The sequence below is a fragment of the Acinonyx jubatus genome, chromosome E4, assembly GCF_027475565.1.
Source record: "Acinonyx jubatus isolate Ajub_Pintada_27869175 chromosome E4, VMU_Ajub_asm_v1.0, whole genome shotgun sequence".
Taxonomy (NCBI): Eukaryota; Metazoa; Chordata; class Mammalia; order Carnivora; family Felidae; genus Acinonyx; species Acinonyx jubatus.
Window position 1 is genome coordinate 42828011 of NC_069395.1, and position 131376 is coordinate 42959386.

Sequence of the window (131376 nt, forward strand, 5' to 3'; positions counted from 1 at the left end):
CTGGCTTTTCTTAGTCTCATTTGCTGAGCAGGGTGCAGAGGCAAGGCAAATGAAACACAAGAGATATGTGACTATGACCTTCATTCTCAGCTTCCCAACTATTTCCCCCACCTCCCTACTCTCTCCTCAACTCCAACCAAGGCATTCTGCTTGTCTTGCTCCTTTCTGTATTCTTCACATCCCTCCCAGGAGAGCATGAAAATAAATGTACTATATGCTGTCTTTGGGTCTTTATAAATATCCTCACCCACCCCATAGCATACTGAGCCCTAGTTACATTTAGTACATCATAATAATTTACCCATGATAATAACCACCTCCTCACCCTTTCTCTCTTCAATACCCATACTAAATCTAAACTGTTATTTTCACTATAAATAACTCAGAGAACTATTGTTTAATTCTTTCCTTAGGTTATGATTTATCAAAGAAATCCTTTATTTTCAGCTTTAATGAGATATACTTAATATAAAAACAATCACACATATTTAATGTATGCATTTTGAGGAGTTTGGACATATGTGATGCCATGGTAACACCACCACAATCCTTGAAGGCAATTTCTTCTGCAGGGTCTATCAGAACAGAGCAACACCTTGCACAGAGTGAGGTCTCAAAAGGACTCATGTGCTTCCAGAATTTATCGATCGGTCTCCCCAAGTGTAGAGTCTGTCAGATTCTTCTCCCTGGGTAGATCAGCAATCAGCCCATTGCTCTGTACACACCTCAATCAATTTCCAAGTAGCAGACTCACCTGGAGCCAATCCTTTCTGGTTCTTACATGTAGGAGAATTCAATGGCTTATTTATTCCATGAAATTTTCTTTTTGATCCTCACAACTGTCTTATCATGTAGGTTCATAGATGATAATCTAAAACCTCAAAGGGTTAAAAACTGGCTCAAGGTAGCCAGACATTTAGCTATGTCACATAATGCTATATCTGAGTGTCAAGGGAGGTCGAATTCTGAGTAGTAAAGTTAAATTGTTGGCAACTTGCAAAAGAATGTCTTTATGCCACCCGTTATGCTTCTTTCCCTGCCACCCCAGGATACGAAGAATATGTCAAGCTTCCCTTACTCTTGGTCATGGCTATAATATCCAGGCTTAGGACAGAGTGAGGCTGAGGCAGGGGTTCTAGGGGGTCATCATCCTTCTAGTTTCCCTTTTTTTTCTGGTTCCTAGGAGAACTAGACATACCCATCTTTCTTTGGTTCTGGCCTTACTCTTGTTAATTTTCTTGCTCAAGCATTAAAGTGTAGCAGGGATGAATTATTGTCTGGTCATGAAGGTTCTCTACTCTATGGTTTGGGGGGCTTGTGAGCATTCTGAGTTGCTGCAAAGGGGGAGGTGCTTCCCAGTGTCATTTTGATGGGGGTCGGCAATGTCTCCGAATGTGCCATGGCATGCATGTGACCAGCAGGCAGCTCTCCATGGAAGGCTTACACCTTGCGCCAGTGGGATATTTGATCAGGTAACAATGCTGCTCTCCATTGGAAATAAGCAGTGGTCCCTGGGGTGGAATAAAATATTTATCAGGCATTAGTTTAGCTTCTGTGCCTCTCCTTGGTTTTGGTGACCAGTGGAGGTATGCAGTTTTCTCTGTAGGTTCTGGCCTGTTCCTGGTTGTCACCTCTGGGTCCCATCCCCTTGTTTCTCCCCTACAACTTGGGTATTTTTCAGGCCTTGCCTAGCTTTGCAGTCCCTCCTTCCTAAAGCCTAGTTGAACCTCCTCTAGTGTCCTGAGATTGGGAAGGTAGGGAATCTGTTTTTCCTCTACACTCTTTCCTAGTGATATGGCAAAATTCTGTTTTGTAATTCATTCAGGCCTCCCATTTTTGTATTAAGGGCATAATTTGGATGTTTTTAACCTAAAAATTGACTCTTCTTTTTTGCAATTATAACCCAACCTCATCTTGAGGCAGTCTTTCATTAATTGGGGGTAGAGTTATTGTAAATAACTGTTTTTCACAAAAAAAGCCAAAATATTAATATTTTAGGATATTGTCTCTCTGCAAAGGTAAAAGTTGAAGAGATATCAAAGCCACATGTCGACAGATCTGTCCATTTCTGAGTACTTTCTTTTGAGGTCCTGTTAGACACTGATGAACTAATCTCTGGTAGTAAATTAATGCCTCAAAATATTATTATGTCTCACAATATGTATTTTTGAGGTAAAATAATAAATATTAACAGGGTCCTACAAAGCCACAAAAGATTATTACTGAGGCCTAATATAATGGTGGAATGGACAGGCCTGGTTGGATGAAAGGATCTTTCTGTATTCTTCACATCACAGTAGGTATGAGTACTCTGACAGTAATCCTAATCACTTTGGGATGTAAGACCAACTGAAGATAAATTTAGAAAACAAACAAAAAACCAACCCAGAGCTGTATAGTTAAAGGTGTGATCTTCACCACCATCCACCAGAGGGCATCATCTTTACATGAGCCTGGAAAGGCAAATGCTCTCCATTCAGTATTTAAGTATAGATTTATAAGAAATGAAGTGATGAAGAGCAGGGCAGAATAATACATAAGCAAGTGTCTGTCGAGGCACCCAGTAAACATAATGAAGATCTGTTTGTTTCTTGTTAACCTTAGATATGTAGACATGAATAAGCATAGAATTCAATCAGTAGATATAGGTTATATGTAGATAGATACATGGAAACATAGGTACATAGATGCGTAAGTTATATAGATATATACATGTATGGATAGATATCCATACATATATATATCCATATATATATATATATGCATATATGTATGTGTATGTGTGTGTGTCTGTGTATGTGTATTTGTGTGTGTGTATATCTCAAAACAAAACAGTGTCACAACGCCCTTTGAGTTGAAATGGCTTTTTAGAAACTTTATAAAAATAGTCAAAATGCTCTTGTTTAGCTCATCACATATTAGGCATGCAATAAATAATTAGCAAATGAGTAAATAAAGTATGTAGTAGAGGTGTAGCATAGATGAAATGGTTTAATTCTGATCTGGGTTTTGATGGATAAGTAGGAGTTTGTTAGATGAGTTCAGGCAGGAATTCTGAGGTCTTGTATGTTCTTGTGCTCAGACTCCAAAGCTCAGCAAACACAAGCTTAGCAGTGCAGTTATGGGATTTCATAGACCACTGATAACAGAAAAAACTACCAACCTCCTGCCCCCTAGAGCGGGTGGCTAAGGAAGAGTCATACAAAATTGTTTTTTGGAAAGTTTAATAATTTACTTCTCTTTAAAAAAGTTTTTTGATGTTTATTTTTGAGAGAGAGAGAGATAGAGAGAGAGAGAGAGAGAGAGAGAGAGAGAGAGACAGAGCATGAGCAGGGGAGGGGCCGAGAGATGAAGAGACACAGAATCTGAAGCAGGCTCCAGGCTCTGAGCTGGCAGCACAGAGCCCAATGCAGGGCTTGAACTCACAGGCTGTGAGATCATGACCTGAGCCAAAGTCAGACACTTGACAGCTGAGCTACCCAATAATTACTTTTCACTTTGAAGGCAGAGTATTATTAATGGGCTCTTACTAATTGAAGGGGAATGTTTTGCCAAAACAACAAAAATACTTGCAATTATTTATATTGTAACCAGCATTCAATATATTATAGTATACATTTAATATACTAATTATTAAATTTTTAGATGACAAAATTGTTTATAAATATAATAATATTATTTAAAATTGCTATCATTGTTCATTATCTTTCAATGAAATCATTTGGTAGTTGGTAAATAAAAATTTCCTAAACAGATACCATTTCCAAATTTTTTAGTTAAAACTCCTTAGACATTTCATATTATGAAATAAGAATTAAATTTATTAAATTAAATAAAAATTTAAATTTACCCACTCAACCAAAATAAGTAAAATTACCATCACCAACTTATTGAGCCTTCTCTGTCCGAAACTCAGAATTTTAATACATATTTTAGGTCAAAGAATATAGGACCAATAGGAACTAAGGCCAACCCTAGAACTGTAGGACAGAGTCCTTTGTGTGATCACATCCATGAGGTTTATTTTTTTTAAACCTGTAGTGAGGATTTAACTAATCACCAGTCCACAAAAGATTGCACTTCTTATAACTCAGTATCTTTCCTTAAAATCAATTGTTAAATGGATTATTTAGTGGAAAGTGTTAATTGTTAAATGGGTTATTTCCAGTATTTATTCTCTTTCTGTATTATGGTAATATAATGTCACCAAGACCTAATACATACTAATAGAATTTTAAACCCTTTACACAGGATGAAATTGCACCTCCCTTGACTTTAAAATTTTATGTATTGCATTGGCCACCATTCTGAAGTCTTTGATTGGAATCTATTATATCAGCAAAGATGATCACAATTAGGGATAAGGCATAAATTCTACATCTGTATCTTTTCCTTAGGTAGCTAACCAGAATCAATAACAAACATGAAGTTCTGAATCAGAAGGCACAGTTATGCCTAGGAGAAGTTATTATTTGTCAATAATATATCGAAAGATTTCATAATTTAACACTTGGACAATGACTGTATGTTATTTGCTCTGTCTCTCCCTTACTCTCTTTCAGTGTCCCAGTTCCTCAATCAGACAATTTTTAGGTTTTTATATTTGTGCAGGACTTAAAGCTTCCCATATTGCCTTCACATCCATTTCTCAGCTGAACTGAAAAAACATTATCAAACATCTACTAGTGCCAGGCACTATAGGCACAAAGATGAGTTGGATGTAAAGTACCACTTCCTCTGTGCCATTTCCTTTCAGCCAAGTTAATCTAAATCCTTATTATTGTGATTTATTTTTCCACTGTTAAAATAGCATGCCAGTTTGAGAGAACAGATTGCCACTATTTCAATTCATTGCTATCCAATTTTATATTTGTTTAATAACCTAAGTCCCTTTCCAAATGATCCCATCCTCTGCAACCTTGTGACTTTTGCATTGCTAAACTTAGCTTCCAAGAGTTTTGGAAACTATTTGATATTATTTTGACAAGCAACATCTCCTAGACATTCTGTCCACTTAAAACAACAGCCTACAAGAGCCTTGACTTCACTTTCTCTGAAAAGCTGTAAGGCACTTGGTTATCTGATTAAACAATTCTTCCATTTCTCTGGTTCTCTTTTCATAGGAAATGAATATTAAGATGGAAGACCATCACCTCTATAAACCCTAATAACTTAGCCAAAAGCTACTGAGAGGAGTCATTCAGGGTCATACCCTAGAGAGGGTTAAAAGACTTGAAAATTCTAGGATTGTTGGGAAACACGTTATATCTAAAAAACCCTGTTGTCCCATAAAAGAACTTGGGAAGTTGGAAGGAATATTAATAATGAGCTACCAATAATATGTAATTTACACTTGAAAAGGTGTTATGCTTTCTTTAATATATGTAAAGACCAGATACTATTTTTTAAAGTGATTTTGATTTTAAAGTGAAGAAAGTAATTATGTCTTGATGTTTTATGTGTTCCAAGAGGAGTTGGTAGCCTACAATATTTCTTCAATCAATTATCAATGACCTCATTTGTTAGCATAACACACACACACACACACACACACACACACACACACACACCTTAAGAGAGTTCAGGGTGAAGCTCTACATAGCTTGCTAATCTCAAGTTATGCCTTAGCTTATCACCTCCTTCGGAAAAGAGCTATCACAACCTAGGCCAAAAAAAAAAAAAAATCTTTTAGGTCTCTTCTTAAAAGAATGGCAATATATAACACTGATATCTACCCACATTCCTTAATACAGTGTGCTTTCAGACTTGTCTTCAATGACTGTATGAATACACTCTCTACTCCTGATCACTGTCCCACCATCTTCCCCACAGCTTGAAGAGCTTGACTACTGGAGGCACTAACAACCAAATGGAGTGTTGTCACTTCAAAAGTGGCAAGATTAAAAGCCACCATCACTGGCTAGAGGCTTTTGCATGGGACTTGGATCCCTGACCCTTTCAAGACCTTCCAGTTTCCAAAGGGAAAGGGAATTAGATATCTCCCAAACTTGTGTGATAATAAGAATCACCTGGGGTACTTGTACATTATCGGTCCTTCCTCTGATTCTGATTTAGAAGGGCTGGGTGGGGCTCAGGAGTCCATATATTTTACAAGTGCCCCAAGATGATTATTATTATCAGGCAAATATAGGAAATACTGGTATTTGAATTAGATAGACTTGAGTTCACATATCAGCTGTGATATTTAGTAGCCTTGTGTTGGGTCAGATCCAGAATGCAATGATTTCCCAAAGTTCTGGGTGTCTCCTTTACCACAGTGCATCTTTACCCTGGAAATGGCAGCACATCTCTTTAGCAAAGATTAGGAGAAAGTTTCACAATAAATTCTTGCAAAAATATTGCACAGTTCTTCCTAAATAGTAAAATGTTTTCTTTTTATTTAAGAGCTTCTGTGTCTGACTCAGGACTGAAAATTGAATGAAGGACCTGATTAGACTCCTATTTATATTAATTCATTCACTTCACAAATATTTACTGAGCACTTTCATGTGACAGAAACTGCTTTAAAGGTTTGGGATATATCATTGAATAAAACAGCCAAAAATCCCTGCCACCATGGAGCTTATATAGTGGCCTGCCCACACATTTTTCCAAGGGATCCCATGATCAATAGCCACCACAAGGAATTTGTGGGTTGGATCATTCTGATACCCACACTGCCATAGCTACTATTATGATATTCACATATACTTTGTCATTGGTGGTGAGCACAACCTCCCTTTTATTTTATTTTATTTTATTATTATTTTTTAATATATGAAATTTATTGTCAAATTGGTTTCCATACAACACCCAGTGCTCATCCCAAAAGATGCCCTCTTCAATGCCCATCACCTACCCTACCCTCCCTCCCACCCCCCATCAACCCTCAGTTTGTTCTCAGTTTTTAAGAGTCTCTTATGCTTTGGCTCTCTCCCACTCTAACCTCTTTTTTTTTTTTCCTTCCCTGCCCCCATGGGTTTCTGTTAAGTTTCTCAGGATCCACATAAGAGTGAAAACATATGGTATCTGTCTTTCTCTCTATGGCTTATTTCACTTAGCATCACACTTTCCAGTTCCATCCACATTGCTACAAAGGGCCATACTTCATTCCTTCTCATTGCCACGTAGTACTCCATTGTGTATATAAACCACAATTTCTTTATCCATTCATCAGTTGATGGACATTTAGGCTTTTTACACAATTTGGCTATTGTTGAGAGTGCTGCTATAAACATTGGGGTACAAGTGCCCCTATGCATCAGTACTCCTGTATCCCTTGGGTAAATTCCTAGCAGTGCTACTGCTGGGTCATAGGGTAGGTCTATTTTTAATTTTTTGAGGAGCCTCCACACTGTTTTCCAGAGCGGCTGCACCAGTTTGCATTCCCACCAACAGTGCAAGAGGGTTCCTGTTTTTCCACATCCTCTCCAGCATCTATCAGTCTCCTGATTTGTTCATTTTGGCCACTCTGACTGGCATGAGGTGATATATGAGTGTGGTTTTGATTTGTATTTCCCTGATGAGGAGCGATGCACAACCTCCCATTTAAATCAAAGCTCATTTTCAACTAGAGCATTTTCTTTCAGCATTTGTGGCCATTCCTACTGTGCCACTACTGCTGGCACCCCACCATTGAGCACTGGTTGCCATAGGCACCATCATGCATAGTCTCTCATTGCCTTTCAGATTTTGAGTCATGCCTCCAAGATGAAAAGTTCTGGATGGAGTCAAGGACAGGTGTCATGCTCTTGCTGCAAGGGCAGGAAGATTGACCCAAATATGACAAGTGGTCAGAAACTGAGTGGCCAATACAAAACAACATAAAACCCTACTAAATTCACTCTCTCTTGACCCCACTCAGCGTTCAGGACCCTCTTTGGGCTAATTTATAGGTATCCTAGGACATTGCAAAGAAAGATCCAAATGTGGTCAATCAGACCCAAAGCCTGGACTACCCCAAAATGAGTTACCTATCCTTGAAGTGAACAAGATCTTAATTCCCAAACCCGTTTAAGGCAGTAAAAAATGAGTAACAAAATATAATTTCCATATTAAAATATTCTAAACATTTATTTTACCACAAGTTGTTCTCTGTGAACAAACTCATGCTCCAACTTGCAATCAGCATTTTAAACCTTGGTAAACTGGAAATATTCCAGAAAATTCATCTGTCTCCTTTCTTTTCATTAATGATTGTTTTTTATTTCTAGGACTGTTTCTATGTAGATAAAAAAGGTTTCTGCTCTTTTCCTTGAACTGGTCATGATAGCACATAAATAGGCCTGGCCCAGTTTACAGTTGAAAAATATTATACCATCTTGAAAAGAGTTAAAATGAAAGACAAATATAACTTCTTTCCCATATTGCCTCTTGCCTGCTTCTGTCTTTTCTGGAGTCACTGGTCTAGAAGAATGGGGGACTAATCTGGATTAGAAACTTTTGGGTCAAAATTAGTCACAGAAAATTTCAAGTTGTTACATATGCTATGATTTGATGAAAAATATTAAATGGCTTTGTTTCAACCTGCTGGTAAACAATTAGATATACAGGATGGCTTTTTCTAAGTAGCTCCTTTCCATCTAGATAGTGTCTACTTCTTTTATAACATCTGCAGGAAAGAAGTCTAATTAGACATGTAAGGATGCACATAAGAAGTAGTAGGAGGAATTATACAGAAAAATACATCATTGTGAGGAAGTCCAAAGGGCTTGTTTTTAAGTCCGCTCAAATGCATTTTTCATGTGAAAAGTAGGTTCAATTTACTAGCATATTTGAAACAACATGGCCTCCTGAATCAAAATGGCAGAGTAAAATCTCAGTGTCTCACTTAACTATCTTTCAGTAAAAAGGAGGTAATAATCTCTATTTTCCAGGGGTAAGAATTAAATGAAAACAAAGTATAAACACCTAGTCTAACTTCTTGCTCATGGAAGGCATTCAACTAATGTTTATTCTATACCTTTAAACGCCAATGAATTATAAAGTAACCAACAGCCAACCAGAGAAGAAACTGTCTGGGAAGAAGAAAAGGGAGTGGAAAACACACTTGTATATTAGGTTGAATTTGCCAGTTTATCTGAAAGATAAGTCATTAAACATTCACTGAGTAACTGTTAAATTTCTAGAAAGATATTAGATCCAAAAGACACATTAGAAATAAATGTGTTATGCTAAGTGAAATAAGTCATACAGAGAAAGAGAGATACCATATGTTTTCACTCTTATGTGGATCCTGAGAAACTTACCAGAAGACCATGGGGGAGGGGAAGAAAAAAAAAAAGAAAGGTTAGAGAGGGAGGGAGCCAAAACATAAGAGACTCTTAAAAACCGAACAAACTGAGGGTTGATGGGGGGTGGGTGATGGGTATTGAGGAGGGCACCTGTTGGGATGAGCACTGGGTGTTGTATGGAAACCAATTTGACAATAAATTTCATATTAAACAAAAAAAAAGAAATGAACAAGGGGCACCCGAGTGGCTCAGTCAGTTAGGCGTAGGTCATGATCTGACTTAGGCTCAGGTCATGATCTCATGGTTCATGAGTGTGAGCTCCGCGTCAGACTCTGTGCTGACAGCTCAGAGCCTGGAGTCTGTTTCAGATTCTGTGTCTCCCTCTCTTTGCCCCTCCCCTGCTCTTACTCTGTCTGTCTCTCTCAAAAATTAATAAACATTAAAAATTTTTTAAAAAGAAAGAAATTAACAGGGGGTGCCTGGGTGGCTCTGTCGGTTAAACATCCAACTCTTGATTTCAGCTGAGTTCATGATCTCATAGTTTGTGAGATCAAGTGCCTTGTTGGGCTTTGTGCTGACAGCATGGAGCCTGCTTGGGATTCTCTCTCTCTCCCTCTCTCTCTGCGCACCCCCCCCTTTCTCACAAAATAAATAAACATTAGAAAGAAAGAAAGAAAGAAAGAAAGAAAGAAAGAAAGAAAGAAAGAAAGAAAGAAAGAGATTCTTGCTTCCCTGAAGCATAAGGTCAAGTTAAGGAGACAGCTAAAACTCAGTATCAATAACTGGACAACTGATAACAAAACTGTATGGACTAAAAGCCTAGATACAGGAAAAGTCTGGTACATTTAGGAGATCCAGAAGATCAGGTAACAAAGTGTTATCTTCAGATTGAGTGCCCAGAGATAAAAGAGCACTTCCTGATAGAATCTGGAACCCCTTAGAGGGGGTGTCACTGTGTGTTCATATGGGGTGGAGTTCTGTTGACTGGGGACTAGTTCTGTATCCTTACTAATCACAGTGGCAGGGAAAGCATGGCAACATGAGCAATGCTGGTAAGTCTCTAAAAGGGATGTCTCTGAGACTTTTAGCCCCCCCTACATAGGGCAAACCTCTCACCTTTCCAGTCTCAACAGATCTGAGTCATTCAGGGATACCACCTATGGCTTTTATGTTATTCATGCCCTTTGTTTTCCTTTTCTCTTCTTCTCCTCCCCAACTCCCATCCCCACTGTATGCCAACTGATCTTTGAGGATAGGACAGAGCCCCCTTCATAAGACAAGTGAGACAACTAAGAAGGAGGAAGAAAAATGCAGATTGGGCCATCATGTGTCATGTCTCCTCCAGGGAGAAGGCTAGCATGAAGTTTGGGGTTATCCAATTATTCCTTTTGCTCCCAAGTTAGTATTATTATTGTATGGAATGAATGTTGAAGGCCTTCTCAAATTATTAGGAAGTTACAAAGCAAAACAAGTAAGAAGGGGAATATATGGAAAGACTTGTTTCTATACCCCATTAAGACAGTCTTGTTAATGGCAAACCCTGTCATAGCCAAGCCCCTTGTCACCAACAGTGAGTGTAGCTATGGGACACAATCATTTGGGAAATTTCTGCCAAACTCCACTTTCCTGCATTCAGATTGTCTCAATAATCTTATTAAGAAATCCATGCCATTGAGGAGGGCACCTGTTAGGATGAGCACTGGGTGTTGTATGGAAACCAATTTGACAATAAATTTCATATTAAAAAAACCTATGAATTGGGATCCTAATTAAAAAAAAAAAAGAAAGAAATCCATGCCAGTCTTTATCAGTGATGAACAAACAATTGAACAACTCAAAAGATTAAAGATTTCTTGGAAGAACAATTCATTTAACTTTTATAGAACTTAGACATTATCCAAGCACTTTTACTGGCTAGGGGAAGAAAGATGAAAAGACCAAGTTCCTCCTCTCATAGGGCTTAGTCTACTGAGAAAGACAGATACATAAATGAAATAAATGCTGTTTCAATAAATGAAAACAGCAACTGGTTAATTATAATAATGGGAGATGTAAGTAATGGTGCAGGGGAGGTAGTGATTGATTTTACCATTTGCTTGGTTCAGCAAGGTTATATGTTAACCAGTTCTTGACGGATGACTAGCAATTTGCAAAGCACATAGGTTGAGAGGACATTTCAGGTGCTGTGAATATGGTAACAAAGACAAGAACGTTGGAAGTGAGAGGACATAGCATGTGCAGGAAAGCACAATATTTTGGCTGGCAAATAGAAGGCAGCATGGTATCGTGTAGTGGGAGATGATGCTGGCAGAGAACACCAAATCCAGATATGGTGAAGCCTTATATTCTCTAGGATACTGAAGAGTATTTGAAGGGCTTTAACAATAACAGCATTGGAAGATTATGGTGCCGGTGTGTGGAAAGTGCTTGGAAAGGAAACTTAGGGAGATCACATAAGAAACTGATGCCATAAAGTCAAGGTGAGAGATGATGGGAGCCTGAAATAAGACAGTGTCTGTAGAGTTGGAGAGGAAAGGATGGATTTTAGAAATCTGTAGGAAGAGAGACCACATAGCATGGTCCTCCATTGCCTATGGGAGTGTTTGAGAGGGAGAGAAACAGAGCAAAGGAGGAATCAAAGCTGATTTTCAGGGGGCACCTGGGTGGCTCAGTTAGTTAAGTGTGTAAACTCTTGATGTTGACTCAGGTCATGATCTCACAGTTTGTGAGTTCAGGCCCCACACCCAGCTCCACGCTGACCATGCAAAGCCTGCTTGGGATTCTCTCTCTCTCCCTACCCCTTCCCTGCTCACACTCTCTTCCCCCTCTTAAAATAAATAAATAAATAAAATTTTCAGAAAAAGATAATTTTCAGGCTTCTGGGGTGCCTGGGTCTGACTTCGGTTCAGGTCATGATCTCGCAGTCTGTAAGTTCAAGCCCTACATCAGGCTCTGTGCTGACAGTTCAGAGCCTGGAGCCTGCTTCAGATTCTATGTTTCCCTCTTTCTCTGCCCCTCCCCTGCTCATGCTCTGTCTCTCTCTCTCAAAGAAAAAAAAAAGATGATTTTCGGCTTTCTGGTTTAGACATTTGGATGAGTGGTGGTTCCGTTAACAGAGATTAGGAATAAAGGAAAAAGCAAAATGATCAGATCAGTTTTGAAAACGTTGAGATTGAAGTTCTGCTGGATGTCCATGGAGCGATGTCCCATAGCTCATTGGATATTTAGAACTAGAGCCAAGGAAAGAAGTCTGGCCTGAAAACATAAATTTTGGATTATCTATGTGGAATAGATGAAGTGGATCAGGAAATGATTCTAAAAAGAAAAGCAGAGGTCTCTCTAGCAAAAGGCAAGAACTGACATCAATTCTGTTACAATAGTGTTTGATTGTCTGGGTTCCTATTTCTATTTCTATTACACAAAGACAATAACCCCAAGTGTTGTCAGGAAAAGTGATGGAGGGGATTGTTTAGTTTTCTTATATTATCATAACTGCACTCCAGCAATTGTGAATGGCACTGACGATTCTCACCAGACATCTAATAGACCAAGAGATAGGATTAATGTAATATCTATGTTGTTCATTTTATAAGTCTTTTATTATAAATTTTGGGTACACAATGGGGAAATGCTGAGCATTGATAAAACAACTGGATTATTCACTAGTTGAATATTGGGAGTTAAAGAGCATAGAGAATGAGTTAGAGCAAACTTAGAGGGGTCACCTAGTCCACCTATGGTCGCTCTGCTTGGCTTTGTGATAGTCAACATTCATCTCCTCAGATTAACTTAGGCAGCACAATGATCAAGCCCTAGAGGAGTAATAAATACTTTGCATGACCAAATAAGTATTCAAAAAAGCTTTTGTTGGGCCCAAATCAACAAGTTGAAATTCAACTGGAATAAATGTAAATTCCTATCCTTGGTTTCCAAAAAATGACTGCATAAATAAAGGATGATGGAGTTAATAGTGTAACGTGAGAGCACCCAAAGCTAATCTCATGTTTGGCCACACTAATAGAACATACAGTATGGGCAAAGTTGTCTCATGTTCTTCCCTGGGAAGCATGCAGAGTACTTGGGTTGTAGGTGCCACTCTAGCCACAGAGCGAGGACCCAGATAGAAAGGAGGCCATGTGATGAACGGCTGAAGAATTGCTTAGTGACAGATTAGCCAGAAGGGTCAGAGGTGAACAGAAGGTTGTGATGTTTTTATGAATATGGAAGCACTGTCCCCTTTAAGAGGATTTAGATGAATTCTGTTGAGCTTCAGGGGGCAGAATTTCTGCAAATGGAAAGAAGATAAAAGAACGTGGTTTACAGTAGGAAAATCTTCCTAAGCATTTCATCTCTTCATAAATGGAATGGGTAGCTCTATGAAGCTGTGAGCTCCCCACAGCTGGGAGTATTTAAACAGAGTGATATTGCAGAGAAGAGTCCTGGAGAGAGGGAAAAATCAAGTTAGATGACCCTAAAGGTCATCAAATTCTGAGATTTGACCATGTGACATGATCCATTCTCTTGCTTTGTTGTCTCATCCTGAATGCAACCCTGGTTCATGAGGTGTGGTTTTTTTTTTCTCCCCATATAGAGATAATCAGTTCTACAAACCTTATAATTCTGCTAGAGGATGAAATCTTTGCCGATTTTTTCAACACATTTCTTTCTCTCCCGGTAAGTATTCCCAGAATTAAATTCAAATGTTTCAGCAACAGCTGAATAGTGAATCTCACTGAGCTGAGTGCATTTTTAAAAGAATAAACTTCTTACTAACTCAAAACCTATTTTAACTTGAGCAAATAAATAGAAACAGAATCTCCTTTAAAATCTCTAGGAGCTTCCCATTGTTGATAAATCCCAACTCCTCAGCTTCCTTAATTGACTTTGCCTGTCCACATTTATTTCCCATAACATCCTCTGATACCCAGTGCTGCATTGATAGCAACTGTATCCTCATAGAGTACACCTGGCATTTTCTCACCTCTGCACCCCTTCTTGGCTGTGTTGGTAGCTTTTATAGTTCCACCTATGAAAATCTTAACCATTTTTCAAATCTCTGCTTAAATCCTGTTCTTAAGAAATTCCTATCTTCTCCTAATTAGAACTTATTTCTCCCTGCCTCTGTGCCCCTTGGCACTTTGCAACCCTCTTGTGTTGTACGTGTGTGTGTCTCCTACTGAACTGTGAGATTGTGGATTCCTGCAGGACAAGGACCATGGATTATTTATTCTGCTCTGCTCCCCTCATCAGGTGTTTGGCCAGAGCAATTGTTGAGCTGTTGACTGAAACCAAACATATATTTTCTCAACCTTTGCAACTAAAATAAATCTTGAATGTCAAAATACTCTTAGAGCCAAACCTAGACTAATCCCACATCTTTTTTCATTTAAGTTTTTGGTTATATTTTAAGGTTCGTGCCTTATAAATTGTGGCTCAGTGTATCCTTTTCCATAGAATACCACCTATTAAAGTGTGAAATTCATACAACTGGGAAAAAGCCACTGTGTACTACCCTACAAAATTTATTGGGTAGTTAGTTACTTTGTGCCAGTCAGTGGGCTTAGTACTGGGGATGCAAATATTAACGATGCTATCACTGTTCTCAAGAAATTCCTAATGTGTGAGAGCAATATTTAAAGTGAGTGCCAAAAGGGTTGTGGGTGACATGATAGGAATGTCTAGAAAGCACTGGACTACAAGTGCATCAGAAGGAGAGACCACTTCTACCTGGTAGGTCAGGAAAGACTTCAATGAATACGTGACACAAGCCAAGTCTTTAAAGAAGACAATGTAGCTGACAATTGGCTGGGGAAGAAAATGGGGAGGGAAATGTGGATAAAGAGGTAGGAGGAAAAGAGGTATGAGGAAAAGAGGAGATGTGGATAAAGAGGTAGGAGGTAGGAGGGTCGACTATTAAGATGCAAAGGACTTATAGACAGAACAGAGTAAGTAAAGGCACCAAGGAAAATAATCCCACGGTACTTGGGGAGAAACACTAAGCAACTAAGGCTGAAGAAAAAGTTGTGAGAGGCAGACACAGCAAGAGATAAAACTGCAGGACAGGCTAAGCCAGGCCTCTCAGAGCAGGCGGGCCATGCTTAGGAGTTTAGACATCATCCTGAAGGTCATGGAGAGCCATTGAAGGGCTTCAAGTAAAGGAGTAACATTATCAGACTTTCATCTGTGCAAATTATTTCTGTAGAAATCTGACCACAGGTTTGGCCATTAGGGGACCATAATGGAGGCGAGGAGAGCAGTTAGGAGACTATTTCAGTGGTGGGGGTTTAAAGGCAAGAAGATAAAGAGAATGGAACAAATTAGAGAGATTTTTAATAAAGAAAAATATAGGACTCTGTCACTGTTTGAATGTCAGGGAGAGGTGGTAACAAGAAGGGAGGAGTCGGATGCCTGGTGGAAGGTGGTGCCACTGTCTTAATGAAAGTTTGCAGAAGTAATCTTGGGGCATTGTAGTTAGTCAATTTATCAACACAACTTAAGCAGTCTATAATAATGTTCTAGAAATGGCGAGAATGGTGTGGGAACTAGAATCCCAACCAAGAATGTAAGAAAGTCTTGGCCATTTAGGTAGCTGTGGTTTATTTAGAGAGACAGTATTAGTTTATGTTGAATACTGCTGTCAATTTACAAATTTTGACCATTAATTTCTATAAACATCCTGTGAGATAGACACCAGACGTTCAATGACTTGCCCAAGAACACATGGAAAATCTGGGGAAGTCTTGGAGCTCTCTAAAACTGGTATGTTTTCCACATTGGCCTCATGACCTCTGTGTTGCAAAGATCACATGGTGAAACTGCTTCCATGCACTACTCCTACAGAATCTCATGACTCCTTAGTCCCCCCATACATCTCATAAAGGCAACTTCACATGCCAGACAGGGCATGTCATGTCAAACCCTGAGTGCAGACCAGTGAGGAGTCACTAAGGACTGAGCCTCCTTCACAGGCTGATATTTGTAAAGTACAATCAGTACCACTGCCTTCTTTATATATCTCATATCCAAGGACAAAGGGGACAGAAGGAGAGAGCCTCAGACTGACAAAATTTGGGGCTGACAGTCTTGGAGAGATGGAAGCTGACATCATGTTCTAAGAGCTTAGCCAGGAGTTGAGACTTCAGCCCCTCTAGTTTTTCACAAATGATGTGGGGATACTTTGAGACATGTTGGTACCTATGTTGAGACTGCTAAGCTTAAATACCTACAAACATAGAAGCCGTTGCCCATCAGTCTCAAAGCTGGTTGCCAAGGTCACAGTCCCTTCTCCAAGAAAGTAACCTAGAATTATTTATAAATTTTGGACATTCTTAATACCACCACTAAGAAATTTGTACCTCTAACCCTCCTATCCCTAGGCCCCTCTACTTTCTCCAGTTCAAGAGCTTAGGCAAATCCAAAGCTGTTTCTCTTTATAAAAAATGTTTCCAACCTTTGATCTAACTCTCTAAACCCATGCAGAAGTGAATAATGTAATACAAAAGTAAATACCTTTTAATATAATGCTTTGGCCTTTGTACACAGGCAAGATAACTTCCAGGGTGGGTCAGAGTTGACCCCAAAGATCAATGAATCTGCACTTTAGTCTATTTTGGGTGTTTTTCTGCAAGGCAGGTTGATTTAGTGGAATGAATTTATGAATTAATGTCTCTTAGAATAGGAAATCAATGGAACCCCCTTCCCCTGAGCTGCAGTTGGACTGGGACATATTTATGAAGAGAAGTTCTACCCCTCTGGCATTTCCTAGCTTTCTTTTGCAGGTCTTTGGTCAGACACCATTTTATGCTGTTGAAAATTCACAGTGGAGCTTGTGGCCAGAAATACCTTATGACGTGGTAAGATTCTTGAATGGCAGAGGGTTTGGGTTAGGGGGAGAGGGAGCTAAATTTGAAGTGTGGCGTGAGAGATGGAGAGGTAAAAGGGAAAGGAGGCCCAGAGGGTGACTCTGAAAGAAACTATAAAGCAGGTGAGTAGGGCAAACAGCATCAAGCCAGCATAGACATTTCTCCTTTTTGTGTTTTTACCACTTGGACAGACAATTGTTGGTGAATTCTCTCCTCTATCTTCTAGTCTATGGCCAGCAAATGATACCATTTTCATGTCCACTGTGATTATTGGGTAGGAAATGCTTGGAACACCATTTAGAAGAATTCTGGGGCCATACATAAGCAAGAAAGAGTCTGAGAATTGATTGGCAATGCCTGCCACAGGTGTGGGGTAGGAAGTGGCAGTGCATGGTCCACTTATTTGCACTATAAGTTATTTGCATTATAAATTATAGATAAAGATAAGGTACCACTATGCAATTCCTAATGACTATCCTACCATTCTCCTTCAGAAACATGTCTTTCTCCCAATCTTTTTTTTCTCTTTATAACTGTCTTCCTTGTCCATTGTCTTTCTCTTCTCCTTTTCCTCCTTCTTGTTCTCCTTTCCTACTGTGTAGATCTTAGACTTATGCATGCTCTACCAGTGGCATGTGGGATCAGAAAGATCACTCTAAGCTACACTCACAACAGATTTTATTTTTCTCTGAGACCTGAAGAGCTGAGAAAGACACTCCACTCTGAGTCTTATATTTGATTTCCCTAGAAAAATCCTGAAACGTAAAATCCTTATTTTCTTGAAAAAGAAGAAATAACCACCAATACTACAGAAGTTATAAGAGGTTACTATGAAAAATTATATGCCAAAAAATTGGACAAACTAAAAGAGATGGATAAATTTGTAGAAGCATATAATTTCCAAAACTGAATCAGGAATAAATAGAAAATCTGAATAGAACAATTACTAGTAAAGAAATCGAATTGGCAATCAAAAAACTTTCAACAAACAAAAGTCCAGAACCAAATGGGTTCACAGGCGAATTCTACTAAGCATTTAAAGAAGAGTTAATACCTATTCTCCTGAAATTATTCTAAAAAATAGAAGAGGAAGGAAAGTTTCCAAATACCTTTGTTTCTACAAGGCCAGCATTACCTTGATACCAAAACTAGACAAAAACACTACAAAAAGGGGGAATTACAGGTCAATATCTCTGAGGAACACAGGTACAAAAATTCTCAACAAAATATTAGCAAACTGAAATCAGCAATGCATTAAAAGGATCATTTACTGTGACAAATGGGATTTATTTTATGGATACAAGGATGATTCAGTGTTTGCAAATTGATCAACATGATACACCACATTAACAAAATGAAGGATAAAATCATATGATAATCTTAATAGATGCAGAAAAAGCATTTGACAAAATTCAATATCATTCATGATAAAAACCCTCAGTAGAGTTGGTTTAAAAGGAACATACCTCAGGGACGCCTGAGTGGCTCAGTTGGTTAAGCAGCCGACTTTGGCTCAGGTCATGATCTCGCGGTCTGTGAGTTCGAGCCCCACGTCGGGCTCTGTGCTGACAGCTCAGAGCCTGGAGCCTGTTTCAGATTCTGTGTCTCCCTCTCTCTGACCCTCCCCTGTTCATGCTCTGTCTCTCTCTGTCTCAAAAAAAAATAAAACGTTAAAAAAATTTAATAATAAACAAAAGGAACATACCTCACCATAACAAAGGCCATATATGACAAAACCACAGCTAACATCATACTCAATAGTGAAATCTTGGGAGCTTTTCCTGTAAGATCAGGAACAAGACAAGAGTGTCCACTCTCACCACTTTTATATAACAGCACTGGAAGTTCCAACCACAGCAATCAGATAAAAAACAAATAAAAGGTATTTAAATTGATGAAGAAGTAAAACTGGCACTATTTGCACGTGACATAATACATATGAAGTCCTAAAGACTCCCTCAAAAAAATGAAATAAGTCAGCTAGAGAAAGACAGATATCATATGTTTTCACTCACGTGTGGAACTTGAGAAACTTAACAGAAGACCATGGGGGAAAGGAAGGGGGGAAATCGTTATAAGCAGGTATAGAGGGAGGCAAACCATAAGAGACTCTTAAATACAAAGAACAATCTGAGGGTGGATGGGGGCATGGGGGAGAGGGGAAAATGGGCAATGGGCATTGAGGAAGGCACTTGTTAAGGTGAGCGCTGGGTGTTGTAGGTAAGCAATGAACCACGGAATCTACCCTAAAAACCAAGAGCACTCTTAACACACTGTATGTTAGCCAATTTGACAATAAATTATATTTTTAAAAATGTTAGAAGTAATAAATAGATTCTGTAAAGTTTCAGGATACAAAATTAATAAACAGAAATCTGTTGTGCTTCTGTACACTAATAATGAAATAGCAGAAAGAGAAATTAAGAAAACAATTGCATTTACAATTGCACCAAAAAGGATAAGATACCTAGGAAGGAGGTCAAAGACCTATACTCTGAAAACTGTAAAACATTGATGAAAGAAATTGAAGATGACACAAATGGAAAGACATGTCATGTTCATGGATTGTAAAAATTAATATTGATGAAAGGTCCATACTACCCTAAGCAATCTACAGATTCAATGCAATCTGTGTTGCAAAATACCAATAGTATTTTTCACAGAACTATAGAAATAATCCTAAAATGTGTATGGAACCACAAGAGACTCCAGAAAGCCAAAGCAATCTTGAGAAAAAAGAACAAAACTGAAGATATCACAATTCTAGATTTTAAAATATAAAGCTATAATAACCAAAAAAAGTATGATACTGACACAAAAATAGACACATAGGATAGATCTATAGGTCTATCCATAGGAGATAGAGTCCAGAAATAAACCCACACTTATATGGTAAATTAATCCATAACAAAGCAGGGAAGAATATACAGTGGGGGAAAAGATAGTCTCTTCAATAAATAATGTTGAGAAAATAGAACAGCTACATGCAAAAGAATGAAACCGCTTTCTTATACCATACACAAAAATCAACTCAAAATGGATTAAAAACCTAAATGTAAGACCTGAAACCATAAAAATCCTGAAAGCAAGCATAATCAGTATTCTTTTTGACATCAGCCTTAGCAACATATTTATGTATATGTCTCCTCAGGCAAGGGAAGCAAAAGGAACAATTAACTATTGGAACTACCCCAAAGTAAAAACCTTTTTAAAATTTTTTTTATAATGTCTATTTATTTTTGAGAGAGACAGAGCATGAGCAGGGGAGGGGGAGAGAGAGAGAGAGGGAGACACCGAATCCAAAGCAGGCTCCAGGCTCTGAGGCATCAGCCCAGGGCCCCATGCGGGGCACAAACCCACAAACCGTGAGATCCTGACCTGAGCCAAATTTGGACGCTCAACCAACTGAGCTACCCAGGTGCCCCCAAAGTAAAAACCTTTTGCACAGCAAAGGGAACCATTGGGAAAACATAAAGGCAACCCAGTGAAAGGGAAAAGATATTTGCAAATGATATCTATAATAAAAGGTTAATATAAAAAGATACAAAGAACTATACAACTCAACACCAAAAAAAAAAAAATCCAATTAAAAATGGGCAAAGACTTGATTAGACACTTTTTCCAATAAAGATGTACAGATAGCGAACAGACACATGAAAAGATGTTCAATATCATGAATCATAAAGAAAATGCAAATCAAACCACAATGAGACACCACCTTAGACCTGTCAGAATGACAAGAAATAACAAGTATTGGTGAGGATGTGGACAAAAGGGAACCCTCATGCACTTTTGGTGAGAATGTAAATTGGTGTAACCACTATGGAAAACAATATAGGGATTCTTCAAAAAATTAAAAATAGAGCTACCATAAAATCCAGTAATTCCATGACTGGGTATTTACCCAAAGAAAGTGAAAACACTAATTTGAAAAGATATAGACACCCCTATGTTTATGCATTATTTACAATATCCAATATATGGAAGCACCATAAGTATCATCAATAGATGAATGGATAAAGAAGGTGTGACACACATACACACACTGGAATATTACTCAGCCATAAAAAAGAATGAGATCTTGTCTTGCCATTTGCAACAACATGGATGGGACTAGAGGGTAATATACTAAGTGAAATAAATTAAAGGAAATCAAATACTATATGATTTCACTTGTGTGTGGAATCTAAAAAACAAAACAAATGAACAAATAAAAGCAGAAAAAGACCCATAAATACAGAAAACAAACTGGTGGTTGCCACATGGGAAGTGGATGGGGGGGATTGGAAAAATGGGTAAAGAGGAGTGGAAGGTACAGGCAAAAAGAAAAATTTTATGTTTTCCCTTCTCTGGTGGTTCAATCCCTCAGTGATCCAACCTATACTCTAAATGATGTTAAGTGTGATGTGAGTCTTTGTGTGTATGGTTTTTTAAAAATATTTGTTTATTTTTGAGAGAGAGAGAGCATGGGTGGGGGGAGAGCAGAGAGAGAGAGAGAGAGAGAGAGAGAGAGAGAGAGAGAGAGAGAGAGAGAATCCCAAGCAGGCTCCATGCTGTCAGCACAGAGCCTGATGTGGAGCTTGAACTCACTGTGAGATCATGACCTGAGCCAAAATCAAGAGTCAGATGCTCAACTGACTGAGCCACACATACACCCCTTTGTGTGTTTTTGTACATGTTGTACATTTGATATGGGTAAGGAACTTGTAAGAAATTTTAAGTGTGCTTACAAAGAAGCAAATTCAATAGAGTTGACTTGACACCACAGACCAAAATTTCTTCTGCTTTTCTGCTTCTCTTCTACCTAGCAAGACTTAGATGTTTTCTTAAACAACTTGACCCAGGAGTAAGGAAACATTTTTGATGAAAGACCAAGCCTTTTCTCTCCTACCAATTCATTCACTCCTTTGGGAGCCTTGGCTCAAGCCTTCACTCCTCTTAGATACTATTTTTAATCAGCACACCTCCCCTGTGGGCCAGGTACTGCAGGTGTGAAGTTATTTATTGCCCCTTGCTAAGCTGCATTTCTTAGCATTTCAGTTCCATTTCTCTTTTCTGTTCCCATTTTGTTTGCACTCTAGATTGCAAAGTACAAAGGATTATTGACCTGGTTGGAAAAATACCGGTTACCTTTCTTCTGTAAAACCAACTTGTGTTTCCATTACATTCTCTGTCAGGAGCTCATCAGTTTCATTAAGTCCCCAGAAGGAGGTAAGCATGAGGGTGTGTGTGTGGAGAAGTATGGGAAGCCAGGCTGTATAATGATCCTGTTCCTGTCAGTCCTATAGTAATTTACAAATACTGGCCACCTTTGTAGACTTAGATGTGAGGGTGTCCCAGCTTGTAATGCAGCAGTAGGTGAAAGCTTAGGCTGAAAAAATTGGTACTTAGAGCAATAAGCAGGAGTCAGATAGGTTGTATGTGCTATTTGTCTCACTGCAGCCAGAAGTGAGAGAGTTACTGGTGGACACAGAACATGGCAAAACTGCCTAAAATATATTCAGAATCAAACATAGCTCACCACCTTCATTAGTACCACCTGGTCTAAGCCACCACAATTTCTCACCTGGCTACTGAAATCATCTCTTAATTAGTCTCCTTGTTTCTGCTCTTGTTCTCCTGCTCACAGCGGCCAGAGAGAGCCTTTAAAACAAAACAAAACAAAAAACAATTTTTTTGAGAGAGAGTGTGAGCAGGGGAGGGGCAGAGAGGAGGGAGAAAGGGTCCCAAGCAGGGCCCGCTCTGTCAGTGCAGAACCCAAAGCGGGGCTCAAACTCATGAACTGTGAGATCATGACCTGGGTTGAAACCAAGTGTTGGAAGCTTAACCGGCTGAGCCACCTAGGCACCTGGAGAGAGCCTTTTAAAACTTAATTCAGATCATGTAACTCCTCTATTGGCTGCTCCCTACCCCCACCAATGACTCCCATCTCAGTGTGAGATCTAATGCCCCTATATCTCTAGGTCTTCAGGATCCTCAAGATGTGGGTCCATTACTTTTAGGACCTGATCTCCTCCTATTCCCTCCATTGCTTACTCCATTTCAGTTACACTTGGCTTGCTTGCAGTTCCTCAAAAATCCTGCCTTGACACATACTCATTTCAAGGCCTTGCACTGGCTATTTACTCTGCCTGGAATGCTTTGTCAATATACCCACATTGGCTCCCTCTCTCACCTCTTCAAATCTCTGTGCAAGTCTCACCTCCTCAGAAGAGGCTACCCTGATGACCCTAATGCCACTCATCCAACTCTTGTCCTAACACTCCCAACCCCCTTTACTCTCTTTTACCTTTTCATTTTTTCCTGTAGTGCTTATAACCTTCAACCTTACTAGATAATGTACTTATTATGCTTATTGTTTATTATCTGTCTCCTTCACCAGAATGTAAGCTCCTTGTGGGCAAGGATTTCCTATTTGCTAATGTATCCCAAACATCTAGAATGATACTAAGTAGTAGACATTTAACAAATATATTAATAATATATATTTGTTAAGAGAATTAATTAATAAAATTGCCATCTAGGATTGAATCAATAATTTGACTCTCAATTCAACTAGCCAAAGGAAACTGTGTTCCACCTGGGGAAAGTTGAGATTCAGGAGACTTACACTGAGTAAAATATAACAAAATACCCAATATATTCATCTCCTTTCTTCAGTATATATATTGGGAAAATTGGATTGGCAAAATCACTGTCAGGTGGGGATTATAGAAGGCAAAGAGCCTTGGGTGGTGTTTTTGATCTGTGGATTATACTCTGCTTGTGGGTCCCTCATATGATGCGTGTCACTACAGGGTCTATTTCCTGCCTTCAGAAGTACTGCATACTCCTACCCCAACTCGTCTAAATGGCCACCATTTTTCCTCACTCACCCTGAGTGAATGGGGGTCTAGCTGTGTGCAAGGCTGAGAGAGGGGCTGGGAGAAGAGCTCATTCTCTCTCTCACCATTGACTTTTCCTGGCAGCCAAGATGTTGAGATGGAAAAAAGCAGACCAGTGGCTACTCCAGAAGTGCATTGGTGGGGTCAGAGGGATGTGGCGCTTCTGTACCTACCTCAAAGACAGTACAGGTAGGTTCTTGGAGTTGTTTCTGGAGTCCTTGCAGGTTCATAACAGCTTCCAGGATGCCCCAGAGCACTTATTGACAATAATGTATGCATATGGGAAATAAATGTTTTATACTGTAGTTTGTGTAAAAGTCTTTGAAAATAGGTCCACAGTGTAGTTTAGGGCAAAAGTAAACAGAGTCCTTTCATTTTGTTCATTCATCCATCCATTCATGTATCTATTCACTTAACAATGTTGAGCACCACTGTGTGGAAGCCACTGTGAATAAGAGCCATAAATCTCCACTTCATAAAGCTATCACAATAGTGGGGAAACACACAAGGAACACATAAATAAACAAATCCCTATAGCAGAAGTGTTCACATGCACTGCTTTCTGTTCTGTTGAGTCCAGTGGTTGATGACTACTGGGAGGTGAGCAGCCAGCACTAGCTGACACTCCAGTTCAGCAGCATTGGTTTTCATCCAAGGACAAGCCCTAGTTTAAGGGTGAAATCCTGGATTTCCAGGGAGCAGGTAGGGAAGAACTAGACAGGCTATCTTTTAGTATGTCACTCAGACTTTAACCCTGGCAAAGTTGTGACACAGGGAATGTAGTCTTTGGCATCTTTGGGTTCTATTATTCCTTCTTCTGGTTTTTCTGGGTCCATGATATAGGAAATGTTCTTTTTTCTTTTCATCTTCATGTTTTGGATAAATTCAAGTGTCTCATGATCCATTCTCACAGTCTTTCAGTTTTCTCTAAAGTAACAGTTTTCCTCACAACGACAAAAGTCACACAAGGTCCCTATCCATTAAGTCCCTTCTCCCCATGCCTCCATCTGCCCCAACAGGGATGATGCCTGAAACCAAAGAAGTGACTAATGGTACTATTTGAGGCAATAGAGCAAGCTGGTGGTGGGGAGTGGTATTAGCTGCTACACCCAGATGTAACCACAGAAGGGGCAACATCGGGGTGCAGCGCTGTGCTTGCCCTGTCTAATCTGTAGGTGAAGAGCTGGTGGATTTCTGGATCCTTGCTGAGAAGATCTTGAGCATAGATGAGATGGACCTGGAAATGAGAGACCACTATCTGTCCCTCCTCCTTGTGCTGAAGGCTACCCATTTACAGGAGGGCTCAAGAGTAGTGACTCTCTGCAACATGAACATCAGTAAGAATTATAAAGCATATCTGAAGTGAAATCACTGGGGGATGTAACCAAAAAAATCAATCATTTTGTAGGCATCTACCCTTTCCATTTTCTGTGTATCAGGGATGTCATGGGAACCCTTAACAGGGAAGGGTTGCAAGAGTCCAGTTGTCCTTAGGCTGGTATGTGCTTCTTGCTGAGATATTACTCACCAGTGTAGGTTGGCTGGAAGGAGTGAAGACGAATTGGGACAGCATAATTAAACAGCTCCTGCATCTTCTGAGATGGCATGGCACCTCTTTTTTAAAAACTGAGATTCCCTAGAACAAACTAGAGCTCACAGGCAAAACAGTGCATATAGCCTGTGGACTAAGAATGTTTTAGTATTTTTAAAGGACTAAAGAAGAAGACTGTGCAGCAGAGACTGCATATAACTCACAAAGCTGAGGTTTACACGTTTGCCAGCCTCTACTCTAGAACATCAGATTCATCAAAAATTATTTATTAATTAAGGAGACATTCCTGACCCAAATATAAATATGTTCCAGAAGATCTGTGTTTTGAGATTGGTCACACTCCTCTATTGATAGAGATCACTGAGAATTTATTACATTAAAATCAGAGCTGGTAAGGACTCCTTCAAATTATCCAGTCTAAACCCTTTCCTCCAGGTAGATCTGACTCTGAAAAATCCCATTCATAGGTACATGCCTCCTATTCTTAAACATATTTTCTTGTTCATTTTGCTTTTCTTTACGGTAACATCCAATTGTCCAAAAAATAATTCAATGAATCCCATAAACTGTATTATTTATGTGGGAGAAAGGGAAGGTAATCAGAGAAAGGGGTCACCATTCCCTGAGAAAATCCCTAAAACGTGTTTACTATGTATTTGTCCTGTCCATACACCAGGGTTGCATGAAGAACAAATGAAATGCTATACATAACATTTGGAAAACTTCAAAAAACCTCTCCCAACATCATTATCATCACTACCACTAGATCATTTTCATCCTTCGTGTCTATTATTTCCAGAGTCCCTTCTGAACCTATCCATCTGGCATCCCAACCAATCAACCACCAGGAGGGAGATTTTGAGCCACATGCAGAAAGTGGCTCTGTTCAAACTTCAGAGCTATTGGCTCCCCAACTTTTACACCCATGCCAGGATGATTATGGCCAAAGTGGAATCATGCCAAGGTCTGCTGCAGGAATATGAGACTCGCCTATGCAGTGTTTGCTGTACTCACATAGGAGAACTCCCTCTAAACATGAGCATCAAGAAGTGCCACTACCCCCAGAAGAGGTACTCAAGCAAGACGACCAAGAGGAGGATGTGGCAGTTGACAGACCATGGCTCTACTCTGGAAATAGATACCAAACCAGAAACCAACATTACGCCCCTCCAGGAGATGTGTGCTCAAGTTAAGGACACATACAAATACAAATATACACAAATGCCCTCCTTGAAAGTGACGTCTTCAAAGGAGAGAATAATCAGTTCCCAGGAAAAGGATATTCTCTGTGCCGGGAAGTCTAACATGAAGAAGAAATCCAAGAGCCACCTCCACATGGAGGGCCTCTTTGAGACAACGTTCTCTACACACATGAGGACTGTCACCCCTAGCATCAATCACTGCCCCCAGATGACAATCAAGAAAGTCATCAAACAAAGCATTTCCTTAGGGTACACCCACTGGGCCTTGTGTGCTGATGACTGTGCAGGGCGTCCCTTCCGGCACTACCTGAAAAAGCAGAATTTGAAAGTGGAGATCCAACTCTTGGACCTCTGGCAGGACCTGCACCATTTCCTCAGTGTCCTGATAAGTAACAGGAAGACTGGGAATACTGTCTTTCAGCACATGCTGGGCAACAGAATTTGTGAACTCTACCTGAATGAACAGATTGGTCCATGCCTACCACTAAAATCCCAAACCATTGAAGGCCTGAAGGAGATGCTGCCTTCTGGGGATGTAAACCCCTGGATTCCCAGAGCCCAGAGGGAGATCTGCAAGGTAGGCCTTACCTGACAGAAATGGTTTAGTATCTGGAAGATTATGTCTGACTGAACAAAATTCCTATCTGGTCATCTATGCTGGTTGAGTTAATGATATAATTACTCACATCACTCTTCACATATTGAAGAGTTGGTTGATCTCTTAGGAAAAAGCTATGCAAGTTCCCAAGAACAAGCCAAAAATCCTTTAAAAAATCTTGATATCACCCATGACTTACCTTTCTGTCTCATACCCACGTGTAGTCTATTGGTGACTCCTATTGGCTCAATCTTAAAAATATATCTAGAATCTGGCATTCCTCTCTTTCTGTGTTACAACCACACTTGCCCATGTCACATCCAGTGTCACCTGGATTACTACAGTGGCCTCCTAACCGATGCCTATGGATCTGTCCTTGGTCCTAAGCAGGCTCATTTCAACTGGCCATGGTGAATCTGCAGAAACATAAATTGTGTAATTTAACTGAAAATAAGTAAAAGGAAGTGAGTGAGGACCTTGAAAACAGATGACTTTCTGTCTTCAGTAAAATCCAAAGTCCTTGCCAAAATGACAAGGCCTACATAATCTCTCCTCTACCTCCCCTCTCTAGCTTCATCTTCCACTGCCCCTGTGCTCATCACTCCGGCATTCCAGACACACTGTCAGCTCAATGGTGGTGCTCCCACTGTGTATAATGTGCAGATGTTCACGCAGATGAGCCCGCACTCCTTCAGCTGTTTGCTCAAGTTATCTCAGTGAGGCCTTCCTTACCCACTTCATATAAAATTTCACCCCATTCCCATTATACTTTTCTCCTTAGCACTTATTATTACCTAGATCCATCCATCTTACATACATACATACATACATACATACATACTTACATACATACATCATTGTATGAGTGTCTGTGTAATACACATATAATCCTTAAAATGTACATGTATGCATATATTATATACATAAAATTATTTTGCTTATTTTCTTTTTCCCTATGAGGGCAGAAATTTTTATCTGTTTCACTAGTACTGTCTTCCCAGCATCTAGAACAGTACCTTAGGGTATTGTATCCAGTGCTTGATAGTGTTGATAGTATTCATGCTCCACAGACATCTGTTGAACCAATAAGTTCCAGTTGGCAATGGCCCCTCTTTTGTCCTTGACCATGACTATCTTTTCTAGTTGGAGACAACTAGTTTCTATGAGAATTCTGATTTTCATCCAGCTCTTCAACCATTCTCCAATTATCCAATCAACCTTTGTGAAGTGCTGATAGCATGCCCACTGATATGTCCATTTCCTGACTTCTGACTCACTGATGTGGAGACACAGTCTAGGAAAGGTTTTTAGAGTCCTGGGTCTGTCACTGTTTGGCTATGTGGTATTGAACAAACTCCAAGTCTAAATCCTTCAATATCCCTAGGTCTCTTTGTCCTCATATATAAAATGAAAACTGGGAAAAAATCATATTTTGTAATTGCATTTGTGGATTTAATAAGTTTATAGATACATTAAGGATACTATACTATAAAAGGACATAGGTAGAGAAGTGGATGTGAACTTGGAAGACAGAGCATAGGCTTAAAAATTGCCTTTGCTTTAACCAGAGAGGAGAGGATTGCGAGCAGGTGCTGAAGATGACGGGAGTAAGGAGTTCTACAGACACTGGGAAATTTGTACTATTGGTCCCTTTATGTACTGCTTTTAGGATGGGACAGGAGAGTTTACCAAGTGATGAACAAACTGAATTCTAAAGGAAACCCTAATATATTCTAACAAAAATATATATAGAAAAAATATATAATAGTAGGTTAAATTTTAAAATGTAATTATAAGTTTAGATATTGTTTTAGTATGTTTTTACTTTTTCCTATTTTTTTGCTGCACATCTGACTATTTCTTCTAATAGAAAGTGCCCTATTAAGCATTGTTTGTTAAGATACCAATTAGATCACTTATTCACCAGTTTTTAGAGTCATAAATCTTTTAAGATGGAAGGGATTTTAATAGGGTACTCATTTCACACGTTTATTATTCATATTTAACATATATATTTAGAGCTTATCCATTGGTCAGTCACCTCATATTACATTATGTATTGCTAGTATTCAATCACAGAGCATAATTTTCTCAGGAATATACTTCACTCCTGTTTCCCAGGAACGCAGGAGATCTGATGAAATTACTAAAACTTGTATTCTTAGACTCACCTTTTGGCAGCATGACTGGGGCAGTTTGTAAAGACAATATTACATCATTTAAAAATTATTATTGGTGACCCATTCCCTGCAAAATAATGCCTACACTGCTTAAGGCATTCGAGTGGGTAGTCCCATCCAATCTTCACTGCCTTATCCTTTGCCACTGCCCCACCCCTGTACTCTTTGAAGGATGCTACAGCTTAGTGATGCTGGAGTACTTACCATTTTCAAACATGTCCTTTCCAATCTCTGTGCATTTGCTTAAGTTCTTCCAACTGCCTGGAATGCCCTTTACTCAACTTCCCTATGGTAAGTTCCTACTTATCCTGCAAAATGCAAATTCCTTTTTAAGTTTCTTTGCCTTTATGAAATCTTTCTGGATTTCCTGGACTCAAAAGAAAACAAAAAAAATGTTCCTGCCTCTCTGCTCCCAGAGAACTTTGTTCACACCTATATTGTAGCATGCTATCCTATGCTATTCATCATGCTAGAAGATGAGCTCCTTGGGAACAATGCTTGTAGCATATTGATCTGTATATTCTCAGTCATTTTCACAATGCCTGACAGATAGGAGACCCTCAGAAACTATTTGTCACATAAATTAATGAATGAAAGTGAGAGTACAGCCAAATACACCTAGTTGAACACTGACTTATAGGTTTTTTGTTGTTACTGTTTTTTGTTTGTTTCTTTTAATTTAATGAAATATTCTGCACAGGTGGGTAGGGTCTTCAAGCGGGAAATATGAGGAGAAGACACTTCAAAAGAAGATGTTTGGTTCTCAGGACCATTTGAGAATCAGATGAGATGGTAATTTATTTAGAAAAGAACAAGGATATGTGAAGATTTCTTTTTTTCCAGTTTTTAAAAAATTTTTAAATTAATTTATTTTTAAATTTACATCCAAGTTAGTTAGCGTATAGTACAACAATGATTTCCGGAGTAGATTCATTAATGCCCATTACCCATTTAGTCCATCCCCCCTCCCACAACCCCTCCAGCAACCCTCTGTTTATTCTAAATATTTAAGAGTCTCTTATGTTTTCCCCCCTCCCTGTTTTTATATTAATTTTGCTTCCCTTTCTTATGTTCATCTGTTTTGTATCTTAAACTCCTCATGTATATACATGTATACCACATCTTCCACATCCATTCATTCATCGATGGACATTTAGGCTCTTTCCATACTTTGGCTATTGCTGATAGCACTGCTATAAACACTGGGGTGCATGTGCCCCTTCAAAACAGCACACCTGTATCCCTTGGATAAATACCTAGTAGTGCAATTGCTGGGTCATAGGGTAGTTCTATTTTTAATTTTTTGAGGAGCCTCCATACTGTTTTCCAGAGTGGTCAGACCATTTTGCATTCCCACCAGCAGTGCAAAAGAGCTCCTCTTTCTCCGCATCCTTGCCAACATCTTTGTGGCCTGATTTGTTAATGTTAGCCATTCTGACAGGTATGAGGTGGTATCTCATTGTGATTTTGATTTGTATTTCCCAGATGATGACTGATGCTGAGCATTTTTTCATGTGTCGGTTGGCCATCTGGATGTCTTCTCTGGTGAAGTGTCTATTCATGTCTTTTGCCCATGTCTTCACTGGATTGTTTGTTTTTTGGGTATTGAGTTTGATAAGTTCTTTGTAGATTGTGGATACTAACCTTTTATCTGATATGTCATTTGCAAATATCTTCTCCCATTCTGTTGGTTGCCTTTAGTTTTTCTAATTGTTTCCTTCACTGTGCAGAAGCTTTTTATTTTGATAAGGTCCCAATAGTTCATTTTTGCTTTTGTTTCCCTTGCCTCTGGAGATGTGTTGGGTAAAAAGTTGCTGTGGCCAAGGTCAAAGAGGTTTTTGCCTACTTTCTCCTCGAGGATTTTGATGACTTCCTGTATTACATTTAGGTCTGTCATCCATTTTGACTTTACTTTTGTGTATAAGAAAGTGGTCCAGATTCATTTTTCTGCATGTCACTGTCCAATTTTCCCAGCACCACTTGCTGAACAGACTGTCTTTATTCCATTGGATATTCTTTCCTGCTTTGTCAAAAATTAGTTGGCCATACGTTTGTGGGTCCATTTCTGGGCTCTCTATTCTGTTCCATTGATCTGAGTGTCTGTTTTTGTGCCAGTACCATACTGTCTTGATGATTACAGCTTTGTAATACAGCTTGAAGTCTGGGATCTCCAGCTTTGGTTTTATCTCCAGCTTTGGTTTTCTTTTTATTTTTCAAGATTGCTTTGCTGTTTGGGGTCTCTTCTGATTCCATACAAATTTTAGCATTGTTTGTTCTAGTTCTGTGAAGAATGCTGCTGTTATTTTGATAGAGATTGCATTGACTATGTAGATTGCTTTGGGTAATATTAACATTTTAACAATATTTGTTCTTCCTATCCAGGAGCATGGAATAGTTTTCCATTTTTTGTGTGTCTTCTTCAATTTCTTTCATAAGCTTTCTATAGTTTTCAGTGTATATATTTTTCACGTCTTTGGTTAGATTTATTCCTAGGTATTTTATGGTTTTTGGTGCAATTGTAAATGGGATCCATTGCTTGAATTCTCTTTCTGTTGCTTCATTATTGGTGTATGGGAATGCAACCTATTTCTGTGCATTGGTTTTATATCCTGCAACTTTGCTGAATTCATGGATCAGTTCTAGCAGTTTTTTGGTGGAATCTTGTGGGTTTTCCATACAGAGCATCATGTCATCTGTGAAGAGTGAAAGGTTGACCTCCTCCTGGCCAATTTGGATGCCTTTTATTTCTTTGTGTTGTCTGATTGCTGAGGCTAAGACTTCCAATACTATGTTGAATAACAGTGGTGAGATTGGACATCCCCGTCTTGTTCCTGACCTTAGGGTGAAAACTCATTTTTTCCCCATTGAGGATGATATTAGTGTTGGGTCTTTCATACATGGCTTTTATGATCTTGAGGTATGATCCTTCTATCCCTACTTTCTTAAGGGTTTTTATCAAGAAAGGGTGCTGTATTTTGTCAAATGCTTTCTCTATATCTATTGAGAGGATCATGTGGTTCTTGTCCTTTCTTTTATTGATGTGATGTTTCACATTGATTGTTTTGCGAATATTGAACCAGCCTTGCATCCCAGGTATAAATCCCACTTGGTCGTGGTGAATAACTTTTTTAAGGAATTGTTGGATCTGGTTCGCTAATATCTTGTTGAGGATTTTTGCATCCATGTTCATCAGGAAAACTGGTCTATAGCTCCCCTTTTTTAGTGAGGTCTTTGTCTGGTTTTGGAATCAAGGTAATAATGCTGGTTTCATAGAGTTTGGAAGTTTTCCTTCCATTTGTATTTTTTGGAATAGCTTCGAGAGAGTAGGTGTTAACTCTTTTTTAAATGTTGGTAGAATTCCCCCGGAAAGCCATCTGGCCCTGGACTCTTGCTTTTTGGGAAATGTTTGATTACAAAATCGATTTCTTTACTGGTTATTGGTCCATTCACATTTTCTATTTCTTCCTGTTTCAGTTTTGGTAGTTTATATGTTTCTAGGAATTTGTCCATTTCTTCCACATTGCCCATTTTATTGGCACATAATTGCTTATAATATTCTATTATTGTTTTTATTTCTGCTGTTTTGGTTGTGATTTCTCCTCTTTCATTGATCTTAGCCAAAAGGCCAAGAAGCGATCTTCTCTTTCATTCTTGATTTTATTTATTTGGGTCCTTTCCTTTTTCTTTTTGATCAAACTGGCTAGGGGTTTATCAATTTTGTTAATTCTTTCAAAGAACCAGCTTTTGGTTTCATTGATCTGTTCTGCTGGTTTTTTGTTTGTTTGTTTGTTTGTTTTGGTTTCGATAGCATTGGTTTCTGCTCTAATCTTTATTATTTCTTGTCTTCTGCTGGTTTTGGGTTTTATTTGCTGTTCTTTTTCCAGCTCTGTAAGGTATAAATTTAGCTTGTGTATCTGAGACCTTTCTTCCTTCTTTATGAAGTCTTGGATTGCTATATATTTCCCTCTTATGGCTGCCTTTGCTGCGTTCCAGAAGTTTTGGGCTGTGGTGTTATCATTTTCATTGGCTTCCATGTACTTTTTGATTTCCTCTTTAACTTCTTGGTTAGCCCATTCATTGTTTAGTAGGATGGTCTTTACTCTCCAAGTATTTGTTATGTTTCCACATTTTTTCTTGTGGTTGATTTCAAGTTTCATAGCATTGTGGTCTGAAGATATGCATGGAATGATCCCAATCTTTTTTGTACCTGTTGAGGGCTGATCTGTGTCACAGTATGTAATCTATTCTGGAGAACGTTCCACGTGCACTGGAGAAGAATGTGTATTCTGCTGCTCTAGGATGAAATGTTCTTAATATATCTGTCAGGTCCATATGGTCCAGTGTGTCATTCAAAGACATTGTTTCCTTCTTGATTTTCTGTTTAGATGATCTGTCCATTGTGGTAAGTGGTGTGTTGAAGTCTACTATTATGGTATTATTATCAATGAGTTTCTTTATGTTTGTGATTAATTGATTTATATATTTGGGTGCTCTCACATTTGGACCATAAATGTTTACAATGGTTAGGTCTTGGTCTAAAATTATGATGTAATGCCCTTCTTCATCTCTTGTTACAGTCTTTATTTTAAGGTCTAGATTGTATAAGTATGGATACTCTGGCTTTCTTTTGTTGACCATTGGCATGATAGATGGTTCTCCATGCCCTTACTTTCAATCTGAAGGTGTCTTTAGTTCTTGTAAACAGCATATAGATGAATCTTGTCTTCTTATCCATTCTGTTACCCTATGTCTTTTGATTGGAGCACTTAGTCCACTGACGTTTAGAATGGTACTGAAAGATATGAGTTTATTGCCATATGTTGCCTGTAGAGTTGGAGTTTCTGGTGGTGTTCTCTGGTCCTTTCTAGTCTTTGTTGCTTTTTTTTTTTGTTTTGTTTTGCTTTGTTTTGTTTTTTCATCTTTTCTCCCTTCAGAGAGTCCCCCTTAAAGTTTCTTGCAGGGCTGGTTTAGTGGTCACAAACTCCTTTCATTTTTGTTTGGGAAAATTTTAATCTCTCCTATTTTGAATGACAGCCTTGATGGATAAAGAATTCTTGGCTGCATATTTTTCTGGTTCAGCACATTGAATATATCCTGCCACTCCTTTATGACCTGCCAGGTTTCTGTGGATAGGTCTGCTGCAAACCTGATCTGTCTTCCCTTGTAGGTTAGGGACTTTTTTCCCTTGCTGCTTTCATGAATCTTTCCTTGCTTGAGTATTTTGTGAATTTGACTATGATATGCCTTGTTGATGGTCAGGGTTTTTTTTTTTTTTGTTTTAATCTAATGGGTGTCCTCTGTGCTTCCTGGATTTTGATGTCTGTGTCTTTCCCCAGGTTAGGAAAGTTTCCACTGTGATTTGCTCACATAACCCTTCTAGCCCTCTTTCTCTCTCTTCATCTCCTGGGATCCCTATGATTCTGATGTTGTTCCTTTTTAATGAATCACTGATTTCTCTAATTCTTAAATCGTGCTTTTTTGCCTGAGTCTCCCTTTTTTTTCTGCTTCATTATTCTCCATAAATTTGTCCTTTATATTGCTGATTCGCTGCCCTGCCACATCCATCCTTGATGCCATGGCATCCATTCGAGATTGCAGCTCAGTTATAGCATTTTGTACTTCATCCTGACTAGCTTTTACTTCTTTTATCTCACAGAAAGAGATTCTAATCTGTTTTCAATCCCAGCTAATATTCTTATTATTGTAATTCTAAATTCTGGTTCAGACATCTTGCTTGTATCTGTGTTGATTAAGTCCCTGGCTGTCATTTCTTCCTGCTTTTCTTTTGGGGTGAATTCCTTCATTTCATCATTTTGAAGGAAGAAAAGGAAATAATAAGTTAAAAAATTAAAATTAAAATATTAAAAACAACACACAAAAAAATCAAATAAACGATGCTATCCTAGGTGTGTTTTGGTCTGGTTGTTAAAAGGAGTTTGATAGAGATGAGAAAAAAGGGAAAAATTAGAAAAGATAAAGAAAAAGAAAAAAAAGAAAAAGAGAGAAAAAGAGAGAAAAAAAGAAAAAAGACAACGTTTGAAAATTTGAAAACAAAAGAAATGAAGAAAAAGGGACAACATTTGAAAATTTGAAAAAATGAATACAATGAAATAGAATAAAATGAAATGGTGGAAGTAAAATATAATTTGAAAAATTTACAAAAAAATATATAGCAGAAAAAAATTAAAGAAAAATATTTTTATTTATTTATTTTTTTTTACCTTTTATTTTTGAGACAGGGAGAGACAGAGCATGAGCAGGGGAGGGTCAGAGAGAGGGAGACACAGAATCCAAAACAGGCTCCAGGCTCTGAGCTGTCAGCACAGAGCCTGACGCGGGGCTCGAACTCATGGACCACGAGATCATGACCTCAGCCGAAGTCGGCTGCTTAACCGACCGAGCCACCCAGGTGCCCCAAGAAAAATATTTTTAATAAAAATTGAAAATAAAAATATTTTTTTCTTTTTCCATATTCAAGAATAAGAAAGGAAAAGAAAAAGAAAAAAATTGAATAGACAGACCAGCAAACAGACTGAAATACAATTCAAATTGCATCAGTTTCCCCTAGAAGTCAAAGTAGAAAGCACTTTATAGTCCATAAACTAAGCAGGCAGAGAAACTTGTGGTGTTCCTGAATAGTGAGGTTGGCCCAGTTGGGCAGGGCTTAGTGTAACATCTCCATTCTCCACTGGATGGCGCTGCTTAGCTTACTGGGTGGATTGCTGTGGCACTTGTAGGTTTTTGTGCATTCACGGGAGGGGTGAAAATGGTGTCACCCAGTTACCCAGTCTCTAGTATCGGAACTCTGTTCTCCTTGATCAGCAATTGCACACCTGTTCTTTGTATGTGGCTTCCATCCACTCCTGCTTTTACACTGTCCATGACCAAGCCATCAGGTTGCCAGGTGACCCCTCCCTCCTGAGTTTTATCTCAGATGTGGCTGTGTTTCCCAACCCATCACTTCTGTGGGACTGAGGCTTTGACCCACTCAGACCTTCTGGGGGAGGGTCTCACTGAGCAATGACTGGGTGCCCTCCTACCCCCAGGAATGTTCATGGGACCATGCTGCTGCCAATGCCCAGACTGTGGCTAGGTGCCAGCCACCCCAGAAAAAGTTCACGCGATCATGTAGCAGCAGCAGTTCAGAGATATGGTAAATTACAACACACATCTGGCACCAGGCTTCACCCTTAACGTCCTTGTTTCAGCACCATCAAACGTGGCTGTTCTCCAGGGTCCACTGGGATCTTTCCTTGTGGGGTGGCTGCAGAGCCTCTACCAAATGTCCTCCCAGCAGGGGAACCGCCTCTCCCCATTTGGCCCAAGGACCCCTTGGACCTTGCTTTTTGCTCCTGGGGATTCACCCTTCCCTCCAGAGCACTGCCAGGTATAGAGCTGTGGAGTTTCAGACTCTGCTCTCCCCCTGTTTAAAGAGTCTTAATGGAATTTAAACCCTCTCCTTCCTCCTTTCTCCCTTTTTTGTTCAGTCCCTGTAGCTGTTTCCACTTTTCCACTTTCTCTTCAGCTGCTTTTGGCGCGGGGTGGGGGGTGCTTTTCCTGTACTCCCTTCCCCCATCTTCATCCTCTCTCCACAAGCAAAAACAGCTCCCTGCCCTCTGTGGCTTCTCTCTTTCCCAGTTCACCTCTCCATGCCACATACCTGCTGAGTTCTGGGGTTCAGGTTTGTGCAGATTGTTGTGTTAATCCTCAAGTATGTTTTCTAGGTGTACAGGATGGTTTAGTGTTGATCTGGCTGTATTTCATGGACAAGAGATGCAAAAAAAAAAAAAAAAAAGCATACAAGCTGTTCCACCATCTTGCCCCTCCAAATTCTATCTTTTCTTAAGTAAATATCAAGTATCATTTTTTGAGATTCAGAGAAAGACTGCACAAGCTGCCATATTCAGAGAGATAAAGGTTGCCTCCTGGTTGTTCATGGCTAATGCTTACTGTTAGATTATATCTCCGTATTAGAGAATCCAGAATCTGTAACCTGCTCTTCTCCCACATGAACACTAGCATGAGAGATGCAGCAAACTGTGCATCCCCTCATCATGTTGTTGTTCTGTTTGGATTTCAGATGCTCAGTCCCTGGTATGATGAATTCCTGGATGAAGAGGACTACTGGTTTCTCATTTTTACAGTAGGAGGGACTTTGAGTTGGGGAGGAATCAAGAGGTTCTAGGAAGAAAAAAGAACCACTTCTCTCTTAAAAGCCTTACTTGTCGAAGTAAAGGAAACTTTTATTTCTCCCAGAGGCAACTGGGAGTTGACATGGTCTCTCAAGGAAAAAGACTCAAGTGCAATAGCTGACTTTGAACAAGTCACATTCGTATAGAATTTCTCCCTTGTATAAATGGGTTTCATTAGAAGAGGGTAGGGGCTGCCGTGTAAAGGAGCAATGGTTCTTAACAAAATGAAAGCAATCAACATAAGTTTACCTGACAAGGAGGCACAGGAGGACTGGGCTATTACAAATCTTGCTTCTGGTCTAGTTCTTATAGCAAATGCTATCTGCCCCAATTCCCTTCTCTTAGACTCAGACCAAGTTCATCAGAGACAAATGGCATAAAAAAGGATCTATAAGCAAAGAAGAGAACATTCTTCTTTATAAGAGGTGTGAGGAATCCCTGGAGCTAAGCCAGGGTCTGGCTAACATGGAGAAAATGGATTCTCTGCAGTGGCAAAAGATAGCTACTGAGGACCTGAGACAAGGCGGGTCTCTCCAGGTAGAACTAAAGTCTCCGGTGCTTCAAGCAGGTAAGGGCAGTCATCATATTTTTTTTTTTTTGCCCTAACATATAGACAACTTCAAAATATTAATATTTAACATTTAGTGATTATTTCCTGCACATCAGTACTGTGCAATGCAAAGATTACCCCATTTGATATTCAAATAACCTGTGAGGTAAATACTGAGTAACTGAGGCACAGAGAAGATAAGTGACTTTCCCAAGGTCACACAGTAAGTGGCAGAGCCAGGATCTTACTGACTGACTGGCCTCTACTAACCCTGAAGGGACCCAGAGCACTCAAGTTTGGCGAGTCAGCAAAGCATCACCTCAGTTATAAAATACCTCATTTTTTTTTATGTCTGATAAGCATGTTCCACCTTACCACACCTCCTTCAGAGTCATGTCCAAGAAATTCTGTGAATATATTTTTAATAGCTACTCCCCTCTCCTAACATAACACAGCAGCCCACTCAGGCAGTGAAGAGGAGTGGTTAGGAACACAAGTCTCCACTGTCCCAGAGGTCTGGGTTATATCCTAACTCTGCTAGTGACTGTAAACTTTAGCAATATATTTAACCTCTCTTTAATCCCGTTTTCTTGTCTCTAAAATGGGACTAATAGTAATAGGTTTGTTGTGAAGATGACCCAATGTCATCTATGAAAGCTGACTACCACAATGGTTGGCAATAGTAAAAGTCCAATAATGTTAGCCATTAATATCAAAGTTGAACAAACTGCTTTAATTATCTATGCTGAGGCCATCAGGATTCTGCAGTATTTCTCAAACTTCGATCCGCAATAAATACATTTGACTTCAGGGAACATATACTTGCATATATGTGCGTGCATATATGTGGAAAATACTTTCTCAAAGCAATACTTACCCTTATTATATAAGATGATATACTCTAATATACTATATTAGAATATTTTATTCTATTTAGTTTTGTAAAACCTGGTGATGACAATTTTTTGACATGGTGTTGATTCATGACCTACACTTTTTTTAGAGAGAGAGAGTAGGGGAGGGGGAAGAGAAGAAGAGAGAGAGAGAGAGAAACTTCAGCAGTCTCCATGCTTAGCAAGGAGCCTGACGCAGGGCTCAATCCCAAGATCCTGGGATCATGACCTGAGACCTAAGCTGAAATCAAGAGTCAGACACTGAACCCACTGAGCCTCCGAGGTGCCACATGACCTACACTTTTCAAAACACAGCAGGGTGGCTGGTGATGTGGGCAGCAAAGAATTGCACAAAGAGTAGAACAATAAGCAGGACAGAGTTTATTTACTCTCCAAGGGAGAGGGGCCACACATCAAGACAGATGTCAGCCCTGAGTTTCTGTTGGGCTGGGCCTTTTAAAGGTTTTGAAGGATGTGAGAGGGTTTCAGCTGCACCCATGGTGGGCTTGTGGGAAGGGGGTCAACTCTTAGGGAGAGCAGGAGGTGGCAGGCTTTTTGAGGGGCTTCGTCTGAGACTTGTGTGGGATGTGGGTTGTGGTCTGGCTAGAGAAGAATATTTTGTAGGTGGGGTCTACTTCCTGAGAATGGAGGGCACCATGACCTAGAAAAACAAACAGTTAGAGCCAAGTACAAACACCTGTGAGTTTGGTCTGTAAGCCTGGCTTTGGGGGTGGGTGTGGGGGACTTTGAATAGATTCTTTTCAGTAATAGTAAGCAAAAATTTTGGAAATTCAATTCCATAATTCCTTTGCTCTGTGAGCCTGGACAAGTTACTTATCTCTTTGAGACTCATTTCACCAACTAAGGAGTGGAGATAATGGCCCCTATTTGGTAGGATTGTTGAGGGGATTGAAGGCAATGCTTTTACACAGCAAGCAAGCATTCAATAAGTAGTAATTATTAGATTACACTAAAAAATGTAATATTCAACTCTTATAAAACTTTGATGTGCACTCCATATACAAAATTCTTGCCTCTCAGAGCCATGTTTGGGCATGAATTATTTAAATCTAGCATGAACAAGCCCTCTGTTTCATATCATAGTTTTACCTTCTTTCTAAATCCTGAACATTCCAGAATGTATCTCAGAAATCAAGAAAAAAGTGGAAGAAAGGATGGCTGATAAATATCACCATACACATACTGAGCAATAGGCATTCCTTTGGTGGTCTTGGAGTGCCAGGGATGGCTAAGAAGAGTGAGAAGTACTCTCCATGGTGATTCCTCTTCCCTCTCCCCCAGAACACATCATGACTTCTTCCACCACTGCTTTTTTGAAATGCAAGTCTCTTTTTTGAAATGCAAGGCCCTGATGAAAGGCCTCCTGTACATTTGCCCAACCCAGAGCCCTGACTCCCAGGTAGGCTGATGCCTCCACTCAGGCTGCACCATAAACTCACAGAGCACCAGAACTAGAATACTTTCAGCTTTCATATGGAGAAAATGAGTCTCTGAGAAGTGGGAAGACTTGTCCAAGGTTGGTCAGCAAGGGAGGGATTGGTCCACAACTAGAAACCTGAATCTATTGCAGGAATGATATACTGTGCTTACAACTTACAGCCATAGTTCCCTGGCTGATAGATGATAATGATGACAGTGACAACACTGACATAAGGACAACCGACATTTGTGAGTCCACACCCCAGTATTCCTTCTAGATTCCACCTTTATAACCTTCAGAAAATACTGGACTGCCTTAACAGAGTTCCTGGAGAACTATGTGAGATTAGACTTACTTTAAATCTCAAAACTCACAACATGATTGTTTTCATGTTGGTAGGAAGCAAGGTGCTGCTAATGTGCATCTATTGCCCAGTACATGATTAAAACTTCCTTGATGTCTCAGTCTTCCTGTCTCATCTGATTTTGGATACAAAAGAGGTATTTCCTCTCAATTCACTATGCATGACTAGAAATGGTGTATGCCTATTTCTAGAAAAAATAATTTACTCTCAAGGGACAATGATTTGCAACTGTTAATGATATTCAGACACGTGAGCTGTTAATTCTTAAAGTAATTCCCAAAGGCAGAGCCAAGAAAGAGAAAGGTCTTAGCGCGTTATTTGAAATATATCATCCCTAAGTGTGCCAAATTCTTTGAAGCAATGGTAGAATGTTTGAAATACATTTGCAATTCACAGCACATGGCTGCTTTGAAGGGATCAATACTCATTTGGATGAATTACTTCTTGTATATCTGTTAACAATTAGTACTTACTTCAAAGTCATATCTCAGTTACCCTAGTATCCCTCAGGCAGGAAATCTCCATGGGTCAGGTGTCCCCAAGAAGGGAAGAATCCTTTCAGTCTAGAGAGAAGACAAGGTGATATTTCCTTGCTTCTAATTTGGCCTGGGGAACTTGTATTCCTTGTGTAAACATTTCATTAAAACACTATTGTAAAAAAAAAAAAAAAAAAAAAAAAAAAAGAGGTTAGAGAGGGAGAGAGCCAAAGCATAAGAGACTTTTAAAAACTGAGAACAGGGGCGCCTGGGTGGCGCAGTCGGCTAAGCGTCCGACTTCAGCCAGGTCACGATCTCGCGGTCCGTGAGTTCGAGCCCCGCGTCAGGCTCTGGGCTGATGGCTCAGAGCCTGGAGCCTGTTTCTGATTCTGTGTCTCCCTCTCTCTCTGCCCCTCCCCTGTTCATGCTCTGTCTCTCTCTGTCCCAAAAATAAATAAACGTTGAAAAAAAATTAAAAAAAATAAAAAATAAAAACTGAGAACAAACTGAGGGTTGATGGGGGGTAGGGAGGAGGGGAGGGTGGGTGATAACTACTGAGGAGGGCACCTTTTGGGATGAGTACTGGGTGTTGTATGGAAACCAATGTGACAACAAATTTCATATTTAAAAAAATTTTTCTATCAGCTGTTTACCAGAAGGGGCACAGATAGTAAAATAAATTAGACCAATCATCATTTCCTGTGTTCCTCAATTAAACTGTTAACATAAAAAAAGAAAATACTATTGTCCTACTTAACTAGCATTTTAAAGGTAATACCTTCAATAAAAAGTGTATAAATCTTTGAGCTAGAGTGGGCAATCAGACTCTATACCTTTCTTTCCTACTTAATAGACCTAGAGAAAATGTCCTTTGGGGAACTCTGCTATAAGTATCCAAAGATGGCCATACAGAAGATCAGTGATGACTATAAAATATATTGTGAAAAAGCACCTAAAGTAGGTAAGTGTTTACAACTCAGAGATAGGTTTGAGAGTCTCCAACCTCAAGAAGCATATGCCAAGAGAAGAGCCATGCATCTTCTGAAATGAGGGATGGTCAGGAGAGAATGACCATGTCTTTTTCTCTCCTACACAGCCACCAAAGGGCATCATGAAACTGGCATGCAATTATAAATGAATGGGGGTGGTGATGAAAACTGTTAATTCCTACCTTCTTACCTAGTTATCACCCTGGTGTTTTACATAATGCACATGTGTCCTCTAACAAATTTCTTGGAGTTGGAGATGCTTGGAAGGAGGTTTGTTGGTGTATGTTCTTAGTCATAACACCTTTAAAGAAATGAAGAAAGCAAAATTGGTGAAGGTAGATGCTGAAGTGCAGGGCAGTTACAGTAGGCCTCAGCAGATCCCATAGATGAAGCTCTAAAGCTAAGATGGCCCTTTGGAGTAGTCCCTCACTGAAATAGGGATTGTTTGTTTGTTTGTTTGTTTGTTTGTTTGTTTTTCCTTTCTAATTGACTCAAAAGAGATTTGGCTGCCTGTGGGAAGGCTATAACCTCAGTCAGCACTCTTTGGCTGAGACAATACCCAGAGGGGCCCTCAACTATCAGCTCTCTGCAGCCAACACCTCAGACAGCTGGGGAAGTGAGTGCTTTGGTCCTAAAAGGGGGATCTGAGCTATGTGTCACACCACCCTCTACTGTCCGCTTGCTTTGTATAGAAATTTCACCCCATCTTTGAACAGATATTCCAGGATTCTAGTTGGTTCCTTTTCCCAGGGAGCTTATACTAGAAGGGCTGACTCACACTACTACAGCTTGTCTGGAGACAACAACAAGTACTCCTCTTTTCCTCCCCTGTCACCCAAACTAGAGTCCCTTTATTCTCAGCTAGTGTCTCTGCTGATCTTGGGGGGCTTACCAAGAAGGATGACCTCCATGTCATCCTTGTCATCTCTGAGGGACCTGAGCCCCTGGTCATCATGACCTCTCAGGCTGTGGTTGCTGCACTTGACAATTAATCACTAAAATTGGGCAGCAGAATACCAAGAGTGCCTAATGAATTCTCTGCCCCTGCTCTGTTACTGATGACCCTGATGATAGTCAATTACCCTGTCAGTACAGTAACTTCTTTGCTTGCCTGCTAGCTTCTTGGCCTAAGGAGCTTAAAGTGATTAAGTGCCTTCTGGGTCCCTAGTAGAAGCATTCCCGCTCTGGGAACCTGGATCTCTAGACTGGCACTGTCCAGTACAGGAGCTACTAGCATCATGTGGCCATTGAACACTTGAAATGTGTCTGATACGAATAGGTACATAAAGTACATAAAATTAAAATTAATTTCATCCTTTTTCTTTTATTCTTTTTAATGTGACTCCTAGGAAATTTAAAATTATATGTGTGATTCACGTTGTATTTCTATTGGACAGCTCTGGTCTAGACCCCAGAACCTAAAGTTAAAAGGATTAGAAATTTCCCTAGTTAAATCACTTATACTGATGGTAAATGGATTACTACTACCTTTATCCTTTTCCTCCACACACGTGTATTCTACTTACTGGAGACACAACAACTTATAATGGTCTTCAGTTTATCCTAGAAGTTGATGTCCCATTTCCTAAGATCATATCCAAGCTGGTTTCACAGCTACACCTTCAAAAAACAGTCCTGTTGCTCTACCAGGCCAGCAGCTCTCATAGTTGATAGAACTAGTGGATCCTATCATCAAATGTCCGTTGTCAACCCCCTGGGATGTAAGTGTATCCCTTGGTCAGAGGCAATGTTATGTGGGATCTCATTCAGGGATCTTATAAGCCCCCTGATAGCAATGCTGACTGAGACCTTGTAAGTAGGAATTCTGGTCAGTTCGAGTCAAGATGAATTGATGCCCTTGCCAGAATAGAAGTGATCCAGTGTTATCAACTTGCCACCAAGTTGGTGGTTAGTTTTCTATAAGGGTTGTTGAAATACTTGGGCTTGACATTTGTGTCTGTTGCTGACAAGTTGAACATTTGGCAGCAATGGTAACTAAATCAGCTTTGGTGAGTGTGGGGCCTATGCCACTGATTCCATACACAACCTCTATCTCTGACATCTAGCTACTCTGTTCATGAGTTCATTGTGCCAGCACTAAGGTGGATTATGGCAGAAATTTGCTGACATCACTGTCCAAGTCATTCTGTCTACTTGGTTGTTTAGTGCCTCTTTCACAGTGGTTGTTTATTATTGGGCTTTAAGACACAATACAGGGGTGCCTGGGTGGCCCAGTTGGTTGAGTGTCTGACTCCTGACATCGGCTCAGGTCATGATCTCATCATTCATAAGTTCAAGCCCCACATTGTGCTCTGTGCTGACAGCATAAAGCCTGCTTGGCATTCTCTCTCTCCCTCTCTGCCCCTCCTCCACTTGTGCTCACACACACTCTGTCTCTCAAAATAAATAAATAAACTTTTAAAAAGACACAACACAAAGATTTTCATTCTTTATGCTTACTCTCATAGATCCATCCACATGTGTCTTCCTCAGACTTCCTTGCTCGCAGTACTCTTTTTTTAAAAGAGAAATTTAATTTTTTAAATGATTATTTTTTTAAGTTTATTTGTTCTGAGATACAGAGAGAGAGAGACAGAGAGAGAGAGAGAGAGAGAGAGAGAGAGGAGGAGGAGGGGCAGAGAGGGAGAGAGAGAGAATCCCAAGCAGGCAGGCTCCATGCTGTCAGCACAGAGCCAATGTGGGGCTCAAACTTACGAACTGCAAGATCATGACCTGAGCTGAGACTGAGTTGGATGCTTAACCAGCTGAGCCACCCAGGTGCCCCTTTCCCAGTATGCTTTTAAAAAAAAGACTTTATTTGTTTAGAGTAGTTTTGGGTTCACAGAAAAATTAAGGGTGTACAGAGATTCTCATATGCCCTCCTCCCCAACACTTGCACTCTCACATCATCAACATGCCCCATCAGAGTGCTACATTTGTTAAAATTGATAAACTTACATTAACAAATTATAATCACTCAAATCCATAGTTTACCTTAGGGTTTACTCTTGGTGTTGTACGTTCTACGAGTTTGAAAAATGTATAATGACATGTATTCATCGTTATCATATCCTACAGAGTATTTTCACTGCCCTAAAAAACCTCTGTGCGCTAAAAGTCCTAATAAGCTCCACATATTCACACCTCTCCATACTGCCAACCCCTGGCAACCATTAATATTTTTACTGTCTCCATAGTTTTGCCTTTTCCAGAATATCATATAAATTGAAATCATATAATATTGTCTTCTTTCACATGATAATATACATGGTATATATACATGGTATATATACATATACGTGGCAAATATACATTTAAGCTTCCTCCATGTCTAATTTTTCCTTGATAGCCCATCTCTTCTTAGAACTAAGTAATATTTCATTGGTTAAATGTACCAGAGTTTATTTATCTGTCCATCTACTGAAGGATATCTTGGTTGCTTTCAAGTTTTGGCAATTATGAATAAAGCTGCTATAAGCATCCATATACAGGTTTCTGTGTGGTCATAAGTTTTTAATTCCTTTGGGTTAATACTGAGAAGCACAATTGCTGGATCTCACAATAATAGTATGTTCAGTTTTATTTAGAATTGCCAAACTGTCTTCCAAAGTGGTTGTACAATTTTGCATTCCCACCAGTAATGAAAGAGAATTTATGTTGCTTGACATCCCCAATCATCATTTGGAGTTGTCAATTTTGCAAATTTTGGCCACTTTAATAGGTGTTTAGGGGTATTTCATTGTTGCTTAATTTGCTTTTTCCTGATGATATACAATGTGAAGCATCTTTTCAAATGCTATTTTCTATGTATATACTCCTTTGCTGAGGTGTCTGTTAAGGTTTTTGGCTCATTTGTTAATAAGTTTGTTTGTTTCTTTATTGTTGAATTTTAAGAGTTTTTTAATATTTTGAACAACAGTTCTTTATGAGATATGTTACTTTGTAAGTGTTCTCTTGCTTTCTCTAGTATTCTAATTGTTGTTCATAGACCAGAAATATTTAATTTGGATGAAGTACATCTTATCAATTCTTTCTTTCAAGGATTATGCCTTTGCTGTTGTATCTAAAGAGTCATTGCCAAATCCAAAATTATCTAGATTTTTCCTATGTTATCTTCTAGGAGTCTAAAATTTTTGCATTTTACATTTAGGTCTATGATCCATTTTGAGTTCATTTTTGTGAAGGGTATAAGGTGTCTGTCTGCACTGATTTTTTTTTTTTTTTTTTTTTTTTTTTGCATGAGGATGTTCAACAGTTTCTGTGCTATTTGTTGAAAAGACTATCTTTGCTGCATTCTATTGCCTTTGCTCTTTTGTCAAAGATCAGTTGGTTATATTCATGTGGGTCTATTTCTGGGCTCTCTGTTCTCTTCCATTGATCTATTTTCACCAATACCCCATTGTCTTGGTTACTGTTGCTTTACAGTAAGTTTTTTTATAGTAAATCCTGAAGTCAGTCAATGTTAGTCTTCTGTTTTTCTCATTCAATATTATATTGGCGATTCTGTGTTTTGCCTACCCATAGAAACTTAGGGTCAGTTTTCTAACACAGGTGTAACTCATTTTATTGTGCTTCATTTCATTATGTTTGCAGATGTTGCATTTTTATATATTGAATGTTATGGCAACCCTATTTTGAACAAGTCTATTGGCACCATTTTTCCAACAGTTTTTGCTCACTTTGTGTATGTCACATTTCGGTAATTCTTAAAATATTTCAAACATTTTTAGTATTATTTTATTTGTTATGGTGATCTATGATCAATGATCTTTGATGTTACTGTTGTTAAGTGTTTTGGGGTACCACAAACCTCACTCATATAAAATGGCAAACTTAACTGATGAGTGTTGTGTGTGTTCTGACTACTCCTAATGACTGACCATTCCCTCATCTTTCTCCCTCTTCTTGGGGCCCCTTATTCCCTGAGACACAACAATATTGAAATTAGGCCAATTAATAACCCTACAATGGTCTTTAAGCATTCAGGTGAGAGGAATAGTTGCACATCTCTCACTGTAAATCAAAGCCAGTGATTATTGGAGTGCCTGGGTGGTTCAGTTGGTTAAGCATCTGACTCTTGATTTCAGCTTAGGTCATGATCCCAGGGTCAAGGGATTGAACCCCAGGTTAGGCTCCATGCTGACAGTGCAGAGCCTGCTTGGAACTTCTCTCTCCCTCTGCCCCTTCTCTGTTCATGCTCACTCTCTTTCTCTATCTCTCTGTATCAAAATAAATAAATAAACTTTTTTAAAAAGCTGAGAGGACTCAGAGGGGAAGATCGTGGTGTAGTAGGACCCTGGGCTCACCTCATCCAACTGATCACTTAGATTCCACCCACATCTGCCTGAATAACCCAGAAAACCACCAGAAGACTAGCAGAACAGACTCTCTGGAGCCAAGCGAGACAAGAGGCCCATGGAAGAGAGTAGAAAGGGCGGAGAGGCAGTGTGCACTACGAGGACTGGCAGGAGGGAGCCAGGGTGGTGGAGGGGCAGCCCGCCCAGCAAGGCAGAGCCCCCGAAGTCTGGCTTGAAAAAGTGGAGGGGCAGGACCCCATGAGTTCTGACAGCCAGTGGGACTTAACATCTGGAATGTTAAAGGTCAACAGCTTTGCTTTCTGAGACTGGGGAGGGTGAGAGGACACCAGGATGGAGAGTTGTTGAGTCCCGGAAGGACAGAGCTCAGCGGGGAATAGAGGCGAGGGCAAGCGCCATCTCCCTCTCCCATCCCCCAGCCATAATCTAAAAGGAAACCAGTTCCTGTCACCAAACTTGCTTGCACCACACAAACGCCCAATGCTGTGCTTCTGTGGATCCATCCCTCTGACGAGTCTGTCTCCCTCCCGGTGCTGCAGGGCCCCTCCCACAAGAGACCACTGATGGCAAAGTGAGCTAAGTCTGCCCCTCCTGCCCCTGTGCACCTTGTGGATCCACCCCGGCTAATATGCCAGATCCCATCAAAGCAGCACCACAAGCCTGGCAGTGTGCAAGTAGCCCAGACAGGGGCCACACCACTGCACAATGAGTCCTGCCCCTGGGAGGGGGGAAGATAAGGTACACACCAGTCTGACTCTGGCCCCAGCGGTGGGCTGGGGGGCAGACATCGGGTTTAACTGTGGTCCTACCCACCAACACAAGTTACTCTGGACAGCACAGGGGAAGTGCCCTGCAGTTTGGAGCCACCCCAGGGATTACCCAAAATGACAAAACGGAAGAATTCTCCTCAGAAGAAAGTCCAGGAAGTAGCCACAGCTAACAAAATGATCAAAACCGATTTAAGCAATATAACGGAACAAGAATTTAGAATAATAGTCCTAAAATTAATCTCTGGGCTTGAAAAATGAATAGAGGACAGCAGAGATCAAGGGACTAAGAAATAGCCATGAGCTAAAAAATGCTATAAATGAGATGCAAAATAAAATGGAGGCAGCCATAGCACGGATTGAAGAGGCAGAGGAGAAAATAGGTGGATAAGAAGATAAAATTATGGAAAAAGAGGAAGCTGATAAAAAGAGAGATAAAACAGTGCAGGAGTATGAGGGAAGAATTAGAGAACTAAGTGATGCAATCAAACGGAACAATATCTGTATCATAGGAATTCCAGAAGAAGAAGAAGAGAGAGAAAGGGGCTGAAGGTGTACTCGAACAAATCATAGCTGAGAACTTCCCTGATCTGGGGAAGGAAAAAGGCATCGAAATCCAAGAGGCACAGAGAACTCCCTTCAGACGTAACTTGAATCAATCTTCTGCATGACATATCATAGTGAAACTGGCAAAATACAAGGATAAAGAGAAAATTCTGAAAGCAGCTAGGGATAAAACAGGCTCTAAGTTACAAAGACCCACAAGACTAGTGGCAGATCTAGTTACTGACACTTGGCAGGCCAGAAAGGAATGGCAGGAAATCTTCAATGTGTTGAACAGAAAAAAATATGCAGCCGAGAATCCTTTATCCAGCAAATCTGTCATTCAGAATAGAAGGAGAGATAAAGGTTTTCCCAAACAAACAAAAACTGAAGGAATTCATCACCACTAAACCAGCCCTACAAGAGATCCTAAGGGGGATTCTGTGAGTGAAATGTTGCAAGGACTACAAAGTACCAGAGACATCACTACAAGCATAAAACCTACTGACATTACAATGACTCTAAACCTATATCTTTCAATAATAATACTGAATGTAAATGGGCTAAATGCTCCAGCCAAAAGACATAGGGTATCAGAATGGATAAAAAAAAAACCCCAAGACCCATCTATTTGCTGTCTACAAGAGACTCATTTTAGACCTGAGGACACCTTCAGACTGAAAGTGAGGGGATGGAGAACTATCTATCATGCTACTGGAAGTCAAAAGAAAGCTGGAGTAGCCACACTTATATCAGACAAACTAGACTTTAAATTAAAGGCTGTAACAAGAGATGAAGAAGGGCATTATATAATTACAGGGTCTATCCATCAAGAAGAACTAACAATTATGAATGTCTATGTGCTGAATATGGGAGCCCCCAAATATATAAAAAAAGTAATCACAAACATAAGTAACCTTATTGATAAGAATATGGTAATTGCAGGGGACTTTAATACTCCACTTACAACAATGGATAGATCATCTAGACACAGGATCAATAAAGAAACAAGGGCCCTGAATGATACATTGGATTAGATGGACTTGACAGATATATTTAGAACTCTGCATCCCAAAGAAACAGAATACACTTTCTTCTCAAGTGCAAATGGAACATTCTCCAAGATAGATCACATACTGGGTCACAAAGCAGCCCTTCATAAGTATAAAAGAATTGAGATCATACCATGCACATTTGCAGACTGCAATGATATGAAACTTGAAATCAACCACAGGAAAAGGTCTGGAAAACCTCCAAAACCATGGAGGTTAAAGAACTCTTTACTAAAGAATGAATGGGTCAACCAGGCAATTAGAGAAGAAATTAAAAAATATATGGAAACAAATGAAAATGAAAATATAAGAATACAAATGCGTTGGGATGCAGCAAAGGCAGTCCTGAGAGGAAAATACATTGCAATCCAGGCCTATGTTAAGAAACAAGAAAAATCCCAAATACAAAATCTAACAGCACACCTAAAGGAAATAGAAGAACAGCAAAGACACCCCAAACCCAGCAGAAGAAGAGAAATCATAAAGATCAGAGAAGAAATAAACAATATAAAATCTAAAAAAAAAAAAAATAACTGTAGAGCAGATCAATGAAACCAAGAGATGGTTTTTTGAAAAATTAAACAAAATTGATAAACTTCTAGCCAGGCTTCTCAAAAAGAAAAGGGAGATGACCCAACTAGATAAATTCATGAATGAAAATCCCTCAGAAATATAAGCAATTATCAGGGAATACTATGAAAATTTATATGCCAACAAACTGGGCAACCTGGAAGAAATGGACAAATTCCTAAGCACCCACACACTTCCAAAACAGGAACAAATAGAAAACTTGAACAGACCCATAACCAGCGAAGAAATTGAATCAGTTATCAAAATTCTCCCAACAAATAAGAGTCCAGGACCAGATGGCTTCCCTGGGGAATTCTACTAGAGATTTAAAGCAGAGATAATACCTATCCTACTCAAGCTATTCCAAAAGATAGAAAGAGAAGGAAAACTTCCAGACTCATTCTATGAAGCCAGCATTACTTTGATTCCCAAACCAGACAGAGACCCAGCAAAACAAGAGAATTACAGGCCAATATCCCTGATGAATATGGATGCAAAAATTCTCCACAAGATACTAGCAAATCCAATTCAACAGCATACAAAAGGAATTATTCACCATGATCAAGTGGGATTCATTCCTGGGATGCAGACCTGGTTCAACATTCGCAAATCAATCAATGTGATACATGACATTAATAAAAGAAAAGAAAAGAACCATATGATCCTATCAATCGATGCAGAAAAGGCATTTGACAAAATACAGCAACATTTCTTAATAAAACCCCTCGAGAAACTCGGGATAGAAGGAACATACTTAAACATCATAAAAGCCATTTATGAAAAGCCCACAGCTAATATCATCCTCAATGGGGAAAAACTGAGAGCTTTTTCCCTGAGATCAGGAACACAACAGGGATGTCCACTCTCACCGCTGTTGTTTAACACAGTATTAGAAGTTCTAGCATCAGCATTCAGACAACAAAAGGAAATCAAAGGCATCAAAATTGGCAAAGATGAAGTTAAGCTTTCACTTTTTGCAGATGACATGATATTATACATGGAAAATCCGATAGACTCCACCAAAAGTCTGCTAGAACTGATACATGAATTCAGCAAAGTCGCAAGATACAAAATCAATGTACAGAAATCAGTTGCATTCTTATACACTAATAATGAAGCAACAGAAAGACAAATAAAGAAACTGATCCCATTCACAATTGCACCAAGAATCATAAAATACCTAGGAATAAACCTAACCAAAGATGTAAAAGATCTGTATGCTGAAAACTATAGAAAGCTTATGAAGGAAATTGAAGAAGATATAAAGAAATGGAAAAACATTCCATTCTCATAGATTGGAAGAATAAATATTGGTAAAATGTCAATACTACCCAAAGCTATCTACACATTCAATGCAATCCCAATCAAAATTGCACCAGTATTCTTCTCAAAGCTAGAACAAGCAATCCTAAAATTTGTATGGAACCACAAAAGACCCCAAATAGCCAAAGTAAGCTACCCAAAGACCAAAGCAGGAGGCATCACAATCCCAGACTTTAGCCTCTACTACAAAGCTGTAATCATCAAGACACCATAGTATTGGCACAAAAACAGACACATAGACCAACGGTCTAGACCCACAAAAGTATAGCCAACTAATCTTTGACAAAGCAGGAAAGAACATCCAATGGAAAAAAGAGAGTCTCTTTAACAAATGGTGCTGGGAGAACTGGACAGCAACATGCAGAAGGTTGAAACTAGACCACTTTCTCACACCATTCACAAAAATAAACTCAAAATGGATAAAGGACCTGAATGTGAGACAGGAAACCATCAAAACCCTAGAGGATAAAGCAGGAAAAGGCCTCTCTGACCTCAGCCGTAGCAATTTCTTACTTGACACATCCCCAAAGGCAAGGGAATTAAAAGCAAAAATGAACGATTGGGACCTCATGAAGATAAAAGGCTTCTGCACTGCAAGGGAAACAACCAACAAAACTGAAAGGCAACCAACGGAATGGGAAAAGATATTTGCAAATGACATATCAGACAAAGGGCTAGTATCCAAAATCTATGAAGAGCTCACCAAACTCCACACCTGAAAAACAAATAATCCAGTGAAGAAATGGGCAGAAAACATGAATAGACACTTCTCTAAAGAGGACGTCTGGATGGCCAACAGGCACATGAAAAGATGCTCAACGTCGTTCCTCATCAGGGAAATACAAATCAAAACCACACTCAGATATCACCTCACGCCAGTCAGAGTGGCCAAAATGAACAAATCAGGAGACTATAGATACTGGAGAGGATGTGAAGAAACGGGAACCCTCTTGCACTGTTGGTGGGAATGCAAATTGGTGCATCCACTCTGGAAAACAGTGTGGAGGTTCCTCAGAAAATTAAAAATAGACCTACGCTATGACTCACCAGTAGCACGGCTAGGAATTTACCCAAGCGATACAGGAGTACTGATGCATAGGAGCACTTGTACCCCAATGTTTATAGCAGCACTCTCAACAATAGCCAAATTATGGAAAGAGCCTAAATGTCCATCAACTGATGAATGGATAAAGAAATTGTGGTTTACATACACAATAGAGTACTACGTGGCAATGAGAAAGAATGAAATCTGGCCCTTTGTAGCAACGTGGATGGAACTGGAGAGTGTGATGCTAAGTGAAATAAGCCATACAGAGAAAGACAGATACCATATGTTTTCACTCTTATGTGGATCTTGAGAAACTTAACAGAAGACCATGGGGGAGGGGAAGGAATAAAAAAAAAAAAAAAAGGTTAGAGTGGGAGAGAGCCAAAGCATAAGAGACTCTTAAAAACTGAGAACAAAATGAGTGTTGATGGGGGGTGGGAGGGAGGGGAGGGTGGGTGAAGGGTATTGAGGAGGGCACTTTTTGGGATGAGCACTGGGTGTTGTATGGAAACCAATTTGACAATAAATTTCAAAAAAAAATAAATAAAATAAAATATAAAAACATAGATTGTATGTAAATGGATGGAGAAAATATACCATGCTAATATTAATCAAAAGAAAGCAGGAGTAGCTATATTAATTTCAAACAGAGTAGACTTCAAGAAAAAGAATGCTATCAATAATAAAGAAGGGCATTCCATAAGGATAAAAGAGTCAATTCTCTAAGAAGACATAACAATCCTTAGCGTGTATGCACCTAACAACAGAGCATCAAACTACATGAACAAAACCTGGTAGAACTTCAAGAAGAAATTTATAACTGTACTATCATACATAGAGACTTCAACACCCCTCTATCAGAAATAGACAAATACAGAAGGCAGAAAATCAGCAACGACACAGTTGAACTCAAAACACCATCAATCAACTGGATATAATTTACATCTATAGATACATCCAACAGCTGACTGCACATACTGCAAAAGCCCACATGGAACATTCACCAGAATAGATAACTTTCTGGGCCATAAGACACATCTTAAAAATTTAATAGAAATTATACAATATCTGCTTTCATACCACAATAGAATTAAGCTAGAAATCAATAACAGAAAGATAACTGGAAAATCTCAAAATACATGGAAATTAAACAACATACTAATAACACATAAGTCAAAGAAGAAATCTCAAGAAAAATTAAGCAATCCTTATCAAAATAACAACAGCATTCTTCACAGAGCTAGAACAAACAATCCTAAAATTTGTATGGAACCAGAAAAGACCCCGAATAGCCAAAGCAATGTTGAAAAAGAAAACAACAGGTGGAGGCATCACAATCCCGGACTTCAAGCTGTATTACAAAGCTGTAATCATGAAGACAGTATGGTACTGGCACAAGAAGAGACACTCAGATCAATGGAACAGAATAGAATCCAGAAATAGACTCACAAACGTATGGTCAACTAATCTTTGACAAAGCAGGAAAGAACATCCAATGGAATAAAGACAGTATCTTCAGCAAGTGCTGGGAAAATTGGACAGCAGAAAAAGGAATCTTACACCATACACAAAAATAAACTCAAAATGGAGGAAAGACCTAAGTGTAAGACAGGAAGCCATCAAAATCCTCGAGGAGAAAACAGGCAAAAACCTCTTTGACCTTGGCTGCAACAACTTCTTACTCAACAATTCTCCAGAGGGAAGGAAAACAAAAGCAAAAATGAATTCCTGGGACTTCATCAAAATAAAAAGCTTCTGCACAGTGAAGGAAACAATTAGCAAAACTAAAAGGCAACTGACAGAACGGGGGAAGATATTTGCAAACGACAAATCAGATAAAAGGTTAATATCCAAAACCCATAAAGAACTTATCAAAGTCAACACCCAAAAAATAAATAATCCAGTGAAGAAATGGGCAAAAGACATGAAGAGACACTTGTCCAAAGAAGACATCCAGATGGCCAACTGACCTATGAAAAAATGCTCAACATCACTCATCGTCAGGGAAACACAAATCAAAACCACAAGGAGACACCACCTCACACTGGTCAGAATGGCTAACATTAACAACTCAGGCAACAACAGATGTTGGCGAGGATGCAGAGAAAGAGTATCGCTTTTGCACTGCTGGTGGGAATGCAAACTGGTGCAACCACTCTGGAAAACAGAATGGAGGTTTCTCAAAAAATTAAAAATAGAACTTACCCTATGACCCAGCAATAGCACTGCTAGGTATTTATCCAAGGGATACAGATGTGCTGTTTTGAAAGTGCACATGCACCCCAATGTGTATAGCAATGCTATCAACAACAGCCAAAGTACGGAAAGAGCCCAAATGTCCATCGATGGATGAATGGATAAAGATGTGGTATATCTATATCTATATCTATATCTATCTATCTATCTATCTATCTATCTACATACAATGGACTATTACTCGGCATTCAAAAAAAATGAAAACTTGCCATTTGCAACTACATGGATGGAACTAGAAGGTATCATACTAAGCGAAATTAGTCAGTCAGAGAAAGACAAATACCATATGGCTTCACTCATATGAGGACTTTAAGATACAAAACAGATGAACATAAGGGAAAGGAAGCAAAAATAATACAAAAACAGGGAGGGGGACAAAACATAAGAGACCTTTAAATATGGAGAACAAATAGAGGGTTGCTGGAGGGGTTATGGGAGGGGGGATGGGCTAAATGGGTAAGGGGCATTAAGGAATCAACTCCTGAAATCATTGTTGCACTATATTCTAACTAACTTGGATGTAAATTAAAAAAATAAATTAAAAAAAACCCCACTTCATTGCTAAGAAATTGCTAACCATAAAAAAAATGCTAATCATCATCACAGCTTTCAGTGAGTGGTAATCTTTTTGCTGGTAGAGGGTCTTGCCTTGATGTTGATGGCTGCTGACAGATCACAGTGGTTGTTGCTGAAGGTTGGGATAACTGTAGTAACTTCTTAAAATAAGACAACAGTGAAGTTTGCCACATTGATTGACTCTTCCTTTCACAATTGCCCTGTAGCATGCAATGGTGTTTGGTAGCATTTTACCCACAAAACTTCTTCCAAAACTCGAGTCAATCCTCTCAAACCCTACCACTGCTTTACCAACTAAGTTTATGTAATATTCTAAATCCTTTGTTGTCATTTCAACAATCTTCACAGCATCTTTGCCAGAAGTAGATTCCATCTCAAGAAACAACTTTCTTTGCTCATCTATAAGAAGCAACTCTTCATCCATTCCAGTTTTATCACAAGATGGTAGCAATTCAGTCGTATCTTCAGACTCCACTCCTGTTTCTAGTTCTATTGCTGTTTCTACCCCATCTGCAGTTATTTCCTCCACTGAAGCTTGAACCCCTCCCTCAAAGTCATCTATGGGAACTTGAATCAACTTCTACTAAACTTCTGTTAATGTTGATATTTGGACCTCTTCTCATGAATCACAAATGTTCTAAATGATACTAGAATGGTGAATCCTTTCCTGAAGGTTTTCAAATTATTTTGTCCAAATCCATTAGAGGAATCACTATGTAGGGCAGCTGGAGCCTTAAGAAATGCATTTCTTAAATAATAATACTTGAAAGTCAAAATTATGCCTTGATCCATGGGTTACAGGATGGATGGTGTGTTAGCAGGCATACAAACAGAATTAATGTTGTACATCTCCATCAGAGCTATTGGGTGACCAGATGCATTCTCAATGAGCAGTAATATTTTGAAAGGAATCTTTATCACATCAGTAGGTCTCAATAAAGGGCTTAAAATGGTCAGTAAAACCGGGGCGCCTGGGTGGCTCAATCGGTTAAGTGCCCAACTTTGGCTCAGGTCATTATCTCGCGGTTTCTGGGTTTGAGCCCCACGTTAGGCTCTGTGCTGACAGCTTGGACCACAGAGTCTGCTTCGGTTTCTGTGTCTTCCTCTCTCTCTGACCCTCCCCCACTCATGCTCTGTCTCTCTCTCTCTCTCTCTCTCTCTCTCTCAAAAATAAACATTAAAAACATTTTTTAAAGAGTCAGTAAATCATGGGGCGCCTGGGTGGCTCAGTAGGTAAGTGTCTGACTTCAGCTCAGGTCGTGATCTCACAGTTCATGAGTTCGAGCCCTGCATTGGGCTCTGAGCTGTCAGCACAGCTGGCTTCAGATTCCGTGTGTGTGTCTCTCTCTCTGCTCCTCCCCCACTCACACTCTGTCTCTCTCTCAAAAAATAAACATTAAAAAAATTTAAAAATACTTTTATTTTGTTATAAACATGTTATAAACAGAAGTGCTATTTCCAGCCTTTGTTGTTCTATTTATGGAGCATAGGCAGAGTAGACTTAGCATAATTCTTAAGAGCCCTACACTTAAAGGTAAGAAAGGCAAATGAGCATTGGCTCAACTTACAGTCACCAGCTGCATTAGCCCCTAAAAAGAGTCAGCTGTCTGTTGAAGGTTTGAAGCCAGGCCTTGAGTTCTTTCCAGCAGTGAAAAGTTTTAAATGGCATCTTCTTCCAATATAAGACGGTTTGTGCTACATTGAGAATCTGTTGTTTAGTTTAGCCACCTTCTTGAATTATCTTAGCTAGATTTGGATAATTTGCTGTGGTCCTTTATCAGTACTTGCTGTTTCACCGTGCACTTATGTTATAGAGATGACTTCTTTCCTCAAACCTCATGAACCAACCTCTGCTAGCTTCAAGCTTTTCTTCTGCAGCTTCCTCACCTCTCTCAGCCTGCATAGAATTGAAGAGGCTTAGGACCTTGCTCTGGATTAGGCTTTGGCTTAAGGGAAGGTTATGTATGATTTGATCTTCTATCCAGACCATCAAAACTTTCTCCATATCAGCAGTAAAGCTATTTTGCTTTCTTATCATTCATGTGTTCACTGTTGTAGCACTTTCAATTTCCTTCAAGAACTTTTTCTTTGCATTCACAACTTTGCTAACTCTCAGTCATAAGAAGCCTAGCTTTAATTCTATCTCAGCTTTTTATTTTTTTTATTTTTATTTTTTTAAGGATCTAAATCTTCTCTTTTTTTAATATGAAGTTTAGTGTCAAATTGGTCTGCATACAACACCCAGTGCTCATCCCAACAGGTGCCCTCCTCAATGCCCATCACCCACTCTCCCCTCCCTCCCACCCCGCATCAACCCTCAGTTTGTTCTCAGTTTTTAAGAGTCTCTTATCCTTTGGCTCTTTCCCTCTCTAACTTTTTTTTCCTTCCCCTCCCCCATGGTCTTCTGTTAAGTTTCTCAGGATCCACATAAGAGTGAAAACATATGGTATCTGTCTTTCTCTGTATGGCTTATTTCACTTAGCATCACACTCTCCAGTTCCATCCACGTTGCTACAAAGGGCCAGATTTCATTCTTTCTCATTGCCACGTAGTACTCTATTGTGTATGTAAACCACAATTTCTTTATCCATTCATCAGTTGATGGACATTTAGGCTCTTTCCATAATTTGGCTATTGTTGAGAGTGCTGCTATAAACATTGGGGTACAAGTGCTCCTATGCATCAGTACTCCTGTATCGCTTGGGTAAATTCCTAGCCGTGCTACTGGTGAGTCATAGCGTAGGTCTATTTTTAATTTTCTGAGGAACCTCCACACTGTTTTCCAGAGTGGATGCACCAATTTGCATTCCCACCAACAGTGCAAGAGGGTTCCCGTTTCTTCACATCCTCTCCAGTATCTATAGTCTCCTGATTTGTTCATTTTGGCCACTCTGACTGGCGTGAGGTGATATCTGAGTGTGGTTTTGATTTGTATTTCCCTGATGAGGAACGACGTTGAGCATCTTTTCATGTGCCTGTTGGCCATCCAGACGTCCTCTTTAGAGAAGTGTCTATTCATGTTTTCTGCCCATTTCTTCACTGGATTATTTGTTTTTCAGGTGTGGAGTTTGGTGAGCTCTTCATAGATTTTGGATACTAGCCCTTTGTCTGATATGTCATTTGCAAATATCTTTTCCCATTCCGTTGGTTGCCTTTCAGTTTTGTTGGTTGTTTCCCTTGCAGTGCAGAAGCCTTTTATCTTCATGAGGTCCCAATCGTTCATTTTTGCTTTTAATTCCCTTGCCTTTGGGGATGTGTCAAGTAAGAAATTGCTACGGCTGAGGTCAGAGAGGCCTTTTCCTGCTTTATCCTCTAGGGTTTTGATGGTTTCCTGTCTCACATTCAGGTCCTTTATCCATTTTGAGTTTATTTTTGTGAATGGTGTGAGAAAGTGGTCTAGTTTCAACCTTCTGCATGTTGCTGTCCAGTTCTCCCAGCACCATTTGTTAAAGAGACTCTCTTTTTTCCATTGGATGTTCTTTCCTGCTTTGTCAAAGATTAGTTGGCTATACTTTTGTGGGTCTAGACCGTTGGTCTATGTGTCTGTTTTTGTGCCAATACTATGGTGTCTTGATGATTACAGCTTTGTAGTAGAGGCTAAAGTCTGGGATTGTGATGCCTCCTGCTTTGGTCTTTGGGTAGCTTACTTTGGCTATTTGGGGTCTTTTGTGGTTCCATACAAATTTTAGGATTGCTTGTTCTAGCTTTGAGAAGAATACTGGTGCAATTTTGATTGGGATTGCATTGAATGTGTAGATAGCTTTGGGTAGTATTGACATTTTACCAATATTTATTCTTCCAATCTATGAGAATGGAATGTTTTTCCATTTCTTTATATCTTCTTCAATTTCCTTCATAAGCTTTCTATAGTTTTCAGCATACAGATCTTTTACATCTTTGGTTAGGTTTATTCCTAGGTATTTTATGATTCTTGGTGCAATTGTGAATGGGATCAGTTTCTTTATTTGTCTTTCTGTTGCTTCATTATTAGTGTATAAGAATGCAACTGATTTCTGTACATTGATTTTGTATCTTGCGACTTTGCTGAATTCATGTATCAGTTCTAGCAGACTTTTGGTGGAGTCTATCGGATTTTCCATGTATAATATCATGTCATCTGCAAAAAGTGAAAGCTTAACTTCATCTTTGCCAATTTTGATGCCTTTGATTTCCTTTTGTTGTCTGAATGCTGATGCTAGAACTTCTAATACTGTGTTAAACAACAGTGGTGAGAGTGGACATCCCTGTTGTGTTCCTGATCTCAGGGGGAAAGCTCTCTGTTTTTCCCCATTGAGGATGATATTAGCTGTGGGCTTTTCATAAATGGCTTTTATGATGTTTAAGTATGTTCCTTCTATCCCGAGTTTCTCGAGGGGTTTTATTAAGAAATGTTGCTGTATTTTGTCAAATGCCTTTTCTGCATCGATTGATAGGATCATATGGTTCTTTTCTTTTCTTTTACTAATGTCATGTATCACATTGATTGATTCGCAAATGTTGAACCAGCCCTGCATCCCAGGAATGAATCCCACTTGATCATGGTGAATAATTATTTTTATATGCTGTTGAATTTTATTTGCTAGTATCTTATTGAGAATTTTTGCATCCATATTCATCAGGGATATTGGCCTGTAGTCTCCTTTTTTACTGGGTCTCTTTCTGGTTTGGGAATCAAAGTAATGCTGGCTTCATAGAATGAGTCTGGAAGTTTTCCTTCCTTTTCTATTTTTTGGAATAGCTTGAGTAGGATAGGTATTATCTCTTCTTTAAACGTCTGGTAGAACTCTCCTGGAAAGCCATCTGGTCCTGGACTCTTATTTGTTGGGAGATTTTTGATAATTGATTCAATTTCTTCACTGGTTATGGGTCTGTTCAAGCTTTCTATTTCCTCCTGATTGAGTTTTGGGAGTGTGTGGGTGTTTAGGAATATGTCCATTTCTTCCAGGTTGTCCAGTTTGTTGGCATATAATTTTTCATAGTATTCCCTGATAATTGCTTGTATCTCTGAGGGATTGGTTGTAATAATTCCATTTTCATTCATGATTTTATCTATTTGCGTCATCTCTCTTTTCTTTTTGAGAAGCCTGGATAGAGGTTTGTCAATTTTGTTTATTTTTTCAAAAAACCAACTCTTGGTTTCATTGATCTGCTCTACAGTTTTTTAGATTCTATATTGTTTATTTCTCCTCTGATATTTATTATCTCTTCTTCTGCTGGGTTTGGGGTGTCTTTGTTGCTCTGCTTCTGTTTCCTTTAGGTGTGCTGTTAGATTTTGTATTTGGGATTTTTCTTGTTTCTTGAGATAGGCCTGGATTGCAATGTATTTTCCTCTCAGGACTGCCTTCACTGTATCCCAATGCGTTTGGATTGTTGTATTTTCATTTTCGTTTGTTTCCATACATTTTTGAATTTCTTCTCTAATTGCCTGGTTAACCCCTTCATTCTTTAGTAGGGTGTTCTTTAACCTCCATGCTTTTGGAGGTTTTCCAGACCTTTTCCTGTGGTTGATTTCAAGCTTCATAGCATTGCAGTCTGAAAATGTGCATGGTATGATCTCAATTCTTTTATACTTATGAATACTTGTATACTTATCATAGTATGTGATCTATCTTGGAGAATGTTCCATGTGCACTCGAGAAGAAAGTATATTCTGTTGCTTTGGGATGCAGAGTTCTAAATATATCTGTCAAGTCCATCTAATCCAATGTATCATTCAGGGCCTTGTTTCTTTATTGATCCTGTGTCTAGATGATCTATCCATTGTTGTAAGTGGAGTATTAAAGTCCCCTGCAATTACCACATTCTTATCAATAAGGTTGCTTATGTTTGTGATTAATTGTTTTATATATTTGGGGGCTCCCATATTTAGCACATAGACATTCATAATTGTTAGCTCTTCCTAATGGATAGACCCTGTAATTATTATATAATGCCCTTCTTCATCTCTTGTTACAGCCTTTAATTTAAAGCCTAGTTTGTCTGATATAAGTGTGGCTACTCCAGCTTTCTTTTGATTTCCAGTAGCCTGATAGTTAGTTCTCCATCCCCTCACTTTCAGTCTGAAGGTGTCCTCAGGTCTAAAATGAGTCTCTTGCAGACAGCAAATAGATGGGTCTTGTTTTTTTTATCCATTCTGATACCCTATGTCTTTTGGTTGGCACATTTAGTCCATTTACATTCAGTGTTATTATAGAAAGATATGGGTTTAGAGTCATTGTAATGTCAGTAGGTTTCATGCTTGTAGTGATGTCTCTGGTACTTTGTCTCACAGGATCCCCCTTAGGATCTCTTGTAGGGCTGGTTTAGTGGTGATGGATTCCTTCAGTTTTTGTTTTTTTGGGAAGACCTTTATCTCTCCTTCTATTCTGAATGACAAACTTGCTGGATAGAGGATTCTCAGCTGCATTTTTTTTTCTGTTCATCACATTAAAGATTTCCTGCCATTCCTTTCTGGCCTGCCAAGTTTCAGTAGAGAGATAGGTCACAAGTCTTATAGGTCTTCCTTTATATGTTAGAGCATGTTTATCCCTAGCTGCTTTCAGAATTTTCTCTTTATCCTTGTATTTTGCCAGTTTCACTATGATATGTCATGCAGAAGATCAATTCAAGTTATGTCTGAAAGGAGTTCTCTGTGCCTCTGGGATTTCAATGCCTTTTTCCTTCCCCAGATCAGGGAAGTTCTCAGCTATTATTTCTTCAAGTACACCTTCAGCACCTTTCCCTCTCTCTTCCTCCTCTGGAATACCAATTATGCGTAGATTATTTCTCTTTAGTGCATCACTTAGTTCTCTAATTTTCCCTTCATACTCCTGGATTTTTTTATCTTTTTCTCAGCTTCCTCTTTTTCCATAATTTTATCTTCTAGTTCACCTATTCTCTCCTCTGCCTCTTCATACGAGCTGTGGTCGTCTCCATTTTATTTTGCAGTTCATTTATAGCATTTTTTAGGTCCTCCTGGCTGTTCCTTAGTCCCTTGATCTCTGTAGCAATAGATTCTCTGCTGTCCTCTATACTGTTTTCAAGCCCATCAATTAATTTTATGACTATTATTCTAAATTCACTTTCTGTTATATTGTTTAAATCCTTTTTGATCAGTTCGTTAGCTGTCGTTATTTCCTGGACGTTTTTCTGAAGGGAATTCTACCGTTTTGTCCTTTTGGATAGTCCCTGGAGTGGTGTGGGACTGGGGGGCACTTCCCCTATGCTGTCTTGAATAACTTGCGTTGGTGGGCGGGGCAGCAGTCAGACCTGACTCTGCCCCCAGCCCATCGCTGGGGCCACAGTCAGACTGGTGTGTGCCTTCTCTTCCCCTCTCCTAGGGGCGGGATTCACTGTTGGGTGGCATGGCCCATCTGGGCTACTTGCACAGTGCCAGGCTTGTGGTGCTGGGGATCTGGCGTATTAGCTGGGGTGGATGGGCAAGGTGCACAGGGCAGAGGGGCAGGCTCAGCTCGCTTATCCTTCGGTGATCCGCTTCAGGAGGGGCCCTGCGGCACCAGGAGGGAGTCAGATCTGCCGCAGGAGGGATGAATCCGCAGAAGCACAGCGTTGGGTGTTTGCGGGGTGCAAGCAAGTTCCCTGGCAGGAACTGGTACCCTTTGGGATTTTGGCTAGGGGATGGGTGAGGGAGATGGCGCTGGTGAGCGCCTTTGTTCCCTGCCAAGCTGAGCTCTGTCGTCAGGGGCTCAACAACTCTCCCTCCCATTGTCCTCCAGCCCTCCCGTTCTCCAAGCATAGCTGTTAACTTATAACTTTCCAGCTGTCAAGTCCCACTCGCTGTCCGAACATACTCCGTCCAGCCCCTCCGCTTTTGCAAGACAGACTCAGGGCCTCTGCCTTGCCGGAGGGCTGCCCCTCCGCCCCTGCTCCCTCCCACCAGTCCGTATAGCGCGCACCGCCTCTCCGCCCTTCCTACCCTCTCCTGTGGACCTACGCTTGGCTCTGGAGACTCCGTTCTGCTAGTCTTCTGAAGGTTTTCTGGGTTATTTAGGCAGGTATGGGTGGAATCTAAGTGATCAGCAGGACGCGGTGAGCCCAGCGTCCTCCTACACCACCATCTTCTCCCTGCCCTGTTTTTATATTTTAAATGTGTTTCCTGTAAATAACACAGAGTTGGGTCTTGTTTTTTGACCACTGTTACAATCTTTTACTTGATGCATTTAGACCATTGACATTCAAAGTGATTATTGATATAGTCACTTTAATATCTACTATATTTGTTATTGTTTTCTATTTGTTGTCCTTGTTCTTTGTTCTTATTTTTGTCTTCTACTTTTTGTCTTTATCTCTTTTTTCTCATTCTAGCATTCACATTACATGTATGTTACATCTTCTGTGTAGTTCTCACACAGTTCTTGGATGTTTTCTTTCAGTCTCTTTGTGTTCTTTGCTTTTAAGTTTTAAAGGTATCTATTTAGATATCATTAAGCACAGAGATCTTTGTTCATCTGTTTCTAATCTATTAATGAGCCCATCAGGCATTCTTAATTTCTGTCACATGTTTTTGCTCTCTAGCATTTCTTTTGGTTCTTTTTTTGGAATTTTCCAACTCTCTGCTTACTTTGTCCATCTGTTCTTGCATGTAGTCTACTTTATCTATTAGAGACATTATCTTATTTGTCATAGTTGTTTTAAATTCCTTGTCTGATAATGCCAAAACCCTGCCATGTTTGGTTCTTATGTTTGCTCTTCTCTTTAAATTGCAGGGTTTTTTTCCTTTTGGTATGACTCATTTTTTTCCCCTAATAGCAGGACATGATATACCAGGTAAAAGGAAATGCTGTAAATGGGACTTTAAATTTTTTTAAATGTTTGTTTATTTTTGAGACAGGGAGAGACAGAGCATGAACGGGGGAGGGTCAGAGAGAGAGGGAGACAGAATCTGAAACAGGCTCCAGGCTCTGAGCTGTCAGCACAGAGCCCTACATGGGGCTCGAACTCACGGACTGCGAGATCATGACCTGAGCTGAAGTCGGCCGCTTAACCGACTGAGCCACCCAGGCGCCCCTGTAAATGGGACTTTATTAATGTGGAGGTGAGGTGTCAGGGGAAGGCAAGCATTCTATAGTCCTAGATCTCAGTATTTTAGTAAGGCTATGCCTCAGGACTGTGAACTTAAAAAGAGCCAGGAAATTAACACGGATACATTACTACCATTTAATTTTCAGGCTGTGTTGAAGTTTCACCAAATGTCTCCTTATTATCCTTCAGTTTGGAACAGTGCCTCAAATTTTCTGGCTTTTATATCCTTGACACTTTTGAAGATTGCAAGGTTATTTTTATAGGTGTCTTTCAATGTATTTGTCTGATGTTTTCTGATGTTTAAACTTGGATTATACATTCAGGTTATTCAGAAATATCATTGCAGTACGTGGTACACAATTTTGCAATTGTTCCATTACTGGTAATGTTTCCTTTGATCAGTTAGTTATATGGTGCCTTCCAGGATTTTCCATTATAAATTAATTTTTCCCTTTGTAATTAATAAATATTATATGGGGGAAGGGAGAAGATGGTACTTTGAAATTATGTAAATATCCCATTCTTTATCATGCTTTTAATTTATTCATTTAGGTATATAAATGATAGATAATAGATAAATAGATAATAGAGATACTCAGTGTTTACTGATATTATTTCATGGGTTTTAATCTATTATTATAGATACTTATTTTGATACTTATTTCAAATTGTCTCCTTTTTGGTCAGTAGCATTCCATTCAAAGCTGCTTCTATCTCTTTTTGACATATCACTGCGCATTTTCTTGCTGTCTTGTATGAAATTTCTGTTCCAAGCTCATTTTGTACTCTCTGTACTCTAGTCCTAGAATCAGCTATTTCTCCAAAGAGTGTAGCTCCTTCTCTTAGAGAATGGTATTTTAGAAGCCAAGATACAGGGATTAGGTTAGTTCATTGCTATTGGGATCACTGCAATCAGGTTTTCTCAACAGACAGAACTAAAGAACATTTATGTTTGTATGTATGTGTGTATGTGTACACAGTGATATTTATAGCTATATTTTCCATATTTATATATATATTGAAAGCCATTAAATCCCACCAATATCTCCAATATAATCCAACACAACTGAGTTCATTCTATTTCTCCTCCTTTTCCATTCTTTTACCTCTCTGACAATGAGAAAACTAATTCCCAGTTTCCTAAATGAATTTACTTATTGATTAATTCCTTTTATGTAACTAATGCCTTGTCTTCAACATATTATACCAAGTCCTTTCCATGCATGACACCCTTCTCACCTTGTTTGAATTCCAACACCATGTTTAGGATGCTTCTTCATGGGGAAATGCCTCATTCCGTTCTGGTGACCTGTTCCAGGATGCTGCTACATGTGGCCACTCCTCCTTGCCCTTGGAGCTCTGACTCCCCAAACCTGGTTATCCTCCTTCCATGGGGATGTCTTCTTTATTTTTCTTGGGCATTGATACCCTCCATACCAGCCTGCACCCATTTCATGTGTAGACTCTCTCCTCATCTTATTTGGACTTTGTCACTCCACACCAGGTGACCCCATAACATGGACATCCTCAGCCTACTCAGGTTCTGACACCCTATGCTAGACCACACTTAATGGGATTATCATCCTCATTCTGTTCAAGATTCCACACCTCATGCTAGTCTGCTCCTTTGTGCCCCAGCTGGGCACCCTTCTCAACCAAGTTGGACTCCCTATGTTGGACCTCCCTTTGTGTGGATGCCCTCCTTATCCTGCTTGTGTTCTGAATTCTCCAATCCAAGTTGTCCTTCATGGGGATACTCTTCTCCTCAGGTGGTGCTTCAGCACAGAGTTTAGGGCAGTACTTCTGGGAGCAGGGAGAAGTCCCCCTTATCCTACCTGGAATCTGTGCTCTTCCTCCCTTTTGGTACTTACACCTATCTTCTTCTGATTTTATAACTTAATTGTTTAGGATATGAAGCCATCTCTTCAGTTTTTTAAGGCTGGACTAGTCTCTGCCATTATCACCAGAATGTGATATTGTTTGTATCATCTTTACTAGGGGCATGGAAGGAGTTTCAGAGACTTCCACTTATCTTAATCACCATATAGCTCTTACTCCTTAGGCCAAGGAAATAATATGGTGATCTTCCAACTACCAAGTAATTTCATTCCAGTATACACTTAGTGATTAGAAAAATGACTACTGAATGTATGTGTAGGCCCAGTGAACCCATTGGAGCTGGGCTAGGACTCCATTTATTACCTAACCTTTATAAGTGGTTTCTCTAGTGGGGTCCATGATGACATTCTGGAGATCCAGATAACAGTGTTAACTAGGACACTGTTATCAATAGTTCTTGAAATGACTGGATATTTCCCTTCCAGTTCCTGTAGTAATTGCCCAAATGTCCCATTGGAGAGGGATTAGGAGTATCATTAGAATTCATGTTCTAGGGTTTTCCTTCATGGAGAACTTTCTTCAGTCAGTGTGTTCCAGGTCTGAAAATTGACTCAGGTTTAGAAACTGAGCAAGGAATTGTGGCTTTCTTTGGTACAACTGCTCTCAGTCATTTATCCTTGATATTTTTTGGTTGTATATATTAAGCAGTAAATTGTTTGGTTGCCTATCTATTTAACACCATGTTCTATTAACCATATCCACAGCTTTCTGAGAGTCATGTCCTCCTAGCTGCCAACTCTGACTTTATTGCTTATTATAGTAGTAGCATCTTTCTTACATTTGGTAGTAACGTGCCTCCACTTCACCTCTATGATTTTGGTATTTTATTTCCATTGCTATCAGAGACCTCAATTTGGTAATAGTTAGTCCTGATCTGTGGATAAAGATGTTTTGGAAAACCCAGAGTTGGTACATTAAGAATATGCAGACTAGGACCTACTGAGTAACAATGCAGAAACAACCCCACAGGGTTGGCAGGTAGCTCCATTGGCATCTGAACTCCTGCTTTGGGGAAGATAAAACCCTAGGGCCATTTTGATTGGAAGCACAGTTTTAATACAGTCGCACAAAAGAAGTAAAGTCACAAAATGTATTACTTTCAGTCTCAAAACAGGGTGCAGTGAGCCAGGGGAAAAGCATTCCTTCATCATAATTTACCAGTGAGCAGAAGAGAGAACATGAATAGGGTAGCAAACACCTATTACTTATAAGGAGATTGGGGCAGCTGTCACTAATTTTTCATGGACTCAATTCTGAATGGCCATTTTATTTATTTTTATTTTTATTTTTATTTCTATTTTTTAAAATATAATTTATTGTCAAGTTGGCTAATGTGCTCTTGGTTTTGGGGGTAGATTCCCATGATTCATCGCTTACATACAACACCCCAGTGCTCATCCCAACAAGTGCCCTCCTTAAAGCCCATCACCCATTTCCCCCTCTCTCCTGCCACCCCCACCCATCAACCCTCAGTTTGTTCTCTGTATTTAAAAGTCTCTTATGGTCTGCCTTCCTCCCTGTTTGTAACTATTTTTCCCCCTTCCTTTCCCCCGTGGTCTTCTGTTAAGTTTCTCAAGTTCCACATGTGAGTGAAAACATATGATATCTTTCTCTGACTGACTTATTTCACCAGTTCCATCCACGTTGCTGCAAATGGCAGGATTTCATTCTTTCTCATTGCTAACTAGTATTCCATTGTATATATAAACCACATCTTCTTTATCCATTCATCATTTGATGGACATTTAGGCTTTTTTTCATAATTTGGCTATTGTTGAAAGTGCTGCTATAAACATTGGGGTACATGTGCCCCTATGAGTCAGCACTTCTGTATCCTTTGGATAAATTCCTGTTTTTTCAGAGCAGCTGTACCAGTTTGCATTCCCACCAACAGTGCAAGGGGGTTCCCCTTTCTCCACATCCTCGCCAGCATCTGTTGTTTCCTGTTGTTAATTATAGCCACTCTGACCTGTGTGAGGTGGTATCTCAGTGTAGTTTTGATTTGTATTTCCCTGATGACGAGTGATGTTGAGCATCTTTTCATGTGTCTGTTGGCCCTGAATGACCATTTAAAAATATTCCCTGGGAAAAACAAAGTGGAACTTGGGCTGAGAATTCTATTGGGTCCTTATCTAAATGTCCAGAATCTGGGTGTGAGCAGAGCTGTCATACTGCAAAATGCCTAGGCAGATACTCAAAATGGATGTTTTCTCATCATAGGAAGCCACCATTAGGCTCCTTGGTGATTCTAGTGCTGTTCTCATCAGTGCTTTTTCCCCCTACTTTGGCTTTAGTAAAAGGATTGAGCCCTCTGTAGCACATTGTTGGCTGGTGGGCTTTTTATGTAATTGATCTTCTGTAGCAGGCTTGGTTCTAAGAACCATTTGATGTCTTCCTCACTTATTTGTTTTGGCCACTAGAATTTCTACTAAGGGGCACCTTGGTTAAGCATTTAAGTCTTGATTTCAGCTCTGGTCATGATCTTTTAGGAAATCAAACACCATGTTTGAGATTCTTTCTCTCCCTCCCTCTCTGCCCCTCTTCCACTCTCACACTCATGCTCTCTTTCTTAAAATAAATAAACATTAAAAAAATTTTTTTACTTAGTGTGAGCCATTGCTTTCCCCAAACTCCTAAGAGTGAGACAAGCAATGTTGCCTTGCCTCCCAGGATCCCTACCAGCCTCTTAAATCCTATATCCTAGGATAATGCTCTCATCTTAATCAACTCTCCCTTAACCAACTTTATATTTTGTCACCTGTGAGCCAGCACCCTCAGTATTATTCCCATACATTGTCTCCTAGCTTCTGTCAATACATGTTGGCTAGGTTCACTGCTCCCATGAAAGGCTCTCTACCCTAGGTGGAGCAGCTCCTCTTTCAGCTGAGGGCCTCAACTGTGCACCATCAGCAGGCAAAATTCACAGGTTAGGAGAATGAGAGCTTCAAGTCAGACGGGGTGGAAGGGCTCTGAGCTGCACACTACAGCATCTACTGCAGTATTCTTAGCCCAGCAGCTTAGGATATATTAATGTGATTGGTTAGCTCAGTAGTCACAGGGGGAATTTCTATGTCTACTCTGAGTGTGTTTCTCCAGCCTCTACTCCTGTGTACATAGTTTATATACCTTTATTCTGTGCATACCTTAATATTCTCATATTTAACACGATCTTGTGACCTGATTTAATTAGCATGCCCCCCACCCCAATATCTCAACTCTGTTCTCCCTGATGGAAGGAAATGAAGAGCCAAGGTCTCATGTTCCCCGCCCCCCAATATGGTATTAGAAAGTTTCTACTTCAAATCACCTAGCCTCTGTTTTTTTCTCTCTCCTTAGCCCCTATTTGCCTCTTTTTTTAAATAATTACTAATAATTGTGAAGAATAGGAAAAGGAAGAATGATCATCAACTACCCTTTTGAACAAAGGTCACCTCTATGTTACCCCCCAATTTTTAATCCTTTCCTCTTTCCCAAGGAAATGGCAATTTAGTTTTATCTGGTGCTTTAAATTTACATACTTTTTTCATATTTATATAAACTGAATCACACAGTATATACTCCAGTGGCTGGCTTTTTTACCTCAACATTATATTTGTGAGTTCAATCGTGTTGAGTGCAGCAGTTGTTAACTACTTTCAGTAATGCAAAGCAGTTGTGTAACCATCACCATATTTTTTTTCATTATTATCGCCCCCTTCAAGGAACTTTTTAGACATGAATTTTGATGCCATAGGTATACTATGTATCAGTCATATATAAAAAAAGTAAGATTTTTCTGACCCTCCAAAACTAATTTGCACCCTGTTAGGAACAATATCTTCCATCAAGAATGCATGCTGTAGACTATTCTAATATATAAATACACTATTTTTATTTAATTCAAAAGTGATGAATATTTGAGAATTGTTTCAGTTTTTTTGGTGCTAATATGAACATCTTTGTGAATCTTATTTGATGTACATATGAACACATTTCTGTTGAATATGTACCTAGATTTTCTGGGTCATAAGATATGCATATATTCAACTTTGGTAAATAATTCCCAATACTTTTGCAAAGTGTTTGTACAAATTTATGCTCCTATCAACAGGGTATAAGAATTCTAGTTGTTCTACAATTTCACCAATATCTGATGTGCTAAATTTTTATTCTTAGCTATTCTTGTGTGTAGTAATATCCCATTTATTGTTTTAACATTTGTTTTAACATTTATTTCCCTATTTAGTAATAATTTTGAGTGACTTTTAATTTAAAATTCAGTTGGAAATGACCAGATATCATTCTTTCTCATTGCCAAGTAGTATTCCATTGTATGTATAAACCACATCGTCTTTATCCATTCGTCAGTTGATGGACATTTAGGCTCATTCCATAATTCGGCTATTGTTGAAAGTGCTTCTATAAACATTGGGGTACAAGTGCTCCTATGCATCAGCACTCCTGTATCCCTTGGGTAGATTCCTAGCAGTGCTATTGCTGGGTCATAGTGTAGTTCTATTTTTAATTTTTTGAGGAACATCCACACTGTTTTCCAGAGTGCACAAGTTTGCATTCCCACCAACAGTGCAAGAGGGTTCCCGTTTCTCCACATCCTCCCCAGTATCTATAGTCTCCTGATTTGTTCATTTTAGCCACTCTGACTGGTGTGAGGTGGTATCTCAGTGTGGTTTTGATTTCTATTTCCCTGATGAAGAGTGACAGTGAGCATCTCTTCATGTGCCTGTTGGCCATCTGGATGTCTTCTTTAGAGAAGTGTGTATTCATGTTTTCTGCCCATTTCTTCACTGGATTATTTGTTTTTCAGGTGTGGAGTTTGGTGAGTTCTTCATAGATTTTGGATACTAGGCCTTTGTCTGATATGTCATTTGCAAATATCTTTTCCCATTCCATTGGTTGCCTTTTAGTTTTGTTGATTGTTTCCTTTGCAGTGCAGAAGGTTTTTATCTTGATGAGGTCCCAATCGTTCATTTTGCTTTTAATTCCCTTGCCTTTGGAGATGTGTCAAGTAAGAAATTGCTGCGGCTGAGATCCAAGAGGTTGTTGCTTGCTTCCTTCTCTAGGGTTTTGATGGTTTCCTGTCTCACATTCAGGTCCTTTATCCATTTTGAGTTTACTTTTGTGAATGGTGTAAGAAAGTGGTCTAGTTTCATTCTTCTGCATGTTGCTGTCCAGTTCTCCCAGCACTATTTGTTAAAGAGACTGGCTTTTTTCCATTGGATACTCTTTCCTGCTTTGTCAAAGATTAGTTGGAAGTCAGGCAGAGAAAGACAGATACCATCCATATGTTTTCACTTATATGTGGATCTTGAGAAACTTAACAGAAGACCATGGGGGAGAGGAAGGGGAAAAAACGTTACAGAGAGGGAGGGAGGCAAACCATAAGAGACTCTTAAGGACTGAGAACAAATAAAGGGTTGATGGGGGCTGGGGGAGAGGGGAAAGTGGGTGATGGGGGTGATGGGCATGAAGGAGGGCACTTGTTGGGATGAGTACTGGGAGTTGTATGGAAACCAATTTGACAATAAATTATATTTTTAAAAAATGAAGAGTTTGTAGGTGCTGTTCAAGGAATAGGCATAGGGAGGGTATTTACAGGAATGTACTCAGTGATATATTTCAAGGGAGATGATTCAGCAAACATTTCAAAACTCAGGTAATATTTTTAAAGATTTCTTAGAGATTCAAATTGATTTAATTTTGGCAAAATAATAATAATAATAATAATAATAATAATAATAAATAATAATAATGCTTTTGTTAGGCTTCTACTATACTCCTAGAGATTATGATATTCTTCTTTGTTTTAGGAATTAACTTTATAAACTTAATCTGTTGGTTCTGCATATCTGGTAATATATTTCTCGCCAAGAAAAATAAATAAATAAAATTCAATTGGATATGGTTTGTGTGTGTGTGTGTGTGTGTGTGTGTGTGTGACAATATCCCTATTCAAGTCTCTTGCCTACTTTTCTATTTGGTTTCTGTCTTTTTTTTAAGTTGATTAGTATGAGTTATTTATATATTCTATATATGAGTCACCTAGAAGTCACATGTGTTACAAGGATCATATTCTCTCTCTCAATGGTGTCTCTAACAAACGGAAGCTCTTAATTATAATCCAATTAAAATTGATTTCATTGATTTTTTTACTCCAAGGTCATAGAGATATTCATGTTTGTTTTTTTCTGAGCTTCTTTGCTTTGCCTTTAATGTTAAGATCTATGGTCCAACTGGTATTGATTTTTATGTTTGATATGAGATTTAAGGATCAAGCTTTATTTGTTTTAGATATGAATGTCCAATTAACTTACACCATTTATTGAAAAGATTATCCTTTTCCATTGCTTTGTAGTGCCACTTCTGTCATAAATCAAGTGTCCATATCTGCATAGGATTGTTTCTGGACCTTTGGTTGCATTTTTCTATTTGTCTATTCTTGCACAGGTACAACACTATCTTTATTATAAATTTGTAACAAGTAGTAATAAATGGTAGAATTACATCCTCCAATTTCTTTTACTTCTTTAAGATTGACATGGTTTTTCTTAGCCCCTTGTATTTCTATATTAAAGTATTAGCATCACCTTATACATTTCCAGCAAAAAATGGCTCTAGGATTCTTTCCTCCTGCCAGCCCCTAGCAAATGTTAATTTACTCTCTGTCCTCATGGATTTACCTACTGTGCATATTTCGCATATGGAATAATATAATATGTAACTGCTAACTTCTGGCATCTTAGCATAATGTTTTCAAGATTCACACATATTTTACCATATATTAGTTCTTCAATGCTTTTTATGGCTGGATACTATTCTATGGTATGGATATACCACCTTTTGTTTATGAATTCATCTGTTGATGAATATTTGGATTCTTTGTACTTTTTAGTGACTATAAATATTGCTGCTATGAATGTTTGTGTGCAAGTTTTTGTTTGAATACCTGTTTTCAATTATCCTGGTTATGTATCTAGGAGTAGAACTACTGGATCATATTCTAATTCTACATTTAAATTTTTGGGAAAACCACCAAACCATTTTCCACAGGAGGTGCACCATTTTACATTACCATCAGCGATGGATGAGGATTCCAGTTTCTCCATGTCCTCACCAACACTTGTTCCTTTCATTTTCTTTAAATTATAGCCATCCTAATGGATGTTAAGTGGTATCTTACTGTGGTTTTGGTTTGCATTTTCCTAATAACTAATAATGTTGAATACCTTGCATGTGCTTGTTGGCCAATCTTCTTTGGAGAAATGTCTGTTTAAGCCCTTTGCTCAATTTTTTTATTAGTCTGTTTCTCTTTTTGTTCCTGACATGTAAGAGTTCTTTAAATGTTCTAGATACTAGAACTGATGACAGACATATGATTTGCAAATATTTTCTCCCATTTTGTAGGTTATATTTACTATTCTGATCTTGGCCTTTGGTGCACAGTTTTGAAATTTAATGAATTTATCTCTTTCTTTCTTTCTTTCTTTCTTTCTTTCTTTCTTTCTTTCTCCTCTTCCTCCTCCTCCTCCTCCTCCTCCTCCTCTTCTTTGCTTATGCTTTCAATGTCATGTTTAAAAATCTGTTGTCAAATTCATCATCTTGAAGACTTACACCTATGTTTTTTTACAAGACTTTCATAGTTCTACTCTTACATTTATATTCGTTATCTATGTTGAGTTAATTTTTGTGTATGGCTTGAGGAGGGTTCAAATTCATTCTTTTGCACATGGATAGCCAATTATTCCAGCACTATTTGTTGAAGAAACTCTTCTTTCCTCATTGAGTGGTCTTGGAATCCTTGTCAAAAATAAATTAACCATAGATGTGTGGGTTTATTTGGGGGCTCAAAATTCTATTTTGTTGATTTATATGTCTGTCCTTATTCTAGTACCACACTGTTTTGGTTAGGATAGCTTTGTACTGAGTTTTGAAATCAAGAAGTCTGAGTCTTCCAATTTTGTTTTATTTTTTCAAGATAGTTTTGGCTATTTGGGGTCCCTTACAATTCTGGGAGTTTTTTGACCAGCTTTTTGATTTAAAATAATCATTGAGATTTTGATGTGGATTGCACTGAATCTGTAGATCACTTTGGATAGTATTGCCATATTAAGTCTTCTAATCCATAAGCATAGGACATAGTTTCTTTATTTAGGTGTTCTTTAACTTCTTTCAGTAATCTTTTGTAGCTTTCAATTTATAAGTCTCACATCTCCTTGGTTAAATTTATTTCTAAGTATTTTATTCTTTTTGATGCTATTGTAAATGGAACTGTTTTCATTTCACTTCAGAATGTTCATTGCTAGGGTATAGAAATACAACTGATTATTATGTGTGTAATTTATATCCTGCAACTTTTCTGAATTCATTTATTAGCTCTAATAGTTGTTTGTTTTTTTGTTGGTTTGTTTTTTAGACTCTGTAGGATTTTACCTATATAAGATCATATCATCTATGAATAGAAATAGATTTGCTCCTTCCTTTCCAATTTGGGTGCCATTCGTTTCTTTTTCTTGCCTAAGTTCTCTGGCTAGGAATCTCAATACAATGTTGAATAGAAGTGGTGAAAGAAGGCATCCTTTCTTGTTTCTGATATTAGGGAGAAAGCTTTCAATCTTACCATTGAGTTTAATGTTATCTGTGGATTTGCCCTTTATCATGTTGAAGAAGTTCTCTTCTATTTTTAGTTTGCTGGCTGTTTCTGAATTTTGTCAAGTGCTTTTTCTGCATCATTTGAGGTGATAATTTTTCCTTTATTCTAGTAATGTGATGTATTACATTGATTGACTTTCATATATTGAACCATCCTCTCATTCCTGGTATATATCCCACTTGGTTATGGTGTGTCATCTTAATATTCTACTAGATTTGGGGTTGCTAATATTTTCTTGAGGATATTTTCATCTATATACATAAGGGATATTGGTCTATAGCTTTCTTTTTGTATGATGTCTTTATCTGGTTTGGTAACAGAATAATTTTGGCGTCTTAGAATGAATTAAAATGTCTTTTCCACTTCTATTTTTGGGAAGAGTTTGAGAAGAATTGGCATTAACTCTTTTTTTTTTTAATTTTTTTTCAACGTTTTTATTTATTTTTGGGACAGAGAGAGACAGAGCATGAACGGGGGAGGGGCAGAGAGAGAGGGAGACACAGAATCGGACACAGGCTCCAGGCTCTGAGCCATTAGCCCAGAGCCTGACGCGGGGCTCAAACTCACGGACCACGAGATCGTGACCTGGCTGAAGTCGGACGCTTAACTGACTGCGCCACCCAGGCGCCCCAGCATTAACTCTTTAAATGATATGATATAGAATTAACCAGTGAAGCCATGTGGTCCTTGGTTTTTCTTTGTTGGGAGGTTTGTCATCACTGATTCAGTCTCTTGTTATAGTATATTCAAAATTTTTATTTCTTCTTGAGTCTGTTTGATTATTGTATATTTCTTAGAATTTTTCCATTTATCTAGATTATCTAATTTATCAGCATACAATTGCTTATAATGTTTTCTTTTTATTTCTGTGGTTGGTAGTAATGTCTTTACTTTCATTTCTGATTTTAGTAATTTCAGTCTTCTCTTATTTCTTGGTCAATCTAACTAAACAGCAGCTTTTGATCTTTTCAAAGAAAAAAAAACTGTCTTGTTGATTTTTTTTACTTTTCTTTCTTTTGTTTTTCTTTTTTTAGAGGGAGCGAGAGAGAGAGAGAGAGTGCAAGCCGGGGAGATGGGCAGAGGGAGAATCTTAAGCAGGTGCATGCTCAGAATGGAGCCCAAGGTAGGGCTCAATCCCATAAACCTGGGATCAGGACCTGAGCCAAAATCAAGAGTCAGATGCTCAATGGACTTAGCCACCCAGATGCCCCCATTTTGTTGATTTTCTATATTGGTTTTCTATTCCCTTTTTTGTTTACTTCCACTCTAATCTTTATAATTCTGTTTTTCTGCTAATTTTGGGTTTATCTTGCTATTCTTTATCTAGTTCCTAAAGGTGTAAGTTTCAGTTACTGATTTGGTAACTTTTTAATATCTGCATTTACAAGTATAAATTTCTCTTTGAACAATGTTTTTGCTTCATCCCATATGTTTTGGTATGTGATGTTTTCAATTTCATTTAACTCAAAATTATTGTACTTTTCAGCTCCAGAATTGCTATTTGGTTTCTTTTTGCCATTTCTATCTTTTTATTATACTATGTTTGGTGAGATGCCATTCTCTTGACTTCCTTTAGTTCTTTGTCCATGCTTTCCTTTATCTCTTTGAGCATATTTAAGACAGTTGATTTAAAGTTTTGTCTAATAAGTACAATGACCAGATTTCTCATGGACAGTTTCTGTTGTTCTTTTTTCCTGTGAATAGGCCATATATGTTTTTTTTGCATGACTCATAGTTTTTTTTGTTGTTGTTGAAGACTGGACATTTTGAACATTATAATGTGACAAAATCATATTTCCCCCTCTCCTTCAAGTTTGCTGTTGCTGCTTTTGTATGTTGTGTGTGTGTGTGTGTGTGTGTGTGTGTGACTTTTCTCAACAATTTTTGTAAAATCTGTATTCTTTGTTATGTGTGACCACTGAAGTCTGTGTTCTGTTAGCTTATGGGCAACAGTGTTTTGATAGATTCCTTAAATGTCAGAAAGGAAAGAAGGAAGGAAGGAAGGAAGAAGGAAGGAAGGCAGGAAGGAAGGAAAAGGAAAGAGAAAGAGACAAAGAGAAACGAAAGGAAAGGAAAAGAAAAAAGAAAAGAAAAGAAAAAAGGAAAGGAAAATAAAAGAAAAGAAAAAGGAAAAGAAAATAAAAGAAATTAGAAGAAAAATTACTCTACTGGTCTTTGCAGATTGGCTATGTGTTGGAATACTCTTTCAATGCTCAGCCAGGCCATATACAACTCTGCCCTAGCATTCATTTCCCATTTGCTTGGACCTTGAAGTCCAGCCAGACATGAAAGTTGTGGATCTTCTCATAACTTCTGAGCATACATCCAGTTCTGAGCATATGGATAGGTTTTTTAATTCCTCAGTATATGTGGGATCTTTAAAAATCCTTATTACCCCATGTATTTACTTTTACAACTTTGTGTCTGTCTGGTGTCCCAACTGTTGGCCCAGGCTAATGTACCCAGTATTTTTGCCTTTAAATGCTTCCAGCAAATGTCACATGGGATGCATCTCAACCCTAAAAACACTCCAAATAGGGCAAAACAAAGGCTAGTCCTTGTGCAAATACTTCAGGGAGCCAACAGACAACCTCAGTTCACAAGAGACAAACACATTCTTTGAAAATTAGATCCTATTGCTACCTTTGGCAATAGCAACCTTCATCAGGAATGTAAACTGCTGACATATGGCCACCACTGGTGTGGAATGGAGGAATGGTAGGTGGACAACTTAAAATGCCACAGCATTTTCTTACCAGATGCAGCTACTTCTTTATTCCCTAAGCCTTCACTTATTGTTAAGTTCTTGGCCAGATTCAAGAGTCCTGTAAAACCATGATTTTGACCATTTTTGCCACCTCTTTAGTTGCTTTTATGGAAAATGGATACCTGAAGCTCCCTACTTATTATTTTCTGTGATATCATTCCCTATTATACTTTTTTAAAAAGTTTAAAAAAGAGAGAGAGAGAGAGGGAGAGAGAGAGAGAGCAGGGGAGGAGCAGAGAGAGAGGGAGAAAGAGTGAATCCCAAGCAAGCTCCACACTGCCAGTGCAGAGCCTGATGCAGGGCTTGAACCCGTGAGATCATGACCTGAGCCAAAATCAAGAGTCAGATGCTTAACCGAATGAGACACCCAGGCGCCCCCCACCACCATTGTACTTTTTAACCCATAAATTTGGTTTATCCCTCCATTTAAGTTTTTTGAAGTTTCTTTAAATAATTTTTTATAGTTTTTCCATGTAATATTATTTTATAGCTTCCAGTATATTTGTTTCTAGGTCTTTGATGTTTTCTAATACACTTATAAATAGTATATTTCTAAAGTTTCATTTTTAATTTGTGTCTGGCATATAGAAATATAGTTGATTTTTACATGTTTGTCTTGTGCTCCCACTTCCCTAAATTATTCATTCTAAAAATTTGTCTGCAAATTTGTTTGATTTTTATACACACACAGTTGTGCCCTCTACCAACAAAGAGTTTTATTAGTGTTCTCAAATATTTATGACTTTGATTTATTTTCTTTTTTTTTTTTAATTTTTTTTTCAACGTTTATTTATTTTTGGGACAGAGAGAGACAGAGCATGAACGGGGGAGGGGCAGAGAGAGAGGGAGACACAGAATCGGAAACAGGCTCCAGGCTCTGAGCCATCAGCCCAGAGCCCGACGCGGGGCTCGAACTCACGGACCGCGAGATCGTGACCTGGCTGAAGTTGGACGCTTAACTGACTGCGCCACCCAGGCGCCCCAACCTTTGATTTATTTTCATTACCTCATTGGTCTTACTAGATTCTCCATTACGCTTTCAGATAGAAATAGTGTTGGCAAGCACCTTTGTCTTAATCTGAGAGAGGTTTAATTAAAACTTAATTTCTTTAAAATATATAGGACTTTACAGACTTTCTATTTCTTCTTATATCATTTTAATATGTTGTATTTTCTACACACTTATTGATTTCATTTGAAATTTCATATATGTTATTAAGTTGCTTGTGGTACCCTCTTATTACAATTAATTATCTATAAAGCACGTAATGTTGGATGCAATATTTTGTATATGCAACTAGGTGTATTTCACTATGTTCAGATATTCTATATCCTTAATGATAGTTTTAGTTTACATTTGTATCCATTACCAAAAGAGAATTTTTAAATCCCCCACTTGGTGTATTCTTTCTTTCTTTCTTTCTTTCTTTCTTTCTTTCTTTCTTTCTTTCTTTCTTTCTTTCTTCTAAGACTTGCAGTTTTTCCTTTATATTATTAGAGGCTACAGCTCTAGATACAAGCAAATTTGGAATTATAGCTTTCTGGTAGAGCAAATCATTATCCCTAATAACACTTCTTAATTTATTATTTTTCTAATATTGTTATAGTCATTACTTTTCTTTCTGGTTAGTGTTTGCTTGTTATATCCTTTTCCACTCTTTTATTTTTTAATATCTCCTTCTTTTATAGTTAAGGTGAGACTCTTTAAAGCAGAATCTCTCTTTTTTTTTCTTTTTTGGTGTTTTCATTTTTGTTGAATCTAATTTGAGAATTGTCTTTTAATTAAAGTATTTAGGGGCACCTGGGTGGCTCAGTCAGTTGGTTCAGCATCCAACTTTGGTTCAGGTCATGATCTCATGGTTCATGAGTTCAAGCCCCCTCTACAGACAGCTCAGAGCCTGGAGCCTGTTTTGGATACTGTGTCTCCCTCTCTCTCTGCCCCTACCCCGCTCACACTCTGTCCCCCTCTCTCTCAAGAATAAATAAACATTAAAAAATTGTAATTAGTGGGGCGCCTGGGTGACGCAGTCGGTTAAGCGTCCGACTTCAGCCAGGTCACGATTTCGTGGTCCGGGAGTTCGAGCCCCGCGTCGGGCTCTGGGCTGATGGCTCAGAGCCTGGAGCCTGTTTCCGATTCTGTGTCTCCCTCTCTCTCTGCCCCTCCCCCGTTCATGCTCTGTCTCTCTCTGTCCCAAAAATAAATAAACGTTGAAAAAAAAATTAAAAAAAATTGTAATTAGAGTATTAGTCTGATTACATTAACTGTAACTTCTCATGTATTAGGTTTTAAATGCTACCTTACTATATTATATTTGTCCCTTCTGTTCTATGTTCCCTTTTCTCTCCTTTTGGCTTTCTTTAAGATTACAAGTTTTTTTAGATTAATAATTCTATATATTCTTTCTGCTAATGTGTTGTTTTTGCATGTTTTCTTTTTTTAGTGTTTACCGTATAGATTTCAAAATGCATCCTTGACATATTAAAATTTAATTTAAGTTACTGCTTTTACTGCATATATATTACTGTTTTATAAGTCAATATTCATTTAGGCTTACTCACATATCCACTTTTTCTTTCTTTTTCATCATTTCCCACTCCTCTAAGCTGCCTCCAAAAACACCTTTTGCATTTCCTTTAGTGTGAATTTTTAAAGTATTTTTATTTTGGTTTTATTTGTTAAGATTATAGTCTCTGGATATAGAATTCTTGGTGGAATTATTTTATTTTAGCACTTCGAAGATATTATCTTATTATCTCTTGGCATCCTTAGTTCATTTCGAGGAGTCAGCCTGAAGCCTTTACTGATATTGTTTAGTAAAAAGAAATATTTATTTTATTCATTCCACTACCCACCCCCCCATATTTTCTTTTCTTCTTTTCTTTCATGCAATTTTACTATTATGTACCTAAGTATTTATGCTACCTGTGATTTCAGGACTTCTTGAATTTCTGACTTGATGTCAGTTGTCAGTTTTAGAAAATTTTCAATTATCTCTTCAAATATTTGTCCTGCTCCGTTTTATTTCTTCCCTCCTTTTGATAACCTTACTACATATATTTTTGACATTATAGCCATGTGCTTGTCTTATGTGATTTTTTCTTTATTTTCCATATTTTTCTCCATATGTTTCAGTCTGCATATTTGATTTAAATCCTAGTTCAGTAATTCTCACTTTGTTATGCAGAATTTGTAATTAAACCAATTTATTAATTCTTAACTTTCTTAACTTCAGTCATTAAATTTTTTATTTTTAGAATATTTTTTGTCTGATATTCAGTCTATGTTGATATTTTCCTCCTTTTAATTCCTTGAGCTATATTAATAATAGTAACTTTAAAGTCCATATTTGGATTTCATATATCTATTTCAACTATCAATTTTTTTCCCTTGGTTTTTGGTCAGGTCTTTTAAAATACATTGTTATTTCTGCTTTATTTGTGAACATTGTTGGTAAGAAATTTGTAGAGATAATTTGAGGTTCTGGGTAATGTTATGTTTCTCCAGAGAGGATTTTATTACATATCTGACATACAAGTATGTCGCGACCGGCGCGACAAACACCGAGGTCAGGGTCCTGAGGGTAGGGAATGCAAGAAAAAAGAGAGAGAAGAAAGTTTGGGAACAGGAGGGTCCCCTGGGCTGATGGCCCAAGTGACGGCTTTATTGTTGCTGTACACAATCTTTTATATCCAGAATCTTATGGGTCAGGCCATTCTAAGAATAAACAGGTTTCACATAATCGCTGCCAACCAAAACATTTAGTTCTGTGTTTCTTGTGCATTTTCTAGATGGGTCACAACAAGACCTTGTTGATAAGATGGCTAGCAAAATACAATTCCCATGTTTGTTTCTATCTGACTCGGGGTAGAAAAAGGGAGGTAGCATTACTGCCAACACCTGCAGACCACAGGCTTCAGGAATTAACTTTCTCAGCCTTGACAAGGCTTTCGTATGCCCTTGAAAGTGGGGGAATGGGAGGGGGAACCACCGGGTTGGCTAAGTCAACAGGGAACGTTGCTCCTCCGGGTCTCAGCCTGGCGCCAGGGGCGGCCTCCCACATGAATGGGAGGGGGAACAACTGGGTTGGCTGAGTCAACAGGAAACATTGCTCGACCCGGTCTCAGCCTGGCACCGGGGCCGGCCCCCCACACAAGTAGCATCCAAATAACCTTAATCCATTTAGGGATTGAGTTGGTGCAAAGTCAGTTTTTATTCTTTCTGATGGATGAGCTATTTCTGGTTTCCCTTACTTCTTGGGATCCCAATTAAAAGACTGGGGTACTTGTCAGAGCCTTTTCTCCTTTGCTGTTTTCAATTTTGCCTTCTTCTGCCTTGAGAGTCTGCCAAAAACTTTGTTAAATTTTTCAGTAGCAACTGTCTTAATTGATAAGTGTCTTGAGAATAAAAGTAATGCCAGGTTTTTTTTTTTTTTTTTTTTTTTTGTCCATGTTCTAAAGGCCAGTGGTTTTTGTCTTCTGACCTATTGTGGTTTTAACATTATGAATGCCTCTAGGGTGTGAACTTACCTTTCTGGTTTCTAACATCCTCTTTGTTTCTTATTTCTATGTTTTTATTTTTTTGTCTTAATTTTTTACAAGCTTACATGAGTTTTAAAAGGGTTATTTTTTTTATCCAGCATTTATAAGTGTTTGTATTGGAAGTTTTTTGATTTCTTTTGTGTGAATATTTTTTTTTTGTATCTAGTCTTCCATAATCTTGATTTTATTTTTTTCATCTATTCAATTGCATTTATTTAGAACTAGTATATACCTCTATTGCTTTCAATTTTTTTTGTATGCTGTCACTGAAAGTATTACTAAACCGCACAAAAATTATCTGTGAGAGTATACTCTATTTAATAAACATTTTAAAGCATTGACTATATAACTAGGACATGTTCTCACATAAGTAATATACCATCCTTGCCCTTAATGAGTTGAGAGTCTATCTTCTAAAATACTCACCTCAAAGGGCTCTCCTAAAACACTGAGATCCTTGGAATCTGTTGTTCTTCGATAGTAGTGTTTTAATATGTTTTTTTAAATAATGGTTTTTAGATGGCAATAGGGAACCAGATACCCACTCTAAATTGTGTATGGTGTGATAGAGTACCTTTTAAAAAGCTTGCAGTGGGCACAGTGTTTTCAAGAAAGGGAACGATTTCAGTTAAAGTAAGAAGAAGATAGAGGAAATTCTTAACAAAGAGGTCAAGACTCTGTGAGAGTTTGCTGATTACACAGCAGGAGTTCCAGAGGTGAAAGGGCATAGGATGGGATAACAGAGGTGTCAGGGAAGACTGAATGTCATGTAGACTATGGTTTAGTCAAAATGGCTGACTGGGGGAAGGATGGATGACATTTGGTGTTGAAATAAGAAATAAAATAAACTTGGTCTCAGCAGTCTTCTGATGAAGGTGGGTTCTCGGCCTAACAGCCAGCAGACTTAGATAACACAGTTGGAACTGAAGTCAGAGATAAAATCATCCCTAAGTTTCTTTTCAGCAGTAATTGCCTGAGGTGTTGACAGTTGTGGGGACTATGATTTTTCCACATGCACTCAATGTCTGATAAATATCCTTTTTAATTTGTCCCTTCTTATTCTCTGAAATGTTCTTATAATATGGTATTCCCTAATTTTGTGATTTTTCGTTAGATTTCACAGTGGAAATTATCAGAGAACCAAGAGTGGTCTCACCCTCACCTAGGAAAACATCATTTTACAAAAAGACTGGTGTGAGGAAGCCCTCATTAAGACCTAGGTAAGACATAGGATTTGGCTACAGCAATATTCTCCAGACACAAGCCGTCTTCTTTAATCTCAACATGTCTAATGCTGAACTTATCCTTCAGTATATGAGTTTTGTTTTTAATTTTTTTCCATATATAATAAACATACACACAATATTTATTTATTTGTTTTGAGAAAGAGAGAGAGCAGGAGAGGGGCAGAGAGAGAGACAGAGAGTTTCAAGCAGGCTCCACTCTGTCAGCACTGAGCCTGATGTGGTACTTGATCTCATGATGTGGGGATCATAACCTGAGCCCAAACCAAAAGTCGGGCACTTAACCGACTGAGCCACATAGACACCCCCACATTTTGTATTTTAAACCAATTATTTATTTTCTATAATTGAGACCATGCAATATATATTATAAGATAACATTTTTTAACTTAAAAAAACTATCATGGACATCATGATAGTTTGTAGAGTTATATCCCTTTTCATAATACAGATGTAGCATGTTTTTTTATGGACAGTTTAATGAACTTTTTAATGGACATTACATTATTTTTCATTTTTCACTGCTATAAATAGTGTCACAATAAACATCCTGGTATATATATTCTTGCCTATTTCTTTTTCTGTATTGTGTACTATTGTAGTAACCTCCTAACTGGTTCCTTATTTCATGTCTCTCCCCTTATAATAAATCCTAGAATCAACTTATTAAGGTCTCACTTCTAGGAAAAAACTCTGTGGCCCTTTCTTTCAGAAGTGTCCACTTTTTTCTCCTTACCTGAGCACAAGTGCCACCTCTACATAAAAAGTTCTTCAGATGTATGTCGCTATGACTTCCCTCTTCTCTGAGCACTACATCCCTAAAATACAACACAAAGTACTTACTGTGTACTACTTTTTACTGCTCTTTATTTTTTAGGTATCTTTTCCATTTTCTTGGACTTGACTATGATTTTCTTATAGGCCATGCCATTCATTCAATCATTCATTTTTTTTTATTCAATAATTACCTATTAATGACTAGGTATATGAAAAGTCCTTAAAGAAGATAAAGATAGAGTAACACATACAAATTTGGTAGTCAGAGTCACTGGGAGAATATTTTGAATAGAGAAAGCTCTCCAAAGTATGCTTTCAGTTACTGATAACATTCATTGAGGATGATAAGTCCTGTCTCTCTTCTAAATACTCTAGATAGATCTTCCTTCTTTTGAAGGAAATGAAATTGTTCTCTGACCATTAATCATTTATTTCTTTTGCTGTTCCAGTTTGCACCACTTTCCACTGTGTCTATAGAAATACCTATTCTATTTAGCTAAGTATCACAGAAGTGTTATCATCCGGTTTCATGTCTTCAGTTAAGACCAAAACAGAATGCCCCATGGATCCCACAGTTGCATTTCTCTTTAACCTTGTCCCTAGCCCTTGTTCAGTGCAATAAACAGTTATTGAACATATACTGTGTCCCAGATACTAATGTTACAAAAATGAAATATATTTCCTACCTTTACAAGGCTGACCTTAAAATTTCATAATAAAATATTGGATAATTACTATAAGGGTATAGGAAAGAGAAGTAAATTTTGAGTAAGGATTAGGAAAAGTTAAACTATCAGAAGAGACCCCAAACTATATGTACAATTTCATGTGCATGTGCAAAGAAATGAGAGTATTTTGAGGGTAGGGCTAAACCTTCCAAGCTAAAGAAATGACACAAACATAAACTCACAAATATAAAGGTATTTAAAAACTTGAAAATAGCCCAGTGGTGTTAAAGCATACAATGCATGGGGTGAAGAGACATAAATTATAACATTAGAAAGCCAAATTGAGACCAAATAACAAAAATAAAGCCTTAAAAGAATTATTAAGGAATTTATGTTGATTAACTGGAAATGAGAATTTCTTGAGACTTGTTGGAACAAGAGTAACAGAGATACCTTTTATATGATTTAGAAAACAGTACCCAGGCAGAAGTGGTAATGATACATATACAGGAGTCAGAACATCACAGACTGAAGACAGAAATATTAGTTAGAAGGTTGTTGCAGTTGTTCATACAGGTGATATTAAAAACTTGAATTAGGGATATCTGGGTGGCTCAGTTGGTTAAGATCAGAGTTTGGCTCAGGTCATGATCTCACAGTCCGTGGGTTTGAGCCCTGTGTCGGGCTCTGCGCTGACAGTTCAGAGCCTGCTTTGGATCCTCCATCTGTCTCTGCTCCTCCCGCTGTCACATTCTCTCTCTCCTTCTCTCAAAAATAAACATTTAAAAAAACCTTGAATTAAACAGTGGGAGTAGAAATGGAAGGGAAGATACAGACTTTAAGACCACTGAAGAGGAAGAATCAGACTTCTGGAATGGTGGAGGAAGAACATCACAAATTGTCTCCCCATAAAAGTAATGATAAAGGGGCACTTGTGTGCTCAGTTGGTTAAGCTTCTGACTCTTGATTTTGGGCCAGATCGTGATCTCATGGTCATGAGATCCAGCCCTGCACTGGATCTTAAGATCCTCTCTCTCCCTGTACCCCTCTCTCCTGCTCCCTCCTCTCTCTCTTAAAAAACAAACAAACAAAGGGCCATATTTCATTCTTCCTCATTGCCAAGTAATATTCCATTGTATATATAAACTACATCTTCTTTATCCATTCATCAGTTGATGGACATTTAGGCTCTTTCCATAATTTGGCTGTTGTTGAAAGTGCTGCTATAAACACTGGGGTACATGTGCATATAAAATTTTAAATTTATCTCTAAGTAAATAGTAACCAATTTTTTCACCCTGTTTTTTACACACAGCTAAAGGCCTCACAGTCTGGGAGATGCCCTTTCCCATTCCATAGTTGGAGCAGAATCCAGGTTTACCATACCTTTCTCTTCACCAACGATGCTTTCTTGTTTTCCAGAAACTTGACAGAAGTCCTCCTAAATTCAAACCACTTGGAATTCTTCAGGGAGTTCCTCAAAGAACGGAAGGCTGATAGCCCCTTGAAATTCCTGATGGCCATACATAAGATCAGTATTGAGACAAATGAAAAAATTTACAAGTCTCTCTTTGAAAATATAATCAAGACTTTCTTCCATGGCAAAGTCTCTGCTGGTATGCATCATGTTCTCCTGATATTGTTTCCTTTTCCCTTTAGTATTTTAGGAGAAGAGTTTGACAGAAAACCTGTCTCATGTGAGTCCCCTGAAAGAGCAGAACAGAGCAGTGGCCGCACGAGCAGTATTGAGATAAAGATTAAGAGGGACAGTAAAAACAGAGAGCAACAATAATAAAACTAAAGTATAATACTAGTATGGGAAGCCAAATGCAAGACACTTGTACTTATATGTGAAATATATCCTTTCATTTAACTGTGTTCAACACTGAAAATAGGATCTTATTTAATCTCTATAAGGTAGGAATGAATAGATCCATTTTACTAATGAGGAATATGAAATTCAGAGAACTTGAATTCAAACTCAAGTCATCTGACCCTTAAATCAACTAGACAGAAATTAAATACAAAAACAAGAGTTAGCTATTTGTAAAGTTGGAGTTCCCACGAACTATGGGTTGTAGAGAGAGTTGTACTGGGAAAGAGAAAACTGTCTCCCTGAAAATCTTTATTTTATTAATTTTGTTTTCTTGTCTATGGAGGGAGGGCAATCTGACCTATGTAAATTCATCTTGACCAGAAACAAAAGTTGCAAGTAAAGTATTGACCTATATAATTTTAGAGGAGAAAAAGAGAGGTGAGCATAATTCTATCCTCAAAGTAAACAAATCTATAGCAAAGCAACGAAGATAAAGCCTTTTATTTTGGCACAAATGAACTGGTGTGTGTGTGTGTGTGTGTGTGTGTGTGTGTGTGTATTTGCTTGTGGCAATCTAGATCAGGTTATAAATTTTATGAAAGTAAAAAGAGAGGTACAACTGGCAAATCTTTACTTGTAAGAAATATTTATTTGTTCAGTCTCAGGAAGAAGACAAAGAGGAGTATGTAGATCTTGTCCTTGATAAGTTCTCAAGTCTTATTCATGAACAAAATAGTCTCTGAACACCTGGAGAATTATATTGCCCTCGTGATACTTATTTGTAATCTTGGATTCCTCATTTACCCAACAGTTTAACATTAATCCTTTACTGTTCTGCTCTCTTCCTAAACCAAAAACTTTAAACTAGCTGCAGAGATGAGTCCTTTAAATATTTCTTTCCCCTTAAGCACTCATCTTAGAAACTTGAATGGAAGTAAACCAGGACTGTATTTGCTCTGCAACGCTCCTCTGAGATTTTCAAACAAATTGGAGTGAAGAGTTCAGAGTCTAACCAGATTGAGAATAAGGGACAGACTCTAAGATGAAAAACACACGAACTACCTCAGAAATGGTAGAAGAGAAGATGGGGACTTTTTCTCTCTTGCATTTTTTAGAAGTAATACTGCAGTGTGATGCCCCTATTATACAAGAAATCTCTCACATGCGTCATGTCAGCACAACTACATTATTAACGCTACAGGGATATGTCATGAAATCTCTAGAAGAAAAGTGGTGAGTATTGATCAGTGAACGCCGTGGTTCTTTCTGGACCTGCACAGGGGCTTCTGAAAGCCATAGTACTGAAAGAGTCTCAAATTCCAGAAGTTCACTGCCAGGGCTTCCTTGCAAGAGAAAAGGCAAATTTATCTTGAATCCTCTACTTACTTACCTGCTATGCACATGCATTGTGCACACACGTCCAAACACACACACTTCAGTTCATTTACTTGAACAAAGAACAATACAGTATTGATTAGGAAGGATAGGCTGACATTAGCAAAGGATTGAAATTGGAAGAAGAATATTTGTAAATGTCTCACTATTCCCCAATTCCCATTTTCTCGACTTCCTCCAAAAGCTGAGATAGGTTTGCCTTGACTGTTACCTTTTATGTAGCAGGTGTTTGCCTTCTTTGATGTCCTTGGTCTCCTTTTGGCAGGTTTAAAGATTACCAAGAGCTGTTCCCACCTTACCCTCAGGAAGGGGAGCATATTGAAGTTCAAACTTCTAGGAAGCCCTCAAAGACAACAACTTACCTACAGGAATCTCAGGTCAGTGAGGAAGAGAGTGAAGACAAGACACTGGGAACAAAAAAGCACTGCTTAGGCATTGTCAACCATGCAAAACAGTTTCATTGTTAGCTTATTTATTCACCAAAACAACTACTCTTTTGGATAGGTTTCTTAATTCACATTTACAAAGATGAATTCTGAGGCCCAGAGAAATTGTTACAGTGGGAATTTAAGAAAATCCCTGGCTTCACTCTCTGTGACCAAAACCAACTGAGTGATAGACATAAGGTTTAGATACATGGAGATCAAAATGTCAGTGTTTTTTTTTTAATTTTTAAAGTTTATTTATTTATTTTGAGAGAGAGAGAGAGAAAGAAGTAGAAGGAAGAGGAGGAGGAGGAGGAAGAGGCAGAGAGAAAGGGAAAGAATCCCAAGCAAGCTCCATGCTGGGGCTCAAACTCATGAACTGTGAGATCTTGACCCGAGCAGAAACCAAGAGTCAGAGGCTTAACTGACTTGAGCCACCCAGGTGCCCCCAAAATGTCAGTGTTTTTACTGCTGAAAGCTAGTTTGAAGGACATGGATTGGCTGTGAAGCCAAATGGGTTTAATAATCCTCTGCACCCAAATTAAACTTAGTTACAAGTCCAATCACTGGTAAAATGGAGCAACTCAGGCCTGCATTTACTTGAGTGAACCCCTTATGAGTGACAAAGGGCAAGCCTAAACACAGGTATCCTTCAAACAAGAGACTCCCAGAGAGAGAATGCAGGAGGCTGACAGTAGAACATGTCCATTTTCTCCTTCCAAACCTATCAATTATTTAACCCATTCTTTCTCCATGGGAGGAGAGCAAAGGGAATTTTTTTCCAGCTTACACAAAAGTACTTTAATTGACAGTATATAATTCTCCAAAATACAGTTTTGTAAGGAAATGGCAATAATACAGTTTTTACAAAGAAGTTTCTCAGTAAATCCCAGAGTACTTCAGACCTCCTCCACTAAGATGCATGCTCCCCAAGACAGGAATGTTATTCAGGAAAGTCTCTTCATATGATTTGAGAAAATATTTATGCTTCCTTTAAATAATCACTTGCTCAATGTGTTGTAGAGTTGATTAGTATCAGAAAAATTTGAGCCCAGCTCCATCTGACTCCAAAAATCGTGCTAAGATTTCTGAAAATAATGCCTAAGCCCATTGATCCTATACTCCAGATATGAAAACTTCTGCTCCTTCCTTTCTCCTCTTTATTTTCTCCATGTATGAGTCAACTCCATGTCAGGATACCATGAATGATCATGTAGGACATTAAACAGAGTATTGCACTCAGAACCAGGAGACTTCGTTTTAATTTCAGGTCTTACAGTTGCTCTTAGATAAGAAAAGATGAAAAGAAACCAACATGGATTTAGTGCCTATTTTGTGCCAAGCACTGCATTAGACTTTACATGTATAATCACTAACCCTCACCACAACCCTGAAGGCTGTTGTTTCTATTTTACACATGGAAACATTAAGACACAGATTGAATTGACCCAAATTACACAATTAGGAAGAAGCTAGACTCCAGATGGAAAATTTCTGATCCCAAATCCAGCCACTACATGGCTCTCTAAAGCCATGCTTACACTGAGGATTCCACTTTGTAGAATGAGACAACTGAACTAGTTGATCAATAAGATCATTTCTGGCTCTAAATATCAATTTGTCAAGGGGCAAATGAATTACAGAATGGTCACTGGGTATTATGAAACAGATGAGGAATTTATAAAATGCATTTGTGTGTGTGTGTGTGTGTGTGTGTGTGTGTGGTGTGCGTGTAATTATATTTTTCTCTTTTTAATGATTAGAAATGTTTTTATTAATTTCCTTATTTCTTCAACACTTCAAATCTGCCCAAGCCATTATTCTCTTCTTGTGAGTTTTACTTCTCTCTGACCTCTGTTTTCTTCCTGTTCTTAGCTTTCACACTGTCTCTCCTAATCATGGCATCTTAAATCTTACCATTGAAAAATGGTGGTAGAAGGGGCATTGCCAATGGCCCCATGCTTAGGTAAAGCCAGAACCTTCTACCCACTATCCACTTAATTTAGGGAAGGCTAACAGTTCTCTGACTTGAGTTTCCTCATCTTAAAATTGGAGCTAACGATGATTTCTTATAAAGGAGGTGTTGTGAGGATTAAATGTAATGATTGTCAAATTTCTGTCATAGTAAACTTTCAGTGAACAGAAGCTATATTGATGAATGTGGCATACCCCTCTCTCTTTTCCCAGAAGAGAGGCTGGCTGAAAATGATTAGCTTTATTAAGAGCTTTTGCAAGTACCGCAGATTTATGTCTGATCCCAGTAAACGCCACGAATTTGAAGAATATCTTCACCTGGAAGTACAAAATAGCAAGGAAAGTAAGTCACTTCTCTATTTACTGCCTTTCCTGTTGACATTCCAGACACAGGGGTTAGCCCAGATAAGAAACTGCAGGGCAGTTGCTGTGTGTCATACCTGTGTTAGTGTGGGGTATAGCAAGAACTCCAGGTCCTGGGTGCAAAGCCAAGCTCACCCCTGCTTAGAGAGGATGTGAGTCCAGTGGCTTCTGCTTACAGAGCCAGCAATGGTGGAGAATGACTAGTCTAAAGCATAGCAAGATCTTACACTTTATAAAACTGTCTGTAGTATAGATTTATTCAACTACTACATTTATTATTTCATTCATTCATTCATCACTTTTTGAGAATCTACTATGTAGCAGGAACTTTGCCAGGTGCTGGAGATACAGTAGGAAACATGCAGCATATGTCCTCATGGCATTTACAGTCTTGAATGTAAGACAGAAAATAAGAGCCACAGATGTCGGAGCAAGATTTCCTGGGTTTGAATATGCCATTTTCTAACTGAAGGACCTTGTGAAAGTGGTTTGTGCCTCTGTTTTTTTTTCATCTGTAGAATGGTAATAATAATGGTGCTTTTCTCATAAGATTATTGTGGACATTAAGTGAGTTAATACATATAAAATATCTTTACCCATTGCTATAAAAGAGTTAACCAGTGTATTGCTATTATTATGTAGTGAGTGATCACAAAGATAATTTCAAGGAGACCCTAGTTACTCAAAGGGTAGGATCAGGGAAGACTTCTCCTAGAAAATCACATAAATTTGCCTTCAGGAATGAGCAAGTTAGAGAGACAAAATAGGAGGGGAGAAATTTCTAGGTCTGCATAGGATCCTAAGATAAGAAAGAGGATGGCACATTGCAGGAACTGCAATCAGGCCAGATGGATGGGAGATTAATAAGATGCCAAAAGTGTCTGAGATAATATTGGAGGAACTAATGACAAATTTCATCTCTTTTGATGACTTGAGTTGTTCCAATTGTCACTATAACAAATAATACTGCAAAACATACATACTTTGCAATTGTGTCATTTCTATGAAATAAACTTCTTAAAATGGGAGAAATGGGAAAATGGTTAAAAATAGTTAAATTTCAGTCCTTTAATAACATCACACTAAATAAATTGTCACCAACAGTATAAATGAGTGCCACATTGTCACTAACATGGGGTATTATGCATTTTTTAAAAAACTGCCAATCCAGTAAATGAAAAATAATGTGCCATTCTTATGTATATTTCTTTAGTAATTGAGCACTTTTATTTATTGGTCATTTGTATTCTTTTTTGAATTGTTTATGTCCTTTGTCTATTTTTCTATTGGAATTTTAAAATATTATTTTATTTTCTAATTTGCAAAAGTTTTTGCAAATTTTAGATTTGCAAATTTTAGATTTTAGAGTAGTTCCAGCTCTTTTGTTTCTTCTTTTAAATAAAATTAGTTCAAACCTGTATGCCCCAGAATGATAGGAAGTCCCATGTCACCTCCCCTTTAATTTCCCATATCCTTAGTATTGTATGAGAGAGCCCAAGAAGAGTGCTTCTGTAGCTCAGTGGGAGATCTACCGGCCAGTAGTCTCCTTCCTATCACTATCATTTAGCCTTTTCTGGGACTGTTATATCCTTCAATCAATGACCCATTTATCATTACAAAAAACACTTTCTTGGGAAAGAAGGGGCCAACATGGCAGAGAAGTAGGGGGATCAGAACTTCCCTAGTCTCTCAAACAAAGAAGTGTTGAAGCCAAAGGATTTTGAACCCCAGGAGCCCGGGAAGAAAGGAGACAGTCGTGCTTCCAGGGACCCACCGGGACAACTTGATGGGCCATAGGAGCATGATTGGAACTGGGAGAGATAAAAGGAATGGAGGGGAGGGATCCCCTCCTTCAGAGAGACAAAGGGAACAGAAAGAGAGGCTGGTGAAGCATAGGACTATATCTGGCCACAGAAAAACCTTGAACTAGGAGGAAGAAAGATCCAATTTCTAACTGTGGGGCTTTCTCCAGACTGGGACCGGCTGCCCAGATCACGCACCTGGGCAGGAGGGGAGCCAGTCCACGGCTTGGTGGCTAGGTCAGGGGTGCAGTTCGCAGTAGGAGAAAGCAATTCCTTTCCTAGAGTGTTGTGGGACAGGACAACTCCTGCCTGTGCCGGCCAGCAGGGGGCCACATATCTGAGGGTGCAGAGCAGAGCTTCCCCAGTACCAGGACTCCGCACCTCCCCTGTACCAGGATGCACTGAGCGAGAATTTGAATCCCAGTCAAGCGCCAGGCATGGGAATCACAGGAGAGGACCCAAATAGATAAGATCATGAATGAAAATGGAATTATTACAACCAATCCCTCAGAAACACTTATCAGAAGCAATTATTAGGGAATACTATGAAAAATTATATGCCAATAAACTGGACAACCTGGAAGAAATGGACATATTCCTAAACACCCACACACTACCAAAACTCAAATGGGGAGAAATAGAAAATTTGAACAGACCCATAACTAGCGAAGAAATTGAACCAGTTATCAAAAGTCTCCCAACAAATAAGAGTCCTGGATCAGATGGCTTCCCTGGGGAATTCTACCAGACATTTAAAGCAGAGTTAATATCTATCCTTCTCAAGCTGCTCCAAAAAATAGAAATGGAAGAAAAGTTCCGGAATCATTCTATGAAGCCAGTATTACTTTGATTCACAAACCAGACAGAGACCCCATAAAAAAGGAGAACTACAGGCCAATATCCCTGATGAACATAGATCCAAAATTCTCAACAAGATACTAGCAAATCAAATTCAACAATTATTCACCATGATCTAATAGGATTCATTCCTGGACTACAGGGCTGGTTCAATATTCGCAAATCAATCAATGTGATACATCACATTAATAAAAGAAAGGATAAGAACAACATGATCCTGTCAATAGATGCATAAAAAGCATTTGACAAAATACAGCATCCTTTCTTAATAAAAACCCTCAAGAAAGTCTGGATAGAAGGAACATACTTAAACATCATAAAAACCATATATGAAAAGCCCACAGCTAATATCATCCTCAATGGGGAAAAACTGAGAGCTTTCTCCCTGAGATCAGGAACATGACAGGGATGTCCACTCTCACCACTGTTGTTTAACATAGTGTTGGAAGTTCTAGCATCAGCAACCGACAACAAAATGAAATAAAGGGCATAAAAATTGGCAAAGAAGAAGTAAAACTTTCACTTTTCACAGATGACATGATACTCCATTTGGAAAACCCAAAAGACTGCACCAAAAGACTGCTAGAACTAATATATGAATTCAGCAAAGTCATACAGTACAAAATCAATCTACAGAAACTGGTTACATTTTTATACACCAATAATGAAGCAACAGAAAGAGAAATAAAGAAACTTATTCCATTTACAGTTGCACCAAGAAACATAAAATACCTAGGAATAATCCTAACCAAAGATGTAAAATATCTGTCAGCTGAAAACTATAGAAAGCTTATGAAGGAAATTGAAGAAGACACAAAGAAATGGAAAAACATTCCATGCTCATGAACTGGAAGAATAAATATGATTAAAATGTCAATACTACCCAAAGCAATCTACACATTCAGTACAATCCCGATCAAAATTGCACTAGCTATCTTCTCAAAGCTAGAACAAACAATCCTAAAATTTGTATGGAACCACAAAAGATCCTGACTAGCCAAAGTAATACTGAATAAGAAAACCAAAGTGGGATGCATCACAGTCCCAGACTTTAGTCTCTACTACAAAGCTGTAATCATCAAGACAGTATGGTATTGGCACAAAGCAGACACGTAGACCAATGGAATAGAACAGATAACCCAGAAATGGACCCACAATGTATGGCCAACTAATCTTTGACAAAGCAGGAAAGAATATCCAATGGAAAAAAGACAGTCTCTTTAGCAAATGGTGCTGGGAGAACTGGACAGCAACATGCAGAAGAATGAAACTAGACCACTTTCTTACACCATACACAAAAGTAAACTCAAAATGGATAAAGGACCTGAATGTGAGACAGGAAACCATCAAAACCCTAGAGGAGAAAGCAGGCAACAATCTCTTTGACCTCAGCTGCAGCAATTTCTTACTTGACACATCTCCAAAGGCAAGGGAATTAAAAGCAAAAATGAACTACTTGGACCTAATCAAGATAGAAAGCTTCTTCACTACAAAGAAAACAATGAACAAAATTAAAAGGCAACCAACAGAATGGGCAAAGATATGTGCAAATGACATATCAGATAAAGGGCTAGTATCCAAAATCTATAAATAACTTATGAAACTCAACACATGAAAAATAAATGATCCAGTGAAGAAACGGGCAGAAGACATGAATAGACACTTTTCCAAAGAAGACATCCAGATGGCCAACAGATACATGAAATGATGCTCAACGTCACTCATCATCAGGGAAATACAAATCAAAGCCACACTGAAATACCATCTCACACTGGTCAGAGTGGCTAAAGCAAACAAATCAGGAAACTGTAGATCCTAGCGAGGATGTGGAGAAATGGGAACGCTCTTGCACTGTTGGTGGGAATGCAAATTGGTGCAGCCACTCTGGAAAACAGTGTGGAGGTTCCTCAAAAAATTAAAAATAGAACCACCCTTTGACTCAGCAATAGCACTGCTAGGAATTTACTCAAGGAATACAGAATTACTGATGCATAGGGGCACATATACCCCAATGTTTAATAGCAGCTCTTTCAATAATAGCCAAATTATGAAAAGAGCCTAAGTGTCCATCAATTGATGAATGGATAAAGAAGATGTGGCTTATATATAAAATGGAATACTACTTAGAAATGAGAAAGAATGAAATCCTTCCATTTGCAGCAATGTGGATGAAACTGGTGAAATAAGTCAATCAGAGAAAGACAGATATATGTTTTCACTCATATATGAATCTTGAGAAACTTAACAGAAGTCCATGAGGGAAGGGAAGGGGGAAAAAGTTACAAACAGAGAGGGAGGGAGGCAAACCATAAGCGACTCTTAAATACAGAGAACAAACTGAGAGTTGATGGGGGGTGGAGGAGAAGGGAAAGTGGGTGATGGGCATTGAGGAGGGCACTTGTTGGAATGAGCACTGGGTGCTCATTTGACAATAAGTTATATTTTTAAAAAACCCTTTCTTTACCCTTGGTAATACTCTTTTCTCCGAAATCTACTTTGATATTAAAATAGGCACTCCAGCTTTCTTTTTATTAGTGTTTGCAATATTGTATTTTCCCATTGTTTTATTTATAACCTAGTTATTCCCTACATTTAAAGTGCTCTTCTAGGGGGCCTGGGGGGCTCAGTTGGCTAAACATCCAACTTTGGCTCAGGTCACGATCTCACGGCTCATGAGTTCAAACCCGGCATCTGGCTCTGTGCTGGTAGTGTGGAGCCTGGAGCCCACTTCGAGTTCTGTATCTCCCTCTCTCTGCCCCTCCCCTTCTCTGTCTCTCTCTGTTTCTCTCTCTCTCAAAAATAAATAAACATCAAAAACATTAAAAAAATAAATTGCTCTTCTGGTAGCCAGTATAGAGTTGGGTCTTGCTTTGAAAAAAAATTATCCAACATGACAATCTTAATCCAATTGAAAGTCAACTGTCAAATATTCAGGGCACTTTGTGAGCCATCAATAGCTTGAAATCAACTATGATAGAAGTATTTATTATAGAAATCAGCAAATGTTACAAATCAGATCTCCCCTTCCCTACCAGAGTTGGTTTATAAGTATATCACTGCTCCCAGATTTCTTGAGTGAATTTAGCACCCTCTCTTCCTAAAATCTCTGACCATCACACCAACTTTCCTGTTCTGACTTTTTTCCCCCTTCAAACAAAACTCTAAGAGATACAGATTGTAAGATAGGAAGGAGTAGCTTTTTGTTTTAGTTGGTACTATAACCCTAGGACCTAGCACAGTGTCTGGAACATAATAGGTGTTAGCTATTTATTGAATGTTGTAGTACCCTCCCATCTTATATGTAACACTGCTCCAAAAGGAATCCCACTTATGCCATAGGAAGCACCACACCCACATGAATGATTTTTGAACAGATATCCACAATATTGGATTTTACAGGAAAAATAGTAAATCCTAGAGCTGGATTAGACAATTTTCTTAACCCCAGCCAGTCAATTAACTAGGGTCTACATGCCAAATACAGCCCCAAATCCCTATGAATGGACTTCTTTAGATATATCCTAGTCAAGAAACTTTCTAAAATAAGTCTTTTTTTTTTTTTGAGACACAATCCAAACCTTCTAGAATCTTCTATGTTTATCTTTACTCATTCCTGTCTGTTTTCTACTCTGGTGCCCTTATCTCTGTTTCTTTAATAAATTTCTTTACTCTTGATGTTTGGCTTTTTTGTTGTGCTGCTTCCCCAGTTTACTTCTAAATTACTTCCCTGATAAACCTTGAATAAGCATCATCAGAATCACAGACTCCATTTTGAAGGTCACATCTGTATATTCATTTTCTGCAGAAATGTTAGGGATTAGCATAACTACAGTGCAATCATATTTCTACGAAACAAGCACCAGGAAAACACAGTTGTTTTGTGCTTTCAGTACACAGTGATTTGTGCGTGTGTGTGTGTGTGTGCGTGTGTGTGTGTGTGTATGTTGTCATGCCATCTGAGCGGATGGCTTTTTCAGCAGTACTTCAAGTCAAAGTAAAAAGTTGAGCCCAAGGGTAGGTAGGAAATCACTCTTTCAATAGGCTCAAAGATGGGTCCGGTTTCCTTTCTTCATTTTAGTTATGTCCAAGTTGGAGGCTTCAAGTTTATGAGTGACTTGATCAAATTAGATTTTAATTCTTTCCTCCTTCTCTCTCAGATTTCTCCACATCACCAAATGTATCAGGACGACCAACTGCAAATGTCGCAAACGTCCGGAGTACAGACCTTGAGAATGAAGATATAATCCTTATGAAGCGTCGTATATTTGGCCACAAGATTATCGTTGTCAACTTTGCGATCAATGATTTATATTTTTTTTCTGAAATGGAGAAGTAAGTTTCCCATCTCTCCCTGTCATGGCTTTCCAAACTTAGTACTATCCAGCAAAGACTGGAGTGGTCTATAAATGGTACCGTGATTTCAAACCTGCCAAGCAGGAATCTCCAACTGAAAATCTCACTGAATTCTGTCACTGTGTCAATTTCTGACATTCTTCCCTTTGGGTACTAGAAGCTCCTCAGTATTGAAAGAGTACTTACTTATACCAAGGAAGTGAAGCACTTTTTTTTCTATTATTTGTTAATATGATGGAAATTCTCTTACATAGCACCACAGGGCCAATAGTTCTTTAGTTAGAGCAAAGAATTATAATAAAACTTGTGTGTGTCTGTATGTGTGTGCATGAAATTAATATATGTATAATATATTAATTATATATAATATATATTAAATATATATATTATTCCTTGCTTTATTCATCCATCTTATGAAAAAAGCAAGTAGTAGGAACAAACTGGAGGTCATTCCATTACATCTTTTGGTGAGTTATGTAAATCAAAACATCTTTCTACTCTAGGTCAGATTATTCTTACCTGTTGTTCAGTGCCATTTCTACTTAGAAATATTCTTTTTTTAATTTATTTTTTTAAATTTACACCCAGTTAGTTAACATATAGTGCAACAATGATTTCAGGAGTAGGTTCCTTAGTGCCCCTTATCCATTTAGCCCATCTTCCCTCCCACAACCCCTCCAGCAAACCTCTGTTTATTCTCCATATTTAAGAGACCCTTGTGTTTTTGTCCTCCTCCTTGTTTTTATATTATTTTTGCTTCTCTTTCCTTATGTTCATCTGTTTTGTATCTTAAAGCCATCATATGAGTGAAGTCATATGATATTTGTCTTTCTCTGACTAATTTCACTTAGCATAATACCCTCTAGTTCCATCCACATAGTTGCAAATGGCAAGATTTCATTCTTTTTGATTGCTGAGTAATACTCCATTGTATACAAATACCACATCTCCTTTATCCATTCATACATCAATGGGCATTTGGGCTCTTTCCATACTTTGGCTATTGTGGCCAGTGCTGCTATAAACATTGGTGTGCATGTGTCCCTTCAAAACAGCACACCTGTATCCCTTGGATAAATACCTGGTAGTGCAATTGCTGGGTCGTAGGGTAGTTCTATTTTTAATTTTTTGAGGAACCTCCATACTGTTTTCCAGAGTGGCTCCACCAGCTTGCATTGCAACCAACAATACAAAAAGAGATCCTATTTCTCCACATTCTCAACAACATCTGTTGTTGCCTCAGTTGTTAATGTCAGCCATTCTGACAGGTGTGAGGTGGTATCTCATTGTGGTTTTGATTTGTATTTCCTTGATGATGAGTGATGTTGAGCATGTTTTCATGTGTCGGTTGGCCATCTGGATGTCTTCTTTGGAGAAGTGTCTATTCATGTCTTTTGCCCATTTCTTCACTGGATTTTTGCTTTTTGGATGTTGAGAAGTCTGAGAAGTTTGAGAAGTTCTTTATAGATTTTGGATACTAGTCCTTTATCTGATATGTTGTTTGCACATATCTTCTCCCATTATGTCAGTTGCCTTTTAGTTTTGCTGATTGATTCCTTCACTGTACAGAAGCTTTTTATTTTGATGAGGTCCCAATAGTTCATTTTTGCTTTTGTTTCCCCTGCCTCTGGAGACGTGTTGAGTAAGAAGTTGTTGTAGCCAAGGTCAAAGAGGTTTTTGCCTGCTTTCTCCTTGAGGATTTTGATAGCTTACTGTCTTACTTTAGGTCTTTCATCTATTTTGAGTTTATTTTTGTGTCTGGTGTAAGAAAGTGGTCCAGGTTCATTCTTCTGCATGTCGCTGTCCAATATTCCCAGCACCACTTGCTGAACAGACTGTCTTTATTCCATTGAATATTCTTTCCTGCTTTGTCAAAGAATAGTTGGCCATATATTTGTGGGTCCATTTCTGGGCTCTCTATTCTGTTCCATTGATCTGAGTGTCTGTTTTTGTTCCAGTATCATACTGTCTTCATGATTACAGCTTTGTAACACAGCTTGAAGTCTGGGATTGTAATGCCTCCACCTTTGGTTTTCTTTTTCAGGATTGCTTTGGTTATTCAGGATTTTTTCTGGCTCATTACAAATTTTAGGACTGTTCTAGGTTCTGTGAAGAATGCTGCTGTTATTTTGATAGGGATTGCATTGACTATGTAGATTGCTTTGGGTAGTATTGACATTTTAACAATATTTGTTCTTCCAATCCAGGAGCATGGCATAGTTTTCCATTTTTTGTGTGTCTTCTTCAATTTCTTTCATAAGCTTTCTATAGTTTTCAGTGTATATATTTTTCACTTATTTATTCCTAGATATTTTATGGCTTTTGGTGTAATTGTAAATGGGATCCATTCCTTGATTTCTCTTTCTGTTGCTTCCTTATTAGTGTATCGGAATGCAACCGATATCTGTGCATTGATTTTATATCCTGAAACTTTGCTGAATTCATGGATCAGTTCTAGCAGTTTTTTGGTGGAATCTTTTGGATCTTCCATATAGAGTATCATGTCATCTCTGAAGAGTAAAAGGTTGGCCTCCTCCTGGCCAATTTGGATGCCTTTTATTTCTTTGTGTTGTCTGATTGCTGAGGCTAAGACTTCCAATAGTATGTTGAATAACAGTGGCGAGATCGGACATCCCCATCTTGTTCCTGACCTTGCGGGGAAAGCTCTCATTTTTTCCCCATTGAGGATGATATTAGTGTTGGGTCTTTCATACATGGCTTTTATGATCTTGAGGTATGATTCTTCTAGCCCTACTTTCTTAAGGTTTTTTATCAAGAAAGGATGCTGTCTTTTGTCAAATGCTTTCTCTGTATCTATTGAGAGGATCATATGGTTCTTGTCCTTTCTTTTATTAATGTGATGTATCTTATTGATTGTTTTGCAAATATTGAACCAGCCCTGCACCCCAGGTATAAACCCCACTTGGTCATGGTGAATAATTTTTTTAAGGAATTGTTGGATCTGGTTGGCTAATATCTTGTTGATGATTTTTGCATCCGTGTTCATCGGGGAAATTGGTCTATAGTTCTCCTTTTTAGTGGGGTCTTTGCTTGATTTTGGAATCAAGGCAATGCTGGCTTCATAGAAAGAGTTTGGAAGTTTTCTTTCCATTTGTATTTTTTGGAACAGCTTCAAGAGAATAGGTGTTAACTCTTTTTTAAATGTTGGTAGAAATCCCCCGGAAAGCCGTCTGGCCCTGGACTCTTGCTTTTTGGGAAATGTTTGGTTACTAATTCGATTTCTTTACTGGTTATGGGTCCGTTCATATTTTCTATTTCTTCCTGTTTCAGTTTTGGTAGTTTATATGTTTCTAGGAATTTGTCCATTTTTTCTAGACTGCCCATTTTATTGGCATATAATTGCTCATAATATTCTCTTATTGTTTTTATTTCTGCTGTGTTGGTTGTGATCTCTCCTCTTTCATTCTTGATTTTACTTATTTGGGTCCTTTCCTTTTTCTTTTTGTCTAGGGGTTTACCAATGTTGTTAATTCTTTCAAAGAACCAGCTTCTGTTTCATTGATCTGTTCTACTGTTTTTTTGTTTGTTTTGTTGTTTGGTTGTTTTGTTGGTTTTTTTGGGGAGGGGTTCGATAGCATTGGTTTCTGCTCTAATCTTTATTATTTCTTGTATTCTTCTGGTTTGGGGTTTTATTTGCTGTTCTTTTTCCAGCTCTTTAAGGTGTAAGGTTAGATTGTGTATGAGACCTTTCTTCCTTCTTTAGGAAAGCCTGGATTGCTGTATACTTCCATCTTATGACCACCTTTGCTGCATCCCAGAGGCTTTGGGCTGTGGTGTTATCATTTTCATTGGCTTCCATGTACTTTTTAATTTCCTCTAATTTCTCGGTTAGCCCATTCATTCTTTTGTAGGATGGTCTTTACTCCCCAAGTATTTGTTACATTTACAATTTTTTTTCTTGTGGTTGATTTTGAGTTTCATAGCATTGTGGTCTGAAAATATGCATGGTATGATCTCAATCTTTTTGTACTTGTTGAGGGCTGATGTGTGTCCCAGTATGTGATCTATTCTGGAGAACATTCCATGTGCACTGGAGAAGAATGTGTATTCCACTGCTTTAGGATGAAATGTTCTTAATATATCTGTTAAGTCCATAGGGTCCAGTGTGTCATTCAAAGCCGTTGTTTCCTTATTGATACTTTGTTTAGGTGATCTGCCCATTGTTGTAAGTGGGGTGTTGAAGTCCCCTAGTATTATGGTATTATTATCAATGAGTTTCTTTATGTTTGTGATTAATTGATTTATATATTTGAGTGCTCTCACATTTGACCACAAATGTTTACAATTGTTGGGTCTTCTTGGTGGATAGACCCCTTAATTATGATATAATGTCCTTCTTCATCTCTTGTTACAGTCTTTATTTTAAGGTCTAGATTGTATAAGTATGGATACTCTGGCTTTCTTTTGTTGACCATTAGCACGATAGATGGTTCTCCATGCCCTTACTTTCAATCTGAAGGTGTCTTTAGTTCTAAAGTGGGTCTCTTGGAAACAGCATATAGATGGATCTTGTTTTCTTATCCATTCTGTTACCCTATGTCTTTTGGATTGGAGCACTTAGTCCACTGACGTTTAGAGTTTTTTGCCATATGTTGCCTGTAGAGTTGGAGTTTCTGGTGGTGTTCTCTGGTCCTTTCTAGTCTTTGTTGCTTTTGTTTTGTTTTGCTTTGTTTTATTTTTTCATCTTTTCTCCCTTCAGAGAGTCCCCCTTAAAGTTTCTTGCAGGGCTGGTTTAGTGGTCACAAACTCCTTTAGTTTTTGTTTGGGAAAATTTTAATCTCTCCTATTTTGAATGACAGCTTTGATGGATAAAGAATTCTTGGTTACATATTTTGCATATTCAAAATTGAATATATCCTGCCACTCCTTTCTGACCTGCTGGGTTTCTGTGGATAGGTCTGCTTCAAACCTGATCTGTCTTTCCTTGTAGGTTAAGGACTTTTTTCCCCTTGCTGCTATATGATTCTCTCCTTGCCTGAATATTTGTGAATTTGACTATGGTATGCCTTGTTGATGGTCAGTTTTTGTTGAATCTTATGGGAATCCTTCGTGCTTATTGGATTTTGATGTCTGTGTCTGTTCCCAGTTAGGAAAGTTTTGCACTATGATTTGCTCACATAACACTTCTACCCCTTTTTTTCTCTCTTCATCTTCTGGACCCCTATGATTCTGATGTTGTTCCTTTTTAATGAGTCACTGATTTCTCTAAATCTTAAATTGTGCTCTTTTGCCTGAGTCTCCCTTTTTTTCTGCTTCATTATTCTCCATAAGTTTGTCCTCTATATCACTGATTTGCTGCTCTGCCTCATCATTTTTGCTGCCATGGCAGCCATTCGAGATTGCAGCTCAGTTATATCATTTTTTATTTCATCCTGACTAGCTTTTACTTCTTTTATCTCCGCAGAGAGGAATTCTAATCTATTTTAGACCCCAACTAGTATTCTTTTTATTGTGATTCTAAATCCTGGTTCAGACATATTATTTGTATCTGTATTGACTAAGTCCCTAGCTGTTGTTTCTTCCTGCTCTTTCTTTTGGGGTGAATTCCTTTGTTTCATCATTTGAAGGAAGAAAAGGAATTAATAAGGTAAAAAAAATTAAAATTAAAAAATTAAAAACAACACACACACACACAAATCAATTAAATGATGCTAGACTCTAGGTGTGTTTTGGTCTGTTTATTGAAAGGAGCTTGATAGATTAGAGAAAATGGCAGTAAAGGGGGAAAAAACAAGAAAAAAAGGAAAACATTTGAAAATTTGAGAAAATGAATACAATGAAATAGAATAAAATGAAATGATGGAAATAAAATAATTTGAAAAATTTACAAAAAAGTAAGAAATATAGGAGAAAAATAAAAATAAAATTTTAATAAAAATTGAAAATAAAAGGAATTTTTCTCTTTCTGTATTCAAGAAAAAAAAGAAACAAATAAAAAAAGAAAATTCAAAAAATGGACCAGTTAACAGACTGAAATACAATGAAATATGTTCTCCCCTAGAATTCAAACTATGAAACATTTTATAGTCCACAAACTAAGCAGGTGGAGACATTTGTGGTGTGCCTGAAGAGCGAGGTTGGCCCTGTTGGGTGGGGCTTAGTGTAATGGCTCCATTCTCCACTAGATGGCACAGCTTAGCTTAGTGGGTGGATTGTTGTGGTGCTTGTAGGTGTGACTGCGCATGTGAAGGAGGGGGGTGTCACCCAGCTACCCAGTCTCTAGTATCAGCACTCTGTGCTCCCCCTGCCAGCAATCACACACCAGTCCTTTGTCTCTGGCTTCCATCCACTCTGCACTTTTACACTGTCTGTGACCAAGCTGTTAGGTTGCCAGGTGGCACCTCCCTCATGAGTTTTATCTCAGATGCAGCTGTTTCCCAACCCCTCACTTCTGAGGTACTTCAACTTTGATCCGCTCAGATCCTCTGGGGGAGGGTCTCACCAAGCAATGGCCAGGTGCCAGCCATACCCAGGAACATTCGTGGGACTGTGCTGCTGCCAATGTCCAGAGACTGTGCCTGGGTGCCAGCCTGCCCCAGGAAAAGTTCACATGATCGTGTAGCAGCAGTTTTCCAGGGATTATGGAAAATCACAATACACATCTGGCACCAGGCTTCACCAGTAACAACCTTGTTCTCTGGGGTCTGCTGGGACTGGGTGACTGCACAGCCGTTGCCAAATGTTTTTCCAGCAGTGGAGCCACTTCTCCTATGTGGCCTGAGGACCTCCCAGACTCTACTCTGCTCCCGGGGATTCACCCTTCCCACCAGAGCACCATCAGGTATTGAGCTGCAGAGTTTCAGACTCTGTGCTCCCCCTGTTTACAGAGTCTTGATGAAATTTAAATCCTTTCCTTTCTCCTTTTTTAGTTCAGTCCCCATGGCTGTTTCCACTTTTCCACTTTCCCTCCAGCTGCTTTTTGGGGGGGGCATGTTTTTCCCGTACTCTCCCCCCATCTCCATCCTGTCTCCACAAGCAAAAACAGCTCCCTGCCCTCTGTGGCTTCTCTCTCCCCCAGTTCACCTCTCTGCACCAAGTACCTGCTGAGCTCTGTGGTTCAGGTTGTGCATATTTTGTGTTAATCCTCAAATCAGTTTTCTAGGTGTACAGGAAGGTTTAGTGTTGATCTGGCTCTATTTAATGGACATGAGACACACAAAAAAAACTTCCATGCTTTTCCACCATCTTGGCTCCTCCCTCTCTACTTAGAAATATTCTTAACCAAGTGTGTTTTCATGTGTACAGCTGCCCAATTTGTGAGCCCAGAGCCTGAACTGGCAAAAAAGTCATACTGGAGTAGAGAAGTTAGTCAGTGGTTATCAACCCTGGTGCACATCAGGATTGCTTGAAGCTTATGATTACTGCCAATGCCAAGGTCCCTGAGATTTGGATTTTACTGGTCCAGTGTGGATCTTGGGAACTTGTATTTTCACAAGCTACTCATGTGATTCTGATGTGCAGCATAGTTTAGAACATGGGTCTAGTATCTCCAAAAGACAGTTGAGTTAAAATTTCTCTTGAACCTTTGCAGAGACAAGCAAGTGACTGTAACAGGAATAAGAGCTTCCACTTTATTCCTTGTCCTCAAGGGTGGGGACATCTTTGTTACTCAGAAAAAGCATGTTGTTGGAATACTGATTTAAAACTTAGAACACATTTTCCCCATAGAAATGATGTACTACATACATGGTGATTAGATACCTTATGTACTAAAGTAGAATGGCTTGATTGTCTTACAAGTCTATATTTTAGATGTGGTATGCTTTTTTTTTTTGAGAACTGTGTTATAAGTTCTAAACTAATTTAAAAATAAAGACAGAGATGCATAAGTGGTATTTAAGTTGACATAAGTTGGAAGTCCCCTGTACATACATACAGATCACTTAGTCTTCTATATTACTTCACTCATTGTGTATCATTATTATTGTTTTTGCTTGCCTCTGGTTGATTAGCTTTTTAAAAATGTTTAATTCCAGTATAGTTAACATACAGTATTATATTAGTTTCAGGTGTAGAATATATTGATTAAACAATTCTATACATTATTCAGTGTTCATCATGAGAAGTATACTCTTAATCTCCATCACCTATTTCACCCATCTGCCCACCAGCCTCTCCTCTGGTGACCATCAGTTTATTCTCTATAGTTAAGAGTGCATTTCTTGTTTTTTCCTTTTTTTTATTTGTTTATTTTGTTTCTTAAATTCCACATATGAGTGAAATCATATTGTATTTGTCTTTCTCTGACCAATTTATTTCACTTAGCATTATACCCTCTAGCTCCATCCATGTTGTTGCAAATGGCAAAATTTCATTCTTTTTTATGGCTGACTAATATCCCATTGTGTATATATAGCATAACTTCTTTATCCATTCAGTGGACACATGGGCTGCTTCCATAATCTGGCTACTATAAATAATGCTGCAGTAAACATAGGGGTGCATACATCTCTGTGAATTAGTGTTTTCATATTCTTTGGGTAATACCCAGTAGTGGGATTACTGGATCATATGGCAATTCTATTTTTAATTTTGTGAAGAAGCTCCATACTTAAACAGTTATTATTATGTCGAATCATACTAATGTACTTTCACTTACCTGTCAAACTTTTGATGTAAAGCCAAAGCCATTCCTCTAATTGGAGATCCACATATTTCTCTTGCACAAACTATATCCAAAATGCTATCTGCTAATTCTGATTTTTCTTTCTTTCTTTTTTTAAAGTTTACTTTACTTATTTTGAGAGAGAAGCGAGCAGGAGAGGGGCGGGGAGAGGGGAAGAGAGAAAGAATCCCAAGCAGGCTCTGCACTGAGGGCACAGAGCCCAACGTGGGGCTTGAACCAATGAACCATGGGATCATAACCTGAGCTGAAATCAAGAGTCAGTCACTTAATAGACTGAGCCACCCAGGCAGCCCAAATTTTTCTCTCCTTAAAGTGGAGTGAGAATTTAAAGGTTACTGCAAGGCAATTAATCCTTCTGGATTTTTATACTTGTTTTTTCAATGTTTTAAATTGCTTTGTCACACCCAACTCAATAGCAACTTTTTGAAAAGCAGCTTGTCTTTACTGGAATGTTCCAAGGCATTGAAATTTGTTTTCACAGAAACAGCAAACACCTTTTCTTTTTATGTTCATATTTTATCAATTTGTATAAATTACAAATTATAGTAACAAATACAATAGGCAAAAATATTTGAGAAGAAACATGGATAATTCTCAGTATATACCTGCCTCAACTCAATGGAAAAATGTGAGAGTGTATTATAAAATGTACAGCCAGTGTATACAGTGAGCATGTTAAAGGTATCAGTGTGTTTTCAGAATTTCAGAGCACCTGGTAACTTAGCACATTAGTTAGAGGAATTGGGTTAAGAGATCTTCCACTGCACCCCAGTGAGGCATTTGGCTCAGTTCCACGAGTGCTTACTGATTGCTTACTCATTCTTGTGCACGGATTTGACATAGGAGATACAAAAGACAACTAAGACATGCTCTCTATTCTCTAAGATCCCACAAACTGATCTGGATGGCAGACAAAACACAAATAAGAGTTAAGAAGTAGGATGATAGGTGCAGGAAGTGCATTTGGACAACTAAAAAGAAAAGCAGAACTTTGTTTTCCATGTTTACTGCTGAATCCCTGCTCTTGGAACTGCACCTGGCAAAGAGTAAACCCTTAATAAATGTCTGCTGATTGGATAAATAAACGGATTTGCAAAGTAAGCTTATAAAGGGAAAACATTGGTAGTCTACTCTTAGGAAAATTTTAAATGGTTAAGATTTAAAGTGGCCTGAGAGAGGGGCACCTGTGTGGATTAGTCAGTTAAATGTCCAACTCTTGTTGATTTCAGCTCAGGTCATGATCTCACAGTTTGTGAGTTCGAGACCCACATGGGGTTCTGCACAGATACTGCAGAGCCTACTTGGATTCTCTCTCTCCCTCTCTCTCTGCCCCTCCCCTGCTTTCACTGTCTACCAAAATAAATAAACATTATATATATATTTAAAATATAAAATATAAAGTTGCCTGAGGCCTGAGAGAAATAAACTGTGTACTTAAATCAAGACAAAGTATAACTGACAGATATTTGATGGTTAGTAAAAGAATATGTCACTAGGAGACAGTAGAAAGTAGTTGCCAGGGGTTATGGGAAGGGAGGAATGGATAGTTTTTATTTAATGGGCATAGAGTTTCAGTTGGGGAAGATGAAAAAAGTTCTGGAGATGGTGTTGATGGTTGAACAAGGTAAATGTATTTAATGCCACTGGACTGTACATTTAAAAACGGTTAAACTGGTAAACTTTATGTTAGGTATATTTTACTATAATTTAGAAAAATAAGAAAATTTTTTAAAAAAGCAAGAGAAAAGCACTATCTTGCCTCGGAGAGTGGTGGTAATTGTGAAAGTGTCAGCAGAGAAGGGAAAACAAAGAAAAAGATAGCCCTTAGTTCCTGAAGTTGTCAGAGTCAAAACTCGTACAGAGACAAGGGTGGAGGGAGGATGGGATAAAGGGCGTTTGCAGTAAAGAAATACACTTGAAGAAGCACTTAGCACATTACCTGACCTGTGGTAGGTGCTCAATATCTGCCAATGGATGCATTATGATTAAATGAATAAAGTTTCAACCTGGCCAAGGATTGGCCCTGTCTTTCTTAGGTCAGAAATGGGTCTGGGCTGGCTCCCCTATTTAGTTGCTGCTTTGATCTTCTCCTAGCTGATTTCCTGCTTCCTGCTTCTTTTTAGATTTAATAATTTGGTGAGTTCAGCTCACATGCTGCAAGTCAACCGGGCATACAACGAGAATGATGTGATGCTAATGAGGTCCAAACTTAATATCATCCTAAAGCTCTACCTGAATTCTGAAATTCCTCCAAGGCTGAGGGTAAAGGGAACTCCCACTTCTCTCTGGGCTTTTGCCAAGAAGCATTTCTTCCACAAGAAATGATAGCTAATAGGCACTTCCTAAGTCCTGTGTCAACCAGATGTCCTTTACTAGAAGTTGCATGACAACATGCCGCTTTCTGGGGAGAGGATGGTCTTATAGGTACTGAGTGTACCTATAGGTACTAGGGGTCACAAGAGGTTTTCTGCCTTCCCTGGAATTATGTCAGTGACAGGCTCCCATTCTATGGGTAGGTGAACATCTCTGAATCCCAGAAGGATGCTATCCTTGCTTCCATTGCAGAGGGCCACCTAGATCGGAGCATCTTCCATGGGACTATCATGTCTCTCTTCCCCATCATTATGTACTTCTGGAAAAGGTAAGTATTTCCCCTTGCCCAAAGATTATAAGGGCAGGAAAACACATTTGACTTCCTAAAGAGTTTTCTGTCTTCCTCTAACTCTCTACTTCATGGTTTCCATTTTCATGGGAACTACAATGGTGTATCCTTATCCTACTTGCTACACTTGGTCTCTCATACTCCCACACTGAAACTGAATCAGAAGATGGAAGGTCAAGTAAGACTGGGGATCAGAGTGCCTGGGTCCCACATCCCCTGGCTCCCACATGCCTGGGAAAGGATGTTAATTTTATTAGGCATAGGTTCCTCACCTAAGCATGAGTATGGAACATGGCTATCTGGGGAGAAATTCTGTCAAGACTCACACAACTGCACTTGTGCTTAAGGAGCCCCATTGAGGCAGTAAGACAGCAGAGTTTTACTCTGTTAGGTCCAAATACCATAATATTTCAATTTTCAAGAGGAGCTTAGACATTTAGACTTTTATCTCTGGAAGTTAAAGTGGCAAATGTGGCAACTAACTCAAAACTAAACCATGGTAAGGAAACTCTGAAGGCCAAAAAACAAAAATGAAACAAACAAAATATTTGCAGGACATATGCAACCTGTGGCCCACTGGTTTCTAACCTATCCTGTCAAGGTTTGGACTGAGACACTGGCTCAGGTTCTCCCAGGTGGTTATTTACTCTTGTGGTACACTGTGGCTCCAGCCTGTATCTTCCACATAATGAATGGCAGTGTCCTGGGTGGCAGTGACCAGAGGACAACTGGCTGAAATGTTCCAAGACAAGGCTAATTGAGATGTTTATATTATTATGTGATTCCAAGTCTTAAGGGTTCCCCCCCTCCTCTCTCTCTCTCTCTTTCTCTCTCTCTCTCTCTCTCTCTCTCTCACACACACACACACACACACATACACACACACACATTACCTTATTATAAAATAAGTGTAAAGTTTGCATACTAATCTCTAACCTTTATTTTAAAATCCCTATGATAATAAATTATTTAATACAGGATTGAAAGAAATTAAAAAGCAAAGTTCAAGATAACAAGGTTAGCCTTTTGAACACCAATTGTTACCTAGCACTAAGACTAGATTTGACTTAGTTCTGCTGAGCAGGATTAAATAGAAATTTTTCCTGATTCTGGAGAATGAGAAACCCCTGGGAAATGCATGCTGCTCCTGGCTTGAGTCAGTGCTCTGCAGTCTCTTATACTTATTTAGGAAATATAGGGGTGCTTTAGGGAGGCTTTGAATCCCTAATCCTTATGTAGTTGATTCTTTCCTTGCTTTACTGTATACTCCTATATAAAGAGTTTTATATTGCATAAACTGTATTCACATATCTTATCCCAGATGAACCTCTTAATAACCCTATGAGGTGGGTGGAACAAAGTGTTGTTATCCCCGTTTTATATATGAGTAAACCAAGGCTCAAAGGAATTAAGAGACACATAGGATCACTTGGAATTAGGTAAACCAGGATTAGAAACCAGGTCTCTCTGTCTCTTAAGTACCACAAAGAATGCATCATGTCACACTGGGAGCTCCATAATGGGAGGGAGACCCATTTCAGCAAATGGAATGGCAGAAACCAACTGTGATCAAATAGAGTGTCCTTTAAGGAAAGGAAGGAGGGCAGCAGTCAAGACCATCAGAGCCAAGTCGGGATAGAAAATAAATCCAGTCTTAGCCGAGACTGGACCTTAAGGGGGCCAATGCAAGGGTAGGCTGAAGGACAGCAAGGGGTTCGGGGCCAGGGAGAGAGAGATGAAGAATATTGTGAGGGATTCCAGGGAGCAGTAGTTCTCAGGTTCCAGTGAGTATATGAGTCCAAGTTCATGTGAAGAGCAGAGGTCTGTCTATCCGGGGAAAGGGCTGCTGGGAATATGATGACAGGGTCATGACCTTCAGCAAGGGACAGGATGAAACCAGGGATTGGGACCTGAGAGGAAGTCAGTCAGACACTCTGGCTGTACCAGGTGGGGTTAAGTAGGGAGTTCATACTCTGATGCTCAAGCAAGCATCCCAGGGATTGACCCCCACCTCAGACCTATGTACAGTAGGTTCTTTAAAGACTCCATTCACTGGTTCCAGAAGGGAATTCCAACATACTATGCATGGCAGGTCCTCACTGGAGCCAGGCCTGGACACAGAGGAGGCCGCAGAAGAAGGGCCTCTGACAGGCAGCACTCCAAGGCCAAGTCTTTTCTCTTCTCTATTACACACTCCATTCTCTGTAAGGACTGTCCCTGTTCTGGTTCCCTTGTGCTCCATGCTCCAGCCTCCTTAGCTGATAGCTTTCTCCCTGTGACCAGAAGCCATTCTTTTCACAGGTTTTCTTCCTGGAAGGCAGCCCACTCTTACTTCCAGTACAGGGGGAAGATATTTAAGGATAAAAAAACTTCTCAAAAGCCCGTGCACAAGTATCCTCCTTTGAGTGGAGGTAAGTTCTATACCTATGTTCATGACCTACAGCCCCATTCTCCAGCAAATCAGACTCATGAAGGGAAAGCAAGGGTCCAAAAGACCAACTTCAGACTTCACAGAGGATATTGTCTTCTGGAGGGGTGGGCATCTCATTAACTGTACTCTTAGAGAAGCATTAAAGTGTATTTTATCTGTGGCTATTAGTGCCAGATAAAGGGAATCCATGCACCAATCGCTGGCAGTACCTACCAACAGCTTTGGGATGTGGGTCATTGTCATTGTCTATGTGGTGGGTAAATGGAGGAGGGGACCTGCTTTACTGATATTTAAGAAGCCCTTGCTCCAACTATCTCCAGAAACCCTACCATCTGAAAATTATGTATTTTATAGTGTTAAGTGACAACCACTTAAGTGGTAAATATATATATATATATATCTTTACGCATATATATAATTTTATGAGAGCATGAAAAAAATTCAGAAATAAAATGTTAATAGGACTATCTCTGCTCACTGTGATTATGAGAGATTTACATATTGATTATTAATATATTATAATTAGACATTATTAATATATATTATTCATATGTTTTATATTAATCTATTTACAAATAAATAGATGTGTTTGAAAACACATACACACATGTTTTCTTAGCACAGAGTAGCTAAACTCAGTCCCTTTCTTAATATCTGCACTGAGATCAGTGCTTAAGCAAAAGGGAGTTTTAAAGAGAGGGAGGAGGGTGCACAGAACAATGCCTAGAGAGGACAAGACTGAATGTTTTTGCTTTGAAACATTCTGGGAACCAAAGAGAACAGGTTGGTGAGTCTGGGTCTAGTACCAGCATCAAAACAAAATATGGAGGTAAGATAGGAGTCTTAGAGACAGCAGCAAACTATCCTGTGAAAGAGCTGACCATTCCATGGTTTCAGCTTAAATTCTGCCCAGTTCTCATGTCCATTTTACCTGACACTTAACACTGTCCCTCCTCCAGCCCCCTCACAAACAAGTATCCTGCCCCCTTTCAGGAGTACAAACGAGGCTCTTGAGACTTAACCCATCCCTAGCTTGCCTGAATGGTAGGGGAAACAACTCTGGACCAGTTTCTGCCCCTCTGAGAGGGTCCTCACCTGAGTAGGAAATAAAACACCTACCTCCCTAGCTGGGGCTGCCCTCATAGCCAATTAATATTGCTCATTATCCTTTTCTCTGCCTTGTAAAGTGTCACATCAGTAGACAGAAATTAACACTCTTTTCAGTATGTGGAGCCAAGTGTCCCTGTGGGAATAAAGGCTCATTTAAGTGAGGGTGGAGGGATGGGTTGGAGGATACTAACAGGGAAAGGAGAGGGAGGTGAGCAGGCAGGGTGGGCAAATGATACTCAGAGGAGCAAGAACATGCCCCTTAGTGGTAACCAAACAGCTTCCAATATTTGGCTCATTTCCTATTGCCGAGCTCTAAGGAAGTAAATCCCCAAATCTTTTCTGGTGTCTGAAGTTGGAAGAGGGCAACAGGATGCCTAAATTAAGGGGCAGGACACTTGGGTTCCTGTCCTGAAGAGTCATCGTTTATGTGTTGGAGGACATTGAGCATTTTGCTTCTCCTCTCTCCACCCCAGATCCCTGATCTCAAATTTAGAGGTTTGGATTTAGATAATGTCTATCATTAACATATTGTACTCAGAGGAATGTCATTAAGAGTTTCCTTGCTTACACAGATTTATTTTGTCAGATGTTATAAGGGATTTTAATACACCCCCCTCCTTCTTCCCTAGGAGATCACGCCATTTTAAGATTCACCTTGCTCAGAGGTATTGAGTGGTTTTGGCCTCAACAGCGGGAAATAGTAACAAGTTCAGTCCAAAATTGTGAGTTGGGATTGGAATCCCACTGATGTCAAAAGCCTACTCCACAGTTAGAGGATGACTCTAATGCCAGTTTGGCCAATCTCCTTAGTGACCACAAGGAGACTGAGGTACCCAAAATGCGAAGCAACTTTTTCCAAACCACACAGCTTGTGAGTGGCAGAGGTGGGATGAGAAATGGATCTCTTGGCTGTCCTTCTGGGCCTCTGTGCATAGCTCTCATTTGAATAACTGTACTTTCTTGATTCTTTTATAGCCCCTTGAAGGCAGGTTCCTTAACCTTGTCTGTATCTCTGCTCCATTTCTGGGTGTGATGTGTGACCTTTATTAAGAGATGATTGTAACATCCCAATTGTTATTTTCCCTTCCCACTGAGAACACCTGTGGGCTTGAACAGGACCTCCAATCTATACATCCTGGTTCCTGGAAGTGCCTGCTGCTGATCTTCTTATTCCTGTAATAAACACTCTGGTCCTAGCATCCCATATTTGAGCCGTGTTATTTCTTTTTTTTCCCCCATCTTCAGCCTCAAGGAGTTAATCCCACTCCCAAGTACTAAAGTTGCCTTGGGTTCCACATGGATTTCAGGTTGGGGATACTCTTTTCTGTTGCTTATGGGCATAAAATGCCAACTTTCCTGTTCTACTCATTTGCATATGTCCTCTCATTGCTTAATGGTAGAGGCCTCTATGGAATATTGCCCATGATCCATAGAGTCCAAACAGCCCTAAAGTCTTGTGGTTCTAGTGTTCATCTGGCCCAGTCTCCTTATTTTACCTCCCTGGGTCTGTGGGGTTGGCATCATGACCTTTGCATCCAGATGAAATGTCTACTAAGACAAAAGGTATTACAGCATCCAAACCAGGTCTCCTTAAAGTCCCTGGAGAATCACTGCTTCAACTTCACTTTCCCAACTCCTTCGTTGGAGGTATTTACCTGGAAGCTGTTCTGGGATGGCCCTCCTGGGCTGGAGGTCCTCCAGTGAGTGCTTGTGTCCTGAGTTCTGATGAAGTTTTTCTCTGTATTTGTCTTTAGCTTCATCTAGCAACCTTACCCCAAGACATGTGCTCTCCACTGTGCAGCTGTGTCCTGTCACAGGGTAGGCATGAATCAGAAGTCCTCTTCTTCAGTTCAGAGCTGCTTTGTCCAAGTGTACAATGGGAGACAGGGGAGAAACTTTTTGGAAACGCAGCTCCACATCCTGACATTCCTCAGCATGTAGAGCCAAGGTGTTGAGCTTAGTGCTTCCAGAGAGGCCTGTAGTCAAGATAGTTAGGGAAGGGTTTCTCTGTGGCTGTCTTTGCTCACCTCTAACTAATACAGGCACTTTTAGGAAGTTGGAGTCCCTGACCCATCCTCCAGGAGAGCACTATTGCTGGGGGAAGAGTGTCCCAGATGATCTTTTATTGCCAGCCTCCCTAATACTCCAGCCTTTCAAAGTAAGGTACATAAAATGGAAAGCAGAGTTGTTCTACTTGGCAGGATATTAGCAATAAAAGCTATGAAGGACTCGAGCCTGTCAAAATCGGATTCAGCCTAACTCACTTCTATACAAGCACCAAAGTGGAATTAATGCTAAGTTAAGGTTCTGAGAGAATCCCCAGAGAGTCATGGAAGCCACAACTGAGCCCAAGAGCTGCTTAAAAGTCAAGGTTATAGATAGCAGCCTCTGTGAATGGAAGGTCTGGTTTCCTCACCAGCCATCCCACCTTCTCAGACCTTCTACAAGTCTGACAGGGACTTGGAGCTGCCCCAGCATCACTTGCCAGTGCTGGTGCCTGGAAGGCAAGCCAGGTAATTTGGAGTTCTTTGTACAGAAAGACAATGCATAGCTTCACGGGTTGCATGTTCTTGTGGAGGAAGGTGAGAATGAGAATGCAAGGGGCCATATCCTGAAGGCAAAGGGTTTTGGTTTTGGCCATTGCCATTCCTAAAGAGAATGATGGCAACAGACCAGCAGAGATTACACTAGTGATCTCATTGCCATTCTAATAACTGGCCACTCTTCTTCTTCCTTCAGACAAAATTTACCCAGCAACAAAAGGGAGAAAAAGTAGTCAAGTCAGGCTCCCAAAAGAGGCACATCATCTCTCAGAAGCCTCCCAACACTGACAGAAATGAAGTGCCCTGTGTCATCTTCCCTAGAAAGATAAATGGAGTGACAGCCCAAACATGGCAGGACCAGACTGCAGTGGGTAAGATGGGGCGCAGAGCATGACCAGAAGCACCTCTGCCCTCCTTGAATGGAAGGTCCTGTCAGAGATGGTCTTTCCACAGTGGGAATGTAACAGATCACCCAACTCATAGGGTCAGGAGACCTGGGCACTTAATTCACTCTAGAGCTGCATGGACTTGAGCAAATCTCTGACTCATGGTTGTCAAAGAATCCCATGACAAATGTATGAAGGTGGCATTAAACACTCTTATAAACAAGGTATTCTTTTTATCAACAGTGACAGGTGGGATCTTTTAATGCTAGTATCTCCCATTTGGACAATGATTCACATCCATTGTATTAGGAAATCCTCACAACTCTGTGAGTAACCTTGTTAAAAACTACTTATTTTTAAACAGATGAAGAAACTCACACACACAGAAGGTAAGTGACTTTCCACAGATCAGGTAGTAAGTGTAGACCAGGTAGTAAGTGGCAGAGTCTGGACTAGAACGCACCACTTGTGAGCCTTTGGCTAGATCTCATTCCATGGTCACCCTCTATACAACTTTTCATGCCCAAAAGGAATAGTTCTTCACTGGAGTTCTGTTTATTTGCCAATTAATATGTAAAGAGACTCTGGGAAATTTTGACCTAGTTATAGAGTCACTAAGCTCATTTTTTGTCCTTTGAAGAAAATCAGGAGTAAAATGACCAAATGTCCTAAATGAGCCCCCCACTTGAGATAATCAAGGAAAGATGGGCTCAACTCTGTGGGTTGTAGAACAAGGAAAGTAGCAGGCTTATTAGAGAAGCCTCTCCGATTTCCAGCCAGTTTCCTGCTATGCTGATGCCCTTTATTTCCTAGACTTTCCTCAAAGATGAAAAATGTTATGATGTTAGGACAGGGCTGACAAACACATGGAAATGTGAGATCATCTGGATGGGACTTTGATTGCAGTAGCCCAGGAAGACTGTAAGTAGATATGCCTAGAAAAGGTCTGAATGCAGATGAGGTGTGGAGAGCCTCAGGCCACTGGGAGAGGGTCCTGTGAGGCAAGCATTTAGCCTAAGAAAATCCCAGAAGAAGGAAGTGAAAATTTCTTCCCCTAAAGGTGCTAGGGCTCCAAAATAGAACCTGAGTTAACAGACAGAGCAGAGTGCATGAAACAGAATCCCAGCTTTTAAAAATCCGGCAAGAAACTAAGGCAAGATGCCAGGAAAAGAATGGAGAAGAGCCCGATTATTGAAATAGAAGTAGCAGGAATGGCCTTGGTCAAAGGGGAACAAGACCTTGTACATGGAATCAAAGAGGATGTTAGGCCAACAACAAAGTGATTGGTGAGGATCTGGTAAAATATTGATTCAGCGTCATGTGCCTAAATACCCTCACATTGTACTAAGCTGGACCTACTGATTGGCAGTAGGTGAGACCCACTGAAGGAAAAGAGAGATCACTCAAAGAACTCATTTGAAACTGTGACCTTTGCCCATTTCATAATTCTCTCCCTGTGTATGCTCATCCATGGGTATATTTTGTGCAGATATGCAAGTACACATAAACATGTTATTCAAAAAACTTCACAATAATTGATAGAACCACCCTGAATATAAAAAGTATTTCTCCTCATTTATTGAGGCTTGCTGATTGCCTCCTTTGATTTCTTATTCTCTCACTTCAGATCTAGTATGTTCTAGCCTCAGATTTAAGCTAGTATCACAAGAGCAATCACCTAGCACGCAAGCAAGTAATATAAATGGGTAAGCAACCCATGAGACATAATAGGGAATGGTAGAAACTGATGAGCTGGTGAATACATCTCAAAGGAGACAGTAATAGCTGTAGCCAGCCAACTCAATGTGGTCAGAACTTCCTAACTTAGGACAGAGAGAGAGAGAGAGAGAGAGAGAGAAAGGAAGGAAGGAAGGAAGGAAGGAAGGAAGGAAGGAAGGGAAAGGAAAGAAGGAAGGAAGGAAGGAAAGAAAGAAGAAAGAAAGAAAGAAAGAAAGAAAGAAAGAAAGAAAGAAAGAAATGCGGGAGAGAGGAAAAGAGAAAAAGAATAATAAATTAAAATTTTTTGGAATACTATGCAAGTCAAACAAAACTGGGCTTGTGATCTTTGCTTTCCACTTTTTCTTTCCCCTTGTAATTGTATTGAGGCCCTGAGTCTATCTTAGAAAATATTAGAAGGGAGAAAGAGAATTCCAAACAATAGATCCATGGGAGTCACTGGCATCAAAGGTAAGGGCCAGGAAAGAAGGGCCAGGGAAGGAAGCTAGCCTACTTTAGTCCCTGTATTAGTGTTCTATTGCTAACACAACAAATTACCAGACATTTAGTGGCATAAAACAACACAAAATTACTGTCTTATGGTGCTGAGGTCAGAAGTCTGACCCAGAACTCATCGGGCTAATGTCAGGTATGCAGAACTTCATTCCTTTCTGGAGGCTCTAGAGGTGCATCCGTTCCCTTGCTCATTCAGGTTATTGGCACAATTCAGTCTCTGCAGTTGTAACCCTGAGGTTTTGTTTCCTTGCTGGCTGTCAGCGTTTGCCTGACTGAAAAACCCTCAACCCTTTAATGGCATATTATATAAGACCATTGACAATTTGATCCCAATTTAGATTTCCAGATTCGTGTCTTGCCTCTCTTCCTCATACTTCCCATTCCCCAGCAAGGAGGTTGTATAAAACACCCTTCCTTTTCCCCTCCACTGGGTGGTAAGAGACATCACAACAGTGACACCTCCTGATTGTCTCCTGTCTCTTCCCACCATTTCCTGTCTTTTTTTTCAACATTTTTTCCCTCTCTTTGTAGATACTTGTTTATATATATCCCTCACCTACTAGACTATAAACTTTTGTAGAGTAGAGACCATGTCCTATTTTTCTTTATGCCTCCAATTCCTAGCACAGTGACATAAAGATAATAGTTGCCTCAGAAATACATGTCAAATGCATGAGTGAATGCCAGGTTTATGAATGTAGTAGAAAAAATAGGATGTGCAGTTTATGCCTGCCCTATCCTTACAGTTAACTATACTGACTTCACAGTGAGAGTAGATCATGATGTTTACCATAAAAATCAAATCAGTAATTAAATATAATTGTGACTATCACAATAAAGAAGAAATATCAAATTTTCCTCATGAAACTTTTTTATGTTCCAATAACTCTTGATGCTTTAAGAACTCTCTTTTAGGAAGCTCATAAATCCCATTCAGACTAAACACTGACAGAAAGAAGCAGGGGAAAACAGCAAGAGAGGCAGAGAGATCCTCCTTCTACCTTCAGGAGCCTTCCAGTTATGTGTGCCAGGAAGTGACATATATCTTCCCTCTTTTTACAGAAGTATGAAAAGATATCTGTCCTTCATTTTGAGTGTCTCCAATTGATCCAAGTGTTGCTGCAGAGGAGGGGGGAAGCTTGTGTGCAGCACCTCAGGGTGCCAGTCCACACCTCTATACCTCAACCAGGGCTGCAGATCATTAGCCAGAATAAAGGGTGTCCATATTCACAATTGGTGGGCCTCTCATACTATTCTTAAAGAAAAGGGCACAGGGAAACAATATGTTGCTCCCTAGAGGCTCTTAAGGTCATTTTCAATTCAAGAAGTTAATGAAAATACTACTTATTTTTCTGGATTAAGACCATGGACCACCCAGTCTCATCCAGAAGCTCTGACACATGGGTGCTCCCCTGACCAAGAGTCCAGGCAAGGAGGCCCTGCTGCCTCATGAAAACTCATGCTTTTTCATGAGTCAGGCTTGTTTTAAATCCAATCTCTACTCCTTAGTAACTTAGTGATCATCAGCAAATTGCTTAACCTTGCTGAGTCCCAACTGCTTTATGTGTAAAATGGAAATGTTAATGTCTACCTCCTAGGGTTGCTTGGAGACCAACCTGGGATAATATAGGCCACGTGTACTACATGGGGCCAGACACAGAGCTGGTGGTGAGGACATTAGTTGGTTCTTCTCTTTCTACCTTTTCCTGGAACATGAAGGAAATGGTTGACCAGGAGTGATATAGTTGAAGAGTTAAATTCAGAAAAAAATCTGAATGCTTTTCTTCCAACAAGATACATGGTTCATGAGCATTCAGTAGCCAGGACATCCACAAACCCATTAATTTCTTCTTGTTTTTTCAATGGTAGATAGAGGTTCAGTTTATCTGTATTTCAGCTAGCATTTTGATCAGTTTGAACAAAATTCTTATGGAGAAGTTGGAACAGTGTGGTCTGGATGATGGTATGGTTTGGTGTATTAAGTTATTAAATGAATTTACTTAAACTTGAAAAAAGGCTTATAAAGAAAACCCATTGATTTCTAATGTATAACTTCTACATAGTCATTTGGAGGATTTCTACATGTTATATGCATCTACTGTAAGTAGGAGATAAAGAGATTTCCTCCTCAGCCCCTAACATATATTTTGAAATACAGTAAAACTTTGGATTGCTAGTAACTTGTTCTGAGAGTGTTCCACAAGACAAGCAAACATTTCTAATAAATTTTAACTTGATAAATGAGTGATGCCTTGCAATATGAGTAGTATGTGACATCGAACATCACATGATCACAACTGAGCCAAAGGTTCTTCTCTCTCTCTCTCTCTCTTCTCTCCCTCCTTCCCTCCCTCCCTCTGCGGGACTGTGGGTGATTGCTTCTCATGCTCAGAAGCTCGGTTTCAGGCCATGGTGTTTGGCAGAAATCAATGATTTTTCAGAATATTGGAAGGTGCCCACAACTGACACTAATGTATTTTTTGTCACCTGAAAGCACCTGTGGACAGTCCTTTGCTTTTCCATACATGAGTAAGCTTAGGAATGCTTTGCTTCTTTCTAGGCAGACTGCCTGCCAATATAGACCCTTTCCTCCTGCTGCCTTATTGCCAGTTACATTAAATACAGTATATGACAAGAATTTATTAATACTGTACTATAGTCAATATCCATACAAGCATATAGAATGTCCCCCATGCAGAAAAAGGTTGAGAAGAAAGGCGATAAGAAGATTACAGTGGAAGAAGGAAATCATCGAGAAGTATAAACAAGGTATACAAGTGGCTGAAATTGCAAGATTTTATAAGAAGTCTACATCTGCATCTTGTCTGCAGAGGAGGAGAAAAAGGCAGAGGAATCACTCACTTGAAATGAGATTAGGGCTATGTGTAAAATGTGGGAAACAGTGCAAAATTTTTTAGAAAACACCACCTGAATAAGGCTGTAGCAATGCGAGCGATAAATCTGTTTAACGACAATGCAATGTCACATTTCTGTGAAATCTTCAAAAGGAGTCAAAAGCAAGTGTTATTGGATAGGTTCCTTGTTAAATTTATACAAAAAGAAAGAGATTCCATTGAGCCAGTAGATAGCACTACCATTAGTGATAGTGAAAGATGTCCTATGCAATAACCCTCCTCTCTCTTGTCTCCCTCACATCAGCCATGAAGGTTTTCAAAGATAAGTGCAAGTTATTTTATTTTTATTTTTCTTTATACTTTGTATTTTCTCTATTATTTTTTATTATATTACAGTATTGTAATCATTTTTATATGAATATTTTTGGGTCGTGGAATGAATCATCAGAGTTTCTGTTATTTCTTATGGAGAAGTTCACTTTGATATACAAGTGCTTTGGATTACATGCATGATTCCAGAACAAATTATGCTTGCAAACCAAGTTTTTACTGTATTTAAGACCCTTTACTGAGCACTTACTATGTATCAACTTGGACAGGAATCAAAAGACTTATAGGTGAGCTAATGGAGGTCTGTAGAGAAGTCTCCTTTTGCCTCTTGCTTGCATGGTTACTTAGAAGTCAGATATAACTCTTATCTTTGCTCCTCTTATAGGTAAAGTGTTTTATTCCCCTGACTTCTTTGAAAAAATTTTTCTTTATTTTATATATTCTGTAGTTTGAATATAATGTGTAGTTTTTTGACAGTCACTTACTTGGTGTTCTTTAAACTTCCTGGATTGGTGGCTTGGTGTCTAGTATCAATTTTGGGAAATTCTTAATCATTATTGCTTCAAGTATTTATTTGGTTCCTTTCTTCTTTTTCTGGTTTTCCCATTACATGAATGTTACTCTTTTTCTAACTGTCCCACAGTTTTTGAATTTTCTCTTCCCTTTTTCCCAGTTTTTTTTTTTTTCTCTTTTTACCTTTCAGTTTTGGAGGTTTGTATTGATAGATCCTCAAGCTCAGATTTTTTTCTCAGCCATGTCCCATCTACTGATGTGTCCATCAAAGGCATTCTTCATTTATGTTAGTCTTTTTTTTTTATCACTAGCATTTCTTTTTTATTTTTTCTTGGAATTTTCATCTCTCTGTTTACATTACCCATCGTTCTTGCATGTTGGCTACTTTTTCCATTAGATTCACTAGCATATTAAGCATAGTGGTTTTAAATTTATGGTCTGAAGATTCCTACATCCCTGCCATATCTAGGTCTGTTTCTGATACTTGCCCTTGTTTCTTGCCTTTTAGTATGCCTGGTAACTTTTGGTTGAAAGCAAGAAATGTTCTTAGTAAAAGAAACTTAGGCCTTTTATAACATGGTGGCATGGTGTGAAAGAAGAGCATTCTACAGACACACCTTGTTTTATTGCACTTCGTTTTACTTCACTATGCAGACATTTCATTTTTTACAAACTGAAGTTAGTGGCAACCTTGTATTGAGCAAAACTATTGGCACAAATTTTCCAACAGCATTTGCTCATTTTGGAATTCCTGCAATTCTTTCAATATTTCAAACTCTTTCATCATTATATTTGTTATGGTGCTCTGTGATCAATAATTTTTGATATCATTATTTTAGTTGTTTGGGGTGCCACAAACTACACCCATATATGATGGCAAACTTAATAAGTATTATGTGTATTTTGACTGCTCTACTAACTGGCTGTTTCCCTGTCTCTCCCCATCTCCTTGGGCCTCCTGTTCCCTGGGACACAGCAATACTGAAATTAGGCCAATTAATAACCCTACCATGACTTCTAAGTGTTCAAGTGAGAGGAAGAGTCACATGTCTCTCACTGTAAATCAAAAGCTAGAAATGATTAAGCTTAGTGAGGAAGGCATGTCAAAAGTTGAGACAGGCTGAAAGCTAGGCCTCTTGTGGCAAAGAGTTAGCCAAGTTATGAATACAAGGGAAAAGTTCTTGAAGGAAATTAAAAGTTCTGTCCCAGTGAACACATGAATCATAAGAAAGCAAAGAGGCCTTATTGTTGATTTGGGGAAAGCTTCAGTGGTCTGGATAGAAGATCAAACCAGCCACAACATTCCTTTAAGCCAAAGCCTAATCCAGAGCAAAGCCCTAATTCTCTCCAATTTTATGAAGGCTGACATAGGCGAGGGAGGTGCAGAAAAAAAGCTTGAATCTAGCAGAGATTAGTTCATGAGGTTTAAGGAAAAAGGTCATCTCTATAACATAAAAGTGCAAGATAAAGCAGCAAATGCTGATATAGAAGCTTCAGGAAGTTATCCAGAAAATGTAGCTGTGATAATCAATGAAGGCGGTTATATTAAACAACAGATTTTTATTATAGATAAAACAGCCTTATATTGAAAGATGCCATTTAGAACTTTCATTGCTAGAGAGAGTTAAAGCCTGACCTCAAAGCTTCAAAGTTCATTTGTTAGGGGATAATGTAGCTGGTGACTTTTAAGTTGAAGTCAATACTCATTTCCAGTCCAAAAATCCTATGGTCCTCAAGAATTATGCTAAGTCTACTCTACCTATGTTCCATTAATGGAACAACAAAGGCTGGATGATAGTACATCTTTTTTATAACATAGTTTATTTGAATATTTTAAACCCACTGAAACCTACTGACCAGAAAAAAAAAAAAAAAGATTCCTTTCAAAAGACTACTGCTTATTGACAATACACTTGGTCACCCAAGAGTCCTGATGGAGATATACAATAACATTTAAGTTGTTTTCATGCCTGCTAACACAACATCCACTATGTAGCCCGTAGATCAATGAGTAATTTTGACATTGAAGTCTTATTATTTAAGATATACATTTCTTAAGGCTATAGCTTCCATAAACAGTGATTTATCTGATGGATATGGGCAAAATAAATTGAAAACTTCAGGAAAGTGTTCAGAAATGAATGTTAAGAACATTTGTGATTCATGGAAAGAGGTCCAGATATCAACATGAACAGGAGCTTGGAAGAAGTTGATTGAAACTTTGAGGGGTTCAACACTTCAGTGGAGAAAATAACTATAGATGTGGTAGAAATAGCAAGAGATTGGAAGTGGAACCTAAAGATCAATCTCATGGTAAAACTTGAATAGATGAGAAGCTGCTTCTTATAGATGAGCAAACAAAGCAGTTTCCTGAGATGGAAATCTACTCCCAGTGAAGATGCTGTGAGGATTGTTGAAATGCCAACCAAGGATTTAGAACATGATGTAAATTTACTTGAAAATGCAATAGCAGGTTTTGAGAAGATCGACTCTAATTTTGGGAAAAGTTCTCTGTGGGTAAAATGCTATCAAACAGTATTGCATGCTACAGAGAAATTGTTGGTGAAAGAGTCAATGTGGCAAACTTCATTGTTGTCTTATTTTAAGAAATTGCCACAGCCACTCCAGTCTTCAGCAGCCACCACCCTGATCAGTGAGCAGCCATTAACATGGAGGCAAGACCCTCTACCAGCAAAAAGACTATGGCTCTCTGAAAGCTTTGGTGATGGTTAGCATTTTTAGCAATAATGTGTTTTTTTAATTAAGGTTTGTACATTGTTTTTTTTAGACACACTGCCATTGCATACTTAATAGACTATAGTATAGTGCAAACATAAATTTTGAAGGCACTGGGAACCTAAAAAATTCACTTGGCTCACTTTGATATTCACTTTATTGTGATGGTCCGGCATTGAATTGACAATATATCCAAGGTATGCCTGCATAGTCTTGTGATCAGATCCCAAACTTTTAGTGAGCTTGTGCCGCTGGACTGTCAATTTTGCAAGTGCTTTTCAGTTTTTCCTTTTTTTTTTAATTACCTGTTTAGATGGTACAGGATGGAGGCTAGATTTGTGTATTTACCTTCTCCCACATGGAAGGCTAGAGTAGCTGGAGTTGGCTATTTTCCCTTCCCCTGAGTTGGTTAGACTCTGTTAAAACCCCAGTATGTTAGGTCTGATAAAATAGTTTCTCTTATGGGTATGGCTTTCTCAGAATGCTCTGGTGTGTTTCAAAATGGTTACTTTTGGGGTGCCTGGGTGGGTCAGTCAGTTGAGCATCCAATTCTTGATTTTGGCTCAGGTAATGATCCCAGGGTTATGGGACTGAGCCCCATGTCCACATTCACTCTCCCTCCACCCCTCTCCTCCACTTGTGTGCGCGCTCTCTCTCAAATTAAAAAAAAAAAAAAAAAGTTACTTTTTTGCCTCCCCCTGCTGGAAGCCCAAAGGGATTTTTCTGTGATCTCTACTGTGAGAACCTGGTAGGGCTCCTGGAGATAAAATGTACAAAAGTGTGAGTCCTGCTCCATGATTGAGTCTTCCTGGGATTTTGTTTGTTTTATCTCTCAGACTTGTCCATACAGAACCTCCAGCAATTTGTCAGTTACAGCTGAAATTTTCTTCCCCCATTTCTGGTTCTCACTGAGGTGGGTTTCTGTTCTGGTAAGTTGAGACTCTCTGTATTCACCTGTCTCTCTAGTTTGAGGAGCAGCGGTTTGCCCTGTGATCTTATTTCTTTGATCTAAGAAGATGTTGATTTTTTTCAGTTTATTCAGTTTTTTATTCTATCTATTGGTAGAATGGAGTAATGACTTCTAAGCTCCTTACCTGCTGGATCAGAAACCTGAAGTCGAAGGAGATTTTTTTAAAAACTGAACCTGAGGCACACAAAGGCTCTGACTTAATTGGTGTGGGATGGGGCCCAAGTGATTCTAATATACAGCCAGGTTGAAAACTACTTAGAGGTTCATATACACTTTGCTGCTGTAGAGAAGTAGGCAATGAGAATGAATACAGAGGGTTTTGTCCTATTGGTCATTCTAGTCAGGCTTCTCTGTGCTAGATCCAGTTCCTTGGCTTTTATTAAAGGAAATAGCTACATGACATGTGTAGAATTTTACTTTTTTAAGCATATATTCACAGGGTTGTGCAGTCACCAATACAAACTAATTTTAGAACATGATCTGTAGTTCAACTTGGGAAGTATTTCCATCTTAATAGTAAGTCATCCAATCCATGAACATTAAGCATCTTTCAATTTAAACGAAAATGAACATTATAGGTATGTCTTGCTTTGTACGGCAGCTGAATTTGGTAATAGTTGAATAAAAATCCATCTTTATATCAATTATTTTCTTAATTAAGATTTTATTTTTAGGGCAGTTTTAAGTTCACAGAAAAATTGAGAGGAACGATTTCCCATATACCCCTACCCCACACACATACATAATTTCACTATTATCAATACCCACCCACCAGAGTGGGTACATTTGTTACAACTGATAAACCTACACTAACACATCATAATTACCCATATTCCATAGTTTACATTAGAGTTCAGTCTTGGTGTTGTACATTTAAAAAATTTGGGCAAATGTATAATGACATGCCATCATTATGGTATCATATAGAATATTCTCACTGCCCTAAAAAGCCTCCGTGCTCTGCCTGTTGATCTCTTCTCCCCTGACAGCCCCTGGCAACCACTGATCTTTTTACTTTCCATAGTTTCGCCTTTTCCAGAATGTCATATAGTTGAAATCATAGAGTATGTATCCTTTTTATATCAGCTTCTTTTACTTAGTAATATCCATTTAAGGGTCGCCCATGTCTTTTCATAGCACTAAGTAATAGTTAATTGTCTGGATGTCCCAGTTTATGGATCCATTCATCTGCTGTAGGACATCTTGGTTGTTTCCAAGTTTTGGTAATTATGAATAAAGCTGATATAAAAATCCATGTGCTGGTTTTGGGTAGTCATAAGTTTTCAGTTCCTTTGGGCAAATACAAAGCAGGATGACCCCTGGAACATATGGTAAGAATATGTTTAGTTTTATAAGAAACCGCCAATCGCTTCTCGGCCTTTTGGCTAATATCAAGTGTATAAGAAACCGCCAAATTGTCATCCAAAATGGCTGTACCAGTTTGCATTCTGCATTCTCATAAGCAATAAATGAGAGTTCTTGTTGCACCACATCCTCACCAGCATTTAATGTTGTCAGTGATCTAGATTTTGGTCATTCTAGTAGGTGTGTAGTAGTATCTTGTTCTTGTTTTAATTTGTATTTACTGATGACATATAATATGGAACATCTATTCATATGCTTTTTTCCATCTGTACAGTTTCTTTGATGGGGTTGCCATTGAGGTTTTTGCCTATTTTTAATTGAATTATTTGTTTTCTTATTGTTGAACTAAGATTTCTTTGTATAATTTTAGACAACATCATTCATCGGATGTGTCTTTTCCAAATATTTTTTCTTAGTCTGTGGTTTGTCTTCTCATTTTCATGACAGTATCTTTCCCAGAGCAGAAGAGCAGAAGTATTCAGTTTGGGTGAGGACTAGCTTATCAATTTTTCTTTCACGGTTTATGACTTTGGTGTTGTATCTAAAAAGTCATTGCCATACCCAAGGTCATCTAGGTTTTCCCCCTGTGTTATCTTCTAGGAGTTTTATCATTTTAAACTTTAAATTTAGATCTGTAGTCTATTTTGAGTTAATTTTTGTGAAAGGTGTAAGGTCTATGTTTACATTCATTGTTTTGCATGTGGATTCCAGTTGTTCCAGCACCATTTGTTGACAATGCTATCTTTGCTCTGTTGTATTTCCTTTGCTCCTCTTTCCTAATGGGAGTCTATTTCCAGGCTCTCTATTCTGAAAATTAATCCATTTGTCTATTGACCTATTGATAAATTTGTCTGTTCTGCTGATCTACTTGTCTAATCTTTTGCCAATACCATATTGTCTTGATTAGTGTTGCTTTATTATAAGTCTTAAAGTCAGGTAGTGTCAGTCCTCTGATTTTCTTCTTCTCCTTAAATATTATATTGCCTATTCTGGGCCTTTTTCTCTCCATATAAACTTTAGGATAAGTTTGTTGATATACACAAAATAACTTGCTGGAATTTTTATTGAGTTTGCATTTAGCATATAGATCAAGTTGAGAATATTGACATCTTGATAATATTGAGTCTTCCTATTCATGAACATAGAATGTCTCTCCATTTACTTTCTTCTTTGATTTCATTCAACAGATTTTTGTGGTTTTCCTCATATAGATCTTGCACGTATTTTGTTAGATTTATATCTAAGAATTTCATTTGAAGGGTGCTAATGTAAATAGTATTGTGCTTTTAATTTCAAATTCCAGTTGTTTATTGATGGTATATAGGAAAATTAACCTTGCACTCTACAACTTTGTTGTAACCACTTATTAATTCCAGGAGATTTTTTGTTGATTTTTTTGGATTTTATACTTAGGTAATTATGTCATTTGCAAACAAAAACAGTTTTATTTCTTCCTTCCCAATACGTATACTTTTTATTTCCTGTTCTTTTATTGCATTAACTAGAACTTATAGTATGATGTTGAAGGGGACTGGTGAAGAAGGACATCCTTGTTTTGTTCCTAAGCCTAGTGAGAAACTTCAAGTTTCTCACTACTAAGTAGGATGTTAGCTGTAGCGTTTTTGTGAATATTCTTTATGAGGTTAAGAAAGTTCTCTATTCCTAGTTTACTGAGAATTTTTATCATGAATCTGATATGGTATGAATGGTATCGGACTTTGCAAATACTTTTTCTGTATCTGTTTTTTTCTACATGTTTTGCTACATGTTTATAATCATGTAGTTTTTTTTTTTTTTTTCACGTAGCTAGTAATTCATCACATTAATTGATTTTTGAAAGTTAAACCAGTCTTGCATACCTGGGATAAATCCAACTTGGTTGTGGTATATAATGCATTTTGTATATCATTGGATTAGATTTGCTGTTATTTTGTTGAGGATTTTGCATCCATGTTCATGAGAGATATTGGTTATGTGTTTGGCTTTTTTTTTTTCTTGTAATACTTTTGTCTGATTTTGGTATTAGGGTAATGCTGACTTCATAAAATGGGTTAGTATTTCCTCTGAAACAGACTGTAGAGAATTGGTATAATTTCTTTCTTAAATGTTTGGTAGAATTTACCGGTGGACACATCTGGACCTGGTGGTTTTTCTTTTAGTAGGTTACTAATTATTGATCCAATTTCTTTAGTAGATTCAGGCCATTTACATTGTCTATTTCTTCTTGTGTGAGTATTGGCAAATTGTTTATTTCAAGGAATTGGTTCATTTCGACTAGGTTATCAAATTTGTGGCATGGAGTTGTTCATAGTATTCTTTTATTATCCTTTTAATGTTCATGGGATCTTAGTGATGTCCTCTATTTCATTTACGATATTAGTAATTTGTATCCTCTCTGTTTTTCTTAGTAGCCTGGCTAGAAGTTTATTGATATTATCGATCTTTTCAAAGAACCACCTTTTGATTTTATTGATTTTCCCTATTGATCTCCTGTTTTCAATTTCATTGATGTATGCTCTGATTCTTATTTCTTTTTTTCCTGCCTACTTTGGATTTAACTTGCATTTATTTTTCCGGTTTCCTAATGTAGAAACGGATTATTAATTTTATATATTTCTTATTTTCTAACATATGCATTCAGTAGTATAAATTTCCCTCTAAGTGGTGTTTTTACAGTATCTCACAGATTTTGATAAGTTGTGTTTTCATTTTTATTTAGTGAAAAATATATTAAAATATGTTTTGGTATTTATTTTTTGACCTGTATGTTGTTGGAAGTATGTTGTTTAATCTCCCAAGTATTGGGGGATGTTCTGTTTACCTTTCTGTTACTGATTTCTAGTTTCAATGCATACTGAAAGTAGACATTGTATATATGATTTCTATTCTTTTAAATTTGTTAAGGTGTGTTTTATGACCCCAAATGTGGGCTGTCTTGCTAAATGTTCCATGTGAGCTTAAGCAGAAGGTGTATTCTGCTATTGTTGGATGAAATCATCTATAGATGTCAGTTGTATCCAGTTGATGGTATTGCTGAGTTCAATTATCCCCTTACTGATTTTCTGCCTGCTGGATATGCCCATTTCTGATAAAGGGGTGTTGAAATCTCCAACCATGATATTGGATTTATCTATTTCTCCTTATAATTGTTTTTGCTAGTGTAGTTTGACACTCTATTGTTTGGTGCATTCATGTAAGAAATTATTACACATTCTTGGAGGTTTGTTATTTGATCCCTAATATCATTATTTAATTTCTTTCTTCATCCCCAATAACTTTCCTTTCTCTGAAATCTGTTCTGTCTGAAATTAATATCGCTATTCTTGCTTTCTTTTGATTAGTGTTAAAATGATGTGTTTTTCTCCATTCATTTATTTATAATCTACATGTAGTTTTATATCTAAAGTGAGTTTCTTATAGACAACATATAGTTAGGTCTTGTTTTTTTGACCCACTCTGATAATTTCTGTATATTTAGATGATTGATGTTCAAAGTGATTATTGATATAGGTGGATTAATATCTACTATATTTGTTATTCTTATCTACTTATTTCCCTCTTTCTTTATTCTTATTTTGTCTTCTACTCTTTTTGTCCTTTGTGGTTTAATTGAGCATTTTGAATGATTTCATTTTCTTTCTTGGCATATCAGTTATACTTCTTTTTTAATTTTTATTTATTTTTTAAATTGTTTACGGGTTTTTGGAAAGGAAGAATTTAATTTGTAAACAAATAAAATGGTTTGATTTTGTATGATAGCCACATTTTAACTTTGGGCTAACATCTTTGACAGGTGTTTAACTCAGAAAAAATAAATATATGTCCATGTTATCAAAAATTTCATTGTAATATAGTGAACTTTTATTTTCCTTTCCTTAAGTAGAGCTTTTCTCCGTTTTACTTATTTATTTTTTAATATAATTTATTGACAAATTGATTTCCATGCAAGTGCCCAACAAGTGCCCTCCTCAATGCCCATCACCCACTTTCCCCTCTCCCCCACCCCCCATCAATGCTCAGTTTGTTCTCAGTACCCAAGAGTCTCTTATGGTTTGCCTCCCTCCTTCTCTGTAACTTTTTTTTTCTCCTTTCCCTCCCCCATGGTCTTCTATTAAGTTTCTCAAGACCCGCCTATGAGTGAAAACATATGGTATACTTCTTTTTTATTAAGCTTTTTAAATG

General features: G+C 38.6%; 1 protein-coding gene and 1 pseudogene across 4 annotated transcripts; both read left to right on the forward strand.

The window, feature by feature from the left end:
* The window catches only part of LOC106966811 (transmembrane epididymal protein 1-like), a 2558-nt pseudogene extending 2164 nt beyond the window's left edge, over nucleotides 1-394 (forward strand).
* A 9744-nt stretch (nucleotides 395-10138) lies between these two features.
* On the forward strand, nucleotides 10139-118035 carry RGSL1 (regulator of G protein signaling like 1). Of its 4 annotated transcripts, none has more exons than XM_027074402.2 (21): nucleotides 10139-10285; nucleotides 13825-13907; nucleotides 17012-17086; nucleotides 22177-22306; nucleotides 24064-24168; nucleotides 25155-25316; nucleotides 26331-27310; nucleotides 37592-37654; nucleotides 38049-38271; nucleotides 42281-42388; nucleotides 83854-83959; nucleotides 86851-87044; nucleotides 88360-88477; nucleotides 88905-89016; nucleotides 91252-91381; nucleotides 98219-98393; nucleotides 109185-109323; nucleotides 109578-109702; nucleotides 112025-112134; nucleotides 113894-113986; nucleotides 115019-118035. In XM_027074402.2, exons 1-21 carry the CDS (start codon nucleotides 10273-10275, stop codon nucleotides 115084-115086), a joined length of 3312 nt encoding a protein of 1103 aa, XP_026930203.2. In that variant the 5' UTR covers nucleotides 10139-10272; the 3' UTR covers nucleotides 115087-118035. The 4 variants fall into 4 exon arrangements, 3 of the variants coding, with proteins under 3 accessions (XP_026930203.2, XP_014918359.3, XP_053065202.1); XR_008293063.1 differs by lacking the exon at nucleotides 115019-118035 and adding an exon at nucleotides 114360-114468 and having other exon boundaries at nucleotides 10142-10285; nucleotides 113894-114093; XM_015062873.3 differs by lacking the exon at nucleotides 115019-118035 and having other exon boundaries at nucleotides 10142-10285; nucleotides 113894-114468.
* The last annotated feature ends 13341 nt before the right edge of the window (nucleotides 118036-131376 follow it).

Bases quoted from the DNA above. Each gene is read 5' to 3' on its own strand.
- RGSL1 (XM_027074402.2), top strand. The intron at 17,087-22,176 runs GTAAGATTCTTG...TTTGCACTCTAG, and splicing joins CAGAAATACCTTATGACGTG to ATTGCAAAGTACAAAGGATT. The intron at 91,382-98,218 runs GTAAGTCACTTC...CTTCTCTCTCAG, and splicing joins AGTACAAAATAGCAAGGAAA to ATTTCTCCACATCACCAAAT.